This window comes from Gymnoscopelus braueri, assembly GCF_963280865.1.
Source record: "Gymnoscopelus braueri genome assembly, chromosome: 15".
Taxonomy (NCBI): Eukaryota; Metazoa; Chordata; class Actinopteri; order Myctophiformes; family Myctophidae; genus Gymnoscopelus; species Gymnoscopelus braueri.
The window spans coordinates 24,789,377-24,902,062 of NC_137620.1; the positions used below are offsets into that span (position 1 = coordinate 24,789,377).

Genomic DNA, 112,686 nt, shown 5'->3' on the forward strand with positions numbered 1-112,686 from the left:
GGAGGGATGACATGATGTGTAGGCGCCGGGTGGCAGTGGGTGGGGGTGTGGGGCGGGATCAAGAGCAGACATGCGGCGGGGGGGTCAGAGGTGAAGTGGAATAGATAGATGTGCCGAGGGCATAATTTAACCGCGGGAGGAGAGGACGAGGAGTTGAGATATAGACCGGGAGACGGCGAAACGGTGATGTACTGACTGAGGGCGGAGTGAGGAAGATGACAGGCAACGATGGGGAGCGACGATTAAATCCCCCCACAGATACATTATTATCAGTGGTGGAAAGTACATTTACTTAAGTACTGTACTTAAGTACAATTTTGAGGTATTTGTACTTTACTTGAGTATTTCCAATTTCCAATACTTTTACTTCTACTCCACTACATCTCAGAGGCAAATATTGTACTTTTACTCCACTACAATTATTTGAAAACTTTAGTTACTAGTTACTTTTCAGATATAAACTATGATATAATGAAACATACATTAACCACTTTAGCCCTATTTTATACATAGGCTTTTTGAAAATAGCAGATCTACAAGCTCACAACGCGTCGCATCGCGGCGCGTTGTGAGCTTGTAGATCGGCTATTTTCAAATATTTAGTCCTTTTACTTTTGGTACTTTAAAGGGGAAATCCACCCCTTTTCAATAAAAAAGGGGTGGATACACCGTGATGACTCATCATGGTGTAATTTGCAATGTTAAACCCACAATCAATCCTCCAGTTCAAGGCAACACAGAAAGGGGGGAACTTTTTTCTTATTTCCACACAACTCCTTTATGCTATATTAATGACATAGTTAAATATTGAAAAGGGGTGGATTTCCCCTTTAAGTACATTTTGATGCCAATACTTTTGTACTTTTACTCAAGTAAATTTTTAATTTTGGACTTTTACTTGTAACAGAGTATTTTTATATTGCAAAGTGTCTCACCGTATTCGGCTGCACCGCAATTATTAATCTTTTGGACCGCACCGACCCGATTGAAACGAGGCACGCGCCAAAACACACAGACACACGCAGGCAGCGGTGTAAAGTAACTAAGTACATGTACTCAAGTACTTTTGTACTTTTACTCAAGTACATTTTGAATACCAGACTTTTATTTGTAACATAGTATTTCTACATTGTGGTGTTGGTACTTTTACTTGAGTACTGTGCAAAATGTGAGTACTTCTTCCACCACTGCACGCAGGCATGCTGGGACTGTTGTATGTTATGTCCCTCCATCCCTCTCTCTCTCTCCGTTCCGCATGCACCTGTAACAGGGCAACGTTCTCCTCGTCCATATTTTTGCCGTTTAAAGCACTGCCGTCACCAGCTAAAAACATTTTTTCTACAGGAGGGTTGAACTCGTCAATGCCTCGATGCAATACACACAGTACACATTGTGTTTCGGTGGTCTGTGCCACGTGTCCACTCCAAAATAGAACCGTGCTCTGACAGACGCGTCAACAGGTTTGACACATCCACTTGACGCTTCCATAACAATGGGTGTGTTTCTTGACGCGAGCGTCCGATGCCTTCAGTGTGTAAGGGCCTTCTCTCTCTCTCTCTCTCTCTCTCTCTCTCTCTCTCTCTCTCTCTCTCTCTCTCTCTCTCTCTCTCTGTGATTGTCTCTTTCCCTCTCTGTTTTCCTTTCTATGTCTCTGTGGTTCCCAACGTTTTGTGGCTCAGGGCCCATTTGAAAATCTTGAAAGCGATCGCAGCCCCACCCCATCAATCGATCAATCAATCAACTTTATTGTCAGAACGCAGTTACAGATACAAACTCTTTATGCAGGCTTTCACGTTTGCAGTTCAAAAGAGTAAGGAAGAATTAGAATATAAAATAAATAAGCATAAAAGGCCTTAAAATATGTTAATTTATGTTAATGTTATATTATCATAAAAAGTTTTGCCAATCATTTGGGGGCCCACTTGCAATATCCCACCGGTAGGTAGGACCTACAGATACTGTAGGTCTCTACAGTATCTGCATTACATCCTACTCTACTGTAATTGATCTCCCAGGAAAAGGAGAGGCTCTGCAGTCTCTGATTAATAATTAACCAACCAATCTTCAGCCAGAGAGAGAGAGAGAGAGAGAGAGAGAGAGAGAGAGAGAGGGGGGAGAAAGTTCTGGGGTGGGGGAGGACTCGAAGAGAGGGAGGCGAGGGAGGCAAGGGAGGCGGGCAGCCCCTTAACGAGCCACTTCAGTAGTTCAAACGTCGCAGGACAAGCAAAGGCAGAGAAACACAGGCAGAGAGTGAGAGAGAGAGAGAGGGAGAGAGGGAGAGAGAGTCAAAACTAGAAAGAGAGGGGAAAAAACACTGGGACAAGCTATTCCCAGTCCTAACTCTTGTCTGAGATCCAGTGCTACGGCGTATACCGTTTCAGCCTATCAGTTTTGCTCCACTGAGAATAGATCTGAGGATAAAAAAAGAAATGGTAGTTTCTGAAAAAAAGAAAGAAAAGAAAAAGAATCTCAAACATGGCAGATGGGGAAAAAGAGAGAGAAATGATATCTGATGCCCTCACTGAGAAGACCGTCTCCCTGTTACATCTCGACACGGAGGCCATTCTTCACACTCCCTAAATGTATTCTCACGAGACGGCGGTGCACTTCTACACCGCCGAAGCTTGTGTGTAAGACTGTTGGATAAGAAAGAAGCAAGAGAGAGATGCACTGTCTTCACTCTGTGTTGACGTATTGAGACCACCAGCAGTTTGAGTTTACAGTAGGAAGTGACAATACTGAGTGTTTACATGGACGGTACATTTATAATTCCACCATATACAGATTAAACCAGTAAGCTGATTAAAAGGGACATAAATACCTACAGTGTCTGTGCCGATTATCTAAATCAAGGCACAACCCCACATTAGCACAGAAAGATTTTTGCACAATTTCAACTGTATAGTCAACACACGTATGTATATGCTTTAACTGATTTGCCATAACCTGATTAATCTGACTGCATGTCTATGTGTGTGTATGGAAACGCAGTCCACAAATCCTTTTCCGCCCTACATATCTCTTTCCCTCTCTCTCTCTCTGTCTCTCTCTGTCTCTCCCTCTCCCTCTCCTTCTTCAGGTCTGTTCCAGAGGGCCATCGCCCAGAGTGGCACGGCCATCTCCAGCTGGTCCGTCAACTACCAGCCCCTCAAGTACACCAAGATCCTGGCCAGGAAGGTGGGCTGCACCTACACGGAGACGGCTGACCTGGTGGACTGCCTGCGCAGGAAGAACTTCCGGGAGCTGGTGGACCAGGACATCCAGCCGGCCCGCTACCACATCGCCTTTGGACCCGTGGTGGACGGAGACGTGGTGCCCGACGACCCTGAGATCCTCATGCAGCAGGTACAGTTGAGAGGACTGGACGGACATGTCCAGTAGGATAGATAGATAGATAGGAGCCTCACGGGTCCATTTGATTCCATTTTGTGCACTCTCAAGAGTTACAGACCCATAAGAGTCCATTTGGTTCCATTTTGTGCACTCTTAAGAGTTCCAGACCCATAAGAGTCCATTTGGTTCCTTACAGTATCAATCATTTAGCTCAGGACCCCCTGGAACCTCCCCAAGGACCCCTGTGGTTCCCCAGACCCCACTTCGAGAACCACTGAGATAAATATTGTCGCTGTCGGGGGGAAACCTGACCTCCACATGGACATAGAGAAAACGTCCTTATTTCCATTGCATGTTTGGACAGTTGTGAAGAAAAATTAAATATCGTCCCCAGTCTCTGTAGTATTGTTTTAAGATATGCCATTCAGAAGTCTGATTCTCGCAGTTAAGTAAGGAATGGAGAAAGTGGAGCAAGTGGAGCTCGGAGCAAGTCAGTTATGAGAAGAGTGCATTACCCCACTTTAATACCGCAGATAACCGTCTCCGTAATTACCAAAAAAACTATTAAATGTTCCTATTACAAATGTTTTCCATGGTTCGTTCGTTCATTCATTCATTCATTCAATACGGCTCCATATTTTTATCTCCAGGTGTTGCTAATTGTGAACTGATTTACTTCCAAGAATTAGTAGTACAGAGAATGAATGTGTCCCCACATGACACAACCCGGCCAATCAGAATGGTGTATGTGTGGTGTAAAGACATATAAGACTATAATAATATTGTAATCCTTACTGTAGAAAGGAGACATATCAGAATGTTGCCATTTGGTGCATAAATAGTCATAATTTTTTAAGCCATATCGCCCAGTTAGAGATGTTGGCCTTTACCTGTGGATGTGTAGGTCTAACTTCACTGCTGTGAAGAAAACCCCTGTTATATTTGAGATTGAGGTATAGGGGGCTGTTGGGTGAGATGCCATAATGCCAGATGTCATAATAGGCGAACATTAGATGAAAATATGCGAACATTTGGTGAAAATAGCCGATCTACAAGCCTGCAACGCGTCGCGTTTGCGACACGTTGGGAGCTTGTAGGTTGGCTATTTTCAGCAACGAGATTTGGTGAAGAGGGGGAAAAAAGGAGGGGACCAAGTATAGAGGTCCCCTCAGGACAACAAAGTGTATACAGGGTTGAAGTGGTTAAACAAGAGTTCTATGTAAACATTCACCAAAGTGTTACAATAAAACAAACAGTTCAGTAGGAATGTCCCGCTTTGGACATTCTCGTAAACAAAACAAATGAGTGAAATAAGGATGCGCACTGAAATAAACCCACATTTGTTGTTTGCAACTCATTTAACAATGAAACACAGAGATAAAAAAATCCTCCGGGGTTGCTTTCAAGGGTAGCACTTCAGTTTGTAAGGCTCTAAATGAGAGCAGTAGATCGTCGAGGGATAAACCGCAGCGTGAGACGTTGTTATTGTCGCTGCTCGGTAATTAGACTACCACTTCTCCCTGTTAATTCCACAAAACAATTCCAAATCACAGAGAGATAAACTAGAGGTGAACATCAGCTAACTGACAGATTTTGTGTGTGTGTGTGTGTGTGTGTGTGTGTGTGTGTGTGTGTGTGTGTGTGTGTGTGTGTGTGTGTGTGTGTGTGTGTGTGTGTGTGTGTGTGTGTGTGTGTGTGTGTGTGTGTGTGGGCAGAACTCTGTGTTAATTGCTACTGCAGACAGTACAGAAAAAGACTTAAACAAAGCAGCAACTGTTTATTTATTGTCTTTTCTTATTATCTGATGTCTGAGAGAAGAATTTTAATTTGTAATATTTCTTCTTTTTACCGGACGTTTTCTGAATATTTCTGAATATTTTAGAAATATTTTAACAACACAAATCTTTTATGGGGGTACCTGGCACAAATCATTTTCAGATGGGGGGTCCGCGGCCAAATACATGTAATTATTTCTTTTTTGTTGTTGCATGAAACCACTTTTTTTTAGAACCACTGCAACTAAACATTCACCTGCCTCCCTTTGTCCACTAGGGGGAGTTCCTCAACTATGACATCCTCATAGGGGTGAACCAGGGAGAGGGCCTGAAGTTCGTGGACGACAGCGAAGACAACGACGGCATCTCGGCCGCAGCGTTCGACTACACCATCTCCAACTTTGTAGACAACCTGTACGGATACCCCGAGGGTGAGGAAACCTTATCATTGTACACCTCCTCTCAGGCAGTGGTGGAAAGTAACCAAGTACATTTACTCTAGTAGTACTTTACCCCACCACAATTACTTGAAAACTTTAGATACTAGTTACTTTGAAGATTTTGATTATTATTACAAAACATAATAGCATATTTAGCCCTATTTAAGCTTTGACTACTTGAAAATAGCAGATCTACAAGCTCACAACACGTCGGAATGCAAGTGTTGTGTGCTTGTAGAATTAATATTTTCAAATGATTTTTTTAAATACATTTTAAACATATGATAACTTGTGAAAAGGACATTCTGCATAGTGAGTACTTTTACTTTCGTACTCAAGTAAATTTTGAATACCAGACTTTTACTTGTAACAGAGTGTTTCTACATTGCAGTAGATCTACAAGCCCACAATGCGTCGCAATGTGTACTTTCTACTGCATAATGAGTACTTTCTACTTTAAGTACATTTTGATGCACACACACACACACCAGGACCCATTATAACATTCCACGGGCAGGGATAACATATGCAGAGTCCAGTGAAGTGCATCGTCACAGTGCTTCCTGCATACAGTAGGTAGGGTAGAGAGTGTGTCTATTTGAATGTACATTATCTTTCTCCACGGTGGGCCTGTATGCTGGCCTTTCAGGCTCTGCTGGGTAGTAATGCTGCCTCTTATTGCAATGTGATCCCCCAGGCTGCCTGCTTCCTTCTTTGAATGACAGTGATGTCACACACACACACACACACACGCACACGCACACGCACACGCACACGCACACGCACATAGAGGGAGAGAGAGAGATGAAACACACACAGAAAACAGCGTATTGAGCGGGAGGAGCGTAGCTGAGTTAAATAACATCGCGAAACAAGTCCGAAATGTTCTCTGGATTGGATTCGGCATTATGACAGCATTTCAATTAATTAACAATCGATTAACATAACATTACTGCAGCGTAAGTTGGTTACAGTGGAGCCTGAACCGCTTGTCGCTTACCCTCGACTTGTCGCCGTGCAATAGAGTTAAACTCAAATCAATCTCAAGACGTGGTTAGAAATATGTGTACTTGATTCGATGTCAGATGTTATAAAATGCGGGGTCATTGAATGCATACGTGGAATAAAGATAGAGCAAAATAAAATCTCATGACAGAAACATTTTGTCTGGCCATGTCGCAACCCCACCCCCTCACCCTCCCCCTCACTAGTGCTGCTTCCTAAGCAATTAGCTCAATGCAATATGTAGAATTATGATGTTTAGGTATTTTTGCTGCTCCTCTGTTTTAGAGTACATGTATAAAGACTGATTTAGGGCCTTATTGAGCGTACATCATTATTGACCTTCTCAATCGTCTAGACTCTCTAGACCTTGAAATCACTTCCACTTTAAATTAAACAGAATAACCATTCAGTGGTGTCTGCGGATAAACAACACCCTGCGTGCTCTGTTTGAATGTGTACGGTACATAGCTCTTGGAATGAATAGCATACATTTCAATTCATCTTGAGGACAACATTATTGTGTTTAAGGTGCATGATTGTCATGCGTGTGGCGTATTTGCTTCGTTGCACTTCCTCCATTCACCTGCGGAGGTTTCAAGGTTTTCATTATCATCACAACATTGCAGGCAGTGAAACTCTTGTAATTACAGCTTCCTCAACATTGTGGACCCAAGAAATAATGAATAGAAAATACAGTTAGAACAGTAAAAATAGCAGAGAGAGCAACACAAATAGCAGACAGTGTGTATCTGCCTGGGGCAGCAATCCAAGCTACCAACAATTGTGTAATTGCAATATTCTCATTCTTTTGCATCACTCAAAACATACATTAACCACTTCAGCCTTTTAATACATTTTAGACATGTGATAACTTGTGGAACGGACATTGTGAATTACGAGTACTTTTGCTTTTGTACTTCTACTCAAGTACATTTTGATTACCGGACTTTTACTTGTTATTATTCAAATATTTTTATTGATTTTTTTCAAAATGTTATTCACACATACAAACACATGACAAACAACTACAAAACACCACAGACACTAGTAGTCAAAACAAGATGAAATGGGGTACACATACCATCCAATTACTGATCGACCAAAAATGAAAGGAAATTTTAGTACAATACATTGGCATAGAATGCGGCATTAATATACCAGACTTGTAAGAGTGTTTCTACATTGCAGTATTGATACTTTTATGAGTCAAAAATACAGTTAGAACAGTAAAAATAGCAGAGAGTGCAACACAAATAGAGAGTGTGTAGCTGCCTGGGGCAGCAATCCAAGCTAGCTACAATTGTGTAATTGCAATATTCTCATTCCTTTGCATCACTCTATCAGTTCTCTCCTCTGTCTTTGTTATTATTCTCTCTCTCTCTCTCTCTCTCTCTCTCTCTCTCTCTCTCTCTCTCTCTCTCTCTCTCTCTCTCACACACACACAGCTGTACAACTTCCCACCGACACGGCCCTCATCTCTCTCCTTCGCTCGCTGCTCTGTTTCCTCTCCCTGACAACTCCGCACTCTCATCTCTCCAACTCTTCTTTTGCCTGTCATCATCATCTCTCTCGTCTGCCGTGCCGTTCCTGCCAACTCTCCACTATTGCCTTCCTTCCTTTGGTCCATGCTTTCGTCTCTCTCCCTTTCCGTCTGCCTCTCTCTCCATCCTTCTTCTGTTCTCCTTCCTGTACCCGTCTGATGTTTAACCTCGTCCGCGTTTCCTGCCGTGACTATTCATTTCATCTCTCTCTCTCTCTCTCTCTCTCTCTCTCTCTCTCTCTCTCTCTCTCTCTCTCTCTCTCTCCCCCCTTCCTCCTCCTCGTCCTCCTTCTCCAATTAAGGTGCCAACTGGAACCGAATTTTTTTTTTTCAAAATGATGCAATAGAACTATTTTTGGTTCCAGAAAGAACCTTTCAGACCAACGTTCTATAAAGAACCCTTATATACTTCTTCGACCAATGTCCCTCAGGGGTCTATACTTGATTCACTCCTTTTTTCCCTCTAAACAAAAATGTCTTCATCGAATGCGACACGTGAGCTTGTAGATCGGCAATTTTTGCAGTATTCTTTGAGGAACCATTTCTGGTTCCTCAAAGAACTTGGACAAAAAAAGGTTCTAGAACTATTTGGCGGAACATGAATAACCATTCACTAAATAATGTAATTATATAGTAGGTGATGGTTCTTTGTGGAACCATGTGGCCATTTTAAAGAACCATTCAAGAACCATTATGTGTGCGTCTGTGCGCAGGTAAAGACATCCTGAGGGAGACCATCAAGTTCATGTACACAGACTGGGCCGACCGGGACAACGGAGACATGCGCCGGAAGACCCTGCTGGCGCTGTTCACGGACCACCAGTGGGTGGCGCCCGCCGTGGCCACGGCCAAGCTGCACGCCGAGTTCCAGTCCCCGGTCTACTTCTACACCTTCTACCACCACTGCCAGACGGAGACGCGCCCGGAGTGGGCCGACGCCGCCCACGGCGACGAGATCCCCTACGTGTTCGGCGTGCCCATGATCGGCGCCACGGACCTGTTCCCCTGCAACTTCTCCAAGAACGACGTGATGCTGAGCGCCGTGGTGATGACGTACTGGACCAACTTCGCCAAGACCGGGTATGGTGGCCTAGCTGCGGCCCCGGTTAAGAGGGTTCGCTTTCAGTTCGTTTTTTTAGAATACTTCTAATACCCTAACTCAGCAAAAAACGTTGCGTTTCAGAGGGCACCTGTCCTGCAGCAACAGAAGGAGGTTTAGAGCAAAGTTATTTAAAGGGATATGGTGAATTGGAACAGGAGAGGAGGTGCAAAAATGTGTTAAATTGTTCAATTCAATTCAATTCAATTCAATTCAATTCAATTCAATTCAATTCAATTCAATTCAATTCAATTCAATTCAATTCAATTCCTTTAAATGCATCATATAATGTTAATAAAAGTAACCAGGGATGGTAACTGTACTGTATGTGAACTAATCCCGGAGCAAAATAAGTGTCAAAGTCAGGCGATGGTTAAGGTTACAAGTGAGGCTAAGGGTGGGAGGGAGCCAAGAAACTTGCTTTAGTTTTACTTTCACTTCACATACAGTATAAGTGTGCGCACCAAAAGAAACCAACAAATGTTAAGAATTAGGATTTCAAAAGTTCCTGACTCTCCTCTCCTCTCCTTCCAGGGACCCCAACCTGCCAGTGCCACAGGACACCAAGTTCATCCACACCAAGCCCAACCGCTTCGAGGAGGTCATCTGGACCAAGTTCAACTCTAAAGACAAGCAGTACCTCCACATCGGCCTGAAGCCCCGTGTCAGAGACAACTACAGGGCCAACAAGGTGGCCTTCTGGCTGGAGCTAGTCCCACACCTCCACAGCCTCAACGACGAGGTGCCCAGCACCACCCGCTTGCCCACAGGTCTGGGCCCTACCCACAGACCCTGGCCCAGGCCCCCGGGGCTCCGCCCCACCCCTCACCCTTACCCCACCTTCCCCTCCGACCCGGAGCTCGAGGGCTCGGAGCGCCCCCACCAGGACCTGTTCCCCGGCGACACGCGGGACTACTCCACGGAGCTGAGCGTGACCGTCGCCGTGGGCGCCTCGCTGCTGTTCCTCAACATCCTGGCCTTCGCCGCGCTCTACTACAAGCGCGACAAGCGCCACGAGATGCGGCGCCACCGGCTGTCGCCGCAGCGCGGCGGGCCCGCCAACGACCTGGCCCACAGCCAGGAGGAGGAGATCATGTCGCTGCAGATGAAGCACTCGGAGCACGACCCCCACCACGACATGGAGCCCCTCCGGCCGCACGACATCCTGAGGCCCGCTTGCCCGCCCGACTACACGCTGGCCCTGCGCCGCGCCCCGGACGACGTGCCGCTGATGACGCCCAACACCATCACCATGATCCCCAGCACCATCACCGGCATGCAACCCCCTCCACGCCTTCAACACCTACCCCTCCACCGGCCACAACAACACCCTGCCCCACCCCCACTCCACCACCAGGGTATAGGGAATGGCCTCACGCGGCGCCCCGCCTAGGGACCCCCGCCAAGAGTGGCTTTGCCACCGGACGAGGAGGGCCTCTGGCTCTTAGTTCCATTCTCTTACTCTCTTTCTCCCCCCCCCCCCAAAAAAAAAACCCCAACAACAACAAACAACTCCACCCACCACCCGCTGTCAAACTTCAGCAGCTCCCCCCGTTGGTGGCGCGACGGAACTGCGATGCAGCGGGTGGCCATTCTGGGATGGTGGGGGCGGGCGGGGGGGTGACTTAGATCTTTTCAAGGACGCTGTTTTCCAAAGGAGGACGCGCCGTTCTCCGAATCGGAGCGACGGCCCTGGAATCTGCCTGTGGGACGATGGGTGTATCGCCCAGCTCTCTGTGTGCCCCCCCCCCCCCACCCCCCCCCCGCCGCCCCTCACTTTAGATACTCTGTCATGGTCCTTGTGTTCCCCCTGGGTGTTTTGGTGTGTGCTTCTATCCGTCTCTTTTCTACATCCCCCCTCAGACCCCCTCAGCGCCACCCCAGCTCTGTTCCTCTCATCCACTCCCTCCGTTCTTAGGAGTCATAAACTGATGAGTCGAGTGTTTTGGGGAGGCGGTTCCCCAGAGTGAGTATACGGTATAAGCATATACTGTAGCTATGAAAACGTTGATAATATACGATACTGTCATTCTACCAGCATTCTTTGGTGCCAAGTATGTACCGCTAGTGTTTGTTTTCCCACCCCCGGTGTGTGTGGGGGGGGGGGGGGATTGAAGAGAATTCTACGATATTCCTATGTACTGTCAACTAACACATGCTGTGTCGTCATATGACAAAGTGCCAAATCGGCTGCTGTTGTGCGTCTATCTTTGCTTTTGTTTGGGTTTTCATTTTCTCCGGGCATTTGTTTGATTGTTGCTTTTTTTTGTGGAACATTTCTTTTCTTTCTTTTGTTTGCTGAAAATATAGATATATAGAAATGATATTATATATAGTTATATATAAATGTGTACAAATGGAGAAAGTATATAAATGGGGTTTCTCAGTGGGGATCTATGCATGAATTATTTTTAAAAAATGACGACGGGGGCAAAAGGACACTGTATCTGTCAATGCACGTTTCCCAATCTAATCGACTCATATCTGTCTCCACTTTGACCATTTTTGTTTGTTATCCCCGCCCCCATGCGCACACACTCTGCAACAAGAATGCCGGAAAACCTCAACATCACCCAACAAAACCTCTCCCTTGATCGTAAAAAAAAAGTCACCGCCAACACTTAAATGACTTATGACGACAGCGAGACCCATGAACCCATAGTGTTCCGATTCTGGCCATGTCATAATAGGCCAACATTCAGCAAAGATAACAGATCTAGAGGCTCACAACACGTAACGTAGCGACGTGTTGTGAGCTTATTCGTCTCCTATTTTCGGTAAAGAGTTTGTAAGTAGAGGGAAAAAAGAGGGGGCCAAGTACAGACCCCTGGGGGGTCAACAAAGTATATTGGGTTGAAGATTAATCTCTCTCTCTCTCTCTCTCTCTCTCTCTCTCTCTCTCTCTCTCTCTCTCTCTCTCGGTCTCTCTGTCTCTCTCTCTCTGTCTGTCTCTCTCTCCTCTCTCTCTCTCTCTCTCTCTCTCTCTCTCTCTCTCTGTCTCTGTCTCTCTCTCTCCCTCTCTGTCTCTCTCTCTCTCTCTGCCTATCTCTCTCTCTCTCTCACACACACAACTCAGAGGTACCAGCCTCTCGATGTCGCGCCCCATCAGCCCGTCCCAGCTCTCCTCTCTCGTTGCCTCTCTAATGAACATCTTTGGGTTCCAGGGTACGTGAAGTACCAAAGCTGCAGACTGCTTGCCTGTACAGAATTATTTTTGTATCTCAGTCAACAAGAAAAACACAGGCAGCTTCTACTCTCTCTCTCTTTCACTCACTCTCTCACACTCTCCCGTACCCCTGTTCCCAACACATGCATATTCTGTTTGATGTGTGAATGCGTGCTGCGGTGTGTGTGCGAGCATGTGTTCGCTTAGTGTTTGCGTGGATGTGTGTGTGTATGTGCGTGCGTGCATAGCATGCGTGTGTGCATATTTGCACCCATGCATGTGCATGAGCCAAGCAAGCAAGTCAGCACTGATTCACATAGGCAGAGTTAAGCTTAACCACTTAAACCCCAGCAATCGTTATTGTGGGGAAAGCTTTCGCTGAAAATAGCAGATCGACAAGCTCACAACACGTCGCACTTGTCCATCGGCTATTTTCCGTGAAAGCTTATAACAAAAAACAATAACAGAAAACTAAAAATACACTAGCATAGAGCCCTGAGGGACTCCGCTCAACCATCTGAGGTTTAAGTGGTTAAAGGGATTGTTCACCCACAAAATGACTTTTTTTCTATCGATTCGTCACCCCATGGAGACTTGAATTAATGGATATGTTTTTAGTTTTTGTCGCATTCCTAAGCCAATAATTTGATGACCAGCAGCGGTTCCAGTAGGAGACACAAAGTCTCCTTTGTGTCTCCTACCGGTCCGCTGGTCATCAAATTATTGGCTTAGGTTTGCGACAACAAATTAAAATATATGTTTTTGGGGGGTACACTATCCCTTTAAGTAAAGTTTGAACAGGATCATAGAGAGAGAGAGAGAGAGAGAGAGAGAGAGAGAGAGAGAGAGAGAGAGAGAGAGAGAGAGAGAGAGAGACAGACACCACATCTCCAGGGATCTCGCCCCCGCGTTGCAAACACGGTCTGCAAAATAAGAGCCCCTACAGTAAGACCCCCTGCTCCCCCTGCAAACCACGGAGTGTCACACTGTGTCCCACACCTGACCACACACAATTTCTGACCTCAGCAGCTCCGCTCTCATGAAAAGGGTTTATAGCTCACTAAACTAGTGACTTTTGTTGTGTATTATTGAACTGTAAGCACACTGGGGGTGACTGGCAGTCCTCCAGAGGCCTGCCGTGCAGAGCTAGACGATTTAAAAAATATCAAATAAAACAACGAATCAAATCAAACAAGGGGGAGCGGAACTCCTATACAGGGTAGTAGCAACACGGTCCACAACCGTCTTTTTTTGTTTTGTTTGGGTCAGAATGCTTCGGCCTCCAGCTTGCAGGCGCACACACGCACACACACATACTGTACACACACACACACACACACACACACACATGCACGCGCGTGCACAAACACACACACACACACACACACACACACACACACACACGCACACACACACACACACACGATTCTCTGCTGAGGAGAACGGACATGGAAATAATGGGCGACGCGTCGACGCCCATTGATCGACCCCCCCACCCCATCAACTGTTATGCTGTTGTCTGAACCCTACGGCAGCACATGGTAGCCTACATCCAACATGGGACAAAGTTAGTATAAACGGTGCTGTTTGCTTGTGTTCTAGCTTTAGCCTGTTTGATTGTTTGTTTTCTATTTTATTACTGCCTGAAGGGCCGGAATGGGAGCGATACACCTGGCTGCTCCTGGCAGGTGTTTTATAAGCCTACTGGAAGGGAAATGTGCACAACGTATAACACGAAACAAAGTGACTGTCCGACCAGGATGGATGTGGGTAAAGGAAGGAGGAGGTGTGCTTCACGGGACCGGTGCCATAGGATGGACAATAGACGCGTCACTGGAAGAGAGAATGTGGCAGGTAACTGGGAAAAGACTCGCAGCCTTAATCATCAAAAACAAATACAAAAGGGGACTGGCTGGCCATTTGCAAACAAGGACATTTAAAAAGGCATGGCAATCTTACTGTCCTCAATGTTTGCCAGGAGTCTAACCTGCTTGTCTGTCCTACTGAGGGTCTCTGTGCCCCAAAGTCCATTTTATACTCATTCTTGTGAATACAAAGGCAGTGGGAGGCTGTGAAGTAAACTTCACCTACACAACACAGCTAAATATGACACCTCCAGATGTGAAAACAGCAACAAACGGTATTTTCTTTGGTCTGTTCTGTTCCTTGTCTATTTTATAAGCTTACACAAGAGGGAGCTATTAGTGACAGACTTTAACTACAGCCCCGCTTCCTCTGTGGATGGATATGTGAAGGAAAACCACACTGGCTGAAAGGAGAGAGACAGACACACAACAACTAAAGGATCAAAAACTGTACATTTTTAAGTGTAAGAAACAGACAAAAAATATTTGTAAATATTAAGTTTCTTGTTTTTTTGTTTTTTGTTTTTTTGGAGTGAATGAATGAACTACTTACTTTGTGACAACAGAAAGACAGCAGGTGCAGTTTGTAAACATGACCGTCAGCTCAAATTTCCAGCTCCACTGGTGTGTGTGATAAAAAATAAGGTGCAAATACCAATGAGCTCTTTCCATAGAATTGGCAAGTCTATATATATAAAGAAAATATCTATATTTAGCTATTTATGTTGACAGACTTATTTGCTAATCACTGGGTAGACAACTTGCAGCATCAGATTGATGAGATCCATCTCAGTTCCAGTTTCCCTCCCTCATGGTGTCATATGAGCTAGTCATGAGTCATGACAGAACTTTTTGCTCTCTCATCCAGTGGATTTTAAATAGCAGACATATAGATTTTACCATCTAAAGGGTTTACGTTGCCTTACATGTGATGGGGCTTTTCCAATGTCTGACTTTTTATGGCAGACTCTCCCATTTCATTTATTTATTTCTTAAGAACTATACATATACACGTATATAATCATTTTGGAGTATGTGCTGGGATTCATGCATACGAGAAGTGATACATTCATTGAGTGACTGTGGAGTGAAGGGTCTGGTTGTCATTGAGTGTAAGGGCACTGACCTTAAGCTCGTTTGTAAGCATACTCTATTTACCTGGATGGTGTCTGGGGTTTGGTCAGTGATTCTTAGCCAGTGCTTCTAAACAGGGGCTTATTAAACACAAGTACAACTGAACATCAGCTGACATGTAGCAGAGTTTACAGGTAGCCCCTTCATATTCAAATATGAGGAAGACATGAAACTCTTCATATCCACATTACAATAAGCATAACTTTTCTCCTCAGTGCTGCATTTTGATGATGAAAGCAGTGTTATTACAGTACTCGGGATTTCGGCAATGTAAACATACGTTTTCTCATGCCAATGCAGCCCCTTTGAATTGAATTGTTAGATGATGTCTTTGCAGTGGCATTAAATCACTCCACAGGAATACATACGTACACTGTGGGTTCAGTGCATGAAACCAAGGTTGCGTCCAAAACCACATACTAACATATTACGTACTGTACTACACAGGATGCTATTTTCAGCCTGCTCTTTAGTATCTACTAAGCAGTAGGGTTTCACTTCGGACATACTAAAAAGTACTTCGGCATACTAAATAGTATGCTAGTATGTGATTTTGGACGCAGCTCAAACACTAACATGTCATTAGTATGCCAAATTACTTTATAGTGTGCCCGAAGTGAAACCCAACTGCTTAGGAGATACTAAATAGTAGGCTGAAAATAGCATACTGTGTAGTATGTAGTGTTAGTATGTGGTTTTGGATGCACCGCAAGGGTCATAATATATATAGGGTCATATATAGGTCATCTGTTTGTTTGTTTGTTCTGTAGCCTCGTGACAGGTCGTCTGCCCCTAAGAATGACTCATAGACACCCCCCCCCATCAGTTGAGATGATTTTCAGTTATTTTGTTTTAAGATTTCCCATTAGTGACTTTGAGCATAAATACAGTTTGATAGGTAATAACACACAATCCTTTCTTACATACAGGTGTTGTGTATGTGTGAATAGAGGGATCATTTAGACTGTGTGTCTTGATGCAGAGTACTAAAGCACACCCTTAACTCCCTCAAGATGGTCAATTTCTCACACTCGTTCATCCTCACACACCTTGAGCTGGATTTCAGCTTGGTGTTCATGACCACGTTGCACCTGTTGTCTTGTTTTTACATTCTTTGTTCAGAAACCCAAGACCTTTGAGATGAATCAAAATGTTAAATAATGGGAAAAAAATATAAAAAAAACAAGATGATTATTAAAAAAAAGTAAAGTAAAACTATATAAATAAATAAATAAGGTGATGATATTTCTGTTTACTTTAGAAGTTATTACACTCTGTATGCTGTGATTCTGATCTGGGAAACATTAAAGACATTCATAGCCAGTCTGCTGATTGTGTCTCATTATTAACTTTTCCCTCACGGTTGATGAATCAGAAACATGATGAAAGATTCTCTACAATGAGAATGGTTCAAAATTAAAACAAATAAAATAAAAAAATGTGCATCCTCTGAGCACAGGAGTCCGCCAGGCTGAAGTAGCTTATTGTGGTTATTCCTATGTTGCACCATAGAAGACAGGGAAGCACCATAGAAGACAGGGAAGCACCATAGGAAGCACCATAGAAGACAGGGAAGCACCATAGAAGACACGGAAGCACCAAAGGAAGCACCATTGAAGACAGGTAAACACCATAGGAAGCACCATGGAAGACAGGGAAGCACCATAGGAATCATCAACACTGATCATCACGCTCGAGCGTGTGTGTGTGTGTGTGTGTGTGTGTGTGTGTGTGTGTGTGTGTGTGTGTGTGTGTGTGTGTGTGTGTGTGTGTGTGTGTGTGTGTGTGTGTGTGTGTGTGTGTGTGTGTGTGTGTGTGTGTGTGTGGAAAATCTTATAACAATTTGATAATCAGCTGTAGGCTACCAAACATTTCTCACTTCATGGTCATATTTGACCTACACGTTTCTGTTTCATACTTTTTTTGTATTATGCATATTTTTTATTAGATAATTTGCATCTTTGAATGCATTTGCTATTTCAAACCAGTGTGAACACAGGCCACTGTTTCAGGGGTAACTTTTACTGTTGGGGCAAGTGCTTTGCATCGATGCAAGAGTTAAAATATAATCTATAAACAAATCACAATAAACATGTGACAAAAAATAAATAAAGCAATAGACAGCCAGTGCATCCATTAATTAAAATATAGTGTATAAATATTGAAATTATTTAAAATCTGGAACAGGGCAACATCACGTGTAATGTGTGCTGATGGACACTAGATGGTGTCCAAATACCAACATGGAACGTCTGTGTTGAGAGTCTGGTCATTAGACCACCACACCATCCCTCAGTTATTCTAAAGGAGTAGTAGCCAGCCTAAGTTTGTAATTATTTTCCTTTAAATGTCCATTGCCATTGACAATGCATTGGGCTCTTAAAGTTAAATATTTCAAAAACTACAAATTATTTCAAAGTAAAAATCTCAAGCATGCAAGTCCACAAGGTGGAATTTTTAAATTGTGAATCAAGTTTAGTGATGGTCGTCTGTATGTTAATGACCTTGGCTGTGGCTTCATGGCTTGGTCATTGTTCTCACATAACAAGTTTGTCCAGTATTCAACCCCCAGGCAGCCTCAGTAAGGAGCTGCTGGGCGCTGGCGTTTATTTCTGCCTTTTTTTTCTCTCTCGTTTTTTTTCCATTAGAGGTAGTATTAAATGCCGTTTTCTCAAATCACCTCGCGGGCCAGATTTGACGACGTCGCGGGCCAGAAACGGCCCGCGAAACACCAGTTTGACATCGCTGGGTAAAAGTATGAAAAGAGATTTTTTGAGGTGCCAAAATCTTCCATTGACCTCCATTATACATTTCTGAACTTTTAAAGGAGTATATTTCTAAAACTATGAAACATTTCAAAGATTCCTTTTCAGGCAAACATGTCCACATTAAGATGAATATTTAAAAGTTTGAATGGGGGTTCAAGGTGTAAGTATGTAGGACTAGTAGCCTGCCAAAGTTTGTACTTTTTCCCCATTAAATGTCCATTGCCATTGACAATGCATTGGGCGCTTAAAGTTAAATATTTCAAAAACTACAAATCATTTCAAAGTAAAACATCTCAAGGATGCATGTCCACAGTAAGGTGGAATTTTTGAACAGTGAATGGAGTTTCTAGGTGAAAGTGTTTTTTTGAGGTCCCAAAATCTTCCATCGACCGCCATTATAAATCTCTGAACTTTTAAAGGAGTACAATTCTAAAACTATGAAACATTTCAAAGATTCCTTTTCAGGCAAACATGTCCACATTAAGATGAACATTTTAAAGTTTGAATGGGGGTTCTAGGTGTAGTATGTAGGGGCCTATTTCACGAAAGCAGAATTAGGGGTTAAGCCTGGATTTAACACCTATCCTGGCTTAATTTAGCCAGGATTAGCGATGAATCGGTTTCATGAAAGCTGAATTATCTTGCCAGCAGCGGCGGACTGGCCATTTGGCGTACCGGGCAAATGCCCGGTGGGCCGCTGGGCCAGTGGGCCGCTGGGCCACCCAAAAAATAACCAAAAAATATTTTCGCTCCCGTTTCAGTCCGGCCCTGCTTGCCAGATTAGCTTAGCCAGAGCACCCTGGATAAGTTTATCCATGACTCGATTTCACGAAAGAAAATTTACGCAATCCTACCTTAGTTACCATGGAAATTTAGCTGTGAAGTTAGCCTGGTAGGGACCAGGCTAACAGCCAAGCTTACTTAATCCAGTGCCTTGTTCTTCAAGTTTTTCCACAGTTAATTCAGCACATGTGTTTGTATATGGATTCATTTTAATGACCCTGCATTCAAATAAAATGAAATAAATACAATAAAATATAATCAATTTAATAATATTACTGAAATAGAGTGTGACCATGAATCATAATTGTTTGACAATGACTCATGCGATATGTCATTGTCACTCTGTTAACACTATAGTTCATAATGTTGTTAGATGTTTGATAATATATTACAGATTTTTTTTTATATTATAAAAAATGTCTGACAGGGATTATGATTTTTTTTTCTGTCATGGTCCCCGTCTCCCCAGCTCTTTAAACAGAAAATACATTTTCAGGTCAGGAGATAGAACCCCATAAAGGTCATTGATTTGCTTAAATTTCATAGTAACTTTGTCTGCTTATTTTTTTCTCCTGGACAACTTCTGTTCTTCCATTTATCCTGTTTTTCTCTTGTTTTTGGGGATTCCACCCTAATTCTGTGGCCCTATCACTGATATGCAGCCACAGCCATTCATGTTAATTTACTAGTTCCTTGAGTTTTTGATATGCAAATCATAATGGCAGTATTTGATTGTTCGGTGAAGGTGGGGGGTTATTTCTGAAAGAGCTCTGTCTAGCTAACCTTTCACAGAAATAAATTAAAAAGTGCTGGAGTATTTCAACTGTACTAACTGAGGGCTAACATACAAATGAACGGTAGGCAGTTTACTAGTCAAAAACACATCTGCAACATGCGGCTGGGTGATGGTGTGGTGGTCTAAACATCCGACTTTCAGTGCAGAGATTCCATGTTAAAATCCTAATTCCCTTATAGGTCGGTGCTGGAGTATTTCAACTTAAATTGACTGCTTTGAGGACAGTCAGTGTATGATTATACAATAACAACAGATAAGATAAATAATTAATTTGTTTGAAAAAGTAATGTCTCAAGCGGGAGACAAACCCAGACTCCCAATTCCAAAGCAATGGGGGGGGGGAGTCCAATAATTAGCGAGGTGCGCCACTGAGGTTACACCTACCAACATTCACTCTGATAACAACAGAGTGAATGTTGGGGGGGGGGGGGGAGGCTCTTGACCACACTGGGGGTCCCCCCCAGGACATTTTTAACAGAGTAGATGTAATTTTCTGTATGTACAACGTATCGACGTTGTAAAAGACGTGTCTTTTCAACAGATATCTCTTTACCCACTGGGCACACACAATACAACGCCCATACGCCGTGCATACGCCGTCCATACGACGTCCGAGTCAGACCTCAGTCAGCAGCTATTTTGCAAAAAAATACGTTGAAACGACGTCGACTCACGTCTGACTCGGACGTCGTATGGACAGCGTATACACGGCGTTTGCGCGTTATTGTATGTGTGCCATACCTGCCAACCTCAGACCGTCTGATAACAGGAGATTGTTTTCCGGGGGGGGTGTTTGCACTTTCTTTTTGACCCGTTCATTCATCTACATAAACGTTCGGATTTCAAATATAAAGTTTTTGACCCTGGCAAGGGTGGGAGTTGAAATTGTGACTTTTGCTTCTCATGTGGCTGCTCTATCCATAGCTCAGTCGGTCTTCAGACCACAAGATCACAGGATCGATTCCCAGCACAGGAACCTTGGCATCTGAGCAATCTGGCTCCCACGGGTCTACTATCTTTTTTCGCCTTTATCATAAAGGTTGCTGGACAATATATAGAGGATGAAATGCATAAAAAATTAGAGACATGACGCTTTATTAGCAAGACAGTCTTTTATTATATTATTCCTCATTTTGCTGGTTTCCCCTGAAACCCCTTTACTGTTACAGAGTAGAAATGCCTTAGAATCTATGTAGCTGATGATGTGGTCATAGCTCAATGGTTAGAGAGCCTGCCTGGCAAGCCTTTAAATCCAAGTTCAATCCCAGGCCACAGCAATGTGTCAAAGTGTCCCTGAGTAAGACACTTAATAGAATAGTTCAGCCCAAAAGTACTTATTTTCTATCAATTACACACTCCATGAAGCCTTGAATTCATGGAGATTCTTTTGTTTTTGACACATTCCTGAGCACAGACATATTGGTTGGATGCATGGCGCATATAATAGGCTATCACATTGTAGATTAGTAGGCGATAATTCCAATATTCACTAAACACTCCTCATGTTTAAGCCTAACTGAATTATATATTTATGGACTTGTATATACATTTTATATATTTTTGGACGACTTGTGCATTTAATTTGTCGGCAATACTTTGCCACGCTTTCTCCCTGGATCCATTTATTGCGGCCATGTTTCCTTTCTTGCTTATTATACATTTTACTTCCTTGTATGATTCCGGGGAGACATCAAATTTCTCTTTTGGATCTTGAGTCAAGACCCCGGCTCCCGGGGAGACATCAAATTTCTCTTTTGACTCTTGAGTCTTGGGACTCAAGACCCAAAAGAGAAATTTGATGTCTCCCCGGGAGCCAGGACCCAAGCCTCAAGACTCTTGAGCTAAAAAGTTTGTGAACCACTGCCATTTAGACCAGTGGTTTTCAACCTTTTTCATGCCAAGGACCCCTAAATTGATACCCATCACTCCTGCCCCCTATACCCCTCCATCCCCTTACTACCATCAGCTATGCAAGAACATTTTCAAATCACATCTATATTTCTCCTTAAATACTTAAGGTGTATTGTTTTTAGGACCCTTATGGTGTCTAGTTAAGATTTCATCTTGTTGCCCAGGTCAACTAATGTCCCATGGGGTTCATTTTAACCCTTTCTTACTGTTCATTTTTATAGTTAATCGTAGTTTCTGCTTTGTGCAGAGTTAAGCTACGGTTACTAGGCCCAATGAAAGGGTAGGTCAGAGTGTGGAGGGTCTAAGCAAATTACTCAAACTGGTGTCTTTTAAGGTATTTTATTACTAATCACAATTACAAACATATAACTCTATTCTAATACTTAGGTTGTTAGTTAGTTAGACCTTTAGGTCAGTTAGTAGCCTTTAGATCAGTTAGGTAATTAAACCTTAGAGAGAGAACAAGCACAGAACATTTACAGTATTAAGGATATGACATTACACAATCATGAACCCATCAAACATACAATCATTACAATGTTCAATACTCACTATTAATCTCACACTCTTTCCAAATGATTCAGTGAGTCACTCCAGAACCCATATCCTAGAACGACCCACGGTTCAGTCACTTATCCGAATCTGAATGCTTGCCCCAAGGCAGCCTTATTTATCAGCTTCCAGCTTAAGGCCCTCCTCCAGAGAGTTCCAGCAAACCCGGAAGTTGTTATTACCCACAAAGCCCAGCGATTTCTCCCATTTCCTGCCACAGTGGGCCAGACTGCATCTTTGCTATCTGTCCAGTCAACCATTTGGCTTTGTTCTCACACAAAGCCCTTGTCCCTTGTCTACAACCCTACCCCCGCCGGAATGTAGGGCTTCTTTGTTTAGAACCCCCAACTGGTAGTGGGGGTAGGAATTTATGACTTACAGAGACAGTGGCCTGCAACTGTCTACTTGGTTCCATCTAGACTTGACTTAATTAGAATATTTTGGTATATCCTAAAGAATTATAAAAGCACATTACTATGAACAATAATAATTCACTTTTCTCTAGCCCTATGGCTTGGATAATTGAACACCTCCCACCTGAGATAACTGAACCATGTTCAGTTCTCTCACAACCAACCTCTACTCACCATTTTTCGGTGAGCTTTTTTGGCTTCTTAAATCATGGCTTTGGGAAGTTCGATTTCATCTATGTAAACTGCTCTGATCCCACACTCATACAGGTTACATTCTCAACACAGTTTTCACTCATTGTCATTAAGTGGCTCTAAACCCATATTTTGGAATAATTTACAGTTCAACTTAACTTTCTCAATTTGTAATTTTTAAACTTTTTTAATAATCCAAATTGATTTTGGAAACCTTTCCTCCTCCCACTGTTTCCCTAGTAAGTCAATGTCCTATTTAGGGCATGTTGCCATGGCAATTGACATAGTAACTTGGGTAAAGGGTTTAAAAGATTTTAAAATGGCTGATCTACAATCTTACCTTTAAGAAACTCCACTCTGCATTTAAACTTCTAGCCCACATCCCAAAATGCTTTTTATACAATCAACAAATTAGCAATTCAAAAAGGCCTGATTACTCAGAGTATGAGTTAACATCAGTTAAGAATAATTTTGTTGCATGGAAGTACATTCCAACTTATTGTTGCATTTTGACTTAGTGGCTTATTGTCGGCAGTAAATTAATACATTTCATTATGCAAGTTATTTCTTCTGGTAATACTCAAACACTACAAATGATACATTCATTTACACAATATCTCTCGAAATTCCTAAGTAAACAGTCGCTCAAATAAGACATTTCGATTTTTTAGACACCACGTTGGCATCTTTTTCGCTTATTGTCCGCACTGCGTACCACTGTTCACAGCTACTAACTGGATAGACCTGTTAGTCAAGCCTGTTCGTTTGTCAGTGTCACTTTGCTGGCACCACCAGCCACCAGTGGAACTGCAATCCCACCACCAGCCCGCGCTGATGACTGTGGTGGGACAGTGACTTTCTGCTTCAACTTTTCCTTCTTCCCTCGCAATTTCCCCACGACCCACCGGGCTGGTGCGAAGGGTTTACGTGGCTTGCAGGTTTCACATTTGCATTTTTTCAGGAGGTCAAGAGGCTTGCAGTTTGCACAATCGCATTTGACTGGTCTGGCTCTTGTCGCTACTGACCTCCCACCTTGGCCCAACAGGGCTTCAGGCTCGACTGGTCTGGCTCTCGTTGCTACTGACCTCCCACCTTGGCCCAACAGGGCCACAGGCTCGGGGCAAAGGCCACCTTTCTTAGGTGGTGCCATGACGCTCTGCACTGGTGTGATGTCGGTGTGTGAATTGGTGTCGGTCTTCCCCTCGGCGTTCTCCGTAGGCGTCTCTACTTCGACCGTCACGTCCCCCGCGGCGCCCTCTGGGTGGATCTCCTCTGCAGCTGTCTCTTCAGCAGCAGCAATACCGTCTGATGGCACTCTTCTGGCCACCAGTGGGACTGCAATCCAACCAACCCCCTTCTGGGGGCTCCTCTCAGCCCCCCCCGCAGAGGGGTGGAGAAGGGATAATTTATCTTTAATCTTCACCTTCTTTTTTCTAGTTACAGCCCCACCAAAATAAAGCACTTTCTTTGCTTGGATTTTGGCGGTCAGAACTGTAAGGACCCGACGTTGCAATCCGCCCCTCTCTTTCCGAGCAGGCGCACGGATGCCAAGATTTACCCACTCAGACTTCTTTCTGAGGGGTTTTGGGGTAGCTGGTCCCCTCCCACCTTGGTTAAACGGGCGCTTGGAGCAAACGCCACCCTTGACAGGCCTGACTGGTCTGCTTTGGGCCATCTGCCTGCCACCTTTCTTAGACGAGCGCTTGGAGCGAACGCCACCCTTGCCAGGCGACTCGGCTTCCTTCTCGAACGCCACCGGTCCGCTGGTAGCTGGTCTCCTCCCACCTTTGTGAGACAGGCGCTTGGATGGACCCCCCGGTTGGCTGGTCCTTCGCCCTGGTGTGGTAGCGTCGACGTGCTTCTCCTCTGTGTTGAGTGGATTGGTGAAGACTTTCACCGCCGTGGCGACGTCCATTGAAGCTGCCTTCCTGGCGGTCTGCTCATCTGCGACGTTGGCTCCCTCTGGAACCACCCCCTCGGCCTCCGCAGGCGTCTCGTCTCCCGGTCCAGCTCCATCGATCACCAGTGGCACCTTTGCAGCTGCTCTCTCGATCGCAGCGTGGAATGGGGTCTCTCCTGGTTCAGTGACCTCCAGTCGCTGGCACCCCTCTGTGTTGAGTGGGTCCGTGGAGACCTCCGTCGTTGTAGCGGCTCCCTCTGGTCGATCCCCCTCGGCTTCCTCCGCAGGCGTCTCGTCCCCAGGTTCAGCTTTTCTAGTGGCTCCCTCTGGTCGATCCCCCTCGGCTTCCTCCGCAGGCGTCTCGTCTCCCGGTCCAGCTCCATCGATCACCAGTGGCACCTTTGCAGCTGCTCTCTCGATCGCAGCGTGGAATGGGGTCTCTCCTGGTTCAGTGACCTCCAGTCGCTGGCACCCCTCTGTGTTGAGTGGGCTGGCGGCGTCGTCCGTCGCAGCAGTGGCGTCCTCTGACACCCTCGTGAAGAGTGGGTTGGTAGCGACGTCCTCTGGTCCCTCCGTCGTGAAGAGTGGGTTGGAAGCGACGTCCCCTGCGCTTTCCCAGCGTGTCGTCATGAGGAGATATCCCTCCCTCACAGCAGGGAGTTCACTCACTTTGGGATGTGTGAAGCGGGACCCATATTCTTCCTGGGCCGCTTCAAACCAGACCTGCTTCAATGTTTCGTCATACTCTTGGCAACAGTCATTTTGCATCCTGCAGATCTCAGATGAACTTTCTTCATCAATTTCTAGTATGGCGATAGAATATGTAACAACCTTAAGGAATCTAGCTAATTCGGCTCTTAGCTCCCTTACCGCCCTTTCTTTTGGTAAATCCAGCAGGACAATAAACTTTACTTCCCTCCTAAAAACTGCTTGAGCTGCTTCACACTTCCCTATTAACTCAGCTAACACTTCCATCTCCCCTCTTTGGGTATAAGGTCTGTTAGTTAGTCTTAATTCAATGGGCTGTGACAGTAATCGTCAGTTATTTTTAGCAAGTAACAGTGTTGTTTCAGCCTTTAGCTATATAACAACAATAATTAATTAACACTGTGTTTAACCTGTAAAATAGCACCCACCCTATCAGCATTCCACGCAAGAAGCCTTTTAATGGTCTACTTACATTAGTTAATTTTGTTAATTAATACTGGATAGGATATATTTTGCTCTACCAATGTATATTCTAGTATTTAACCCACAATGATTACCATTGATCCCCTGTTCTTGTACACTAATCATCTAGTTACTCACAGTATCTGGTTAAACAGTGTATTACACTGGCAGAATCCTCCCCCAACCCTTATCAGTAAACAAAGGGGGGACAGACCTTCTGTCTCCAACAAAGATAATGCTAATTGTATTTCCCCACCCCCAGGTCAGGGGCAACAATCACCTCTCTGTCAATAATGGCAGTTAGCTAGCAGCTAGCACTAATATGCTAGACAATGGAAAGTTAGCTGGTAGCAACCCCCACCCCCTCTCAGTGGCTGTTAGCTTAGCCCTATGCTAGACAATGGAAGAGTAGCAGTTTAGCTTAGCACTGTTAGCTAGCGGTGTCTCTGACAATAGAATTGATAGCTTTGCACTTCTTAACTAGTAACACTAATGGTAGCCCTCAGGTCGGATGGCTTTAGCTTCTAACCTTCTCTGGTACGCTAATCAAACTCTTAGCGGTAGCCCGGCTACAAAACCTGTGGTTAGCCTCTAGCCCCTGCCTCCTAGCTCCTTACTCTTAGCTCAGTCAATAGAATTTGTATCCCCAAATCTACAGTCCTTTCTCCACACTTTTTGCAAACTGTGGGGCTTTGTTTCATAGCACCTGGTTGAAGTCTCTTCCCGGTAGGCTTCTCGTAGGCCCATACAGTATTCAATGCCTCGGTCCTTGCGTCACGCTGTAGGCCGCCGGCTCTGTGAGTCCTCTGTCGCCTCCGTGGATCTGACCCGCTGCAGGCTGGTAGTTTGAGGCCCTCTCAGCCCCACACAGATTCTTCGGCGCTGATTTGTTCACACTTGCACTGGTTCATTACTCCAGTGTTAGTGCTGTTAACCTATTTTAACCTGTCCCATAACCAGGTCTAATAGATACTTTATTTTGTTACAATTCACTTCTCATCTTAAAGAGACAGTGCGTCTTTACTCCTAAGGCTATAGGAGATTTTTATGCTATGTTATCTCACTAGATAACACACATAAATCCAGCCTCTAATGGTTCCTTTTCACCATCAGACTATTGGCAGGATTATACAATTATGTGATCCGCTTACAGGACTGACCTAATACCTTTCTAGATTCACATAGGCTCCAAGGGTTCATAATTGTTTAATTACTCTGTAACACTCAATTACTATGTAATTAATACTTAAACTCTGAAGGCCTTATTAAAAGCCAGCATAGTTTAATAACTCTGTAATAAGCGGAGTTCAATCACTGTGTCATTCGCTTATTAACTCTGAGATGTCCCCCACGGGGACACTACAGTCTTATTACTGTGTAATAAGCAGAGTTCAATAACTGTGTTATACCTCTGTATAACACGGCTATTCTGCCTAAAACTCATAGATGCCTCCTCCGGGGGCATAAATAGTTTAATTACTGTTCATTTTTATAGTTAATCGTAGTTTCTGCTTTGTGCAGAGTTAAGCTACGGTTACTAGGCCCAATGAAAGGGTAGGTCAGAGTGTGGAGGGTCTAAGCAAATTACTCAAACTGGTGTCTTTTAAGGTATTTTATTACTAATCACAATTACAAACATATAACTCTATTCTAATACTTAGGTTGTTAGTTAGTTAGACCTTTAGGTCAGTTAGTAGCCTTTAGATCAGTTAGGTAATTAAACCTTAGAGAGAGAACAAGCACAGAACATTTACAGTATTAAGGATATGACATTACAAAATCATGAACCCATCAAACATACAATCATTACAATGTTCAATACTCACTATTAATCTCACACTCTTTCCAAATGATTCAGTGAGTCACTCCAGAACCCATATCCTAGAACGACCCACGGTTCAGTCACTTATCCGAATCTGAATGCTTGCCCCAAGGCAGCCTTATTTATCAGCTTCCAGCTTAAGGCCCTCCTCCAGAGAGTTCCAGCAAACCCGGAAGTTGTTATTACCCACAAAGCCCAGCGATTTCTCCCATTTCCTGCCACAGTGGGCCAGACTGCATCTTTGCTATCTGTCCAGTCAACCATTTGGCTTTGTTCTCACACAAAGCCCTTGTCCCTTGTCTACAACCCTACCCCCGCCGGAATGTAGGGCTTCTTTGTTTAGAACCCCCAACTGGTAGTGGGGGTAGGAATTTATGACTTACAGAGACAGTGGCCTGCAACTGTCTACTTGGTTCCATCTAGACTTGACTTAATTAGAATATTTTGGTATATCCTAAAGAATTATAAAAGCACATTACTATGAACAATAATAATTCACTTTTCTCTAGCCCTATGGCTTGGATAATTGAACACTTACGCCTATCCTCAACGCAAACCATAAGATGGAGATAATAGAAAATAACATAACTCTTGTAGTAAACAACATAGAGAAAAATGCCCAGGTGAACTAATGCCCAGGTGAACTAATGTCCCATGGGATTCATTTGGTGACCATCTTGAATCGATTTCCACACGAGTGGCGGAAACGCAGATTTTCATATCTCCTAAACCAGACAACAACATACTGTACATAGACAATTAACCCACTTTTTCATAGAATTTTAACACCAGGAATCTAATGGAAAGGTCACTGACATGGTACAACCATTCTTTATTGGTGACACACAAATATCAAATGTCTGGCTTACGTTTAGGCATAATATAACTTTCTTAAGCCTAATATTCAATACAGTACGTATACTTTAATAGCAACTTGCTCCAATTGTGATGTCACCACTGTGCAATTTAATTTTGCTTCCTGTACTATCGCCTTTTCAAAACTTCTCATTTTAAGTAATTACCATACATTTACTAGTATGTAAATATCAAGACGTCCACAATCTGTTGCCCAACCTTGAATAAGCCCACTACTGCCACAACCTATTGTACCCCAAGCTGCAAATTAATTATCTCAGCCAGGCCAGACGGCAAGAGATTGTTTACCTCCCTGTCCATCCATCTGTTTGTTTGTGTGTCTGATCTCTGGCACCACTGGACCAATTAGTGTGAAACTTTGCCTCCCAGTAGGCCTAGGAAGAACCTTTACCCCAAATTCATTGGGCCTATAACTCTTGAAACATAGGTTGTACCTATGTAAACATGCATTTTCCCTAGATTCCTTGGATCGTGACACACCTACCCATATAGGCCCGGCCCATTTCTGCCTGTCAAGACTTTCCACCATGTTGCGTTTTGTTCAAAACACACTTTTTGCCATTACTCCTACAGGTTTTGTCAAACTCTCATGCAAATTGGTACACATTATCACTGGACTCAAGTGAAGGTGTTATCTGTGATTTTTTTTTTCTCCAGATTACATTCAGATTAGCTATGATCGGTTTAATATTTTTGGGAGGGGCACATTTGGCAAAAAAAATACTACAAATCATGCAGTGTCTAACTGCCGTCAAATCTTTAACGCACACTCCCAGTAGGCCAAGGAAGGCCCGCCCATTTGTGCCTGACTAGATTGTCTGCACAACACAAATTGGTACACATCTCTGGAGTCATGTGATCAAGATGTATAAGTCAAAGTTTTCATATTCCATTTAGATCACAAATGCTACAAATCACTGTTAGTTGCAGACACATGATTTATTTTGTTTCACCAAATCAGGCGCAAATGCTCTTATGTGACAATGAAGGTCAAACAAGGTGGTCATACTCCCTATCGTTTGCCTGTAATTAGTCACAAAACTGTTGGCGGGGCCTATTTCTTATGAAAACCGGATGTTGCGCTGAATATTTTTCAATGCAACATCCAGTCATCCCCAAATTGGAATCTCATGTTGAGGGGACTTAATAGACAAGAGCACACCTCCAAAAGCGCTTTCACTTCTGCCACAAACTCACAAAGTTGCACCGTCTGTAGTACAAACTATATTCCTACCCCCCCACCCCCCACTGCATTACATTGCATTATCTTCAATGCAACATCCCAATGCAGTCATCCCGAAATTGGAACCCCCCGCCCCCCACCCCCGCAGCTTCCTCGTCTCCTGACAGCTGCACTCCACGACTAACACAGCCCTTGATAGGCAACCTTGCCTGGCGGAGATCTATGCTCAGAGGAGTGCACTTTTCTAGTTGAAGATGGCGTCCACACACACAGTTGTACATGAATGCAAGTGCAAGTATAGGCTATCAACAGGTTCTTTCCAATAACCTTCTTTTCTTCTTTCTTTCTTTCTTTCTTTCTTTTGTGTGAAATGTTGTTTGGCACTTCCAGGCCACCACAGAAAGGGCTCATTGGGCAGAAGTACATTTGCATTCTTCTGTGTTCCATGCCTGACATTAATACAGCCGTGGAACTCAGTCAAAGTAGTCCTCTATATCGATGTTGGGGTTGAGCAGCTCATCCTTGTAGGGTGTCAGGTCCATCTGGTTGAGGATCAGGTTCTCAAACGTCTCCTCCAGGTCTGTCTCTCCGATGAGCACCGCCCCAACCATCCTACCACCACTTAAAACAACCTGCCAACAAAAGCAGAGCAATTATTCGATAGGTGATATACAATAATAATAACGCACTGGTTACCTTTACATAAAATAAAACAAAAAACATCTATAGGTGAATTTAGTAGAGTATGTGACGTGATACTGAATTCACCAATGTTACCTTGACATATTCCTGGCCTTTAGTGCACCGGACCAGAAGCTCTTGATTTAGCCCCAGCCCCTGGCCATTAAACTTCCCCAGCAGGACAACCTGTAGTATGGACAAAATTAGAGAGAGATGTTAAGACACACAGGTAGGTTTGGACAGCAGGTTGACTTAAGGCAGGTACACATTGCAGGACCTTAAAGTGCTCGGGGGGTTATCTGATCGTTAAGCATTACACACTGCAGGAGTTTATTTCTTGAAATCGGCTGTCATAATATCGTTGTGGTCTTCACAACAGGATTGATCCCCGACAAGGGCTGACACACTGTAGGATAGTTCACTAGGATGCTATCTCCAGAGTCAGACCCAATACATACATTTGAGTTTATTCCAATTCATTTTAATCGACGTATCCCGTGATATGCCTCTCTCCCTCTCCCCCCTCTCTCGCTCTTTCTCTCTCTCTTTCTCTCTCTCTCGCACGTCAAGTGCAGAAGCGGTCAGTGACAGCGTTGCCATGTCCGCTTATTATAAGCGACTTTGGGCTTGTTTTTCTGTAGAGTTGCTTGTAAATATTGGTTGTTGCGGGGTGCATTTTTTGGGCTTATTTGTATAGTTGCTTATTTGGCCTTGTTTCCTAATGTTGTTTAAACCAGTGGTTTAAACAACACATAATATGTATTTGTCCGCAGACCCCCCTTCTGTAAATATGTTGTGCCATCACAGACCCCCATACAAGATTTGTGTGGATTTGGAAAATATTCCACAATTTTCTCAAGATTTTTCTTTGAAAATAGCTGCGACGCGTTGTGAGCTTGTAGATCGGCTATTTTCAAATATCCAATGTATTTGTAAATAGGTTTAAAGTGCTCAAGTGGCCTTTTCTTGGGCTTGTTTTCATAGACCTGGTTGCTTATTTCTCTCGCAACATCTGGCAACGCTGTTCTGACACAACGTGCACATGCTGCACACTCACACACACACACACACTGAGCTGTAATGTGCTCTCATTGGCTGTAGCGTGCATCTCCTCGCAAGGTGGTCGCAGCCCCGTTCATATTGTATGATATTGTCTGCTGTCCTGTCCCAGACAGAGCTGAATATCTAACATGGTAGTTATCTGAAAACGGTCGGAAAGCCGTCGCAGAGCGGATAATCGCGGCCATATCGTCTCGCGGTGCCTTTCACACACAGCGAGCATTATCTCGCAGATCAAAGGCCGATCTGCGTCAGATCGGGAGGTTTTGTCGGCGAGCGCCAAAAAATGTCGGCGACAGCAATATCGGACCCAATCTCCTGCAGTCTGTACGGGCCCTTATAATGTTATGGAAAGACAGGCAGTCAATATTCACTGGCCCCTTATACACCTGGCATTCATATGTTTTCTATCCAGATAGTATTCACCCACATTATTTTTATACCAGGCATAAAATGCAGATTTAGCTTTACCACGCAAAATGCAGATTGTAGTTCGTGTCATGTTCATTTTCATACTCCAGAAACATGGTGAATGGCTGGAAATTGAGTTATAAGTAATTGTTCATGTTCTAGTAGTATTGTCAGACCTGGCTGCATTACATTAAGATAAATATGTAGCCCCAGAGGTAAATTCAGCAACAGCAACCAGGTTTAAACACAGGAGTGGCACAGTTAAAGGAGAATTCCGGACATTTTAAGTGTTATCTTTGATGTGTCGTTACTCACCTACCGACGTAAAAAGTGGCGTTGTTTTTTTCCAGAGATTCCCCTGTCGTCATTCTTTCAACCCCCTCCGTTGTCATAATGGGAGCGCGTGGCTTAGGGAAATTCGTCTATTATAACCGATGCAAAGTTATTTTTTTCTCTACTACTACTCATTGTAGAGTCTCATGATAGTCAAACATGCGCTGAAAGTTCCTGAGAGGCTACCGCTAATGCCGAACGACACTGGCAACACGTTGCCAGGTTCTGGAGAGAAACAAGCAACCAGTGTTAAATCGTTCGGCATTAGCGGTAGCCTCTCAGGAACTTTCAGCGCATGTTTGACTATCATGAGACCCACGCGCTCCCATTATGACAACGGAGGGGGGTGAAAAAATGACGACAGGGGAATCTCTGGAAAAAAACAACGCCACTTTTTACGTCGGTAGGTGAGTAACGACACATCAAAGATAACACTTAAAATGTCCAGAATTCTCCTTTAAGAGTAAAAGTCTAAACAAAACATAATCTTAGATTCTAGCACTAAATATACATAATGGGTCTCTGAACGAATGTATGGTCTATCAATAAATATGTACAGTCTATCAACAGAGAATATATGAATGAAAATGTCTATCAATTATAATATGTGAATGAACGTTAATATATGAATGAACGTGTCTATCAGCAATTAATATATGAAGGAATATATGTACATGTACAGTATAGTCTACAAACAATAAATATATGTATGAATGAATATGTATACAGTCTATCAACAGCTATCCTAACAAGCATATGTCAGTGTACATCCTAGTAGGGCCTACTCTGTGTACAAGTCTGGACATGAGTCCATGTGCAGGAGAGAGCAGTCAAAAGTCAATAATCAGTAACAGACAGAGGTAAATGTTCTCATTTGGGGGTCAAGCTTGGTTGAGGACTCGGAGTCTGATGGCCAAGGACTGGCCAAGTCGCTTTGGGTGTGCAGAGGAGGGATGAGTCTGTGGCTGAATCTGCTCCTCATTCCCACCATCATAGAGGGGATGGAAGGGGTTGTACAGGACAGTTTTCAGCTCCCTCCTCAATCACCTCTAGACTGTCCAGTTCAACTCCAGCTATGGAACTCATCTTCCTCACCAGCTTGTTCAAACTTTACCATTACAACCAAAAAGCATCTGTGCCATTTTAGATTTCAGCGTTGGCTATTCTAAAATAGCAGACGTACAAGCTCACAGCGAGTCACTTGCACATCTTGCACAGCAAGCTTGCACATCTGCCATTTTTGAACATGTTTGGAAAATCTTAAAGTCTGAGACCTACAGTACTGATTTAGAAGGCATTTGTAGAGGCCTCGGGTCTTAATGGATTAAGTATTACCAATACAACCAAAAGGTTTAAGATGTATTTCAATACAACCAAACGGTTTAAGCAGTCAGCTTTCAAGCATTTCACATGCATTTACACAACCATCAGGGCTCTAAAAATGGCAATGTTCGTCCGTCCAAAACATTGGGCCCCATCTTCTGTGACGCGTTATGCGCACTTAACCGGGTTGAGCCACCGCGCAACGCGCAAATTGATATTTTCCCTCAGCGCAAAAGACAAAAACATAAGAGTCACAGTGCCGTGCGACTATTTTGCGCCTGGAGGTGTGGTTGATTTTAAAAGTAAGGCTTGCCATAGCGCAAAGTTATTTTTCCCGCAGGGTTTGGGCGCGCATCATACTGTACCTTATAGCTGAAGAATTTGGTGATGTGTGAGAAGAGCTCGAAGCAGAAGTCCAGTTCAATTGGTTCTGACAGGACATGTGCTGCCATGCAGCTGCCCACGTACCAGCCCATCTGACGGGCCTGGGTCCACAGACGCATCTAACCAGAACACACACACACACACACACACACACACACACACACACACACACACACACACACACACACACACACACACACACACACACACACACACACACACACACACACACACACACACACACACACACACACACACACACACACACACACACACACACACACAGTAATTTAGATAACTTGAACTCAAGTGAGGAATACTTTTACCCGCTTTCAACGCACAGGTGTCCCTATTTTGGCCATGTCTTAATTTTTGTAAATGGTCAAAGATGTACAATCTCACAAGCTTGTATATCTGCTATTTTAGCGGCGCAACTGTACGATGAAGTATGATATAGGGCTTAAGTGGCTAACTAAGAATTTAGTTCCAAAGAATTGCAAATGTGTTACTTCCGAAAATTGTTATTATTATCTTTGAATTTAATAGTAAAGTAAAATAAGTTTTACTTTTATCCCAGCAATCAATTTGTATATGGAATATAGTAAAGTCAAGTCTCACCACCCCCCCCCCCCCCCGCCCACCCACACACACACAAAAAAAGGTTGGATAACATATTTGACATTAACCACTTGAACCCTGAAGTCACTATTCTGGGCATGTCATAATAGGAGAACATTTGGTGAAAATAGGTGAACATTCGCAGAAAATAGGAGATCTAAAAATATATATTTGAATATTTAATTATATTATGTACTATATTTAATAAATAAAATGTATTTGCGAGTTTCAAAAATATTTCGGCACAGAATCAAATGTTTTATGGTCATGACTCACCAGGAGCCTGGATGGCCAGGAACCACAAAATGGCCGCCACTGCTATGCTCTATAGGGTTTAAGTGGTAATAAAGTCTTGAACCGGTCATTAAAATGAGAGAAGCTTGCCAGTCATTGTCCTGTACAATGAGATGTCGTTGTAATGTCTACCTGCTGCCACAGGGGGCTATGTTCCCAGCATGCCGTGCACACGTCTCCCGCAGCATAGATGTCGGTTTGTGATGTCATCATGTGGTCATCTACTCGCAGCCCACCGTCATGTGCCAGCACAAACTAAACACAGGCAAACAATAAAGCATGTAGTATTCTGCGGATACAATGCATGTGTATTTACATTCAAACGTTGTCCCCAATTCAACTGTCAGGTTGTAAGTCCTCTCACGCGTCACGCGTATTCAAACCTGTGTATCTCCATTATTTCTGGTCAAGTGTTAGGACTTCTATTTTCATGTAATGAATAATTGCTCATGCTAATCATGTTGTCCATACCACCATTCATACATGTCCTTACATTATTGCCTTGGAGAAATGGTTCTGTGTTGGGCACCACACCAGTAGCACTGACAATGAAGTCACAGCCAATTGTCTTCCCATTAGTCAGCTGGACGTAGACTGGCCAGGATCCTATGCAAAGAAAGAAAACATAAATAGGTAGAGAGACAGTTCTTAAGCAAACTGCATGTGCTACCTCTAAATTAAATTAATTATATTTAATATGTATGGGATAATGTACAACAAGGACAATGTTGCAAAATAAACCCTGACAGGTTCCTGCATCATTCTCTTAGGGTGTATTTTGCAAAGTTGACCAACTCTGTGTATTATCCTGCTTGTATATTATGTAGCTACTTATTAACTCATTCACTGCCAGGCTTATTTCAAGATAGTTGATCCATATGCCAAAGGCATTTTGGGTCAAACGGAGACATTTTTTTCTCCGTTTACATTTTAACATTGAAGTGGATGGAGAATTAACTTAATTTTTTTTAGGAGACGTCAAAAGACGTCATTGGCACTAATGGCACACTGAAAACGGCCGTCAAAAGACGTCATTGGCACTATATGAGTTAATAAAAAAACATACTTTGACATGAAATTGCTATTAGCCTATAAGCATCCACTAAAACAAAGTAGTCAATTAGATTCTACAAGAGCTATATAGCGATTCTAGAACTGATTGAAGATTCTACAATTACAACTACATAGATTCTACAAAGACAGAAGCATTTCCAGGCAATCTGCCATAATCCTCTGACTGCTGTAAACGTAAGTTCAGGACATTAAAGCTGCAATCCTTAAGATGTATGTCCTTGCCGGGATTCAAACCCAAAGATTTCTATCAGACTCAATTTCTGAAGATGTAAAGCCCACTTGGGTAGTGGAGATCTTGCACTATGAGCACACGACACCACGACTTTCCGCCAGTTGTTGTTTTTTTGCGAGATCACGCACTTGCACGGGAGGTGCAAATGGCTACTTGTTCATGTTCATGTTCAACCCAGATTTGGCATAACAAAAGGGAATGAACTCGTTCTCATGCTATGCAACCAAAATGTGGAATATCCTACCAAAAGGAGTAAAGGAGTGTAAAATCCTACTCACTTTCAAAACAACCCTGACTATGAGCTTCAGGCAATACCACTTGTCAACCACTAGTTTTCCTACCCAACCACAGGTATAAATGTCTCAATAGAAGCGCAGGGAGACCACCTCCAACCACCACAGTTGTGTTAGTTATTGTATTAACATACTACCATACAGATTAGTCAAAATAACATTAAATTCCCTAGAAAAGTTCAGAATATCAACTTTAAAGTTACAAGAATGCCAACATCAGAGTCGCAAAATGACCACACCTTTCTCACATGCAGGTGTTTCCAGCTCCTTGTGTGTGTAGATCTTGTCCACTTCACACTCATACTCCATAGACACTCTGTGGGGACCCTGGGGACAACACATAAGAGAGAAGATGTAGAATGAAGATCCTTACTCAAGCACCCACTATACATAAAACGTATTTGTAGGATATCACATAGATTTAATAAAGATAATGCAATAATACTCTAATTATGTTTCTCGTCTTGTTTGCTCACAGTCCTTTCCACTTCCCAACTATGGAATTTGTGACCGCCACAGTTACTGTAAGCAAGCTTACTGTAAGCTTGTAGATTGACTATTTTCACTCATTTTGTCAATAGACAAAGTATAAGATAGGGCAAAAATACAAAACATGGAGATACTGTACAAGGTTTCTGCACAACAGCAACACTATACTCAACAAATCATCACCTCTTGTGCTCCTCTCAGAGTGATGCCTTCATGCCAGTCTGGTCCCAGAGCACTGCCAGGCTCTGCAGAGCCAGGACCACTCTCTCGTCTGTCTCCTACATACACAAACATGCACACGCACAGTCGCACACACACACACACACACGCATTAGTTAGTACAGTATGTGAAAAAACAGAACAAACAAACAGAATCTTAGGTATGTTTTCTGATTAAGAATGTATGACAGAGTAGAGCAGATCAGAGGAGAATACAGCAGAATAGATACAGTACAACAGAAATCTGGTCCATATCGACCAGATTTCTGTTGTACTGTATTCCCATAATATTTTGCGAATAGGCATCGACCCGCTTTGATCTCAGAGGACTTTGCATGTTAACCACATGAACTCTAGCACCTCAATCTTGTGCATGTCATAATAAGCGAACATTAGCAGAAAAGAGCATATCTACAAGCTCACAACACGTCCCAGCGCGACATGTTGTGAGCTTGCAGATCTGCTATTTTTGGCGAAAGGATTTGGTGTAGATGGATCCCAGTCAACCTGTATAAGGGTATACGTCTATCCTTTAAGTGGTTAAAGGTACTGCAGTTAAATCAGTGCATTTCAGGGAAAATAGTCATTAGCTTCACATTGTGACCAAAGTAGATCGGATGTAACAACGTGACACCACATTCATGGGCCCATTTATCATCAACTGCTATAATACATGGCACCTTTACTGTACTGTAATGTTTCCCAATGCAGTTTGCAGTGAAATCAATAGTGCGAATGCAGGGAAATGGCTCAGCCGTCTGGGAGCCAGATGGTTTGATCTGTGGCTCCTCCTGGCATCGCGTTGAAGTACAGTTATCTCCACCGTTGCCGTGTGTGAATCGTAAAGCACTATGAAAAAAGGCACTATAAGATGCTGAGCATTAAATGCTCTCCATTCCTATTGAATTCCTAGTGTGAGATGCTTAAAAAAACAGTACTCCATCTGTGTTACATAAATGCCCCCCTTGTTTAACCACTTAAAATCGGTTGCTGACTGGGGTCTCCCATGGTCTATACTTAGTCCCGCCTCTTTTTCCCTCTACACAAAATATCTTTGCCGAAAATATCCGATCTATAGTTGCGATGCATTGTGAGCATGTAGATCGGATGTTTTTGGCAGAATCTTCACCTATTTTCACAGACTGTTTGCCTATCATTATGACATGCCCAGAATAGGGCCGCTAGGGCTCTTCTGATTAAATTGAACTTGACAAAGTCACCACTGACTTTGTGTCCATAATGGACAGGCACATTTAAACTGCAACTATTCAATAATTAAATTTAAAATCAAAACTTTCCAGAATTCTAGCCAGCATGTTAAACTATCACAAATAAATGGACAAGCACAATTCCTGGACAGACTCATAAATACAGTGCCTGGGGAGCAGTTAGGGGTTAGGTGCCTTGCTCAAGGACACTTCAACACACAGGCTGGGTGGACTGGGGGGCAGCAACCTTCCAAACAGCCTCTCTATCACTAAGCTAAAGCCGACCATTAAATGTATTTGTTTATGTGAAGAATGAAGCATCCTTTTATGCAATGATCAAACTAAAATATTGCCATACAGTAACACTGTCTGATCACTGCAGTTACTTTACTGCCACCTATATAGTATAGAGTACAAACATCCTCAGTGAGGCACAAGCCATGTTTCTCATTCAAATGTAATCAAGCATTCACACATTACAGTGTCAAATACAATTTCAAAGGTGTTAAATACAGATATAGCAAATTACCATGGAGTGATTAGAACTTTGGATTTGCATTCCAAAGCATTTAGGATAATTCCTTTTAACAAGACGTTCATGAAAGTCCTTGCGGGCTTGTTTCCAATGAGGGCCTGTGAGCAATTAGGGGTTAAGAGTCTTGCTCAGGGACAAATTTCATTTCATCGACACATATGCTGGCGTGGCCTGGAATCGTACCTGGGGCAACCAGGACCTCTGGCTCCCTAGGCGGGCTCACTAACCACTCAGCTATGGCCGCCCGCATAAAATTTCATAAAAAGGGCTTGTTGAGTTTATTGTTAAACGCCTCCAAGAGGAGTAGTCAATGGGCACGGTATTATGGGAAGGTGCAGAAGGTTCTGTGTGCACACCTGCAGTGTAGGTGTGTGAAGATCCAGGCCTGGCCTCCTCTGTAGTGTAACGGGATCTCTTACAGGTAGCGGCCCCCGCTGGTCTGTCTGCCTCCAGTGAGGGGATCAGAAACTGTGCAGCTCCGGCATCAAAGAAGGCGTTCCCTATGGCCTTGTCCTTCACAGCCCAGATCACCTCAACGCCCTGCACCTCGTACCTAAAAAACACAGCAACACTTTCTATGAACAACATTAACCCTGGGGTCTCTATTTTGGGCATATCATCATAGGTGGAAAGCCAAAAAAAAAGTATAAACACAATAACAGCCAATCTACACAACGCATTGCATCGTTGGCCAACTAATAGTTAATAAGCTAATAGCTTCAGTGGTTACTATAGTTACTATACCAGTGGTTTGTTCTAGCCTGGTATCCAGCCTGCTTCGCTACGTTCGGCGAACTTTTTTTTCTCTCTTCGCTTCTCAGTCTGGAAAGCCTCCCATTGGGAGGTTTTGCAGAACTACACTGGAACTACATATTTACGTTGGGCAACGTCGTTGCTGATTGGATGTTGTTCAAACGAATGACGAATCACAACGATCACACTGTTTTTTTGGTCCCGCCCCGCACCACAGACCAATCAGAAGCCCCAGGTTCGATTCGAACCTTTTGGCATGTCCCGCCTCCCTTGGAGATAGGAGGCTTTCCAGACTGAGAAGCGAAGAGAGAAAAAAAAGTCCGCCGAACGTAGCGAAGCAGGCTGGATACCAGGCTAGGTTTGTTCTCCTTTTAAAGAATATTTCACTGAACTTATGAGAAATTAATGGTATACCATAATATACATTGTTATGGTCCATAAAGCAAAATAAATATACCACTACGCACTATTATGATAGTTTAAATATTGAGAAAATGTGATAAAAAATATGCGACACAACTGAGTATGAATCAGGCTTTAGGTACACTCACACTAATTCCAAGGCAATCCCTCCATTTCCCACAACCACAATCCTCTTTGCCTTGGATAGCCGCTTCTGAAACTCCTGCAAGCACAATGGAATTGGAAAGCATTCACATAATTTTTCTTATAGCTGTCAAGTATTTACACACACACACACACACACACACACACACACACACACACACACACACACACACACACACACACACACACACACACACACACACACACACACACACACACACACACACACACACACACACACACACACACACACACACACACACACACACACACACACACACACACACACACACACACAATTCTACTCTAATTCTTAATATACTGTATGTATGTTATTATGACATAACCACCTCCAGAGAGGAGGATACATCAAGTGTATATCGGAAGAGACACTTGGTTGTCTGGGCTAGGGGTAACAGAGGCGAGGGATGTTGTGTCCTACCTGAGCACTGTCTGTGTCCCGTATCCCCAGCACAAAAGGGTTGTCCTTGGTCAGGAGTTTTGGTCTGGCCCCACTGCAGATGCACAGCTTCTCATAACCCACCTCCAGTCCATCCAAGGTCTGTAGTGTCTGACAATCAAGACAAGTTCAATTAGGATTGACATTATATCAATATAGTGACATGTGTAACAGACCCTGGTACGGCCAAACCTTTATTTTGAAGGCTCCAGCCGGAACACGGAAGTCAGGGCGGCTGGCTTCCTGAAAGGGGGCTATTTAAACCTAGCAGTGACAGCATGGCAGGAGAAAATGTTTGTTTAAAGGACCTGGAAGGATGGTCAAGGAAGGACGGACTATAGACCTGAAAGGATGGTCAAGGAAAGGACTGACAGTTACAGAACTCTGCCTATAGCACCTAGCTGGAAGGGGAAAAAGGTATTATTGTATATGTTTTCTTGGTACTGTTGTTGTCACTGTGGATACTTCATTGAGTTTTATTGTTTTCTTATAGTTGTTTATGCTCTGTCTAATGGTATGGATAATGTAGGCTATGTATAGGATAAGGTACAATGTATTCATAATGTTTAGGAGTTTATATGAAGTTTTAGATATGTTTTTGTTAGGTTTATTGATGCAATGATGTTTATGAATTGACTTTTGATGTATGTATTGTATGTTTTTTGTTCTAGTTTTCACGTTGGGAATACAAATAAAATGGTAAACTCATCAGTCGAGCTTCAACTCCTTTATGTCCAGCTGGGTCCGCTACAGTGAAAACTTCACCCATCTTCTCTACATCTACCTAGTGAAAACTTCACCCATCTTCTCTACATCTACCGACTAGAAACTTCACCCAAAGGGCCTAGACCTGCAATAAAATGGTGCAATAAAATGGACTTCTCTGAGGCATCAAGACTCTACTACACTATCGCAGTCGCATGGAGCTGGTGAACAATTGCATGAACACAAACACAACTGATACATGACTGAACATTCACAAAGTAGGCACAAAACGAAAAATAAGGACTTCTATGGATATTGCACTCTCTCAGTAGCTCATAAGTGCGTATAAGGGCTGCTGAAATTCAGTATGGTTTAAATGCAAATTGGTTAAAGGCATATATGAGTTCCTTTTTAATGTTCTACAGTGTTGTTTGTAATACAGTTTTCTAAGGTGCATTTTGGTTTTATTGTCTTTGTTTATGGTTATTCACGGTCCTTCATTTATTTATACCTTTACCCTGTAACTTAAACTATCACTGTAATTTGAATGCAAAATGCCAGACATAAGCATGATGGTTAAGGAGTCAGATATCCATACAGACTCAGGGATTGAGAAAAAAGTAAAAGAGCTTCTCTGCCTATTTGACCAGTGGAAGGTCCTGGTACGAGTAACAAAGAAACAGTTAAAGTCCAATGTTGCTGAGAGTGACCCAAAACTTGTCATGGACACATTGGAGAAAAGTAAGGACATTTCTAAATGGTATTCTGAAATCCGAAAATGCATCACACCAGAAAATGGTCTACGGTGGAAAGTGGATGCATGTGAATCTATATCGAATGATATTTTTTAAATTGTTCATGAGGGTATGGTAGATGGAAAATGTAATGGAATGGAAGTGCCATATTTTCATGAACGGTTTAGTTATGATTCTTTTCACTCCACACCCTCATCTGAGGCAGCAGCAGAGCTCACCGCAAGGGAAGCGGAGGATAAGGCACGGATGGAGCAAGAGGAGCAGCAGAAAAGACTCCTGGACCAGCGGGAGAAACTCCTGGTTGTTATAGAGGAGCAACACAAGGAGATCCAAGAGAAACGATCAGGCCAGGGTGCTCTGGAAGAAAAGGGCATCAAGAAACACCTGGAGGTGATTGAGGGAGCAGCAGTGAAGCCCATAGACCAGGTGATGGAGGGAGCAGCAGTGAAGCCCAAAGACTCAGCCCAGCAGGGTGCAGCTGGCCTGGGCTCAGATCCCAAGGCACCTTCAGTTGAAGCTGATGCTCCGCAGGTCGGAGGGGCCGAGACTCATGCCGTCCCTCAGAATCAAGTCCAGGCTGTTGTTCGGAGTCCAGAGGGCCAGGCCCCAAAAGCAGTGGCTCTGGTGGCTTACAAGAAGGACGCCAAGGAAGATGCCCCGGCTGCTGCAGTAGAGGCGGAACGGGGGGCTAGAGGAGTGCCACTGCGACGAGGACAACCAGATGAAGCACAGGCTTCCCTGCCTAAACACCAGGAGGGAAACCTGGTCAAGGTGGGAGAAGGACTCAAGGTGGGAGAACAATGGTACAGGTCACTGTTACCTAGTCTAAGAATTTTAAATGCGTCTGGGGTCACGTGATTTTGATGTGTAAATCATTTGTAATGTTTTAACTGTTTTAAAATCACTGTATGATTTGGTGGGAGTGTAACAGACCCTGGTACGGCCAAACCTTTATTTTGAAGGCTCTAGCCGGAACACGGAAGTCAGGGCGGCTGGCTTCCTGAAAGGGGGCTATTTAAACCTAGCAGTGACAGCATGGCAGGAGAAAATGTTTGTTTAAAGGACCTGGAAGGATGGTCAAGGAAGGACGGACTATAGACCTGAAAGGATGGTCAAGGAAAGGACTGACAGTTACAGAACTCTGCCTATAGCACCTAGCTGGAAGGGGAAAAAGGTATTATTGTATACGTTTTCTTGGTACTGTTGTCGTCTGTCTACTGGTATGGATAATGTAGGCTATGTATAGGATAAGGTACAATGTATTCATAATGTTTAGGAGTTTATATGAAGTTTTAGATATGTTTTTGTTAGGTTTATTGATGTTATTAATTGACTTTTGATGTATGTATTGTATGTTTTTTGTTCTAGTTTTCACGTTGGGAATACAAATAAAATGGTAAACTCATCAGTCGAGCTTCAACTCCTTTATGTCCAGCTGGGTCCGCTACAACATGGGACTAGATATCACGTGGGATTTGGGATATGGCAAATAAGCGCTGTGTGCAGTGTGGATCAAAGGGGGAAAAAACATATCAAATCAAAACGATATCAACATAAAAATGTTCTCAAGAAGAGTGTTTGAGTCAGAAAGTGTTGGTATATGGTGAGCAATCGACAATGTAATGTCTAAAAGTGTTGGCCTATATGTGAGTGCAGATAACTAATGAAAGTAACGATAAAAACTGTAAAGATGTATAGAAAACTGCAAAGTAGGTCTGGAACTCATACAACAGCAACCATTTCATCAGAATGTGTGGCGTAGCTCTGAACAGCAGTTGCATAGTGCAATCAAACGTCCACAGGGTGGCAGTAGTGGACAGATAATAATCGGGTAATAATGGACCCTACTGTGGCTATGATGAAATGTGTTGCATGACAGTCAGTACTACAGTATGTAGGATTATTCACAAATATGTACTAAATAGTAACACAGTCATACAGGTTCATCACTAGGAGTTGTACTAATATACATTAGAAGGAAATACCAGCCTTTAAAGGAAAGTAAGTGGTTTGTTTTGGTTTTTCAACCTGGACCATATTTTCCTAGTGGCATCAAACACATGGGTTCTGATAACATTTGTCGCTTCTGTCAGGTGTAGAACTTCACATACCGGATGCATCATTCCATCATGGATGTAAAAATCTGAACCCAACATGTTTAAAACACAATAACAATAACACTTCAACTAGGCCTGCATAAATGCAACTTTTTTACTATTATATTGTCACATTGGCCAGTATTACTTATGTTATATGTTAATTCTCCTTGCAAGTGTCTCAGGTAAATTGCTCGTTACTCTAGGTTCAAGGTTCAAGGTTCAAGTTTATTAATGTCCCAGAAGGGCAATTGGGTTTACAGCCAGAGTAGTGGTTTAAAACATACAGACAGTACAGGACAACAGCAGACATGAAACACCATAGCATAAAAACATAGATTTTTATATTAAGGTAAAGACAACAGTCTGCAGTGTAAACAAAAAGGACCTTATATTAGGACTATTATTATTGTGTATTATTGATCAATTGTTTACCATAGGATAACAAGTAGGAAGACATGGCTTAAAAAGGTAGGGTAAGTCATTTACTTTGGTTAAAATAAGTGTTAAATAGCTCTGTATTGTGATAGTACTCATTGCTATAGAGTGTTTGTTCAGTAAAAGGAGTCTCCCATGTCTCTCCAGCTATTCTCTAAACAGAAATGGCATTTTCAGTGCTCTCAACTGATTGGCTTAAATGTACTATATTCTGTTTACTAAAGAGCTGGAGAGACCCCTGTGACCGAACAAACGCTCTGTAGCAATGATTACTGTCAGAATATAGTACTTTAATTTTTAACCAAAAGAAAAAGAATAACAAAATAATATCACTTACCCTACCTTTAACTTTGAAAACAAAAACAACAGACTTTAACGTTATCAATATAACATACCATTGTTTTAACATAAGAAGCATTTGGCACAGCTGTCTGCAAAGATTATAATAAAAGCTTAATAGGAACATGGCATTAACTAGCACCCACCGTCCACACTGAATTGAATAGAATAGAATAGAATAGAATAGAATAGAAATATTCTATTGATCTCTGAGGGGAAATGTTCAATAGGAACATGGCATTGACTATCCTCCATGAATGAAAAGCTACTCACATGGTTGCGTGCGTGGAGGGCTATGACAGCAGATTGGATTACAGTAAGGTTGGGATATTTCTCCTCCAGAACACTGGATGGACATTCAGCAACGTCAAACTCTTCCAGCGTCCTGGAAACCTGACAACAAACAAACAAGTGGTTTTGTCTATTGTGAATACTCAACGGCCATTCAATTCTCTCTTACACAATTCAAATGAAATCAAAAGGCTGATGTTATATATTGTTCATTCAAAACTAGCCTGAGAAACTATCTATCAGGAGACCACAAGGGGAGGTAAATGCAAATTTCATTCACTGCTGACGTGTTTGCCTTTTCTCCTTTGTACATTTAGTGTACTTGTAGATGACATGTATTAGTGTGTTATTTTTTATGCTATGTTGATTAATAGAATACATAGGACCACAATGGAAACAAGTCCCCAGGACTTTTTTGTGTTATCCTTTTAGCCTTAATGTCTGACTGTACCTTGTGCCGTTTACATTTCTGACTAAATAAAGTATTCAATCAATCAAAATACCACTCCAAGAAATGTGATATGAACAGTTACCCAGTGTTACAGCAAGGAACTGATATCATGTGTAGTGACATGTATGCTTGATGAGTCAGTTGTAGAGTTTTTTGTTTGTTTGTTTTTTTGTGTCTAGTTTTTAAGATTGGTGGATGAGCAGGGCTAAATAATAGGGAAAGAGGGGAAGTCTGCACACCGTTTAAGCTCCCAGTAGAACATTTGTATTATAGTTAGGCAACGTTTCGACCGCAAATGGTCTTCATCAGGTCTAAATAATAAACATACTTGACCTCCAACTCAAGTGCTATGATGAATAGACATGTTTTAGTGTGGATCGGGATCATCAGTGACCACCACCAGACCATCATCATCATCCTCCTCACCTGCTTGAAGTTCTCCACCGTTTTGATTTGAGGTGCTGCCGTGACCAGAGCAATGCCAGCAGATGGAAACCGGGACAGCAGCTGCCAGTCACATGGAAACAATTTGATCAGCAACAGTTGTTACAGCGACATAGGTGACCTAACGTTATCAGCAGTGGTGGAAAAAGTACTCACATGTTTTATTTAAGTAAAAGTATCAATGCTGCAATGTAGTAGCCTGGTAAACCCTCCCTCCGGAAATCTCATTTCCATTTGATTCCAGGAGTGAATCAAATGGAAATGAGATTTCCGGAGGGAGGGTTTACCAGGCTAGCAATGTAGAAATACTCTTGTTACAAGTAAAAGTCCAGAATTCAAAATGTACTTGAGTAAAAGTATAAAAGCATTGGTATCAAAATGTACTTAAAGTACCAAAGGTAGAAAGTATTAAGCAGAATGTTTCGTTTCACACGCACAAATCTTTTGAAAATAGCAGATCTAAGCTGATGCAACTATTTTCAAATGGCCGAAATGTATGTATGGCTGAAGTGGTTAATGTATGTTTTGTAATAATAATCAAAATCTACAAAATAACTAGTAACTGAAGTCTTCAAATTATTGTAGTGGAGTAAAAGCACAATATTTGCCCCTGAGATGTAGTGGAGTAGAAGTATAAAGTATTGAAAATTGGAAATCCTCAAAATTGTACCAGTACTTGAGTAAATGTAGTTAGTTACTTTACACTAGCCTGGTAAACCCTCCCTCCGGAAATCTCATTTCTATTTGATTCCAGGAGTGAATCAAATAGAAATGAAATTTCCGGAGGGATGGTTTACCAGGCTAACTTTACACCACTGACTGGATGGAAACAATTTCAGCAACTGTTGTTACAGCGACATTGGTGACCTAACGTTGACAGATGATCAGTTAGAGCGAAATGTATGAGTGACCAAACGTCATCAGAATTAGAATATAGCTAATCAGAGACAAAGTCCAACAATCCATAACCCCAACATAGCTCTGGTCCATAGCGTTAGAAGGAGAACTCTACTCTTATACACTAACAAGCCATTGCCTTTGCCTTTACGGACCACAAGGTAATAATAATAACCAATAATTAATTCATACAGACTGTTTCACCTGCTCAGTGCATGTTACGCCTGCGATGCCACCTCCTACGACCACAAACTGATACATGTTCTGCTTTTCATCTGCCATTGTGTTAACTATTAGCTTCACAGCTACCAAGGCATGCTCCAGAGACTATAAAAGTGATCTGTAAAGTGTTTATGTTGAGTTCATGATCATCATGACATTTTGTCTACGGCAACTCGCAGGGGTCATCTTCTAATGACGGAGATCCTTATGCAGCATTACTGCCATCTACTGTTGATGTAGAGCACTGTTTCGTCGGGGACCAACTTTTATGGGTCGCGAATAAATACCCCCTTTAGATTTTTGTTCCCTGCATGTGTTTTATACAGCTACATTTCAGCCTCTCTTGTAAGAAAGAATGTGAATAATCCTGTTGAACACCTGATGGAATAGAGTATGGACTGGAAGGCAGAGGCTAACCGAACAACTGGGCAGTTGAGAGATTTGGGCTTTTTTTTCTCGATAGAACTGAACACTTGAGAGAACTGGCAGGCTACTGGATTTTTGGGAGAACTGGGCACTATTGGGGGAGAACTGGGCCTTTACATTTTAGAACCCATGAATCATTCATGAACAAATATGAGGCTCAGTGTGCATTAGTGCCAATCATCCTCCAATGAAAATAAAATGAAACCCTGCATTCACTGTACAACATGTTTACATGAGATGCATTTGCCTGCCATAGTGGTTCCTAATATATGCTGTGTGTCAAGAATACATAATAGCAGACAGACAGACAGACAGACAGACAGACAGACAGACAGACAGACAGACAGACAGACAGACTGACTGACTGACTGACTGACTGACTGACTGACTGACTGATTAAACTTAATGCTTAAGACAAAGATACAGATGTACACAGAACCCAATTCATACAAGTGCCCAGTTGGGTCCACTTCACACATTTACCAAGCTCTCTTGTATTCATTGGAAGTCCATAGGCCTATGTATGAATCATAGTCAATTAGGGTGTTTTTCTAAACAAATGAGCTAAATGGCTATAGTTATTTATTTATTTTGGGGGGGGGGGGGGGGCTCTGCAACGCATGGGGAATTATGAAACAGATGAAGTGGTTAAGCAGGCATTGATTGAAGGAAATGATTATCAATTAAAATATTGCTGTGTCAGATACACCACATTAATTTGCCAACAGTTTACAAAACAATGACAGGAATGAGACAGGAAAACAAAAGGGATACACATGTAGGCCACAATGTTGACTAAGAGATGGTCAACCAGGAGAGAAGCCAAAGGAGTAGATTAAGACTAGGTCATTTGAAATTAAAATTTGTGATTAACTTCCTCTACTACGCATTGTGAGTGCACAAGAGAATTGCCATAATCTGTTCTGCACACACAGTTACCCATAGAGTTATAATATATCGCAGTTACCTGATCAGAATCAAACTCACTTCCTCTTTGAATTCAAGTACTGTACATAGGTATACAGTTAGCAGCCAGGAAACCGGGTGTTGGTGAGAGAACTGCCCCTTTCCTTTCACTGTATAGTATTTCACTTTAAATACACATTTTGTTGACAAACGAACTATATATAGTAGGGGGTACTAAGTGAAAAATCGTTACGCGGCGGATAAAAGCATGAAATTTGATACAGATGTCCCGTGGGTCATCCTAAAACATCCTAGAAGGGGTGCCCAAAAAAATCTTAAACAGGAAGTGAGTTATGGACAAAATCCAAAATGGCCACCTAAACTGTTGACCGTTGACTCAAAAGACACCAAAATAATCTCCAAAAAGCATAAAATGTGGCACACATGTCCCTTGGGTCATCCTATGACATCCTAGAAGGGGTGCCCAAAAAAATCTGAAACAGGAAGTGAGTTATTGACCAAATTGAAAATGGCCGCCTAGTGTTGTCGATTGACTCAAAAGACAACTAAAGAATCTCCAAAAAGTATAAAATGTGTCACACATGTCCCTTGGGTCATCCTAAGACATCCTAGAAGGGGTGCCCAAAAAAGTCTTCAACAGGAAGTGAGTTATTGACTAAATTGAAAATGGCCGCCTACAGTGCTGGCGATTGACTCAAAAAGCCTATAGAATCTCCAAAAAGCATACAATTTGGCACATATGTCCCTTGGGTCATCCTAACACATCCTAGAAGGGGTGCCCAAAATAATCTGAAACAGGAAGTGACAGGAAGTGACAGTCACTTAGTGGTAGCAGGGACAACATCTTAACTGTTGTGTGACATACAGGTAGCAGGGACAACATGTTAACTGTTGTGTGACATGAAGGTAGCAGGGACAACATGTTAACTGTGTGACATGCAGGTAGCAGGGACAACATGTTAAAGGGATATTTCACTTTCAAAAAAACTTTGGGTCATTTTATCGTCTACTCAGGCTTTTGTGAGCCCCCCAGACCGTTTTTAAGGGGGGGGGGGGGTGCTAGTGTGTGTGTCTTTGATCTTCTGCTTTCCCGCACAAGGTTGCAACTTTGTTTAATTTCAAGCACGAGAACCTGTCTGCTCCCACACTCCAAGCACGAGAACCTGTCTGCTCCCACACTCTCCTACATTTTTGGGGCATTAAAACGCTATGGAGTTGTGCCCCAATAGAGGGCTTGATCTCTGGTCATATGAAGATTTGTACAATATATTATGTATTGGTAATCATTCATAGGGTCTTTTAAAAGTTTTAGAAAACAATTAAGTATATTTGGCATTGACAATATATCACTTAGAAAAGGATTAATGTGGAAGGTCATCTTATTCAGAGTGGTTTTAAAGACAATTTTGGGCATTTAGAGTTGTTTAAAAAATATTTAAGACATTTTTCATGGGTTATTTTTGCCAAATCTTTTAATATCAGTCTATTTACTATAAATGTAAAAGTTATATTTAGCACAATCAGCCAAAATGTCAGAATTATATCAACTTTTAGGAATCATGGGTCATTTCTGGCGGCCATTTTTAATTTTTCCTTTAAAAAACCCTTTAATGGGTCCAAATTTTTGGGCACCCCTTCTGAGATGATGAGATACATCCTAAAGAGTGCGTGTACCAAATTTGGTGCTTTTATCCGCCGCGTAACGATTTGGCCATTTTTTGTGCTTAGTACCCCCTACTAATACTGGCTACTATATATTCAACTATTCTTGACTCCATACGTAATGTTCAACATGTTACATTAGGTCCTGACAAGTTAGTATTCTTCTTTCAAGGCCAATCATCTGTGTCATATTAAACTATTAAATGAGCTTCTATTCATAACTGTAAGGATTCTATTCCATCATACATTTGGAATAGAATCACCAACACTAGATGTGTTTTATCCTGCATTACCTGCTTTCATAGCTGCACTATGTAACTTTCATCTTCTAACCCGGAATGGAACATGGTTTCTTGCGCAAGTGCTGACATTTTTACCATTGAGCTAATAGAGCCTGTCTGTTTGCTCAGGGGATAAATGTAATCTTGACCATTAGGTCAAAATTCATGTCAGATCCTGTGTCTAGGTGAGACATGACCTTTGATCTAAATGTCTCAATAGAAGAGCAGGGAGACAAAATACAACCACCTCGATATAAGTTATTTTGTATAAACATACTCTACCATACAGATTGGACAACATTTAAATGTATTAATAAAAAAAAGTTACATAGTGCCGCTTTAAATGATAAGCCCCATTTTTTGTTCATGCTCGTTCCACTTTAGCAGGACTGTAAACGAGAACATTTTCATCAAAAACATTCATCAGCCATCATTACTGCAGTGGATAAACAACACGCAGCAATTTGAATGACAGCAGTTGAAGTACTGCAGGTACATAATGTGATTTTACATTAAGTGATTAACACTGGTGTTGACTCGTCCCCATTCATCATTCTGTTTGGTAGATAATGGCTGTTATGTTTTTTTGGAGCCATCAGCAAAAGTCGTCTTTCATGCTATTTCCGGACAAGCATTCTTGCCGGGGGTTAAGGGGATCGAGTCATGATGACAAGGGTTCATGTTGTGCGTCATATACCCCTCTTCATTTTCATTACACTGCCTCATATGACACCTGCAACAACATTTCATTCTAAACAGGGATATGAAACATTTCATAACTTTTTTTATTTTCGCATTAAAAATAACTTGCTAAGTATCCTACTGTGGAACTCTTCCGGAGTTGTTTTGAGAGCTTTGACAAATTATAATATAGGATCTATTAAATGTTGGAGCATTGCCCATATGCCTTTTTTTTTTTTTTTTTGATAAGCATAGCTAACTTAATTTCCGATTAGTTATATTTCATGTTCAGTGTCATTATCTATAGTACCTCTAGTCATCCTAATAAAAAAAACGTTTGTTTTGTCCCACTAGTGAGAAAGAAGCCTGGCATTAGACAACTTAGACTACAGACTATAGACAAATAACTTTAACATAATTGATTATGAATGTTTTTGAGCCTGTGATATTGCATAATATTTAGTTAGACATTTAGTTTGTAAAGACCCGTTACAATTTACACACCAACCTTGAGGGGAGACCATATATGTTTGTTGTTTCACTCCTGAGTATCTAACTCTATTCAGCCACATGTCTTGGTGAACAGGTAAATAGAAATGGAAATCCCCTACTGCTTATAAAACAGACTCACCAGAAGACCTCGGTTTGTTTCATTACAGAATCAGAGGTGATGTAAGTAAAACCAAAGAGCTATATTATTGACTTGGGGAGGAAGGCTGGATCTATTTAGACCCCATTCTGATTCTAAACAGGCCTTCCCTTCCTGTGTTTATTGAAAAACTTTACAGAATTGTTAACATTCACTAAAATAAATGATTTCTCAGTCTCTGTAGCAGATGAATAAGAGCTTAAACCTTTATCTTTTACTGAAAATGTATTTCATTTTCCCTAATGTTCATTACAAAAAATAAAATAGAATAAAGACAGCCATACATTTTAAAAGGTTTATTATCAAAACAATTTTAATACACATGCCAGAGTAATGTTCTTTGAGTAATGTCATGAAGTCATGAAGAAATAAAGAGAGAAAAATCACATTTGGTCAGCTTCGAAATAATTTATGTCATTAATACCTCTTCCGTGATGTTAGCAAAAGGCACTGTTTTTAAACTAAATCTATATGAAAAAAATATTTTTGTTTCTTGATATAATAGTTCCTTCAATTCCAGTGGACAGAGAAATTATTATAAGGAATTATAACTAGTATAACTACTATATTGTAGTCCAGTCAGCTGCACAACATGGTGTTTGTCTGTTCCAAGTACTAGAGGGTTAGAAAGCCCTGCGGTAGCTCTCTTCTGCCATAGGTATCAGAGCCCACGTTGGTCGGGACATAGACGGTTCCCATAATATTGCTGGAACGGACCAGGACGTCTGCTAGTCTTTGGGTCATGCAGGTAGCCGTGTTGCAGCCCCTTCTCTCTCTGTAGTGGCTGGGAGGGAGAGAGGAGAGCAGAGGAATCAATGTGGGAGTTTCCATCCAGGACAGTCACATGGTCAGTCAATCAATTTAAACACGTTAAACATGGCACCCCTATTTTGGGTAAGTCATTAAAGGCAAATGTCTATAATGTCTTACATCTTCAAAAATATCAAATCTACAAGCTCACAGGCTAGCGCATTGTGATGTCCGGTACATAGGTCTTAAGCTTAAGCTATTCACACAATAACAATAGAATGTCAGTGTGAACCAATCAACACGGTATAATATTGTATATGTTCGTTTCTTGGTATGATATTGAAAAACTGCCTCTACAACAGTTAACATCAGAAAGGACCACGATGGAAGTAAGCTCTCAAGCTTTATTGTGTTTTATGCTGTTGACAAGTATGTACAAATATGAATACAAGTGCAATAATTTGCAATAAAGATGTAATGCACCTACACATTGCATTTTATCACTCTTACCTATTGCTAGCTTTCGGCCAACTTCGGACCTGTGCAGACATTAGGTTAAGGAGTTCGGTTGTGAGCCAGTTTTCGCTCAAAGAGAGTGCGTCTTCCTGCTCGCTGGATGAGGAGGGGTTGAAGTACCTGGATGACACAGGGGCAAGTAGCAAAATGTTGAATGTTGACATGCCATAATACCTACTTCAAAACCTCGCTGTTAACCCCAAGGGCTACGAGTGGAAAATCCACTTGCGTGCTATAGCTCAGCGTCCACCTTGCTGCTCCTCAACTAAAACAGAAGCATCTTTTCTCACTGTGGCCTTGATATCCATGAGTTCAGGCTCACCCTTGGCATAATGCTCTCTTGCCTTTGAAGACCCATCTCAATGACATATGCTAACTGATCTGACATCATTGATTTTTCAGACTGAGTGATAAATGAAGCCCCTGTATGTAACATTATCTCCACGATGTAACCTTAAAAAGCTGCAATGCTTCATAACATTATTGTAACCAGTCTGTATGGTAGAGTATGTTATTTAACACAACACATAACTGTGGTGGTTGGTGGTTGGTCTCCCTGCTCTTCTATTGAGAAACGTAGAATACTACAACACTCTCAAGTGCACAATGCATTGTTGTGGCGTCAACTCACCTGTGGCTGGGAGCTGTAGCAACGCAGTGAACCAATACAAGCAGCATGGAGAGAAACACGGCTAGCCTCAGGTGATACATGATGGGCAGCAGTAGTCACTGTAAAATACATTGTCCTTTCATAAGGTCGAACTTACTGAACTACTTTCAAGTCACATTTGTCAAGAAAAGATTAGATGATTACAGCATTGTAATCAGAATTGTATGCACATAATATAGAGTATATTATTTTACAGATTGCATTTAAAACAAAGGCTTTTGTTCAACTGACTTTCAAAAATCTAAATGTCACTCATAATGTTGTCTTTCACATGTTGGGTAGCTTCTATCTATCTTAATAATTTAATAGGACAAAATATGCCCCATTATTGCCCCTTCTTTGGAATAAATGTCGAATTCTTCCATAACTACAGAGAAATGAGTGAAAAGGGTACATTTCTGTTCTTAACTCCAAAGACTAAATGACTGCAAGGCTTCAACATCGCACCTCAGGAGAGATAAACAAACCACTCACCTTCAGATGTTGGACCAGTAGCCAGGGGTAACCAGTCAGTCTGTAGTGTAGACTGTGCAGTCAGTCAATGCTATACAGTCAGTCAGTGGTATACAATGCTGCAGTGCAAGTTTCTCAGGCTGTCAAACACTTATAGTCTCCACACATCAAATAATTTGTGACATCACCGTCTCTCTGAATAATAGTCCTGCCTTTCCATTTTACACAGAGTGGGGTGGGGGAGCATCTCTGTGGATGTGCGGGAGGTTCACTTGGAGATGTGGGAGTCATCGTTAATGCACGCACAAACCCATACCATAGCACACCTCACCATAACACATGCAAATACACCCATCACCCTTTTCGTCATCACCTTCGTCATCATCATCGTCACCTGCGTCCGTGGTGGGACTGACCCACAGCAAACCCCCACCAAGGGAGAGGAACCCTGTCAAACTGGAGACCGGACTGACCTTCTACATCAAAATATGACAAGTTTGAAATGAACTCTGGCCCCTCCTCCACCCTCTAGGGTCCCATCATTAATGAATAATGGATGTTTAAAGTTATATGAATATGAATTACCATAATTAATAAAGTGTTTCATGATGACTCAATAGCGGGTAGCACGACTGGATATAGGGCCCTGTGGGTCCATTGTCAAACATTAGACAAGATTCGCTTAAGTAACAGTAAAACACGAGATTTGTACAACAAAGTCATATTTTTGTCTCTTTATATTCATTATATGACATGCCATTTAAATAGAATAGTACTTTTATACTGTATATGAGAGGTTGACCATACGCTGTAAAAACCTTGTTTTATGAAACAACAGCTACAGAAAATGGGGGATAGAATTTTATCGTTTACACTGCCTTGTCATCTATGCATGGCTCGATTTTTGCACTAGATATAATTTAGATATTCTAGATATTACGCTCACTCAACAATAAATGTAAGAATCATTCAGTAAATAATGGCCAAGTGACTTGGTTATTGAGAAATTGGTTTCAATTAAATATTGAAAGAATCTGCACAATAACTGCCCAGTTTTATAAGAATCCACTGCATAATTGTGCTCTTCTTCAGGGGTAAGGAGGATAGCTACTGAGAGGGGTTAATGTGTAGAATCTTGAGAGGGGTGAGGAGTAGGACAAGGCAAAGAAGAAAGGAAGATGAACGTTGTGGGTGGATGAAGAGGTTGCCTTGGAGAGTCCATTTCAGAATGTAAAGGGACGAAGGGGAAGAACATATCTTAATATATATATATTTTTTTAATAATAAAAGTAAAAGAAGAAGAGGAAGTTAACAGTTTATTAAGGGGGATTTTAACAAAGGCTGGGTGAAGAGATATAAACAGGGGTTAACACAACTTCTGTCCGGATCAGGGTATTTCCAGCTTTACTCTTCGTCTATATTGCCTACTATACATAAAAGCACAGAGGATAAATCAGAATACAAGAGGGAGGCCAAAGTCTACACGCTGTCCATGGTACTGAAGTCTCTCCCTATGTCTCAGCTTCCAAGTTATTGTTTTTGTATCATCGCTAATGGATTACAGGTTACATATTGTAGTAAATTGTACATATGAGGACTGGGGAGTCACTCTCTAGTCATGTGTATCTGGGTTTGATCAATGATTGAAGCATTACAGGGCTTTAGACATCGGACAGAAATTTGGTTGCTGGAGTTTGCATTTGCGTTATACAGAAGTGTAGGACCATGCTTCTTTAAGAACAGCCATCACATGATTTACACCGCTGTTTCACAGCATAGTACAGACATGTCCAAAGTCCGGCCCAGGGGATAATCGGGGCACGACTCGAGGGTATATTTTAAATGGCCCGCACCACAGCTTGCTTCCTTAAATGTATTATTTATGACCCACCAGGATAGTCATATGAAATTCATACATTGACGTTTAGTTTTTTAATTAACCTGGGCAGATAGGCTATTTCTCAGTAGAATTTGTAAGGATTCCTAACTGCTTGTTCCTTACATTGTTTCCTTCATACGATGTGAAAGAAAGGCTATTTTTTATTTAATTTAAACAAATTTATAGTGACCTTTTAACACCTGGATACACTGCCATTTGAAAAAAAAAAGTATTGGACTGTAAATATAGATAGATAGATAGATAGATAGATAGATAGATAGATAGATAGACAGATAGATAGATAGATAGATGATGACAAATGATTGTGATGCTGCATTAACAAATTTAGCTGGGGACCTTGGGGACCTGGAGGTAATAATTATAAAACCCACAGAGAGACGTAAAGTGTGACCAATAGCATTGATCTAAAAAAGAACTAAATATAGAGCTATGAGGTTTCTGGCGACACTGATGATAATCTGGTTGATAGTGCACAGCAACTAATCAATTTCTGCATCTTTTCATCATCATTTCTTTTGGTTTGAACTTGTGATGATGTTCATGGATTAACATATCTGTATATTTGATTTGCCTCTCCTAGAAATAAGCGTATACAATAGGTAGTGAAAAACAGCACAATGCATGCAATGCAGCCCATATTTCAGCAGCATGCCTAAAGGTTGTAACTAAAGGCAGTCAGGAAGGTTGAAGAAGCCTTTGATGACACAGTGCCATGCTGTGCAGCCATGTCACACCAGATAAGCATGTCATCCAGCCTATGGGCTCCATTGTCCATCACCATCGATTTGCATACCATCCAAGTAGAGCAGCCATTGTGATTATCAGCACCTGTGCTGAACTTCCTATTAGTAAAATACTTCCTGCTGTTTCTTAACCTTCTGCAAACTATTTGCAATTTTTGGTATTATTGCTGCCGTCCGATCCTGCTGTGTGAGGGATGCATCTGTCAGGGGGCTTGCCCCTGGCCTTGCCCCTGTTGATGGTGTCCAGTCTGGTGAGTGCCAGCGTGTCTGACAGCTTCAGAGACTGCAGCCAGTTCTTCTACATGCACACACCACCCGTGGGCATACGGGGAGCCAGCCTGAAGAGGCTCTGCCAGCGGTACAAAGACAAACCACGCTACGCCACCATGTATGACACCAGCCGTCGGCTCCCTCTTTACTCTGCTTACTTCTTCAAGAAGTCTGATGGGAAGAGGAGGATGGATACCCCCTGGATGTATGAACCCCAGGTAAAGAGAATAAGAAAGGGATGTTCCACTTTGTTTGAAATATAATGGCACTACATGCCAGTATAAAGGAGGGAAATATTTTGAAGCAATGCAAATGGCAAAATTTCCCTGCAAGACACAGGGTCAAATATTACAATATTTCCTGAAAACAGGCTCCATGTGAGATGGAAGCCTCAATGCTGAGTGAACCCCTAGTTCTTTCTTTGTGTTCTTGGGGGTGCCCCAAAAATGTGCCTTATTAAATAAATCACATTCCCCGCCAGAGGGTTTTTTTTTTTTTACTTCCCCCACTGCCAGCATTTTTTAACCTTTTTTAACAATTTTTAAAGTAGTCACAAAATATTTTCCGTGATCACCGTCCTCACGGTGATCCCCTCATTACACACACACAGGAGTCTCGTAGAATCGTGGAAAAAAATAATCCGATTGCGGTAATCCGTTCTATAATTGCAGCCAGTTGAAAATAGCATGTTTTTCCCAAAATAACATGGTAAAAAAAAAAGTACACAGGAGCCGAGATACAGGATTTTAAAGTAATAAGTTAACCAAGGAGTGAATGGAGCTAGAAATCTTTGGATCGTGATATCTCTGGTTCTGTGTGGATAAATTGTTTTGTTTTTTTGAACAACGGTTATACTCGTTGTTGGCGGTAAACGGGTGTATTTTTCAACAACGGTTGTACTCGTGTTTGGCAGGTAATGTGTTGGCTAGTTTAAAAGTTTGTATTCAAGAGTTTCCATAGAGGAAACGGTTGCTACATGGTTGCTGCCGTGTCACTTCAAATATTTGTCTCAAACAGTGGCAGAGTGTCAATGCCTCCTCTGTCCATAATTTCAAATTAAAAGCTCTCACGAATTTCCATAGAGCTACAGTATGTAATAACTGGAAGAAGGACTGAAAATCCATACCCACTCATTTAAATGAAAGTTGCTCACCCACCCAGCGCATGCTCCCCGCACGGAAGTATATACCTCTCCTTCTCGGTTTGGGCCAATGAGTTTGATGACATCATGGACCCATAAGCATGCGCATTAGCGTTCTTTAGGCTTTTACAAATTACCTCCATGCGCACCCTCGTGAGTAAAGCCCATTGGTCGAGGCCGTTTTGCTTGTTCATGTTTTTTGCAGTATCAAGCACCCCAGTCCTGCATTTCAGACAGAGTACTGTGACTAAAATAGTTTTTGATGTAAAGCGTCCTTGGGTTTATGAAAGGCGCTTTATAAATTCAAGCTATTATTATTATTATAAAAATTGTGGTCCAGTCATATACAAGGTCTTGACCAAATCTTGTTAATATTTATATATTAAGGATTCTAAGGAAATAGAAATCAACCTTTCATGCTTTCTATTCAAAACCACAATGTGCTGGTAGATGTTCTAAGGCAAGCTAGTGTCACATTTTGAATGACTGATGTCATCTGTCTTTCTCCCCACATGCCTACAGCTAGTGTCTGAGGATGAAACCGGCAACATGAAAGTACTTCCGCTTAGTGATGACACTGACCCTCTGATTGAGGAGAACCAGGCTGTGCTCGAGGACTATGCAGACGCTGTCAAATATGAACGCGGATCACTGAACCCTGATCAGCATCAAGCAGAGCCTGACGACAAATCCTCCACTTATACACTCACCAACGTGGTACCGCAGGAAACAGAGTTCCTGGACACTTCCTGGAACCCATATTTGGGCAGTGTCCGCCAACGCCTCAACAACTTTTGCCGCGGGAAGTCCTTCATGGTCACCGGAGTGACCGCTTCAGGGGAGACCATTCAGCGAGGAAACAAGGGTCGGTTAGCGATTCCGAAACACCTGTGGCTAGCATACTGCTGCCCGCGGTTTGACCGTAACTCCCCGTATGAGGTGAGATTTATGTTCCCAAGCTACGGGGGCTATGCACTAAATGAGCAGACTGGCCACAGTGTAGTGGAGGTCCCTCTCAAGACACTGGAGGACTTCCTGAAGCGCCAGACAGACATGGACAGCAATATGGCTATTTTCTACAAGGGCTGTGTGTCAGAGAACCCCATCAAGAAGAAGAGAGACTTGAGCAATGTTTCTTTGGTGGCAGAGACATGACCTGAGCCTGGTACATCAAAATGGCCTTTTCAACTGAACTCAGCTAAATCTGATTTTATATATATATATATATATATATATATATATATATATATATATATATATATATATATATATGTTGCCGTAAAATACTTATACATTTTGCCTGAGTTGGATTCAGGATTTTAATGAGTGTTGTATAATTTTTGATGTCATTTAATATTGTTTGTGAATGTCAGTTCTTCCAAGTCCAAACTCACAGAAGCAGTACAAATTAAAATAATTTCATGGTTTGGAAGAAATCTTAAATATTTCAAACCAAGCTCTAAATGTTCTATCGTGTCCACTTTGAAGGGTTAACCGTTTCTGAACATGATCATGTTAGAGAGTAGAGACCCACACAAATGGAACTAAAATGTATGAGTAGTTTTCAAATGTCACCTAAATGTGGAGTGTGAGTATCTGTGAGAAACAGTCTGTCACCTACTACCACATATGAAGGTGTGAAGGGTGGGTTTAGTGTCTAATAAGGTGCTGCATTTTGCAGCTGTGTGCGTGCATCACCATGCAGCACAAACAGGAAAGCTTCCAAAGCTGCCAGCATTTCTTGTTGCCTACTTTCCCAGATTCTAGTACTATGCAGATATGTTGGTTACTTGTTCACATACTTGTTATTTAGATAGACATAAATACTATTTGCTTGTCCACAAATGCTAAGTATGTTATTTAGAGAGCATGCTACTGTAAGTTTGATGTTTACCTAATCCTAGTTACTTTAAACAACTTAACTGTTTTCTTTGCACTCTATGACTGGCATTTACCCCGTCGTCTGTTGAGTTAATGCCATTTCTGACCTCTACTCTGATCTTGATAAACTGCCACCAGCAAACTTCAGACTTCATTTATTACAGTGATGATTGTATGAGTACTTTATGAGCCTGAGTTGGATTCAGGATTTTAATGAGTGTTGTATAATTTTTGATGTCATTTAATATTGTTTGTGAATGTCAGTTCTTCCAAGTCCAAACTCACAGAAGCAGTACAAATTAAAATAATGTCATGGTTTGGACGAAATCTTAAATATTTCAAACCAAGCTCTAAATGTTCTATCATGTCCACTTTGAAGGGTTATTAATGTAAACCGTTTCTGAACATGATCATGTTAGAGAGTAGAGACCCACACAAATGGAACTAAAATGTATGAGTAGTTTTCAAATGTCACCTAAATGTGGAGTGTGAGTATCTGTGAGAAACAATGTCACCTACCACATAGGAAGGTGTGAAGGGTGGGTTTAGTGTCTAATAAGGTGCTGCATTTTGCAGCTGTGTGCGTGCATCACCATGCAGCACAAACAGGAAAGCTTCCAAGGCTGCCAGCATTACTTGTTGCCTACTTTCCCAGATTCTAGTACTATGCAGATATGTTGGTTACTAGTTCACATACTTGTTATTTAGATAGACATAAATACTATTTGCTTGTCCACAAATGCTAAGTATGTTATTTAGAGAGCATGCTACTGTAGGTTTGATGTTTACCTAATCCTAGTTACTTTAAACAACTTAACTGTTTTCTTTGCACTCTATGACTGGCATTTACCCCGTCGTCTGTTGAGTTAATGCCATTTCTGACCTCTGATCTTGATAAACTGCCACCAGCAAACTTCAGACTTCATTTATTACAGTGATGATTGTATGAGTACTTTATGAGCCCTTTTATGGTGCTTTTCCATCGCATGGTACCGCCTCAATTTCTTTTTTAAATACCCCAAAGGCATACTAGGGACCATATTATGTAGTATATAATAACATGTATATAACGTTGCAATGTGACATAGCTCTGTTTAACAAAATGCTGTACCCCCTCCAACTGTAAATACTTTCCCCATGTTTTCTTAAATTGTTTTTATGTTTTGACACTTGCTTTGGCAATGTAAATGTATGTTTTATCTTTTATCATGCCAATAAAGCTCCTTTGAATTGAATTGAATATTATTATTAGTCGCCCCCAGTAGTCTGCAGTGTTGATATTTCTGCAGTGTTAGGAAAACCAAAAAAGTTGAGTCGAGTTGAGCCGGTACAATGCAGTAGAATAGTGCCATTACACTTCCTAGAATGACCCAGGAGGGGCGAAATCCCAAACCGACGTGGCGGTCGCCCGCCAAGTCGGTTTGGGATCACGCTGTCTATGACAGGCATCAGTGTCAGTTATTGATTCACATACACCATAGACGGCCTGCCCTGGATGCATTGTATATGCAATGGTGGGAAAAGTACTCACGTGTTTTACTTAAGTAAATGTATCAATACTGTAATGTTTTACAAGTAAAAGTCCGGAATTCAAAATTGACTTGAGTAAAAGTATCAAAAGTAGAAAGTACTTATTATGCAGAATGTCCCATTTCAGAAGTTTTCAATTGTATAAAATGTATTAAAATCTTTTGAAAATAGCAGATCTATAAGCTCACAATGCGTCGCATCGCGACACATTGTGTGCTTGTAAATCGGCTATTTTCAAATGGCCGAAATGTGTATAGGGCTGAAGTGAGTAATGTATGTTTTGTAATAATAATCAAAATCTACAAGTAACTAGTAACTAAAGTTTTTAAATAATTGTATAGGAGTAAAAGTATAATATTTGCCTCTGAGATGTAGTGGAGTAGACGTAAAAGTACTGAAATGTGGAAATACTCCAATAAAGTAAAGAAATACCTCAAAATTGTACTCCTGTATTGTACAGTACTTGAGTAAATGTACTTAGTTACTTTACACCACTGGGTATATGCATGGGATATTCATGTTTCTGTCTGTGTCAACAGTCAGGCTGTGCCTCTGGTACTGGGCAGTGGAGCTGCTGACCACGGCAGCTTTGCAGCTTTGCAGCTCTGTGGTACTTTGGTTGAACGGAGAGTTTATGACTACCGCTTCAAGGATATATCTTGATAGCTACGGGCACCGGCATTTAAATCGCCCATGTAAAGAATGAGATCCATTGTGTGTGTGAGATAGAGCTACACCCGCAACTTAGCCAAATCACCATGTCAATGATGTTCCTTTTCTGATTGTTAGTTTTTCCAAGTTCAAACTCACTGAAGCAACACAAATGACCTGTTTGTTTGAATTCATTTCAAGGTTTGGAAGAAACCTTCCATGTTTGATTATGAATAGGCCTATTGTTAAATCCCAGAACTAACCCAACTAAATTCAAACCATGCAAGAAATGTTCTATCATATCCACTTGGAGGGGTTGTCCTGGATTAATGTAAACCGTTTCAGAAACTGTCCCTTTGATCATGTAAGAGATCCAAATATATTGAACTAAAATGGTTTGTGAGCATCTGTGAGAAACAACATCACACCTAGCTGATTTCCGCTATACACTTGTCATGAAGAATGTGTGGTAGCCTACGTGTGAAGCATGGTTGAGGTCGAGTGTCAAAGCGTGCTAAATCTAGTAGCTGTGCATGTGCATGACCTGCAGGGATAGAAGCTTCTAAGGCCCCTATAGCTGGTAGCACTCAAGTCCTCATCCTTGTATAATTTCTTGTTGCGTATTTTACAATACATTTTTTAAAACAATAACACTTAGGTCCCAGGTACTCAAAAAAGTGACAACAGCAGACGTTTGTTCTGCTGTTAACTTTATTTTCTAATTGCCATGAAGCACACACACAGTTAGGGGTAAAAGGTGAAAATAACTAAAAATAACAAAAAATAGTTAAAGGAGATAACACATGCTCCATGTAGACCTAATAGTCCATGAGCCAGAGCCCCAAAATTGAGCAAAGATTATCGAAAGAAAAAACCTTTGACTCCAACATCTTAACAATATGAAATAAGAATGTTGACTCTGGCTTTGTCCAATGTTCCAATGTTGATTCTGGAAAGTTATGCAAATTCGGGCATATTTTCCTAATGCCTAATTTGCATATTTATATATACAATTTCAGAAAACTTGTAATACGATAAATCATTGTCTTCATGTAAGTAATCAACTGGGGAAGTTTCATTATGATAACTATTTTTAAAATTTTGTCATTTTTTCACCTGTCATACTGTACGTATGGGGAAAATAACAAAATGTGTGATAAATATGAAAAAAAAGCTGCTCCTGTGGAAAGGTTATCATATATTTACCCTATAAACAATTTAATATAGGTATGGTTTTGCCCACTCTTTCGATAATGAAATCTTGTCTGGCTCATGGACTATAAATGCAAACTGGTAAATGCTTTGGATGTGTGTTGAAAAGGAATAAGCATAGACATTTTATTATGTTATAATACAGTATGTCTGTATAAATGATAGAATGCTGACATAGGTATGTATTTGCTGAAACATAATTGCTGATGCATTGGAGGTTACATGTCAGTCAGGGAGCTAAGCGTCACCCTTGACCTTGCCTCTCTCCTGCTTGCTTCTTTCCTTCTCATGCTTAAGCACAAAGGTCAGGGGGTCTTCCACACGATGGCCCATCCTGAGGTGAGCCAGCAACTCCTGGGTGACATTCAGGCTGTTCCTGGAGACGTAGAGGTCACGGAGGTCAGGGCTCATGACGGAGGGGGCATAGGTGGTGCAGGTGTCGCCTGTCAGCCCCGGGGCACAGCTGACCTCGTAGGAGAAGAACAAGTTGCCGTGATTCAAGGGGCACATTTCCTTATCATGTTTCCCAGATTTAATTGGCTTGTCGCACTTTCCCAGAAGGTCGTTCCATGACTTCCACCAATGCTTATCTTCGTCCCACACCTCCAACGTCAGTCTGCTGCCTTGGGACAGTGTGATAAAGCCCATGTCAAACTGCATGTTCCAGGCAGGGTTATCGTTGTTGTATATGACTCTTGTCTGATGGGCCTGGTCTTTAAAAAGCACTTTTACAAATCCGTCAGTTTTGGAGGTTGTGTCCCCCCACAGTCCTGTGGCATGTCTGACAGTGACTTTGAGGCGAGCCTGGCCCCGTTGCTGAGGACAACACTGGCTGGTCATCTGTGCACTGGGCTGGCACACACAGTTGCAGACATCGTGGGAGCTATGTTTGGAACCTCCGGGGCACTTGCTGGAGCAGCGCTGGATGAGAGCTTGTTCGAGGATGTAGTCCTCGATGGCCTTCTTCAGTCCCTGTCTCTTCTGAGGGTGTTTCACCAGCATGTAGAGAGGTTGCAGAGCATAGTTGTTGATGTCCGGTGTGGTTATCAGGGTTTTCTTCCACTCTTGGATGGCAGTGGGGTCAATCTTGGCCGAGAAGAGGAGGTCGGCCGTGCCTTCGGTCCGGCCTCCCACCACCTGGGTGCTTCTCTCACGGAACATATTGCTGAAGCTCTGCTTGTCGCGGCGTTTCTCAAGCTCCTTCTTGCAATAATGTGCCTCAGCCTTGGAATCCACAGTATCTGTGTGTGTCCCCGCAGTCGCCTCAGCGTCCAGGCAATCTTTCACCTTTGTCTCGGTGTAGCCATCCAGCGATGCCTGGCACACGCGCACAGAGGTGACACTCCTCACCCTGCCGCCCAGACGAGCCCTGTGGATGTAATGGGTGCCAAACGTGGTCAAGAGATTCCTGTAAACACCTCTGGTCTGGTCGGTGTACATGGGGGAGAGTGCGTTTACAGCTTGAATAAACTCAGGATGCAGTGGAGGATCGCCTCTAAGACGATAACTAAGGGAAAAGAAGACAAAGAAATTAATATGGCAAAAGACTAAAAAGGGAAAAAAATCCAAAGCACTCTTCTGGCGATAAAGTTTAAAAATACTTTATTCAGTGGCTATTTCATAATGAAAATGTTTAAAAACAATGCATGGTAAAAGGGATACAACCCACACGTAATAGAACAACGATCTTCTTCAGGGTTTGACACCCTAAAGAAGGCCACTGTGATAAAGGCTTTTTCAGCGTTATTGCCAGAAGAGTGCCTTGTTTTTGTTTGTTTATTGCAGTACTTTTGGGCATGTATGACACTTTCTTGTATTTCCGAGCACTCCAGACCTTTTTTTTTTTCTGAAAGTAATCGACATTCTGGTATGTTATTCTCATGTCCTAATTACCAAGGTCAGGGTAGGGTATTTTTACTGTAATTGCTGCAAGATTGATCATACTACTTATAATGGTTGAGCTGCCAAATTATATTATTACCCTGAGCTTTTACTAGACAGGCTATATGTTAATTGGTTATTAAAGAGGTATTGTACAAAAGACCAATCGCCATGCGCCACCTACTCAACGAGCGGAGCACCTGGTGATTGGTCATGCTTGTTGGCTACTGATCCTGAACCAGCCATTTAGTATATACTGTAGGTAATTGTTTCATACCTGTAGTAGGAGCAGTCCACCTCTTGTTTAATAAAGCTGTATTTGTCCTTCTTGGACATCGCCATGACATTCTTGGCAGCATGAGAGTGTGTTCCTCCTACAGTGACTGATCCTTTAGCTTTTGGGGTTGCTATGTTAAGGTTAAATTTCCAGCTGGCTTCCACTTCTGTGTGACTCTCCTTGATGAAGGCCTCACTGGAGTCATACACTTTGCTCGTCAGTTGCATGTTGCACATGTGCACGGCTCTCCAGTCCACCACGGCCACAGGCAGCCTCTGGGGTTTAGGACCCATAAAGGGATTTGTACAGAGGGTGCAGGAGTTGTTCTGTTGCTGCCAGGTGTCCATGTCGATGACGTAGGCCTGTTTGCGTTCCATGGTGACCACATCAAAGCCCTCGCCAGCCAGATTGGTGCCGGGTGCCTCCTTAGCAGCTTTGCACTGGTCTGCATGGCCTTTGGTGCAGGCGAGCTGGGCAGTCGGTGGCCACACTGCCAGCAACAGCCACAGTGCAGCAAGCATCATGTAGAACCCTATGGAGAAAAGGTCGTTGATGTTGAGTGTTGAGTTTGATTACTTAGGCACCTCAGGGTGTCATGAATGCAGCCCATAGAAAGCTATAAACAAAGTCCAGGACAGCACTTTCAACAATAATAATGTTATTTAATATCCAGGTGTAGAAAGTGACAAGGGTACAAGGTGAACTGGATAACTGGGCACAAAAAAGAAAAATAATAAAAATAACTGACCCGGACCACTGGTCTAGCGGTCCGGGCTTTTAGGCTCTGGTGTAGCCTGACAGCGCATTGCGGGTTCGAGTCCCGTTCCCTAACAAACTTTGCTATATGTCTCTTCCCATCTCTCTCTCCCTGTTTCCTGTCCATCTCCACTGTACACTATCAATTAAAGGCAGAAAAGCCCCCCAAAAAAAGAAGAAAAAAATGAACTGGGAATGTTTGGCAGGGAGAAGTGGGCCCTTTTCCTGTTTTATATTTCTTAATCACTCATAAATGAGGTGCAGTGTACAACATTTGCATTTACAGCAGATGCATTTTGCTAAAACACAAGCTGTGTCAATAATACGTAATACAGACCTTTTATAGTCTATGATACAGACAGACAGACAGACAAGATTTGCTGAATTCCTCATTCATGTTTTATGTAAATCAGTACTTCAGTTTTGTACTTAATTTTGTGCATTCTAAAATCAGTAATTCTACTTTCACTCATGAAGAAATATTTTTGTGATTTATTAACTCACCTGACTGCAGTCAGCCTGTATTCGCTTGAGGTTGTGTCTCCTTTCTGATGGTGAAGTAAACCTTTCACAAATGTCCCCATCTGAGTGAATGTCAGGCTCTTATAGGGGGTGTAGGTGGGGGGAGTATAAGTCCTTTCACTTTCACCTGACACAGTTATGTTCCCCCCAACCACATGTATGCCACCAGAAAACAACAGGCACTCAGCCTTTTGATGGTGAGTTCTGAGTTTCATTTGTATGATTGATAATCCCTCCCCCAAATCCATAACATACACGAGTTGTATCTCGTGTTTGAGCTTTTGTTATCTTTGTAAAGTGTCAGGCTGTTTTCCCCCATTTCCAATCAATATGATAAATTAAGTTTAACTGCCTAGATATAGGAGACTATAGAGTAGGTGGAACCTGCCACCTTTTTATGCTTGTTGTATGTATTTATGCTTTATGTTTCCTGCTTAACCATACATACAGTACACCCCAACATTGTGAACGTGATCAAAGGTCAAGGTCGCTATGGCCTGTTGTCTATCCCAGTCATGTGAACGCAATATCTCAGGAATGTCTTGAGGGAATTTCATGACATTTGGCTCAAACATCCACTTGATAAGTGTCGAAAAGGTCAAAGGTCAATGTCATTGTGACATCACCAAACCAGTGGCGTACCCACTGTAGAGGCAGGACAGGCGGTCGCCTGCCCAACTAAGATCTCGCCTCCCCTAGAAAACCCAAATAACCCGAAAAGGTGTCATTAGCGTGCTTAATGTCCTCAAAGTCATGCATCCAACAAGCTTTTAACTGAGCAGATTGGACCTTTTGTTCCAGCGATATTGTAACATCTTGAAAACGGCCACTTTCACCGGTTTTCGATCGCCAATTTTAGATTGAGTTGAAATTCCTTTTTTGGGGATAATAGAGGGGGGGGGGGGGCAAAAAAAAACATCTCGCCTGCCCTAAATGTAATTCCTGGGAACGCCACTGCACCAAACATATCTTTATCTTAACCACAAAATGCAATTCCATTTGTGATGACAGATATTCACAGCAGTTATTTTTCTTCATTTTTTTAACAATAACAGTTAGGTCCCAGGTACTCAAAAAAGTTGCATCAGTAGATGTTTGTTTTGCTGTTAACTTTATTTTCTAATTGACAAAAAGCACAGTTGTGGGGGTAAAGGGTGAAAATAGGCTACTAAGCAAAGGGAGATAACACATGCTCTATTTAGATCTAAATGCAAACTGTTACATGCTCTGAAGGTGTGTTGGAACACAGTTTGGCAATTTGAAAAGGAATAAGTATAGACATGGTATTATGTCATAATAATATGTCTGTATAAATGATATAATGCTGCCATAATTATGTATTTGCTGAAACATAATTGCTGATGCATTGGAGGTTACAAGTCAGTCTAAGCGTAACCATTGACCTTGCCTCTCTCATATCACCATGTCAATGATGTTCCTTTTCTGATTGTCAGTTTTTCCAAGTTCAAACTCACTGAAGCAACAGAAATTACCCGTTTGTTTAAATTCATTTCAAGGTTTGGAAGCAACCTTCCAGATTTAGCAGGCTTTGACACTCGACCTCAACCATGCTTCACACGTAGGCTACCACACATTCTTTATGACAGGTGTATAGCGGATATCAGCTAGGTGTGATGTTGTTTCTCACAGATGCTCACAAACCAATCAGACATTTAGTTCAATGTATTTGGATCAAAAGGTATCTAACATAATATACATATATCCGAAAGGTCATGCTATTTTATGTCAGGAAATCCAAGAAAACTCATACTATGTCATAAAATTGTATATACTGTACTTACATGCATATACAGTATACCCGGGGGCCACGCAAGTTGGGAACGATGCAAATTGGGAATGCATGTGTATTATGCATGGCATACAAGCAGAAGTATAATACAAATAGTAGCTGTTATCCTGTATGCACCGATTAGCTCGATGCACAACAAGTGTGTCATCACACCCAGCTTAGTGTCTAATTAGTTTACCTGAGGTTAACTGTGTGACTGCTGGAATCAGCCAGCTAATTTCTTAACTGTCTTCTGTTGCATGTGTTCTGTTGCATGTGTATGCACGTGTGTCGTTCATGCTGCATACTCATTGAATGAGAGGAAGACAGATGTCTCTGTACAACCACAGTGCTGTGCATCTCATCACTTTGTGAAACAGGAAACATGTTTGTCTTCTTTTGCTTCCCTTTTGTAGGACCACATTGGAAACAAGTGTTTTATGACGCTTTTATGTGTACATCCTGGGTTTAAGTGTAATAGTGTTATATTGTGTACTCGTATCTATTTTACCAAAATCAAATCAAATCAAATCCCTCTACAAACCTACAGTATTATTCCATTAGCAACAAGAGCAGAGCAATCAAGTGGAGAGTGTCTTTCTTCTGAGTGGTGGAGTGATGTAGAACTGTACAAAAACATTAGACTTCATAGTGCTATGAGGTTATTACCACGGCTCTTAACCAATCAGATTGTGTCATTGAGCCACCCACTGTATAAATAACATTAAAGCTGCTAACAGAGCCTGCCTGCTTGCTCGGGGGAGACATTGAATCTTGACCATCAGGTCAGATTTCGTGTCAGATCCTGTGTCTAGGTGAGACATGACCTTTGACACGATCTAAATGTCTCAATAGAAGAAAAGGGAGACAAAATACAACCACCTTTGCATAAGTTATATACTTTTTATCATACAGATAGGACAAAATTACATCTTATTCATTAGAAAAAAATTACATAGTGCCGCTTTAAGGCTAACATATGACAAAACAAAATATTGTATACATTCATCATTTATTCAAAACTGAACTGTAATGTATACTCTGTCATGTACAAACAAAAAATAATGTTCATGGTTTGTTTTTGTTGATAAGATAATGTTATCCTAAGACCAGCTGAAATAAAAAAAAAACACACTTTTTAACAAATGGACCTGTGTGATCTAAATGCTGAGGTGAAACAAATACAAATTTAAGATTTATTCATTTACTTACTTCACATTATTGGAAAAACATGAAAGCGTTAACACTTCACTGAAAAATTGTGTAGAAAAAAAGCTAAACATGGCATTATATTTGTTTGAGATGAATGAAAGTATTTTCAAACAGCAGGACAAAATCTCTACAGACAATTTAAGAGTTGAATATCTAAAACTAAACACTTAAACAAAAATATATATTCATTAAAATGTAATAATCAAAAGTCTGTAAAACACAAACCATAAAACCATACAGTAAACGTATTATGTAAATATCTTAACATCTACAAAGATTGAATTAATATAATATGTAATATAATTTAAAATCACAATAGTCAAAAAGTATATTTTGTATACTACACAAGTTGATGTGCTAGAATGAGGAGTAAAATAGGTGTCATCATTTTATGTGTGTGTGCACATACTGTATGTGGTTGAGTGCATGTGCATGTTTGCTCACGCATGTATACGGCAGTAGATCTATGAATATGCATTTGAACCTCATCTAGATAAATCGATTGACACTTCAACAATACATTATAGTTTTAAACTACTTCTTATATCAATCCAAACTGTGACTTTGTGTGTGTGCGTGCGTGCGAGAGAACATGGCTCTTGTATGTAGATGGCTCCGTAAATGTTACCCTGCATTTATTGGTGAAAATCCATTTGTATTGTTATGTACAGTATCCCTGCATTAATGCTGAAGATCCATTGACTTCATCCACGTGTCATGTTGGGTTGTCCTACACCACTGTATCTAAGGAGTTTAAACACAGTTACAGTGTACATTTAAAACAGGAACTCTGTCAGTGAACATTGTGCTGTATAATATTGTATCTAGACTATCCACTGCTTTTCCTTAACTGTGGAATATGAAGAAATATATTCACATCTCATTCAGTTGTGAGCAGTGTCATTCATTAAAGTTACATTTTCATTCCATCTCAACAGATCACAGATATCTTTGCTCACTGGAATTTCCCTCGACATCCATTACATTCTGGACTCTGGTCCTACTAATGAGTGTCTGATGTTAACAATATGGTATGAGAACACTTATAGCTCAATTAAACTTTGGTAGAGATTTAGGTTGTGTCCCTTTTTTGTCTCTCATCCATTTACAATGATTGATAAATATATTACGTAGCAAACAGTGACTTTGTCACAGTTCTTCCTCCTATTTAAAATGCTAGAAACAAATTTAAGCAGATTTTTCTTTCTTCATTCCATAAATACTGCAGTGTGGTTTTATGCCTAGTCCTTATCAGACATCCATGTCTGTCCAGACTCGTATAGTATATTGTTGCTGTCGGGCAGAAACGTCTTATTTCATATTTTAACTTTTTTCGTAAATTAACGCCCTACTTGCTCATACTACAGCATCACACAAAATAATCAAAAGTAGCAGATCTACAAGTTCGAAACACGGCGCTAAGCGTCACTTTTTGACCTTGTAGATCTGATACTTTTGCGATTTGTGAATTTGAATCCTGAAAAGTAACAGTTGTGGACATAATATGAGGTTTCCACTCGAAAGAGACGATATGTAGTGGATGGAGACTTAATTAATGAACACACTGTACTTCTAATTAATCCTTGAGTCAAATTGGACATTACTGCCAAATATCATGAAATTCCCTCAAGGTGTTTCTGAGATATCACGTTCTCAAGGATGGTACGTAAGTCTTCCCAATGTTAATATTCTACAATAAAACCAAATGAACTAATTTATCTGAACCTTAAAAGTTTATACTGTACCATTTTCATAGTCCTCAGAGTGATCGATTACTCCATAGACTCTTGTGTCACCTAAAGGTAAACAAAAGTACAAATTAATGTGGTGCTTATTGTTGTTATTTCAGACATGCTTTAAAATTTGTAAATTATTCTGCTATTTAGAAAAAAAGGAATGGACATATGTTAATATACTTCCAAAATGCAAATTCATTGTTTAATCAATTAATGTTTCTTTTTAATTTGAAGTTGTACATTATTTGATATTTAAATTGGAACGAATTGTTCTTGTCAGAAGTGTCTTTGACCAACATGATTGGTTCAAAAACTGACCGTGCTGCAGTGGCCAGTAAACATCATCTGGAGCCCCACTTTGATTGGTCCCCTGGTTTCCAGCTGATCCCTGATTGGTTCCCTGAGACTGAACTGGTCTGTAATTAAAATTTATATTTAGCAGAAATGAATTAGAAATCTTTTGAAATCTAGACATACTATGTATTAAGTAGGAATTTGTTGATGAAATGTTTATTAAAAGACAGAGTAATACTGTACTTACGTGACATAACATGGATCTGTAAAAAGAAAGAAAAGAAAGAAAGAAACACTGAATTGTTCAATAAATCTTTGAACTTTTAAATTGCTCTGCCATGGAAATCAACAGTATCATTTAAGGAGAGTTGCACAATGATTGTGATCTAGATCAGTGGTTCGCAAACTCCTTCATGTCAAGGATCCCATATCGGAAGCCAGGGACCCCCATATGAGATTTGTGTTGTTCAAAATATTCAAAGATTTTCACGAAGAATCGTGCCAATATTTGGAAGTCACATCATGGTAACTATACCCAACCAAAATGTCTACTAAAGTTGAATTGTGCTTTAAAGATCCAGTGCTGAAAATCTCATTTTAGAACGTTATTTTCTTTTACGCCACCCCCCACGCATTTTGTTTTTTAAAATAGCAGATCTACAAGCTCACGGCTGCATTGTGAGCTTGCAGTTGTGAGCTTGTAGAATGCTAATTTTGAAATATGCCTCCTCAACCCATTAAGGAGTTACAAAACAATCCAACAAATCAAGTTATACATCTGAACCTGAACCTGAACAAATTTTCCTATTCTACAATAAAACCAAATGAAATTATTTGACTGAACCTTGTACCATTTTCATAGTCATCAGAGTGATTGATTACTCCATAGACATTCGTGTCACCTAAAGGGAAGTAAAAGTTAGCATTAATGTGGTGCTTATCGATATTTCGTTAATTATTCTGCTAGTTATAAAAAAGGGGAAAAACTAGCTGACAGGTGATAATACTTCCAAGAAGGACATTCATTGTTTAATGAATTGGTATTTAGCTTTAATTTGAAGTTGTAAATTAACATTTGTCATTGTCAGAAGGACAATGACAAATGTCCTTGACCAACATGATTGGTTCAAAAACTGACCGTGCTGCAGTGGGCAGTACACATCATCAGGAGCTCCACTTTGATTGGTTTCCTGGTTTCCAGCAGAGCCCTGGCTGGTTCCCTGAGACTGAACTGGTCTGTAATTAAAGGATATAGAGATCTGTTGAAATCTATAGAATTTTTTTAAGTAGGAATGTATTGCTGTTATGCTTATTAATACACAGAGTAACACTGTACTTACCTGACACAACATGGGTCTAAAGAAAGAAAGAAAGAAAGAAAGAAAGAAAGAAAGAAAGAAAGAAAGAAAGAAAGAAAGAAAGAAAGAAAGAAAGAAATTGTAAATAAAGAATTGTACCATAAATCTTTGAAGATTTAAATAGTTATGCATTGAAATCATTTAGGTAGAGTTGCTCAGTGATTGTAATAGATGTAATCCGTCTAATGTAGGCGTTCTCACCTTTGGATGTTCTGTATCGACACAGCAGGAGCAGAAGGATGGTCAGTAGAATCATAACCAGAAAACCCACAATCAGCCCCACTACAAGTGGAGAAATCTGCTCCACAGGTCCAGGCACTGAAGGTTTAGCAGATCCAGTGACCAAAGGTTGAGTAGATCTTATCACTGAAGGTTGAGTAGATCTTATCACTGAAGGTTGAGTAGATCTTATCACTGAAGGTTGAGTAGATCTTATCACTGAAGGTTGAGTAGATCTTATCACTGAAGGTTGAGTAGATCTTATCACTGAAGGTTGAGTAGATCTTATCACTGAAAGTTGAGTAGATCAGTGAGTGAGTGTGAGTGTGTATCATGTTGGTATTGGTAGTATTGCCATTTCCAACCAGATGACTCTTTCACAGAGCAGCTCATTGTAACACTGCCGCCAGGTAGGTCTGTTTGGTCAGCTTTCAGTGTGGCCTTTAATTTGGTTTATTATCTGTTGATCAGATTAGGAAGAATAACTACATAAAACTGCAGTTCCTGGAGAAACTGTTTGGACTACAGTAGCTGATAACTACACTGAGTAAATTTGGACAATAACGTGGCTATGCCATATACTCAGTGATGAATATAGTTGCAGATTAATAACTAATGTTACTGAAAATAATCATTGATAAATAATTGCTGCCTGATAACAACAATGTGATTGGTCAAGCCAATCACAGCTTGACCATCCCTCCAGCTATGGGATCTATACAGTCATGAATCAAGATCAACTAGAAAAAGAGCACAGGTCTCCGCCAGGTCAGGTACGTTATTGTGGCCTCCTGGTGGCGCTATAATAGGCCAATGTGAAAAGGGTGCCATTTATTCTTAGGTCTTTCACGGCAATCAGACACTGCATTCATGATTTGAGGCATTTTGTTCCAAAAATGTGTTTTGCTAAATTAGACCTGCTGGTGGCGCTATAACAGGCCAATGTGAAAAGGGTGGCATTTCTTCCTCGGCCTAGTGGGAATGTGCGTGTGAAAATTCACGGAAATCGCAAGCTGCGTGCATAGTTTGAGGCTTTTTGTTCAAAACGGACCAATCCTGCAAACTTTGGAAGCCAACCATAGGCAATGAGGATGGAATATGGGAAATCGGACAGATTTGTGTTGATCACATGACTATAGAGATACTGTGAACCGATTTGCATGACGTTTGGATAAAATCTGTAGGAGTAATGTAAAAAATCACACCCAGTGTGAAGTGGGCGGTGTGGTCATTTATTGTGGACCAACACCCCCAACTTAAAAAAAAACATAAATGTGTTTTTTTTAAGTGCATAGTCCTATTTATAGGGCTATGCACAATTGTCATGTTTCCCTAGCCAATCACAGTCCTGAATAGACTGTGATTGGCCAATCACGGTGCAGGGTTAGGGGGGTACACTGGTGGCCAATCACAGCGCAGGATTTGGTGTGCAAATATCCAAACCTCACATATAGGGGCGGTTTCACCACCCAAAAAAAAGGGTTTTGCACAAATCGTTCTCCTGGTGGCGCTATAACAGGCCCATGTGAAAATTGGGGTAGAGGTTCTGAATTGGCATCCAGGGAGTGTGTGTGCACAGTTTCGGAGCGACCGGGCCAACGGTGCCAGAGATTAGCTGCTAACACACAGACAGGACACACGGACGGACGGACGGACGGACGGACAGGGGCGAAAACATACTCTCTCGCCATGCCTTTCGGCCTGGCGGAGACAATAATAGCAAAAGGCAGTGAATCAGGCAAAACAGTGAGGACATAGAATAGTGAGAATAACAACACAGAGATTTAAAAATCAACCAAAAAATCTACTAAAAGCACGAGTGAAGAAGTAGGTCTTGAGCTGTGCTTTAAAGCTATCCACAGAGGCTGCCTGTCTTAGGTCCAATGGGAGTTTATTCCACGCTGTCGGCCCGTAGAAGCAGAATGCTGCTTCACCGTGTTTTTTATATGTCATTATAGGCACCTCGAGCAGGTCAGCACTTGAAGACCTGAGGGGGCGGTTTGGATCGTACAGTATGTATAGGCAGGCAGTCATAGAGGTAGGAAGGTGCCAGACCATTTAGACCTTTAGAAACTAGTAAAAGAATTATAAAAGCAATTCTAAAAACAACCGGGAGCCAGTGTAGTGAAGCTTGAACTGGAGTAATATGTTCTCTCATCTTAGTTTTAGTTAAAACTCTATGGCTGCCGCATTTTGAATCAGAGTATCAAAGTGATAGACCCTTAGGGTCCTGCTGGGCACATATGGTTTAGCAGGTTCGTAAACTAACCCTATATTCCGGGGCATGACCATGCAGAGCTCTATATAATAATAATAATAATAATAATAATAATAATAATAATAATAATAATAATAATAATAATAATAATAATAATGATAATGATAATAAATATAGCTGCAAGTAGCAATAAACGGGGCCAAGAATGAAAGGCAAAAAGTTGTGAGCTAGCAGATCGGCTATTTTCACAAGAAAATAGGTTTTGCATTGAAAATAACTACTCTAAAAAAATGCATAATGCATTAATTAACAAGGTCATGTTTTGTGCAATGCCCCCCCTCACCCACCCTCACTAAGCGTAACCTCAGTAAAACAACGCCTAAACCTAACCTCAAGAAACACTAAGTGTAAACCTAAGAATGCCAAATCATGATCACTTCAACACATTGTCAAGGAGAGGGATCGAACCAGCAACCTTTGGATCTACAGGCTACCTCTCTTACCTCTCTAGTAATATGGCCTCCCTGATAGTGTCTGTTGATATGTACAATTCTTTCCGTCCGTTATTAACCAAGCCCCTGTTTCGCTAACTACTTTAGATCACTGGTTCACTAACCATTTACCAATAAAGACATTTTTTATCTCCTCGGAACAGAAACTAGTGAAAATAGATGATCACACAACGTGTTGCTATCTGAAAGGTTGTGAGATTGTAGATCGGCTATTTTCACAATGAAGTATGTCATACATTGATAAATAATACTCTCAAATAAGCATTTCATGTTATCTTTAACAATTGAAAAGGAAAGTAGCAAGCACTCATGAGAGGAGTTTTCGAAGTACAAATGTACAGGGTGCACGGTTCAGGCGGATAAAGTTCACAGGAAAGAATACCAGCACTCACTTTAGTCCATTTAGGCTCTTATTTATTTTAGGTAATAGTTCCCCAGCAGCAGCGTCAACCGGACGTTTCGGCCCTCAGGCCTTCCTCAGCGTATAAAACATACGCTGAGGAAGGCCTGAGGGCCGAAACGTCCAGAACTAAGAAAAACGGCAGAATAATAATAATAAAAGCAACAGATGCAAAGAGGGTCCAAAAGGCCCTACGGCCTTGACCCCTCAAATAGGCTACTAAGCAGTGGCGCAGCCAGAACGCTAGTATAGGCTGGGCCTGAGCAGGAGCGGGTGCGACCCGTGCCAAAATGTGCGGTTATTGCGCGGATATTGGGCGTTTTTGGGCTTTTTTTTTTTACTTTATTTCGGTTTTAGGGTTAGGGTTAAGGTTGGGTTAGGGTTATGTTATTTAATTCTTATTTTTGCCTGATTTTACCGATTTCTTATCCAAAAATTTATTATAATTTTTTTTTAAAGAAAATATATATATATTTTTTTAATCAATTGGGTGGGCCAGCTCTCTATGTGGGTGGGCCACGGCCCACCCAGGCCCACCCATGGCTGCGCCCCTGCTACTAAGCAAAGGAGATAACTCAAGCTCCATTTAAACCTAATTACAAACTGGTTTAGAAGTGTGTTGAAAAGGAATAAGGATAGACATTTTATTATGTTATAATACGGTATGTCTGTATAAATGATAGAATGCTGACATAGGTATGTATTTGCTGAAACATAATTGCTGATGCATTGGAGGTTACATGTCAGTCAAGCAGCTAAGCGTCACCCTTGACCTTGCCTCTCTCCCGCTTGCTTCTTTCCTAGTCGTGCTTAAAGGACAACTTAGTTTTTTTACAACCAAGGTCTACGTTTTTATTTAGCTTGTAATTAAAGTAAATAAAAGATTAGTGTTAAAATGTTTTCATCTACTGCTTTCTATAGTTTTAGCAATTTTTCGCGATATTTTTTACAATGGGTGGGGGCATTAGGGCAGGTGGCTAAATATATATATTTTTTAGACAATAAAAAAGGTCCCGTGGTCTTTGATGGCCAGATGTGAGTTATTGGTTGCTAGAAGAGTTGCTGTAAATAAATAAATCGCCGGGTTAACGTGTAAAAAAATACATATTTAGCCACCTGCAGTCAGGGGGTCTTCCACATGTTGGCCCATCCTCTGGTGAGCCAGCTCCTCCTGGGTGACAACACGGAAGTCAAGACTCATGCAGGTGGTGCCTGTCAGCCCCGAGGCACAGCTCACCTCATAGGAGAAGAACAAGTTGCCGTGATTCAAGGGGCACATTACATTATCATGTTTCCCAGATGTAATTGGCTTGTTGCACCTTCCCAGAAGGTCATTATATGACTTATGCAACTCCTTATCTTCGTCCCACACCTCCAACATCAGTGGGCTGCCTTGGGAAAGTGTGATAAAGCCCATGTCAAACTGCCTGTTCCAGTTAGGGTCATTGTTGTTGTAGATGACTGGTGTCTGATAGACCTGGTCTTTAAAAAGCACTTTTACAAACCCGTCAGTTCCGGTGGTTGTGTCCCCCCACAGTCCTGTGGCATGTCTGACAGTGACTTTGAGGAGAGCCTGGCCCCGTTGCTGAGGACAACACTGGCTGGTCATCTGTGCACTGGGCTGGCACACACAGTTGCAGACATCGTGGGAGCTATGTTTGGAACCTCCGGGGCACTTGCTGGAGCAGCGCTGGATGAGAGCTTGTTCGAGGATGTAGTCCTCGATGGCCTTCTTCAGTCCCTGTCTCTTCTGAGGGTGTTTCACCAGCATGTGGAGAGGTTGCAGAGCATAGTTGTTGATGTCCGGTGTGTCTATCAGGGTTTTCTTCCACTCTTGGATGGCAGTGGGGTCAATCTTGGCCGAGAAGAGGAGGTCGGCCGTGCCTTCGGTCCGGCCTCCCACCACCTGGGTGCGCCTCTCGTGGAACATATACTTCTTGCAATAATGTGCCTCAGCCTTGGAATCCACAGTATTTGTGTGTGTCCCCGCAGTCGCCTCAACGTCCAGGCAATCTTTCACCTGTGTCACAGTGTAGCCCTCCAGCGATGCCTGGCACACGCGCACAGAGGTGACACTCCTCACCCTGCCGCCCAGACGAGCCCTGTGGATGTAATGGGTGCCAAACGTGGTCAAGAGATTCCTGTAAACATCTCTGGTCTGGTCGGTGTACATGGGGGAGAGTGCGTTTACAGCTTGAATAAACTCAGGATGCAGTGGAGGATCTCTTCTAAGACGATAACTAAGGGAAAAGAAGACACAGAAATGAATATGGCAAAAGACAAAAAAGGGAAAGAAATCCAAAGCACTCTTCTGGCGATACAGTTTAAAAAGCCTTTATTCAGTGTCTATTTCATAATGGAAATGTTTAAAAACAATGCATGGTAAAAGGGATTCAACCCACACGTAGCAGAACAACAACCTTTTCAGGGTTTGACACCCTAAAGAAGGCCACTCCTGATAAAGGATTTTTAAACTTTATTACCAGAAGAGTGCCTTGTTTTTTTTTGTTTTTTTGCAGTACTTTTGGGCATTTACGACACTTTCTTGTACTTCCGAGCACTCCAGACCTTTTAACTTTTTTTCTGAAAGTAATTAACATTCTGGTATGTTATTCTTATGTCCTAATTACCAAGGTCAGATATGATATTTTAAAATTATTTTACTGTAATTGTTGCAAGATTGATCATCCTACTTGTAATAGTTGAGCTGCCAAATTATATTATTGCCCTGAGCTTTTACTAGACAGGCTGTATGTTAATTGGTCATTAAAGAGGTATTGTACAAAAGGCTCAAGTTGTACTCAAGCAGTGACCAATCGCCATGCGCCACCTACTCAATGAGCACCTGGTGATTGGTCACTGCTTTTTGGCTACTGATCCTGAACCATCCATTTAGTATACTGTAGGTAATTGTTTCATACATGTAGTAGGAGCAGTCCACCTCTTGTTTAATAAAGCTGTATTTGTCCTTCTTGGACATCGCCATGACATTCTGGGCAGCACGAGAGTGTGTTCCTCCTACAGTGACTGATCCTTTAGCTTTTGGGGTTGCTATGTTAAGGTTAACTTTCCAGCTGGCTTCCACTTCTGTGTGACTCTCCTTGATGAAGGCCTCACTGGAGTCATACACTTTGCTCGTCGGTTGCATGTTGCACATGTGCACGGCTCTCCAGTCCACCACGGCCACAGGCAGCCTCTGGGGTTTAGGACCCATAAAGGGATTTGTACAGAGGGTGCAGGAGTTGTTCTGTTGCTGCCAGGTGTCCATGTCGATGACGAAGGCCTGTTTGCGTTCCATGGTGACCACATCAAAGCCCTCGCCAGCCAGATTGGTGCCGGGTGCCTCCTTAGCAGCTTTGCACTGGTCTGCATGGCCTTTGGTGCAGGCAAGCTGGGCAGTGGGTGGCCACACTGCCAGCAACAGCCACAGTGCAGCAAGCATCATGTAGAACCCTATGGAGAAAACGTTGTTGATGTTGAGTGTTGAGTTTTATTACTTCGGCACTTCAGGGTGTTATGAATACAGCCCAGAGAAAGTTATAAACAAAGTCCAGGACAGCACTTTCAACAATAATAATGTTATTTAATATCCAGGTGTAGAAAGTGACAAGGGTACAAGGTGAACTGTATAACTGGGCAGAAAAAATTAAAAATATAAAAAGAACGGGCCCGGACCACTTGCCTAGTGGTCAAGGCTCTGGTGTAGCCTGACAGCGCATTGCAGGTTCGAGTCCTGTTCCCTAACAAACTTTGCTGTATGTCTCTTCCCATCTCTCTCTACCTGTTTCCTGTCCATCTCCACTGTACAATATCAATTAAAGGCAGAAAATCCCCCCCCCCCCCCCCCCCCCCAAAGAAGAAAAAAATAATTGGGAAAGTTTGGCTGGGAGAAGTGGGCTCTTTTCCTGTTTTATATGTTTTAATCACTCATGATAAATGAGGTGCAGTGTACAACATTTGCATTTACAGCAGATGCATTTTGCTAAAACACAAGCTGCTGTGTCAATAATACATAATACAGATCTTTTACAGTCTATGATAGATACAGACAGACGGACAAGATTTGCTGAATTCCTCATTCTTGTTACTGTAATTCAGTACTTAAGTTTTTGTACTTAATTTTGTGCATTCTAAAATCAGTAATTCTACTTTCACTCATGAAGAAATATGTGTGTGATTTATTAACTCACCTGACTGCAGTCAGCCTGTACTCACTTGAGGTTGTGTCTCTTTTCTGATGGTGAAGTAAACCTTTTACAAATGTCCCCATCTGAGTGAATGTCAGGCTCTTATAGGGGGTGTGGGGGGGGGGGGAGTATAAGCCCTTTCACTTTCACCTGACACAGTTATGTTCCCCCCAACCTCATTCAGGCCACCAGGAAACAACACAGGCACTCAGCCTTTTGATGGTGAGTTCTGAGTTTCATTTGTATGATTGATAATCCCTCCCCCAAATCCATAACACACACAAGTTGTAACTCTTGTTTTTGAGCTTTTGTTATCTTTGTAAAGTGTCAGGCTGTTTCCCCCCATTTCCAATCAATATGATAGATTAAGTTTAACTGCCTAGATATAGGATAGTATAGAGTAGGTGGAACCTGCCACCTTTTTATGCTTGTAGGTACGTATTTATGCTTTATGTTTCCTGCTTATCCATACCTAGAGTACACCGCAACATTGTGAACATGATCAAAGGTCAAGGTCACTATGGCCTGATGTCTGTCCCAGTCGCAACGCAATATCTCAGGAATGTCTTGAGGGAATTTCATGAAATTTGGCTCAAACATCCACTTGATAAGTGTTGCAAAGGTCAAAGGTCAATGTCATTGTGACATCACCAAACGTGTCTTTATCTTACCCACAAAATGCAATTCCATTTGTGATGACAGATATTCACAGCAGTTCTTTTTCTTCATGTTTTTTAACAATAACAGTTAGGTCCCAGGTACTAAAAGAAGTTGCATGAGTAGATGTTTGTTCTGCTGTTAACTTTATTTTATAATTGACAAAAAGCACAGTTGTGGGGGTAAAGGGTGAAAATAACTGTACAATAGGCTACTAAGCAAAGACAGATAACACCAGCTCCATTTAGATCTAAATGCAAACTGGTACATGCTCTGGAGGTATGTGTGGGAACATAGTTTGGCACATTGAAAAGGAATAAGGATAGACATGGCATTAATATGTTATAATACAGTATGTCTGTATAAATGATATAATTCTGCCATAGTTATGTATTTGCGAAACATAATTGCTGATGCATTGGAGGTTACAAGTCAGTTTAAGCGTCACCCTTGACCTTGCCTCTCTCCTGCTTGCTTCTTTCCTTCTCATGTTTAAGGACAAAGGTCAGGGGGTCTTCCACATGATGGCCCATCCTGAGGTGAGCCAGCAACTCCTGGGTGACATTCAGGCTGTTCCTGGAGACGTAGAGGTCACGGAGGTCAGGACTCATGACGGAGGGGGCATAGGTGGTGCAGGTGGGGCCTGTCAGCCCCGGGGCACAGCTGACCTCGTAGGAGAAGAACAAGGTGCCATGATTCAAGGGGCACATTTCCTTATCATGTTTCCCAGATGTAATTGGCTTGTCGCACTTTCCCAGAAGGTCGTTCCATGACTTCCACCAATGCTTATCTTCGTCCCACACCTCCAACGTCAGTGTGCTGCCTTGGGACAGTGTGATAAAGCCCATGTCAAACTGCCTGTTCCAGGCAGGGTTATCGTTGTTGTAGATGACTCTTGTCTGATGGGCCTGGTCTTTAAAAATCACTTTTACTAATCCGTCAGTTTTGGAGGTTGTGTCCCCCCACAGTCCTCTGGCATGTCTGACAGTGACTTTGAGGAGAGCCTGGCCACGTTGCTGAGGACAACACTGGCTGGTCATCTGTGCACTGGGCTGGCACACACAGTTGCAGACATCGTGGGCGCCACGGGTGGAACCTCCGGGGCACTTGCTGGAGCAGTGCTGGATGAGAGCTTGTTCGAGGATGTAGTCCTCGATGGCCTTCTTCAGTCCCTGTCTCTTCTCAGGGTGTTTCACCAGCATGTGGAGAGGTTGCAGAGCATAGTTGTTGATGTCCGGTGTGTCTATCAGGGTTTTCTTCCACTCTTGGATGGCAGTGGGGTCAATCTTGGCCGAGAAGAGGAGGTCGGCCGTGCCTTCGGTCCGGCCTCCCACCACCTGGGTGCGCCTCTCGCGGAACATATTGCTGAAGCTCTGCTTGTCGCGGCGTTTCTCAAGCTCCTTCTTGCAATAATGTGCCTCAGCCTTGGAATCCACAGTATCTGTGTGTGTCCCCGCAGTCGCCTCAGCGTCCAGGCAATCTTTCACCTGTGTCTCGGTGTAGCCCTCCAGCGATGCCTGGCACACGCGCACAGAGGTGACACTCTTCACCCTGCCGCCCAGACGAGCCCTGTGGATGTAATGGGTGCCAAACGTGGTCAAGAGATTCCTGTAAACATCTCTGGTCTGGTCGGTGTACATGGGGGAGAGTGCGTTTACAGCTTGAATAAACTCAGGATGCAGTGGAGGATCGCTTCTAAGACGATAACTAAGGGAAAAGAAGACAAAGAAATTAATATGGCAAAACACAAAAAAGAAAAAATTCAAAGCACTCTTCTGGCGATAAAGTTTAAAAAGCCTTTATTCAGTGGCTATTTCATAATGGAAATGTTTAAAAACAATGCATGGTAAAAGGGATACAACCCACAAGTAGCAGAACAACAACCTTCTTCAGGGTTTGACACCCTAAAGAAGGCCACTCCTGATAAAGTCTTTTTAAACTTTATTACCAGAAGAGTGCCTTGTTTTTTTGTTTTTTTTGCAGTACTTTGGGGCATTTATGACACTTTCTTGTACTTCTGAGCACTCCAGACCTTTTAACTTTTTTTCTGAAAGTAATTAACATTCTGGTATGTTATTCTTATGTCCTAATTACCAAGGTCAGATATGATATTTTAAAATTATTTTACTGTAATTGTTGCAAGATTGATCATCCTACTTGTAATAGTTGAGCTGCCAAATTGTATTATTGCCCTGAGCTTTTACTAGACAGGCTGTATGTTAATTGGTCATTAAAGAGGTATTGTACAAAAGGCTCAAGTTGTACTCGAGCAGTGACCAATCGCAATGCGCCACCTACTCAACGAGCACCTGGTTATTGGTCACTGCTTGTTGGCTACTGATCCTGAACCAGCCATTCAGTATACTCATAGGTAATTGTTTCATACCTGTAGTAGGAGCAGTCCACCTCTTGTTTAATAAAGCTGTATTTGTCCTTCTTGGACTTCTCCATGACATTCTGGGCATCACGAGAGTGTGTTCCTCCTACAGTGAGTGATGCTTTAGCTTTTTTGGTTTCTATGTTAAGGTTAACTTTCCAGCTGGCTTCCACTTCTGTGTGACTCTCCTTGATGAAGGCCTCACTGGAGTCATACACTTTGCTCGTCAGTTGCATGTTGCACATGTGTATGGCTCTCCAGTCCACCACGGCCACAGGCAGCCTCTGGGGTTTAGGACCCATAAAGGGATTTGTACAGAGGGTGCAGGAGTTGTTCTGTTGCTGCCAGGTGTCCATGTCGATGACGTAGGCCTGTTTGCGTTCCATGGTGACCACATCAAAGCCCTCGCCAGCCAGATTGGTGCCGGCCGGGTGCCTCCTTAGCAGCTTTGCACTGGTCTGCATGGCCTTTGTTGCAGGCGAGCTGGGCAGTAGGTGGCCACACAGCCAGCAACAGCCACAGTGCAGCAAGCATCATGTAGAACCCTATGGTGAAAAGGTTGTTGAGTGTTGAGTGTTGAGTTTGATAACTTAGGCACTTCAGGGTGTCATGAATGCAGCCCAAAGAAAGCTAAACAAAGTCCAGGACAGCACTTTCAACAATAATAATGTTATTTAATATTCAGGTGTAGAAAGTGACAAGGGTACAAGGTGAACTGGATAACTGGCCCATAAAAAAGAACTAGCCCGGACCACTGGCCTAGCGGTCTGGGCACTTAGGCTGTGGTTTTCGCCTGACAGCGCATTGCAGGTTCGAGTACCGTTCCCTAACAAACTTTGCTGCATGTCTCTCCCCATCTCTCTCTACCTGTTTCCTGTCCATCTCCACTGTACACTATCAATTAAAGGCAGAAAAGCCAGGTAAAAAAGAACTGGGAATGTTTGGCAGGGAGAAGTGGGCCCATTTCCTGTTTTATATTTTTTAATCACTCACGATCAGTGGTGTCATGGGGGCCACACGGAGTACCACGGTGTTCCACCAGTACATTTTTCACGTGCACCCACAAGATACGGTGCACGTGCGAGGGGGGGATAAAACATGCCCCCCCCCCCCAGATTCATTTACCAGCCAAGTAGGCTACCCAAATGGCTACTATGCATAACAGGTTTACCGGTGGCGGTGTGGTGGTATCCTGTCTACACGCAACGAGAATGCCTCCACCAAAGTGCATGCGTGTGTGCACTCGTGCATGTGACGTCATTAAAATACCGTTCCAATGGGAAAAAAATCACCATTACACCACTGCTCATGATAAATGAGGTGCAGTGTTGGCATTCAGTGTACAGCATTTACATTTACAGCAGATGCATTTTGCTAAAACACAAGCTGTGTCAAAAATACATAATACAGACCTTATACAGTCTATGATACAGGCAGACAGACAAGATTTGCTAAATTCCTCACTCTTGTTACTGTAATTCAGTACTTCAGTTTTTGTTCTTAATTTTGTGCATTCTAAAATCAGTAATTCTATTTTCACCCATAAAGAAATATTTGTGTGATTTAATAACTCACCTGACTGCAGTCAGCCTGTATTCGTTTGAGGTTGTGTCTCCTTTCTGATGGCGAAGTACCCCTTTTACAAATGTCACCATCAGAGTGAATTTCAGGCTCTTATAGGGGGCGTGGGTGGGGGGAGTATAAACCCTTTCACTTTCAACTGACACAGCTATGTTCCCCCTAGCTCTGATTCATAGCCAGAGCTACGTTCCCCCAACTGCCACCAGGAAAAAACACAGGCACTCAGCCTTTTGATGGTGAGTTCTGAGTTTCATTTGTAAGATTGATAATCCCTTCCCCAAATCCATAACACACACAAGTTGTAACTCTTGTTTTTGAGCTTTTGTTATCTTTGTAAAGAGTGAGGCTGTTTTCCCCCATTTCCAATCAATATGGTGAATTAAGTTTAACTGCCTAGATATACAGTAGGAGACTATAGAGTAGGTGGAACCTGCCACCTTTTTATGCTTGTTGTATGTATTTATGCTTTATGTTTCCTGCTTATCTGTACCTACAGTACATCCCAACATAGTGAACATGATCAAAGGTCAAAATGCACTAAATGCCCACAATTTTGTGCAAAATGCAATTCCATTTGTGATGACAGATATTCACTTAAAAAAAACAAAAAACAATGACAGTTAGGTCCCAGGTACTCAAAAAAGTATCATCAGTAGTCGATGTAGATTTCCAGCTGGCTTCCACTTCTGTCTGACTCTCCTTGATGAAGGCCTCACTGGAGTCATACACTTTACTCGTCAGTTGCATGTTGCACATGTGCATGGCTCTCCAGTCCACCACGGCCACAGGGAGCCTCTGGGGTTTAGGACCCATAAAGGGATTTGTACAGAGGGTGCAGGAGTCGTTCTGCTGCTGCCAGGTGTCCATGTCGATGACGTAGGCCGGTTTGCGTTCCATGGTGACCACATGAAAGCCCTCGCCGGCCAGATTGGTGCCGGGTGCCTCCTTAGCAGCTTTGCACTGGTCTGCATGGCCTTTAGTGCAGGCGAGCTGGGCAGTGGGTGTCCACACTGCCAGCAACAGCCACAGTGCAGCAAGCATCATGTACTGTAGAACCCTATGGAGAAAAGGTTGTTGAGTACCAAAGTTTTTTATTTTTTTGAATTATTATTTTATTACTTAGGCACTTCAGGGTGTCATAAATACAGCCCAAGGAATCATTGTATGCCCTCTTCCATATCTCGAGGACGTCTACAAGAAACATGGTTTCAGAAGAGCCAAAAGCATTCCTCATCCCACATCATCCCACGCAGCAGGTCACTACCTTCTTCGAACTGCTGCCCCCAGGGATGTGCTTTAGGCCAAAACAAACAGACTGAAAAAGAGTTTCTACCCCAGAGCTGTTATTGCACAAACCTGAAAACATTTATTTTACCTGACTTGGTTCAATATGATAATGAGGTGAAGTGCAATACATGCATAGCCTGTGCAATATATATATATATATATATATATAAACTATGAAAACAACACCATATTATGTGTTGTTTTCATAGTTTTTTAATTTGTATGTTTTAACTGTGTTTTTGCTATGTTTTTATAAGGAGCTTTTTTTACGTCTGAGAGCTGCTTCTACTTTCGTTTCGTTGTACTGTACTTGTGCAATGACAATAAAGATTCTGATTTCTCATGTAGCCAGACGATCAGAGATCTCTGCTTACTGATAATTCTGACATCTAAATACAATCTAGGGGCTAGAACTGGATGGAAATATAAGAATTGGAAAAAAAAATAACTGCCTTGCAGAACCAATGCAAAGACTTTAGGTCGGTCCTTCATATTGGGATTGTGATATGATTCGTCTTCAAGGGCGCAGGTTTGCATTTGCTATATTCTTCACTCTTGTTACTGTAATTCAGTAGCTTTTACATGTAGGCCTACTTCATTTTGTGCACTCTAAAATCAGTAATTCTACTTTCACTCATGAAGAAATCTTGTGTGATTTAATTACTCACCTGACTGCAGTCAGCCTGTACTCGCTTGAGGTTGTGTCTCCTTTCTGATGGCGAAGTACTCCTTTTACATACAGTATGTCACCATCTTAGTGAATGTCAGGCTCTTATACCAGGCCGCATCACTGCCTGGTCAGGGAAATGTACTGACCTCAACCGCAATGCAATGTGAGATTAAGTTCAGCAAATCTGAAAATCTAAGATTCTAGCCATCCTAACCACACAGACTTTTTCAGATGCTACCAAGGGGCATGTGGCTTTGTAGCCACTGGCAGTAGATTGCTAAATAACTTCTTCCCCCGGACATCAGACATATGAACGATCTGGTCGATCTTGTCGGGCGAAAAGAAAAATAAGCTTGGGAACCACAAAATCAATATAGGTTTATTTTATCATTATTTTAATGCTGCTACAATGTCTGAGGAACCAGAACAAAATGATGTTATGTACCTACATAAGATATAAGAATAAAGAAACCTTGAATCTTAAAAGTAACAAATATTGACAACCTTCATAGAATATTATCAGTTCTTCCAAGTCCAAACTCACAGTACAAATTAAATTCATTTCATGGTTGGGATGAATTATAAAACCTAGAACTAGTTCTACCATATCCACTTTGGAGGGTTATTCCTGGATTAAACTGTTTCTGAACATGATCATGTTAGAGACCCACATAAATGGAACTAAAATGTATTAGTTTTCAAACCTGAAATCTGTATGAGAAACAATAGGGTGGGTTCAGTGTCAAATAAGGTGCTACATTTTGCAGCTGTGTACGTGCATCACAATGCTTGCAGCCCCCCCCCCCCCCCTGCAACAAACTGTGACAGGCGCGTCATAGGCGGTGAGCAATCTTTAACCACTTCCTGTTGCCTATTTTTTGAAAGGTGCAAGAGCAGCTACACCATGCAGATGTAAGTTGGTACTTAGATCTTACATAAACTAAGTTAGCATACAGTAGCATACAGTATGTTACTGCATGCTATTTAGAATACATGTTAATTAGAAAGATGCTCGGTTCGGTTTGATGTTTACCTGGTGTCCTAGTCAGATAGTTGTTGACTTGGGTTCATGTAATTTACTCTGATCTTGCACTTTGTAAGTTGCTCTGGATGAGAGCGTCTGCTAAATAACTAATTGTAACCACTGAATATAAACATGTGACTTAATTTATTACAGTGAACCTTACTCACTTACTACTTTGCATCTGTATCAGTTATAGATTGGTCTCCTCTCCTCATCGTACCATCTGTGGTGCAGGTACAGAAGTATGCCATGTTGAACCTTAGTAAAACCTTGGGTTATGTACCTAAATGCAAAATACAATTCCAAATATTGTCAAACATCTTTTTCACAAGTAAAACAAAAAACGTCTAACAATACACCATTGTGGGTTGTTTCTTGAATATCAAATTGAAAAGGTGAAACCTGTATAGAATAAAAGAAATGAGGAGGGATGGATGGATGGAAAAAGGGGTGATGGGGTGAGGGGATGATGTAGTGGGGGGATGAAGGGGCGAGGTGAGAGATGTATGAAGAGAGGAATTAATGATGGTATTATTCAATTCAATTCAATTCAATTTTATTAAAGTGTCAAATCACAACAAGTTGTCTCAAGACACTTTACATGTAGAGAAGAGACCCGACATCCCACCCTGAGCAAGCAATTTTGCGACAGTGGCAAACGAAAAACAAAAATTATGAGAGTAGGGGAAGATGGTATGTGGGATTGAAGGATGGAAGGCTGGAAGGATTAGGGGTGAGGGTGTGAAGCATGAAGGGAAGGTGGTATGAGGGGTGAGGAGAGGAGAGAGCGATGGAGTATGAGTGAGGGAATAGAAGCAAAGGGGCTGAGGGATGAGGAGTGGGCGATGCGACTGATTCATGGTTCCAGAGGCCAGAGAAGGACCCTGAGAATTTGGCAAGGGGTCCGTTGAGTGTGACATCCAACTAGCTTGAGCATCTTTGGGTGAGTCCTGTTATACTTAAAGGACCACTTCACCCATTTTCAACCTCATCTTCATAAAATTGGTCTTCACTAATGATCATTATAAGATGGCGCAATTTCCATCTCATTCTGTGTCACATTGGTGGGCCATGGACAGTTCATAAACCTGCCTGCCAGTGACATCATTGATGGGGATTCCAAGCTAATAGAAACTACAGCCTTTCTCTTCCTGGAAATTTAGCATGCTGAAATAGAAGCCATTGTTCTTTCATTTGAAATTGTCAAACCAGTCTACCGGTGATGTCACTGGTAGGCAGGTTTCTTTCAGTTTAGAATCTAAACTGTCCACGGCCCTCCTCTGAGGCTCAGTGGGTATACAGACCAGTGGCGGCCTTTCCTATGTTTCACCCGTTTCAATTGAAACGGGCCCCCAACCTCAGGGGGCCCCCCCCAAAAAAATATATATATATATTATTATTATTATTTTTACTCGCATCCCAGTCCGGGGCCTGCCTCTGGCTGGCCGACGTCCAAGAATTTCATGCAAGGAGAGGATGTACATCTGATTAAATCAGGGCTCAGCTCAAGTGAATCATGTGAGTGAGTTGTTTTAGCTGTCTGTCCATGGTGGAAGTGCAGATAGCCTAATTAATTTAGTTTGAAAATCATTATGGATTGTGGAAGCAAACCGACTTCAGTCCACAAATTCTTTTTTTTGCGGGGGGGTTCATATGGGGGCCCCATATGAGCTCTTGAAACGGGCCCCCAGATCATTAAGGCCGCCCCTGATACAGACAGAAATAGTGCCATCTTATAATGGAAATTAGTGAGGACCAATTACATGAAAATAAGGTTGAAAATAGGTGAAGTGGTCCTTTAATTTAGGGAATGTGAAATGGCTGCCTTCATGTTATATTTGTTGTTTGCCAGACCCAGAGGGTCGGCCAACATGAGGCTTTGTCCTTACCAGACCCAGAGGGTCGAGGCTTTGTCTCTATTTCGTCCATATATGGGGATAAATGTCTGTCCATCTTTTGTCCCCCTTTCGTCCATACATGGGCATAGACACAGGCTGACACGTCATGTGAAGTGACGTAGTGCTCTGATATTATAAAGTACTTATTCTGGGTCTGGCAGAACCAGGTCTCCTGGTCTTGTTATATTACCTTCATGTTATATATATTACCCTTGATGGAAAATCTCAAAACAAAAATTGATAGGTAATCAATTCTGTCAGAAACTGGTTGCGTTCATTTATGTGCGTGAGTGTGATTCTCTCATACAATGAGAGTGAATGGAACCACTACTTCTGGTTCCTCACTCACAGCACAGAAGCAACAGATAAAGATGACTACTGTACATCATGGACTGATACTGTAGCTACCTGTCTAACCCAGGGTTCTACCAAAAGTTCTGCTAGAGTTTTTACCCTTACAGTACGTGTCTTTCTATACCTGTACTATTGTCTGTCTCATCTTGTTTTAATTTTCATCTTTATTAGGTGTTATAGATATCTTACTGTATAACCACGCCAACATTCTGCTGCGAGTACCTGTATGCATGAGTGACAAATAAAACCTCTTGAATCTTGAATCAACGTTCAACCTCACATTAATTAAAAGCATCAGGAATGGTAATTTGATAAGGATGTCCTCTACCATGACCAGAGACTCGCTGCACCCTGAACACCTCCCTTCCAGCTCCTCCCCTCACTCTCTCTTGCTCCCTCCGTCCTTCCCTCCCTCTCTCATCCATCCATTACCGGGAAAGAGAGAGGAAAAGCATGTGCTTGCACACCATGTTGTCCTGCTGCATGTTGTATCTGTTGCTGTCACTGCTGATCTGTTTGGTGAACCCCGCAACCGCCAGCGTCGACCCCTCTTCTTTCAGGGACTGTGACCACTTCCTGTACCGCCAACAGGCTCCGACGGGTATCAGGATCCCAGGGCTTTGGAGAATCTGCCAGCGCTATGGCAACAAACCACGCTATGCCACCTTGTATGACAGCGCCCACAGGGTGCCCCTGTACTCGGCCTACACGTTCAAGGGCTCCACAGGGGACACCATAGACGGCCTGCCTTGGATGCATGAACCACAGGTATATGCCTGTTTCTGTCTGTGTCAATGGTCAGGCTGTGCCTCTGCTACGGGTCAGTGGAAAAGACTGCTAACCATGACAGCTTTGCATGGAGGCTCAATGTCACTTTGACTATATGACTATTACTGCTAGGATCTTAATAGCTGTGGTGTTTACACTGCCTATGTAAAGAATATACTCCATTGTGTGTGGTAGATAGAGCTCTACATTTAGTTTAGTCAAATCACGATGTCAGTGATGTTCCTTTTCCCACTCTTGGGTCTATTTTGATCAATAACACCCTCCATCACTGTTACCTCCTCCAGTTATCCAGTGGCTCTGCTGTAGGTGACATGCAGACCTTCCCCACGGCAGCTGTGCCGCTGCAGAGCTTGGAGGAGAGCCAGGCGGTGCTGGCTGATTATTCAAATGCAGTCTCTAACCAGCGGGGCCAGCTGAACCCAGACCAGCATCAGTTGAGCCCGGAGGACAAGGCCTCTACCTACACCCTGACCAACGTGGTGCCTCTGGCCAGCGAATTCCTACATTCTCACTGGCTGCCGTTCTTAAACCACATCCGCCTGCGGCTCAATAACTACTGCAGAGGCACAGCGTACATCGTCACAGGAATGACCACCATGGGTCAGATGATACGCAGAGACAATGTTGACCGATTGTCTGTGCCAAAGCACCTTTGGTCGGCCTACTGTTGTCCCAAGTTTGACCCGTCTACACCGTACGAGCTGCGGTACAAGTTCCCATCATATGCAGCCTATGGCCTTAACGATGTCACAGACAACACAGTAACAGAGACATCGACAAAGGCCATCGAGGCGCTGGTGAAGAAAGAAATGGGGGTTGATAAAAACTTTCAACTGTTTGATGGAAACTGTGCTCCTGAGGTGTGAATTGTCAGAGTCTAGATGTATGGTAAGGTGTAGACGTGTGGTGAGGTGATAACAACAGGAAGACAGATCTGACTTGTTAGAGTGTAGATGTATGGTGAGATGTAGATGTATGGTGAGGTGAGGTGATAACCACAGCAAGACAGATCTGAATTTTTAGAGTGTAGGCGTAGCCACAGGAAGGCAGACAGTGGTAGGGTAAGCACGAACACATTTTCCATGACTTGATGCAATGCTGTTTATGTGATTGCTCAACAGTAAAGTTGACAATAATTTTATGTTTAACGGAGTGTCCTTTTTGTAATGAAGTCAGTAATTGTATCTATAGAACATGCATTTGTGAATCAATAAACTTCCTTGGGAATGGCTTTCCAACTATTCGCTATAAATAGTGGATGATAAGATATAAAAAATCACACCCAGTGTGAAGTGAGCGGTGTTATTTAGCAACAACAGTGATGGAAGCTCACTTCAAAAAGAAATTATTTTTTTGAAGTGCGTGGTGCTATTTATAGGTTATTAATTTCATCATGCGTCTCGCTAGCCAATCACAGTACTGAGCAAAGGGTGTGAATAGAGTCAGCCAATCACAGTACAGCGAAAGACAAATTTTCACGACGGTCTTTTCACAACGGTCCCAAACCCGTGCACTTATAGGAGCGGCTACACCGCTAAAAAATAAAGAATTTATATACTTCGGGTATAGGTTATTTAAATGATAAATCATAATGGACTATCACTGTTGTCCACATCCCATCATTCTCGTACTTCCTCCCCACTTCCTTGTCTCTACTGTAGGGGGAATTTTTTTTTATATATATATATATATATATACATATATATATATATATATATATATATATATATATATATATAGGCCTACATACACACACGCAGATTACGCATTATTTGATGTCAGCCCTGGTACCATTTGCAGACAGGTGTGTGCCAGTCACAGGTGTGTGACTGGCACCTGAGCATGGGTCCTGCAACTCTGTCTTTGGTACCGTTGTGCAAATCTTGCCTGTAAATCTATGGTTCCTCAGTGAAGCAAGGGGTCTTGGGTTGTTGTCTTCCTTGTTGACTTCACCAGTCTCACAGAACTTGGTCCTAAGTTTGGAAATGGTACCAGGGCTGACACCAAATAATGCTGTCACTCTGCATAACGGAAAACCAGCTTCACTTGCCCTATTGCACAGGCCTTATCCTGAAGGGACAAATGTGGCATCTTTCCATGGGGGCAGTGTTGCTGCTTGGAGCATACACAAACTCAACAAAGTTGCAGAACCCATGTCCAATTTTTTTGGAGGCGCTACCCACACGTTTAGCTGTGTTGCTCATTCCACGAATGCCTGATCCTTACAAGCTGTACCTCGTTGTAAAGGTGACTAATCAACGATAAAAATTATATAAAACACAATACCAATTGGTATTATTACAGGGGAGATATAATTGACCAAAGTTAAGTTTCCAAACTTTTTTTGAGCAGTGCTATATATATATATATATATATATATATATATATATATATATATATATATATATATATATATATATAAACTAAGGGGAAACTGAGGGGAAAAGGTTGTTCCTGGATCTGGTGGATGAGGTCTTAAGATATCTGTAGCCCTTTCGTCTCTGTGAGCGGAGGGGGCGGAACAGACTATTGTTGGGGTGGGAGGCGTTCTAGATAAGGGCCTTAGACTGACAGCGTTGTTGGTAGATAGACTCGATTGATGGTAAGGAAGAGCCTATGATACGCTGAGCAATTTTCACCACCCACAATGTGTGTAGTGTGTGTGTGTGTGTGTGTGTGTGTGTGTGTGTGTGTGTGTGTGTGTGTGTGTGTGTGTGTGTGTGTGTGTGTGTGTGTGTGTGTGTGTGTGTGTGTGTGTGTGTGTGTGTGTGCACACGCACACGCGCGTTTGTGCGTGCGTGCGTGTCAGCAGAATTGTTTCCTCCAAAGTGTCTCACACTTACAAAGCATAGAGCAAGCAGCTTTGTCTGTGCAGCCACTAACAACAGTTTAACATCAATGAACTTTTCTATTCTCTGTCCCCTGCCTGGCTTTGCTCTTTTATGAAGCAGCATGCTGATTCAATATGCAATATGAAGCCTTGCTATTGGCTGTATCTATCTTGTACCCAGAGCTTCCAGGCAGAAGGATGCATGGGGAGATCTGGTGATGTTGAGGAGTGACTGGACAATGCTACAAGTTCTGTTTTTTATTGACCAATCATTAGAAAAGGGGGAAATGCAACAGGCTGTTTAAATTGTCCAATCACAAGAGGCGTAATGCAACAGGCCAGAAAGAAGTGGGCTCCACCATTGAGCTATATGGGCTCCACAGGGCTGAAATGACTTTTATTTCCAGTTATAGTCAGTGCTTGTCAATGCAAAGTTGTCAGGGTGTGGCTGTATGCTTGTTCAGGAAACCAATGGTGAGTGAGTGGACCAGCTGAGGTGTGTAGTAAGGATTTGCATACTGGGTCCCGATTAGACAGAGCAGACATTCAATACAAATGCTGTGTGAGCATTTGAGACATACTGTAGAAGCAAATGTAGAAATACATTGAATTATACAAAGAGCACCACCAAGATAGACAAGAAGCGTCAAGAACATCTGTGTTGTTTTGGACACACATTCGGGATTCAATTGCAGTAACCTCTTGACGGTGAGACCATCCTCATTATCTCCACCCATGGCCCACTCATTCTGGACACAGGCAATTGTACTGCTGGTCATCATGATAACAGCAGGAGTGCAGGGGACGGTGGAGAAAGTGCTGTCCCCCGAGTGTAGAGAGTTTGTCTACATGGGAGCCCCGCCATCAGGGCTGGATCACCATTCACTGCGGTCCATCTGTCAGCGTTACAACAACAAGGCACGTTATGTGACACTGTACAACACTGTGGACCGTGTCCCTGTCTACTCTGCCTACACCTTCAAGCGCTCGGACGGGGAGAAGCGAGTGGATGTCCCCTGGATGTATGAGCCTCAGGTAAAACAAATATGATGCTAGAAAAAAGCTTAAGGTACACATGTTTGCCAAAAGTTGTAGGCATATTATTGTAACTCTCAGAGGGCATACAGTAAGTTTTCATCATTGTATTGCAAATTGACAGGGTCCCAAATGTTTTTCAATTATGTTGGGCCCACTGTATACAATACATGGGCCCTATATTATACCAGGTCCTTAGTGATGACCATTGCCATTGATCTATCTATCTGTCTCTCCTGCACAGCTATCCACCTCCTCAGATACAGGCGAGATGCAGCCATTTCCACGCGGCTACACGCACATGAACTTTGAAGACACCCAGGCAGTCCTAGATGACTATGCAAACGCCATCCTCTATGAACGTGGCAGCCTCAACCCAGACGAACACCAGGCTGAGCCTGATGACAAGGCGTCGACTTACACCCTGACCAATGTTGTCCCTTTGGTCCATGAGTTTTGTGCCGGCGCCTGGAAGGCACAGGAGCACGTGATCCGCAAGCGGTTGAACAATTACTGCCGTGGGACGGCCTATGTGGTCTCAGGAATCACCACCTCAGGTAAAATGATCCGCCGGCAGAACATCAAGCGTGTGGCGGTGCCCACCTACGTGTGGTCAGCTTACTGCTGTACTAACTATGACCACAATGCACCTTATGATGAGCGGTACAAGTTCCCAGCCTTCGCACACTACGGCCTGAACGAGAAGGAGAACAATCAGGTGCTGGAAGTCTCCATCCAGAAGCTGGAGGAGTTCCTCAAGAAGAACACCTTTGTGGAGAAAAACTTTCAGATCTTTATGGATGACTGTGTACCACCATCATCCATCAGTGTAGGCCATTAATCACTTAAACCCATTATACATTATTAAGCAGGGTACCCCAGGGGTCTATCCTTTGCCCTCTTATTTTCTCCCTCTATACACCAAATCTCTTTGCCAATTCTCGCTGAATGTTTGCCTATTGTGACATGCCCAGTTTAGGGATGCTAGGGGTCAAGTGGTTAAGTAATGTGCAGAGCTTCAGAATATCTCTCAGCTATGTGTCATGTGTGTGTCATGTCATGTTATGATCTGTAAAATCATCAAATGTTGCTCTATGAATAAACTTTGAGTTGTGTTGAAGACAACAAAATGATCACCGTTAACTGCTGCTTGCCTTGCCTCATCTGCAGTAATAAAAAGCTGATTTACTCATCCCTGTAATTGTGTATTTTTTCATTCTATTCAATCTAGAGCTGACCAATGCAGGAATGTTGGGTGTGATACAGACGTCAATATTTGAAGTAAAATAAATTCTGATGAAAATACAATATATATATCCAATACTTGTATACCAATATTGTTTTTATTTATCATTATTATCACATGAGATAAAGACATCTTTGATCCTTTAAGAACAGAAATTCTTCAAGCTATAATGAAGAAGGGTGAAATGTGTTTTGAAGGCTTTGTCAGTAATCTCTGAAAATGAATGTACGATCACTACTCTTTCACTGAGAACAGAAAGAACCACAAGGCTGTGCACACACACTTTCACACCTCATCCAACCACGTATGCATGGAACTCATTTGCCTCACAGGGCTTTCACACTGGATGTGCATACTATACGCAGCAAGTGACCTTGATATCAGTGGGGAGTGATATCTGGTAAGCAAGCAGTGTTGCTGCTCGACTGCGTCCTGTGTTCTGGTTCATGTACCTGAAACCATTTGGTCAAATCGTTGTAGGCTACAACCTGACCCCACACACCACAATCTCTCATTATATGGCTATAGCTGTTTTGTTACATTCCATAAAACACTCTGATAGGTAGATTCTCATTATAAGGCATTTTGAATGAGGATACGTTGAGACACGTTGAAATTATGTGATAGAGATGCTTTACTGCTATACTTATGCCATTGTCTTCTGCCTGTCTAGTTAGAGCGCATATACTGAGGCTTACTTTGCACACATTTGACTCTGAGGAAGGAGAGGATGTGGAGTCGTGTACACAGCCGAAGTGTTAATTTAGATACTTTTACACTCTTCAAGATAAAGCCACACTATTACTGTGTAAATGCACTCAGTTTCTCCTCTCTTGTTTTCCATATATTCTTCCATTTGGTCTCAGTCACAGTCACATTTCTCTTCCTTTCTCTCTCGCTCTCTCTGACTCAATACAACCACAAAAGGATTCATGGCAAATCTACATTTTAGGCCCCACTGTGTAGAATAGGAATAAGACATGGGCACGATCACTCAGTGTTTAGCACTGTTGCTTCACAGCATGAAGGTCCAGGGTTTGAATCCCACTGGCGGCCACTGGCCAAAGACATGCCGAACACACTCCTCATAACTGGTGCAAGAGAATGGCTACCTAGTTCTCCAAATATAGGCATGGGTAAAATGACGACAATATCCTGGGTATGTGTAAATGTACTTGGTAATAAATTAAAATTAGGAAGGAGAGGTTACGCTAACTATTTTGTCCTCCTGTTATGTAGACAGAGGATGCTTCATGTTCTGCTGATATTTCCATCGAAGTTATCTCTCAAGTTCCTCTCAAACAGTGATAACATTCATAACTTCTACGTTATTGCCACTATACACATGGCACTTTGAATATGGAAAAGGCTTGACAATGAGAGCCCAGTTACAGCCTCCAGCCACTATGAGTGAGTACAAGAAAATTATCTCACACCTGTTCCAATTGGAAAGGAGTTCTTGGTTGCCGCACACTGAGGTAGTTGGGAAAGACTGTTAAAGAGTCTACATCAGTGCAGTGCTGATGGCTGCATCAAAGCCCAGTGCCATGTCCCTCGCAGCGGCCGTGACCTTGCTCACCTGTGTGCTGCTGGTGCTACAGGGAGTCAGTGCAGGAGTGGTGAGTGATTTCAACCATGCGGAGCGTTGCAAGGACTCACTGTATATGGGCACACCACCACGAGGCTACCTCGGCAACTCTATGAAGAAGATCTGCCAACACTACGAGGACAAGCCACGCTTTGTCACCCTCTACGAACCCCACAAACACATCCCCATCTACTCTGCCTACACCTTCAAGAAGTCAGACGGCGAGAAGAAGGTGGATTTTCCTTGGATGTTTGAGCCTCAGGTGAGTTTGAGCATTAAACTCAATGATGAGTGGTCCATTGTGAGTGTTCAGTGTGTTTAAATCTTAGTATACATATACAATAAGTGTCCATTTAGCTGTGTTATGTCAAAGTAACATGATATTACGATAACCACTATATATATTTCTTTTTTTATTATTGCTCAATATACAGCCGTACTCAACAGGACGTTAATTACTGTAATGGGTTCAGACAAAACAAAAACATTTGATGAATTCTCTCCACAATGTGAGGCAGGTGTTTCATACCCACCCAATAGATGAGAAATTATTTTATTACTGCTGTTCTGGGTACAAGCATTAGATAAGCTGCCTGTGACTGGGTAGGATAGGATATTGTCCTACTGCTCACTGACTACTTCACTTAGTTTACTTAATTTACTTAAGTTATGCTACAATATTACATTGCTTTTGCAAATGAAGCGGGTATATGTTAAATGGAATAGAGAAGAATGCCACGACTAGAAAAGGTCTTTATCAGGCTGGCTGCCCTATACCCAGGGCTGTGTCAGTCGTGGGTTGCAGCAGGCAAATCACAATTTCTATCCCCTGGATTTAACTTGACATAGCAGGCCAACTGCAATAACTTAACCAAAATGGTGAAACCACAATGCTTTATTATTACTTTGTTATTCATGAAAGTAACAGCGTGTATTGCATGTTCTCCTATCCTCTTTGTCTCTCTAGCTAGCGTCAGATAAGGGCAGTAGTAACATGGAGCCCTTCCCCCAGTCTTCCAACATGCACATGAACTTTGAGGACAGTCAGGCAGTTCTAGAAGACTATGCTGATTCGGTGCAGTATGAGCGTGGCCAACTCAGCCCTGACGAGCACCAGGCAGACCCAATGGACAAGGCCTCCACCTACACCCTCACCAATGTGGTGCCACAGATAAGAGAATTCAGCATGGGCCCCTGGGCTGAGCACCAGGACCTGATCCGCAAGCGTCTCAATAACTACTGCCGGGGAAAGGCCTTCGTGGTCAACGGGGTTACCGTAGCGGGGAACATGATTCGTCGGAACAACCAAGACCGGGTCGCCATACCAGAGTACATGTGGTCAGCCTATTGCTGCACCGACTTTGACCAAAATGCACCCTACTTTTTGCGCTACAAGTTCCCTGTATTTGGAGCATACGGACTCAATGATCGCATCAACAACCACATGGTAGAGGTTCCTCTTAAGAATCTGGAGAAGTTCCTCAAAGGAAGGATGGAGGTGGACAAGAATTTCCAGATCTTCTACAATGACTGTGTGCCGGATGTTTAAAACCATGTGAATTGTAGTTATAGTAGTTTACACAATATTTCTGGTTTAAACAAAATTCACATTTTTAAAGTCGTTCTTTCAGTTTGGGTGGATTTAGGGTATCTTGCAGGTGAATACAGGTGAATTTGAAAAGAAAAATAATGGTGAAATGAAATAAGGAATAGGCCCATATCTCCCTGGTACAGTTCAATGAAACATTCTGCTGTAGAAAATAAAGATGTTCTTTCATTTTTGCTCCTTTCAAGATTATTAATCATTCCTATGGAAGAAACAACCACATAATTTAGGTGCTAAAACCCTTTGCATTAAAATAATCATGTTTCATTCTTTGATCACAGGGCTTCATTTGTATGTTGGCTGCTGGATAATAGCCTGAACTGAATACATTCAGCTCAATTAAGATATAAAGGACTCACTTAAGGAAAATGTATTTAATACATGGTCAAATAAACATGGTGCTCATTGGGTCCCCCAAATGTAGTATTATTTCAATAACCATTTTAAGTCCAAATACAAGCAGTGTGACGTTTCAATAATTACCCACAAGATGGCACTACAGCTTCTTTCAAACTGATACTTGTAAGTACTAGTACAGTTGTACACTGGATGTTTGCATCATCATGTTTAGAATAATGCACAATTTTAGTTATTTAGAATAGTGAAGGTTCAAGTCTGACCCTCACTCCTTATCCAGCAACAAGTTCAACAACAAGCATTGGTCAGTCACATGTTCCAGTGCCAAAATATATTTGACTGAAGGAAACATAACGTTTCAAAATAGAATTTAATCGTACATTTAACCCAGTGGTGCTTGTGGCATGGTGGGTTCAACTAAGGATCTAAATGTAGATGAAATTAAAAACCACATGTCATACAGTTTGCTGGGACAGCCATGTCTTGCTTCTCTGTGACAGGCGTCTTGCAGTGTCATGCCAAAGTCATTCTCTGAAATACCTCCGCAATGAACAGGATAATATATAGACCAAGGGTTCCCAAACTTTTCAGGCTGTGACCCCCCAAAATAATTTCAACCCCCAATTTGGGAACCACTGATATAGATGCTTCAGTTTCCATGCATTCTCCTTCAGTCAGGAGTCTACAAACCAGGTAACAGCACCTCCATAGAAGGAGTGTAGTAAGATTATAGCTGGAGCACAACTAACTCCGGATGTTTGTTTTTTTGTGACTGATTGGAATAAAACAAATTATCTCCTACTTATTGTTTTAATATTTGTTACATACATTGCAACTGTGATTCAAAACTACAATATACAAGCCAGTAAACCCCTGAGCTATTTGACTCTAAAAGTGTCAAACAGAGTTACATTTGTTCCTCAGCTGTGTTGTCCTGCAGATATTCATAAGCTGCCACCACAGGGCCACACTGCAAAACCCACCAGACAACTTAATGTAGTGTCATTTATACAGTACTTTGCGTTATTTTTAATCTTAAAATGTGTTGAGGTTGCTATGAGTGACTGTCTGTTGTGTGACAAAGTATTATTTAGATTTTAGTCAGCCATACCACTGACAATGCAATGAATACATACAGTATTTTGTAACTTGATAGTTGATAACTGGAGGACAGTAGTTCCTAACGATTGTCTTTGTCATTCAACTGTTGGACTTTTTCTCTGTGTGCAAAAGTCAAGAACAGAAAATGGCATGTTTTTAGTACATAATGCATTATTACTATTATTATTGTTTATAAACAACTAATTACACAAATGTTATTTTAAAAACAAACATCACAGAGGACATCCTATCCTAGTTTGCTATCCCCTGTTTGACACTCTGAGGCAGACACAGGTTATAAAATGAACACTGGTCCAGAGATGACACCCTTTTCCACGCCACCCATCCCCGCCTCTGCAACTCTTCCCTCTCCAGAGGACAACCATAGTAGTGCGGGTCCATGATGAGCAGATAGCTTCCTTCGTCCCCGGTGCAAACGCCAAGTATCCCCTTAGACGAATTGTCCCTGTCCCCTCCCATCATGACCGGTGACCCATGTTTCTGGAAGTGCTGGTGTAACTCTGCCACTGCCACGAGCTCCAGCTCTGCCCCTCCACCCCTCACATGGGCCACCTTACAGGGAATGTCATAGAAGTAGTCCAAGACCAGGGCAGCTTCAAATGTCCCGATCCACTCCCTGGAACCTGAAAATAGGCCTGTCACAATTATTACATAACCGTCTAATCGCAATTGTTTGAGATAATCGCAATTATTTTATAATCGTTTCCACGTTGAAACATTTTCACACATTTTCAAATATTAAAAAAAGCAGAAATAGCAAATCGACAAGCTTAAAGGTAGGGTAAGTGATATTTTTTGGTTAAAACAAAAAGTATTTTTTTTAAAGGTTAAAATACTATATTCTGATAGTAATCATTGCTATAGAGTGTTTGTTCAGTAACAGGAGTCTCCCCGTCTCTCCAGCTCTTTAATAAACAGAAAATACATTTTTCGGTAGGTGTCAAAATCTCAGCCAATCAGGAGAAAGTACCCATTTTTAAGCTTAATTTGTATAGTTTTCAGTTCCAATTTTGCATGCTCATTTCTTAGTGTCATCACTTCCAATTTCACTTGTTTAATCTGTATCCTGATTGAGTTCTCTGTCCTGGTTGGATAAAATTGGAAATGAAACTACAAAAAAAAAAAAAAAACTACAAAATACATTTTCTGTTTTATAAAGAGCTGGAGAGACATGGAGACTCTTTATATGGACAGGACACCCTATAGTAACGAGTACTATCAGAACATATACCCATTTTGCAATTATTTGAAACTTTGCAAATCACTTACACTACCTTTAAGCTTGTAGATTTTTACATGTATAAAATTATTAAATATGTCAATAATTTCTTTGTATGTTTATATATCTGCCCAGTGCAATTTTTGATTATGAGTCACAATTAATCGTCAACTTAAATTTGTAATCGTGACAGACAGCCCTAACCTGAGAATGAGCCTGGTTTGTCCCCCATGGCCACCAGGGCCTGCTGGATCTCAGGGAGACTAGGAGGATGGGGCTTGCACTGGCCCCCAGCCTGGGGCCCAGTGCAAGCCCCCTCCTCCAAGTCTCCCCCTCCGACTCTCCTGGGGGCCCCAGGAGGAGACCAGTTGTTGTGACTCAGCCATGAAGCCATTGTCTGGACGGTACGGTAGCCACAGCCCCAGCCTCTGTCGTCTTGTCCGTCACACCCATAATGGAAGTACAGGTACTCTCCTTGAACCAGGGAACATCGCCGGGGGTCTGAGGTGACGGGGATAGGAAGTCCGCGGTGGGCACTCTTCAATAAAGTGTCACTCCAGCTGCTGGTCAGAGGTGGAAAAAGTATTCACATTTTTTTACTTAAGTAAAAGTATCACTACTGCAATGTAGAAATACTCAAGTAAAAGTTACGAAATTCATAATGTACTTGAGTAAAAGTACAAAAGTATTGGTATCAAAATGTACTTAAAGTACCAAAAGTAGAACGCACACATTATGCAGAATGTCCAATTTCACAAGTCAACAAATCTTTTGAAAATAGCAGATCTACAAGCTCACAATGCATCGCATCATGAAGCATTGTGAGCTTGTAGATCTGCTATTTTCAAATGGCCGAAATGTATACAGGGCTGAAGTGGTTACTGTGTGTTTTGTATTAATAATCAAAATCTACAAAGTAACAAGTAAACTAAAGTTTTCAAATAATTGTAGTGGGGGAAAATTACAATATTTAACTCCGAAATGTAGTGGAGTAGAAGAGAAAATACCGACAACTGGAAGTACTCCAGTAAAGTAAAAAAAATATCTCAAAATTGTACTTATAAGTACAGTACTTGAGTAAATGTACTTAGTTACTTTCCACCACTGCTGCTGGTGACGGTCTCTTTTACTGCATTCTCTCCCCAGTCAATCTGATCTTCGGCGACCCCCGCTATTACTTCTTTTGTGACGTTTTTGTCCATTAGGTATTTATATATTGGGTATATTACAAGTCCGAGCAGAACATTTAATATGCGATTAATATCAACGAAAACATCAGAAGCAACGTTTATATTCTTCCCTAACGACAGTGGTTTGGTGCAACGCAGATTAAAGTCCTCTGCACATTTGGAATAAGGCTTTAGTTCCGCCCGCGTACAAGCAGTGGTGGAAAAAGTACTCACATTCATTACTTAAGTAAAAGTATCAATACTGGACTGCAATGTAGAAATACTCCGTTACAGGTACTTAAAGTACCAAAAGTAGAAAGTACTCATTATGCAGAATGTCCTCATTTCACAAGTTTTCAAATGTACAAAATGTATGAAAATCTTTTAAAAATAGCCGATCTACAAGCTCACAATATTGTGAGCTTGTAGATTGGCTATTTTCAAATGGCTGAAATGTACTATATAGGGCTGAAGTGGGTAATGTATAATAATATAATAATCAAAATCTGCAAAGTAACTAGTAACTAAAGTTTTCAAATAATTGTAGTTTAGTAAAAATATTTGCCTCCAGTAAAGTGAAAATACCTCAAAATTGTACTTATATACAGTACTTGAGTGTACTTAGTTACTTTACACCACTGCATGTATTTTATTATTATTATTATAATCTCTCTCTCTCTCTCTCTCTCTCTCTCTCTCTCTCTCACACACACACACACACACACACACACACACACACACAATTATACATTGTTTTCATTACTTCCTTGAAATATTGACACCTGGTGGTGACTGACAATGGACCTGGACAATAATCTGATATCAACCACATCAAGAAAACATAATATCATTTATACTATAGCTCAGGGGTCGGCAAAAGTGACATGTTTATATTTTCTTGATAGTTAGTGTTGCCATATCAACATTATTTTGACACCACATCAAAATAGAATATTTCCAACAGATTTAGATTTCCCATAATACATATATATTTTTTTTCTTCTTTTCAAATGTTTTCTTTCACATCAGGACATTGTAATGACCACTAGACTAGAACAGAACAATAACCCACCTATCTCCCAAGACTCCCACCCAAGTCAAGAGTTTAGAGTTGAATGTAGAATTATGTGCAGGATGTAATTTACATTATATACACAATTATTTTATATATATTTTATTTCAAAAGAAACATCCTCTCTCACACTTATGCCAGTGTGCCAGTGATCACCCTCCTCCTCTGTGCCAATGTTGACACCCGTGCCTAAGATTGCCTACCACTGCTATAGATACGTACTTAATTTATTTTGTTTAATTATTTCTAATAAGTAATTTGATATACTTAATTATGTGTAGAAGTATGTATTTCTAGATGCTTGATGCATGATGCTTGTGCATTAGTGCAATATAAGGAAGGACAAAAGAGGAACGACATGTGGACAGTCTGTCTGTAGACACCTTCACAACACAATTGAACAATTGTAACCTAGAATCACTAAAGCCTGGAATATTTAGAACCTGTAAACCTGGGACCATTAGAACTTAGGGCTATTAGATTCATTAGATGCATAGGAATCTCTATTAGAACCTAGAATCTGTAAATCCTGGGAGCATTGGACTCTACATACTGTATGAATCACTTTATCGTGGTGGAGAGGTTTGTGCCCCAAATTTACCTGAGAGCTGTGTCGTCACATCCACCCCTCAACAAAACATACAAAGAGATCAGAGGTCAGTCGCTGTTAAATGCAATTTTATTTAATATTTTTGTTCTCTTCAAACAAAAGCCAAACTATTTACATTTTTTTCAATTGTTCTTTTTCCAAAACATTTTTCATTACTAGTATGTTATTTCTATAACATTCAAAAATGCTTTATGCAAAGGAACTGAGCTGACTGGTGTCAAATTTCCATTCAGTTGAGCGCAAACAAACTTTAATGGAGCTATCACCCATTAAACACAATGGCTTTGATGTACATAATCAGGTGAAGGTTCTGAAAGAGACTTCAGTACGGACAAGCACCAATGACCTTGTTATCAACAAACTACTAAGTATTTTTGACAATACAAAATCCAGTATTATATCCAGACATTGCATTGCAGCTACAGTAAACTACAAACGTATATGCCAACTATCCTTTTTTCTCACTTTACTCAACTAACCACTGAAAGTGTAATTACAAAATCTCTGATTAGAAACGGATTAGAAGGACTACTAAGAGCACAGGATTAAATATCATAACCACTTAAGCGCTATATTCTTTGTTGGCCGGGGTCCCCAGGAGTCTATACTTGTCCACCTCTACACCAAATTTCTTCACAGAAAATGGCTGATTTACAAGCAAACGCATCGTGTTTCTAAACGTTGTGAGTTTGTAGATTGCCATTTTCATCAAACTACTTTCACTGAATGTTTGCCCATTTAGGGACGCTGGGGTTCATGTGGTTAAGTAGAAAAGCAGCACTAGTCAAATGGTAGGAGAAATCAGGGTAAGTGAGGCCACAGAAATAATGCTGTATGGTTATATTCCCCCAATAAAGATGGACAGCCCTCCATCTACGCTGGTCAACTGCAAGAGACTATCCACAAACTGCATACAGAAAATAGCCAATCTGGACTTCCATAACAATCTGAAGGTCTTGACACTGAGAAGAAACAACATAAAAAACATCACTGGACAGGAGGCAGTAGTGGACAATGGAGCAGTTGTGGATTTCTTATAACCTGACCAAGAAACTGAAACAAAGTCCTCTACATGTTCAACAACGTGGTCAAAAACACTAGTATTCTAGTGTTGAGCTGAAGCAATCACATTTCCCAGTTGTAACTACCGTTTTTGACTTACAAACCATTTGGTGACAGTTCAGTCATTACATTATGAATCCTACTGTGCCTACTTCATTAAACATTTGATATGGCGTGAAACGACTAGCCTCCAACAACTCTTGCTCAAAACTAACAGTACATTAAGACGCAAATCTGAGTTTAGAATTAACTGTGTACTACGAAAACTTTCAAGGATACATAGAAACCAAGAGACAAGGCCATGACATTTCATCCTAAATCCGTTTCTTTAAGACTGCTCACTTTTATCCCTTCAGTGATGCGACATAATTTCATTTAGCAATTAAGACACTGACTGTTAAATTGCAATTCAATTCAGTGCCTTCAGACACAGATGGTCAGTGTGGCTACCAACCGCACAGGCAGAAGTCCAAACAAACAAAAACAAACAAGGCAAGTGTGTGAGCCACCTAAAGATTTAGCCAAAGTCAAACTAACATCAATTACAATGTCATGCAAGCTTGCTCTAAGAAACCATGCTTCCACATCTTTCAATCCTATATCGTCTCAAAAACAGTTCAAGTACCCCCAATATTTCAAAAACATTTGACCACATAAGCCCTTTTTTCAAAAGAATGCAATCCTTTTTCAAAAATAAGTTTTTTTTACAAGCACACGTCTAGATGTGACGCAGTGCGAGTTTGTAGATTTTTTTCTGGAATTTATTAAACATTTTACAAGCCCAAAATAGGGATACCAGGGTTAAGGCGCTTACAAGGCTAGGACACAAGGTTTAGGTTGTGTACTTACCTTGCCATTATGTAACTTCAAAGGTGGGCAAAATTTAAAGAAATATAATTCTAAATACACTCCTCCCTCATTGACATCCATTGTACAGTGAAGAGGCTCTGGCGGCCCTCTTTTAACATGAAACAAACGCAAAATAAAGTTGATTCTCACAACATAAAACATCACCAAACTCGTTACCATTTTCTTTTCTTTTTTTAAATGTCAACTTGCTGTTGATTTTACTATTTGAAGATCCAGATCCAGGGTTCCAGTCTGGGTTTTCTTCCTTATAAAAAAAATGGCAAAATCAACAGGAAGTTGACATTTTCATATAAAAAAAGAGTTATAAAAATAACCGGGTTTGGTGATGTTGTATATTGTCAGAATCAGATTAGTTTGCATTCGTTTATGGGCTAAAAGAGAGCCTCCAGAGCCTCTTCAATGTACATGTCAATGAGGAGCGTATTTTGAATGATCAATTTCGAATGAATGGAGCAATTACTTTTGATTTCTCGTCCACCTTTGGAGTTACATCATGGCAAGGTAACCACACAGTCCAAACCTCTACCAAAGTATCCTAAGTCACAGGGTGAAGCTCCATCTTCTCGTTTTCAAATAAGCCGTATCTCAATGTGAAGTTCATCACGATACATTCTGCGTTTTTAAGCCAATTCAGCAGATCCCACCAAGTCAGCTCAGTTCCCACCAGTACAGACTCCAGCACTTTCTAAGCCTGCACCTTCAACTTGAATCTATACCGGAAATCAGAACAAATTCACTCTTCATTTAAAGGAAGAAGAAAAAAAAGAAAAGGAAACAAAACATTCAAACAAAACCAAAATTTTGCAAACCACCACCAAAATCTTCATCAAGGACTGCCTGTGGCTCTACTCTGTTAGCCTGGTAAACCCTCCCTCCGGAAATCTCATTTCCACAAATGGAAATGAGATTTCCGGAGGGAGGGTTTACCAGGCTACTACTCTGTACCTAACAAGTAACTTGCGTGTTGATTGCATGATCTGTATTGGGTATAAGATACAGACAACAGTGTAGTTAGCAGACAGAAAAACAGAATGATGGAACACTTCTTTCTGATCCAAAGACAGTACAAAGGTGGTTTCTAAATTAGGTTTGCGATCGTTCAAAGTAAAGTTTTCAGTTAAGTCGTCCAGGACTGAACTATACAAGTTAAGGCATTTTGAACAGATTACTAGTGAAACAAAAACAAAACAAAAAACTAGGAGAAAAATCAAAACATAACAATATTTACATAATTTACAAAGCAGAGCGCTCAATTTTATACTAATGAACATTTCTGCTTATGTAGGTGCGTGCGTGTGTTTTGATTGACTCTTGAGTTATGTGCGTAGATGTGGTTCTAGAAGAGAGACAATTATTAATTGTACATCACTTTTTGTGTTGCGCATGTTGTGCATGTCCAGGATTCTTTGACAATTTAGTCTGTGTGTAAAGATCAGTGGCATTCAACTATATGAATATTTATAGGAATAGTGTGTGTGTGTGTGTGTGTGTGTGTGTGTGTGTGTGTGTGTGTGTGTGTCCGTGTGATGTTGAGAAGTCTTTTGTGTTTTCTTTTTGTAAAATTATTTCAGTCCATCTCCTTTTACAGCTGCTTGCTTAGATGTGATCAGGCAAGGTCACCCAAACTAAAACTCAGCCCCCGCCTCTGTATTCTGGGCAGGACAGGTCTTCTGCTCTGCTGGTTAAGAGGACCTTCACACAACCACTAAGAGTTCCAGGCCAGGGTGGATGCCTGTGTAGATTGACTTTGACTGAATGCAAGTGGTATCCACTGTCGATTAATATTTGTTGCTGTAAATGATGATGCCAGTGGCCTGCCCAGTCCAGTCCAAGGTCAAGACAGTAAGTCTTGTACTGTAGATTCAGTTCAAAGATCAGGGGCTGGGGTGGTAGAAATGTTGGCTGTAGATCCACATCTTAGCAAGTGGCAGCTGTCAAAGAATAGCTGGAACCCTGTCAAATCTGTTGGAACAAAAATACACAACACAAATAAAAGACATCAGGAATCATTAGCCACGTAATGACACAAACAAACAAAACACAATTTCACCAGGGGGTGCAACAGAAATGCCTAGTGGTGAAAAACAAGCAGCAAACAAGGCAACCGTGAAGTGTGCATAGTTGAAGCATGTTTGGCCTTTTCAACAACTTCTTGTGGACAAGTTTGCAGACAGAGTGCCCTATAGGCAAACAAACTAAAAACGGGGAAGGCAACAGAAAAATATATCTTACCAAATTGAAGCACCTTTCTCATGTAGTCATAGTATTGCTCTCCAGACAGGCAGCAGTCTCGGTGGTGAAGTGATAGTCGGAGACATTTGTCCATCCTAACGTCCCTTCTAAATCTCCACTCATCTGCCTCATTTCATTGTTTGTCTGTTGACCAGACACTCCAGAATGGACAAACTGTGGCCATGCAGCATCCATTGTGACGGTCATCAGTCAGTCACGGAGCCACTGTAGCATGTCCCAGACCTCAGTCCATGTCATTTTCCCTTCCGTCCCTAGCCATAGCAGGGCTACTGGCAAACTAAGGGAAACCCACCAGAAGTTTATTTGTGTCAAACTATATTCAAAAAAAGACTTGTTTTCTGTAAGAACATTCACTCCTTTCGATCAATGTTTCATGAATTTTCCTTCATCCTTTTTGAAATTCTTTTTTTTTTGTTTTCTGAAAAGTAATACAAAAATATGGTTATATACAGGAGGTGGAGAGAAGACATGCTTCTCTAGTCTCTTATTTCAGTTTGGGAATATCTCGTTTTCAGTGACTTTGCCCAAGTCATAGCATTCCTCCTGTTGTAATTGTGCTCCCATCCCCAAAATGGTACCTCACAGCTTGAATGAACAAAAGTGCATAGGTGAGTTGGTGAGGGCAGGGTGTGAGTGCTTACGAGGGCTGAGGTGAGGAAGAGTGCACTGACAAGGTGTACCCATCATGGCCCCCACTCAATTCCCTCCAAGGTTAGGTGTAGCCCTGCACTTCACTCTCCACATAAGTTAGACAATCTTTGATTTTTACTCCTCTGCTCTCCTCTTTTGTTGATCATCACGTCTCAATTAAGTCCATGACCAATGCAAAAGGTCCAATGCGAGGATCTTGTCTCGTCCCGTGTCATTGTGAGGCCGTGCCACTCTTCCTCAAAAACCAACGCCACTCTATGTCCATATGGCAGAAGCGCACTTGCAAACCCCACCCATCTGACAAGGAAAAAAAAAAGAGAAAAAAAAAAGAAAGAAAACTGCACCCACAGAAATCCGTGTGGTTTGTAAACAACCAAAACTCCAGTATGGAATAAAAAGAGTCCTTTCTTTAAATTCATAGTCAATAGTTTGTACGAACAGGATTGTAGAGGCAGTGTTCAACTGTATCCATCCCGAGTTCTTTTTTTCTTCTTCTCCTTTGTAAAAAAAAAAGAAAAAAGAAAAGAAAAAAAGAGGAAAAAAAGACCTCACAAAACTCACGTCTTTGAAGCTTTTTTTGTACGTTTCCATTTTTGAAATCTTTTGAGGAAAAACAAATCTGGTATCAGCACGGTTGTCTGGTTTTTTTTTGGAATACATTCAATATTTTCTTAAGAAAGAAATAATACAAAACGCACTTCACATGGCGGTAATGAAAAAAAAAAAAAGGAAAACAAAATCAGGGTAATTTTCTTTTCTTAAAACAAACAACAAAAATAGCAGCCCCAAGTGCTCATATTCTTAGTCCAAATACTTTTTAAACTTTGTATATAATGTATATATTCATATATATTTTTCAATTAAAAAAGAAAACTCGTCATTATCAAATTGCAACAACGAATAAGTAACACAATATGCTAACATGTCATGCACCATCCTGTGCACTTGCACATTTAGATGCTGTATTTTTTTTCTTTAGCAGTCAGAAACTCGACACCTTTCATTCACAAGTTCGAGAGCTGACAAAAGGCAACGTGATCACACCCCAGGAAAACAGACTGGACTAAAGCCTGATATATACTTGGTTGCACATCGTGTCGCGCACCAAAAATAAGCCAATGTACAAGCTTGCCGTTTCCGGTGCGAGACACTGACCCAACACTAAGTATAACTCAGGCGTAACCTTCCGATGGATCACCCCCAGGCTACACTAGAAATATTTTACGATATAAAGTTACATACATTACATACACTGTGCTGAGCACTGACACAGGTCACACTCGCTCTCAAAAAAGTTAATGTCTCAATGGCCACTCAACCTATCCAAGTTCTTAGGCACAAATGTGCATTCATACACATACAAAAAAGCACATGCACACAATGAGTACCTGTAGTCTTAAAACTCACTTCTATGACCAGTAAATGAACATGCACGCACACATCCACACTCAGATACACACACGCTCGCGCGACAATGTCCCTCATGATTTGCTCCGTCTACAAGTCCTCAGAGGGCCGGAGACGGTTCCCCCGAGGGGAGAAGCTAAGGAAACACAAGACAAACAAAAAGTGGTGGTCAATGTAAAGATGAGCGCGCAGAGCTAACATTTACAAATGTATGCATTTCTATTACGTCTTTCTGGGGATGAAGAGCTGGTGAGAGAAAGGATGTGTTGTGCAATTGCCCTCTCTCTCTCTCTCTTTCATTCGTTCATCCATTCATTCAATCACTCTCGCAACAAAGTCCCCATTTGGAAGAGGGACACGCACATTCTATACATGAGAATACAAAATTATCATCTGAACAAAAAGACAAAAATGGCCTCTTATGTTTCATACATCTTGGTAAGCAATGAAAGAAGAAAAAAAAAAAACATTGTGCAGACTGGTATATTACTGATACACACCAACCATCACAATCAGTCACTCTTACACATTCACAAAAATATTCATCTCTATATCTAACCCCATTTGTTTTTGATTTTTTTTGTCGTTTTTCAAATTCTTTTTTTAGGCAAGTGCAAATGTTCAAGTTTTTTTATAATCCATTTTTCAATAGCTTTACTTTTTATATAAATGTAAAAAAAAATGCTTAAACAAGAGAGAAATATCAACAGTGTTTGTCTTTCAAGAGAGGATTTGCTTTCTGATAAGGTTTCAACTTAAAAAAAAAAAAAAAAGGTCCCCCTGACTTTGAAAACCTACAGGCCTCACCGTCCCCCCGCCAAGGTTGCATCACCGCCCCGCTTCCAGTTCGGATTCCCACCCACCAACATAGAGCATTGTGTGTATCTAATACACACACACCCCCTATGTCCACTGATTCTCAACAAAAGAAAAACAAAACAAAACAAAAAACCC

At 41.7% G+C, this 112,686-nt stretch overlaps 9 protein-coding genes and 1 long non-coding RNA gene across 12 annotated transcripts in view; 5 read left to right on the forward strand and 5 right to left on the reverse strand.

The window, feature by feature from the left end:
- Window positions 1-10,556, forward strand: part of nlgn2a (neuroligin 2a) — a gene marked incomplete at its 3' end in the record, with an annotated part of 163,345 nt that extends 152,789 nt beyond the window's left edge. The window contains 5 exon segments of the mRNA XM_080451380.1: window positions 3,080-3,345; window positions 5,386-5,539; window positions 8,807-9,173; window positions 9,727-10,474; window positions 10,476-10,556. Coding sequence (XP_080307506.1) covers window positions 3,080-3,345; window positions 5,386-5,539; window positions 8,807-9,173; window positions 9,727-10,474; window positions 10,476-10,556 — 1,616 coding nt within the window.
- A 19,317-nt stretch (window positions 10,557-29,873) lies between these two features.
- On the reverse strand, window positions 29,874-47,436 carry LOC308101890 (pyridine nucleotide-disulfide oxidoreductase domain-containing protein 1-like). Of its 2 annotated transcripts, none has more exons than XM_080451424.1 (13): window positions 47,277-47,436; window positions 46,158-46,238; window positions 45,263-45,382; window positions 40,639-40,767; window positions 40,181-40,254; window positions 39,233-39,429; window positions 37,098-37,192; window positions 36,665-36,752; window positions 35,320-35,432; window positions 34,959-35,081; window positions 33,896-34,033; window positions 30,501-30,590; window positions 29,874-30,355 (listed from the first exon to the last, which is right to left on the reverse strand). In XM_080451424.1, the coding sequence occupies exons 1-13, from the start codon at window positions 47,352-47,354 to the stop codon at window positions 30,197-30,199; spliced, it is 1,485 nt and encodes a 494-aa protein (XP_080307550.1). In that variant the 5' UTR covers window positions 47,355-47,436; the 3' UTR covers window positions 29,874-30,196. The 2 variants fall into 2 exon arrangements, with proteins under 2 accessions (XP_080307550.1, XP_080307549.1); XM_080451423.1 differs by having other exon boundaries at window positions 47,265-47,436.
- Window positions 47,437-57,146: 9,710 nt separating this feature from the next.
- Window positions 57,147-59,518, forward strand: LOC308101438 (endonuclease domain-containing 1 protein-like; the record flags this gene model as incomplete). Its single annotated transcript, XM_080450857.1, has 2 exons — window positions 57,147-57,440; window positions 58,886-59,518. The coding sequence occupies 2 exons, from the start codon at window positions 57,147-57,149 to the stop codon at window positions 59,516-59,518; spliced, it is 927 nt and encodes a 308-aa protein (XP_080306983.1).
- A 3,573-nt stretch (window positions 59,519-63,091) lies between these two features.
- Window positions 63,092-81,021, reverse strand: LOC308101440 (uncharacterized protein). Its single transcript, XM_080450860.1, has 5 exons — window positions 81,002-81,021; window positions 79,733-80,264; window positions 77,928-79,051; window positions 65,796-66,327; window positions 63,092-65,144 (listed from the first exon to the last, which is right to left on the reverse strand). The coding sequence occupies exons 2-5, from the start codon at window positions 80,254-80,256 to the stop codon at window positions 63,875-63,877; spliced, it is 3,450 nt and encodes a 1,149-aa protein (XP_080306986.1). The 5' UTR covers window positions 80,257-80,264; window positions 81,002-81,021; the 3' UTR covers window positions 63,092-63,874.
- Window positions 72,127-73,364, reverse strand: LOC308102363. Its single transcript, XR_013934645.1, has 4 exons — window positions 73,243-73,364; window positions 72,956-73,006; window positions 72,352-72,367; window positions 72,127-72,226 (listed from the first exon to the last, which is right to left on the reverse strand). It is a non-coding gene; the product is annotated as an uncharacterized lncRNA (long non-coding RNA).
- Window positions 81,022-81,841: 820 nt separating the features above from the next.
- LOC308102362 (perforin-1-like) lies at window positions 81,842-85,678 on the reverse strand. The gene is made up of 3 exons (XM_080452043.1): window positions 85,608-85,678; window positions 84,042-84,577; window positions 81,842-83,362 (listed from the first exon to the last, which is right to left on the reverse strand). The coding sequence occupies exons 2-3, from the start codon at window positions 84,494-84,496 to the stop codon at window positions 82,093-82,095; spliced, it is 1,725 nt and encodes a 574-aa protein (XP_080308169.1). The 5' UTR covers window positions 84,497-84,577; window positions 85,608-85,678; the 3' UTR covers window positions 81,842-82,092.
- Window positions 85,679-91,296: 5,618 nt separating this feature from the next.
- On the forward strand, window positions 91,297-92,825 carry LOC308102055 (endonuclease domain-containing 1 protein-like). 2 transcript variants are annotated; one of them, XM_080451647.1, is made up of 3 exons: window positions 91,297-91,614; window positions 91,920-92,541; window positions 92,619-92,825. In XM_080451647.1, exons 1-2 carry the CDS (start codon window positions 91,300-91,302, stop codon window positions 92,499-92,501), a joined length of 897 nt encoding a protein of 298 aa, XP_080307773.1. In that variant the 5' UTR covers window positions 91,297-91,299; the 3' UTR covers window positions 92,502-92,541; window positions 92,619-92,825. The 2 variants fall into 2 exon arrangements, with proteins under 2 accessions (XP_080307773.1, XP_080307772.1); XM_080451646.1 differs by having other exon boundaries at window positions 91,920-92,825.
- Window positions 92,826-95,015: 2,190 nt separating this feature from the next.
- On the forward strand, window positions 95,016-96,692 carry LOC308101717 (endonuclease domain-containing 1 protein-like). The gene is made up of 2 exons (XM_080451174.1): window positions 95,016-95,500; window positions 95,745-96,692. Exons 1-2 carry the CDS (start codon window positions 95,201-95,203, stop codon window positions 96,339-96,341), a joined length of 897 nt encoding a protein of 298 aa, XP_080307300.1. The 5' UTR covers window positions 95,016-95,200; the 3' UTR covers window positions 96,342-96,692.
- Window positions 96,693-98,201: 1,509 nt separating this feature from the next.
- Window positions 98,202-100,114, forward strand: LOC308102493 (endonuclease domain-containing 1 protein-like). Its single transcript, XM_080452241.1, has 2 exons — window positions 98,202-98,596; window positions 99,302-100,114. The coding sequence occupies exons 1-2, from the start codon at window positions 98,270-98,272 to the stop codon at window positions 99,881-99,883; spliced, it is 909 nt and encodes a 302-aa protein (XP_080308367.1). The 5' UTR covers window positions 98,202-98,269; the 3' UTR covers window positions 99,884-100,114.
- Window positions 100,115-100,262: 148 nt separating this feature from the next.
- ufsp1 (UFM1-specific peptidase 1) lies at window positions 100,263-103,949 on the reverse strand. Its single transcript, XM_080452242.1, has 3 exons — window positions 103,734-103,949; window positions 102,843-103,201; window positions 100,263-102,042 (listed from the first exon to the last, which is right to left on the reverse strand). The coding sequence occupies exons 1-3, from the start codon at window positions 103,838-103,840 to the stop codon at window positions 101,651-101,653; spliced, it is 858 nt and encodes a 285-aa protein (XP_080308368.1). The 5' UTR covers window positions 103,841-103,949; the 3' UTR covers window positions 100,263-101,650.
- Window positions 103,950-112,686: the final 8,737 nt, after the last annotated feature.

Bases quoted from the DNA above. Each gene is read 5' to 3' on its own strand.
- LOC308101717 (XM_080451174.1), top strand. From the start codon at position 95,201: ATGGCCCACTCATTCTGGACACAGGCAATTGTACTGCTGGTCATCATG. The intron at 95,501-95,744 runs GTAAAACAAATA...TCTCCTGCACAG, and splicing joins CCTGGATGTATGAGCCTCAG to CTATCCACCTCCTCAGATAC.
- ufsp1 (XM_080452242.1), bottom strand. From the start codon at position 103,840: ATGGACAAAAACGTCACAAAAGAAGTAATAGCGGGGGTCGCCGAAGAT. The intron at 103,202-103,733 runs GTAACTAAGTAC...ACCTCTGACCAG, and splicing joins ACCAGCAGCAGTGGTGGAAA to CAGCTGGAGTGACACTTTAT. The intron at 102,043-102,842 runs GTTAGGGCTGTC...GCCTATTTTCAG, and splicing joins CAAACCAGGCTCATTCTCAG to GTTCCAGGGAGTGGATCGGG.
- LOC308101440 (XM_080450860.1), bottom strand. From the start codon at position 80,256: ATGATGCTTGCTGCACTGTGGCTGTTGCTGGCAGTGTGGCCACCCACT. The intron at 79,052-79,732 runs GTATGAAACAAT...CTTTTCCCTTAG, and splicing joins GTGGACTGCTCCTACTACAT to TTATCGTCTTAGAAGAGATC. The intron at 65,145-65,795 runs GTATGAAACAAT...CTTTTCCCTTAG, and splicing joins GTGGACTGCTCCTACTACAG to TTATCGTCTTAGAGGCGATC.
- LOC308102362 (XM_080452043.1), bottom strand. From the start codon at position 84,496: ATGCAGACCAGTGCAAAGCTGCTAAGGAGGCACCCGGCCGGCACCAAT. The intron at 83,363-84,041 runs GTATGAAACAAT...CTTTTCCCTTAG, and splicing joins GTGGACTGCTCCTACTACAG to TTATCGTCTTAGAAGCGATC.
- LOC308102493 (XM_080452241.1), top strand. From the start codon at position 98,270: ATGGCTGCATCAAAGCCCAGTGCCATGTCCCTCGCAGCGGCCGTGACC. The intron at 98,597-99,301 runs GTGAGTTTGAGC...TTGTCTCTCTAG, and splicing joins CTTGGATGTTTGAGCCTCAG to CTAGCGTCAGATAAGGGCAG.
- LOC308102055 (XM_080451646.1), top strand. From the start codon at position 91,300: ATGTGCTTGCACACCATGTTGTCCTGCTGCATGTTGTATCTGTTGCTG. The intron at 91,615-91,919 runs GTATATGCCTGT...TACCTCCTCCAG, and splicing joins CTTGGATGCATGAACCACAG to TTATCCAGTGGCTCTGCTGT.
- LOC308101890 (XM_080451423.1), bottom strand. From the start codon at position 47,354: ATGGCAGATGAAAAGCAGAACATGTATCAGTTTGTGGTCGTAGGAGGT. The intron at 39,430-40,180 runs GTGAGTGTACCT...TGTGTTTTTTAG, and splicing joins GGGATTGCCTTGGAATTAGT to GTACGAGGTGCAGGGCGTTG. The intron at 36,753-37,097 runs GTGATGATTTGT...TGTTGTCCCCAG, and splicing joins CTCTGAGAGGAGCACAAGAG to GGTCCCCACAGAGTGTCTAT.